The sequence below is a fragment of the Peromyscus maniculatus genome, chromosome 3 (genome assembly GCF_049852395.1).
Source record: "Peromyscus maniculatus bairdii isolate BWxNUB_F1_BW_parent chromosome 3, HU_Pman_BW_mat_3.1, whole genome shotgun sequence".
NCBI classification, from domain to species: Eukaryota; Metazoa; Chordata; class Mammalia; order Rodentia; family Cricetidae; genus Peromyscus; species Peromyscus maniculatus.
The window spans coordinates 130,920,821-131,064,999 of NC_134854.1; the positions used below are offsets into that span (position 1 = coordinate 130,920,821).

The window sequence follows — 144,179 nt, forward strand, 5'->3', positions numbered from 1 at the left end:
AATAAATGATGCAAGTTGTCAATGCATGAGTGATCAACTAATAGCTCTCCTAGTAATTGATTTATTTTTCTTCAATAAAGTTGCATAAACCAAAAAAAAAGAGAGAGATATCTCATACTGATAACTTAACAGCACACCTGAAAGCTCTAAAACAAAAAGAAGAAATCACATACCAAAGCAGTAGACAGCAAGAAATAATCAACTTAGTGCTGAAATTAATAAAATAGAAACAAAAACAAACAAATAAAAATACAAAGAGTCTTTGAAACAAAGAGTTGGTTCTCTGAGAAAATAAGATTGACAAACCCTTATCCAAATTAACTAAAAAACAGAGAAAGGGGATTCAAATTAACAAAATTAGAGATGAAAGGGAAGCATAACAACAGACACAGAGAAAATCCAGAGAATCATATACTTTAAAAACTTATATTCCACCAAATTGGAAAATCTAAAAGGAATAGATATTTTTTTGATAGATACTACTTATCAAAGTTAAATCAAGATCAGATAAGCAATTTAAAATGACCTACAACCCCTAGTGAAATAAAAGCAACCACTAAAAGTCTTCCAACCAAAAAAAGCCCAGGACTAGAGCACAGAATTCTCCCAGACTTTCAAAGAAGAGTTAATATTAATACTCCTCAAATTATTCCACAAAACAGAAACAGAAGGAACATTGCCCAATTTGTTTTTCAAGACCACAGTTATTCTGACACCCAAATCACATAAAGACCCAACAAAAAAGAGAATTAAAGACCAATTTTCCTTATAAACATAGATGCAAAAATCCTCAATAAAATATTCGCAAACTTGATAAACACAAAAAGAACACACACACACACACACACACACACACACACACACAAAAGAACACACCAAAAAGATCATCCACCATGATCAAGTAGGCTTCATCCCAGAGATGCAAGAATTGTTCAATATATGAAAATTGATAAATTTAATCCACCATATAATCAAATTGAAAGAGAAAAAACACATGATAATCTCATTAGATGCAGAAAAGGCCTTTGAAAAAATTCCAACACCCCTTCATGATAAAAGTCCTAGAGAGATTAGGGATATAAGGGACATGTCTCAACATAATAAAGGTAGTTTACAGTTGCTGTGGGATATCTTTCTTTATGCTGTGAATATGTGTTTCTCCCATTGGCTAGTAAATAAAGCTTTTATGGTCTATGGCAAGGCAGCTTAGAGCAGGCTGGAAGTGCAAGAAGAGATAAGGAGAAAAGAAAGGAGAGTAGGGAGAGATGCCTAGCCCAAGAAACAGCAGGATGCCAGCAGACCGGTAATGCCATGACCACGAGGCAAAACATAGATGAATAGAAATGTGTTAATTTAAGATGAAAAACTAGCTAGCAAGAAGCCTTCCATAGGCCATACAGCTTGTAAATAATATTAAGCCTCTGAATAATTATTTTATAAGCAGCTGCAGGACTGCAGGGCCAGGCAGGGCCAGGCAGGGCCAGGCGGGACCAGAGAAACTTACCATTACATACAGTAAGCTCATAGACAACATCAACTTAAAGGGAGAGAAACTCAAAACAATTCCACTAAAATCAGGAACAAGACAAGGTTGTCCACTCTCCATACCTATTCAATATAGTACTTGAAGTCTTAGCTAGAGTAATAAGATGGCTGAAAGAGATCAAGGGGATACAAGAAAGAAAAGGGAAGAGTCAAAGTGTCTTTGTTTGCAGATGATATTATAGTATACAGAAGAGACTAAAAATTCCACTGACAAACTCCTACAACTGATAAACGCTTTCAGCAAAGTAACTGGATTAAAAATAAACTCAGGAAAATCAGTAGCCTTCCTATACAAATAACATATACTGAGAAAGAACTCAGGGAAATAACATCTTTCACAATAGTCTCAAATAATATAAAATATCTTTGGCTAACTGTAACCAAGCTAGTGAAAGACTTGTGTGATAAAAACTTTAAGACACTGAAGAAAGAAAGTAAAGAAGTTATCAAAAGATGGAAAGATCTTTCAGGCTCAGGGATCAGTAGGAATATAGCAAAAAATGGTCATTCTGCCATGCAATCCATAGATTCAGTGAAATTCCCATGAAAATTCCAGCACAATTCTTTACAGATCTTGAAAGAACAATTTTGAGCTCATATGGAAACACACACACACACACACACACACACACACACACCAAAACAACAACAAAAACAGGATAGCGAAAACACTCCTGAACAATAAAAGGACTGCTGGAGATATCACCATCCCTGACTTCAAATTGTACTGTAAAGCTATAGGAATAAAAACAGTGTATTGGCAAACACAGACAAATGGATCAATGGAATTGAATTGAAGACCCAGTCATAAATCCACACAACTATGGACACCTGATTTTTGATAAAGAAGCCAGAGATGCACACTGGAAGAAAGAAAGCACCTTCAACAAATGGTTCTGGTCAAACTGGATGTTTGCATGTAGAAGAATGCAAATAGATGCATACTTATCACCTTGAATAAAACTCAAGTCCAAGTGGAACAGAGATCCCAGCATATAAACAGATACACTAACCTAATAGAAGGGAATGTGGGGAATAGTCTTGAACTCATTGGCACAGGAAAAGACTTTCTGAACAGAACACCATTAGAAATAGGCACTAAGATCAACAATTAATAAATGGGACCTCATGAAACTGAAAAACTTCTGTATGGCAAAGGACACCATCATTCCGACGCAGTGGCAGCCTACAGAATGGGAAAGGAATTTCACCAACTACACATCTGATAGAGGGCTAATATCCAAAATACATAAAGAACTCAAAACCTAGATATGAAAAAAACCAAACTATATATGAAAAAAACGGGGTTTGGATCTAAACAGAATTATTAATAGAGGACTCTCAAATAGCTGAGAAATTCTTAAAGAAGTGTTCAATATCTTTAGCTATCAGGGAAATGCAAATCAAAACTAGGTTGAGATTTCTTCTTACACTTGTAAGAATGGCTAAGATAAACAAAACAAATGACAGATAGCTCATGCTGGTGAAGTTACAAAGTAAGAGGAACACTCATACATTGCCGGTGGGAGTGCAAACTGGCACAGCCACTGTGGAAATCAGTGTGGTAGTTCTTCAGGAAGATGGGGCTGGATCTACCTTAAGGTCCAGCTATACCATTCCTAGGCATATACACAAAACTTCATCCTACCACAGAGACACTTGCTCAACCGGGTTCATTGCTTCTCTATTCATAGTAGCCAGAAGTTGGAAACAACCTAGATGTTCCTCAACAGAAGAATAGATAAAGAAAATGCGGTACATTTACGCAATGGAGTACTAGACATTAAAAAAAAAAGTGAAATCATGAAATTTGCAGGTAAATGGATGGAACTAAAAAAAGTCATCCTGAGTGAGGTACCCCAGACCCAGAAAGACAAATATAGAATGTGTCTTAGTTAGGGTGTCTATGCTGTGAAGAGACACCATGACCACAGCAACCCTTATAAAGAAAAAACATTTAATTGAGGTGGCTAACATTTTCAGAAGTTTAGTCCATTATCATCATGTGTGTGACACAGTGGCATGCAGGCAGACACGGTGCTGGAGAAGTAGCCAAGTGTCCTACATCTTGACTTGCAGTCAACAGGAAGTGGTCTGTCTCACTGGGCCTGGCTTGAGCCTATACGAGACTTCAAAGCCCACCTCCACAGTGACACACTTCCTCTAACAAAAACCATACCTCCCATTAGGTTGTTCTGTTCAACTTCTGTTGGGAACAATTTTTTTTCAAACCAACACATTATGTATTTGCTTATTTGTGGATATTAGCTGTAAAGTCAATGATAAACCATAATCTGTAGCACCACAGAGGTGGATCAAAGAAAATTTGGACCAGATGAGGAAAAAAAAGGGCAAAAAGTCAAACCAGCTACCTGGGATGGCCCTCAAGTCTTATACCAACCAAACAGGTCTGGAAAGTAGGAGGCTGCATCTCCACCCTTACAATTCAGCTCTTAAGATTTCAGGGCCAGTGGAAGGTTCTCAGAGTTTTAGGCTATGGATCAGTGGAGAATTCCTGGAATTCTAGGCCACTCTTTGCCAGAGGAAAGTTCTTGGAATCTTTGATCCAGTGACTCTCAATACAGTTGGTGCTCTGGTGAACTTCAGACCTAATTAGGGAGCTATAGTTAGGTCTAACAGATTACCATGTCCGGGCATTTTGCTATGTTACACGTGTGTTTTGGTCAATGCAGCATCACCTCCCGCCTAGAAGGTCAGACTATAAACGAGACAGTAAGTAGAGAGAAAAAGGGTGAAAACAGAGTAAAAAGAAAAGGCTGCCTGAGAGAAATGGATTGCCTTGCTAGGCCTAAGGACAGGGAGCAGATGAGAACCAGGAAGGTTCATTCATGAGCTTGTGCTGCTAGTGAGCTTGGCTTTCACATCCCGGGTTTTGGCAACATTATATTACATTATGTAAGGTAGCTGGAGAGAGACAGAGGTAGAAAGAGAGGTTTGGTCTGACTATAGGCGGGACCATATTTATTCACAGCAAGGGAACACTTCTGTCATCCCTGTGTGCAGATGGTCAAAATTTCTACAGAATATAGGATGTGGTCCCTTATAGGAGTGGAAGTGAATACCACACTGTAGTTCCTCCTTTCTGGAACTGCTTGACCTGGGAAGCCGCCAGGGAAGCTGGGAAATGTAGTCTTTCATCAGGAAACTATCAGTTTTGACCATATATATGTATATGCACATGCACATAGTGCCTGTGAATGCCAGAAGAGGGTGTCAGGTCACCTGGAACTAGAGTTATAGGCAGCTGTGAGCCACTATGTGTGTTCTGAGAACCCGAGTCCTCTGCAGGAACATTAAGCACTCTTAACCATTGGGCCATCTTTTTTAACAGCCTGGATAGATTGCTGGTTTGTTTGTTTTACAGTTATTTTATTATTTTATATGTTTGGGTGTCTTTCCTGAAGGTATGTCTATGCACTGAATACATTCTAGCCCCTGCTGGAACTAGAGTTACAGATGGCAGTGAGCTGCCACTTTAGAGGATTTGAACTCAGGACCTCTAGAAGTACAGCCTGTACTCTTAATCATGGAGCTATCATTCTAGGCCCTGGATGGTTTTTTATTTTTATTTTTATTTTATTTTATTTTACAATACCATTCAGTTCTACATATCAGCCACGGGTTCCCCTATTCTCCCCCCTCCCACCCCCTCCCCTTACCCCCAGCCTACCCCCCATTCCCACCTCCTTCAGGGCAAATCCTCCCCTGAGGACTGGATCAACCTGGTAGACTCAGTCCAGGCAGGTCCAGTCCCTTCCTCCCAGCCTGAGCCAAGTGTCCCTGCATAAGCCCCAGGTTTCAAACAGCCAACTCATGCAATGAGCACAGGACTTGGTCCCACTGCCTAGTTGCCTCCCAAACTGATCAAGCCAATCAACTGTCTCTCCTATTCAGAGGGCCTGATCCAGCTGGGGGGCCCCTCAGCCTTTGGTTCATAGTTCATGTGTTTCCATTCATTTGGCTATTTTTTTTTAATAATTGAGTAAAACCGAAATTTACTATAAGCCACAGTCGTCCTAGGGACCTCCATGCTATATATATAGCCTCTATGGTTCTATGGGTTGTGGTCTGATTGTTCTTTATTTTATATCTAGAATCCACTTATGAGTGAGTACATACCATGACTGTCTTTCTGGGTTTGGGTTATCTCACTCAGGATGATTTTTTTCTAGTTGGATGGGTTTTTTTTTTAATTAATTAATTTTTTAAAAAATGTCTTGCTCCGGATGGCCAGGGGTTAGAACATAGTCAGGGAGCAAGTGATCAGGTTCAAGGAGTCTACAATTTGCTTTTTTGTTTTGTTTTTTAAGCTATGTGACCGTAGAGATGTAGTAGAAGTAAGAGAGCCTGTTTTTTGGATTTCTTCCTTCTTAATCACTGGCGATATGAACGTGGATATCTCTGACCCACTGTCTCTTCCCTTGTGAGACTGTGTTCAGGATGAAATGAGATAATTGAGGTGAAGTGGCACCAATCCAGGTACATGTACCTGCTAAATGTGAATTAGTGATTAAAATTAAAATTTTTTACTTAAGGGCTTCTACATGAATGAGAGAATAAGGAGCATCGCAGCTCAAAGGACTTGAGAAGCTCATGGCTAGAGTATGTTTGGTTTTCATATTTCACAAAGCACAGTGGCATACAACTATTAAGAGTACTTGGATGCTCTTCCGTGGAACCTGAGCTCAGTTCCTAGCACCCACATCAGGCAGTGAACAACCTCCTGGAACTCTGGCCCCATGGGCTCCAGTGCCATCTTCTGGCCTTTGAGGGTACCCGAACCTGTGCACACACACGCATGTGTGCATGTGTGCATGTGTACACACACAGGCAGACACACAGATGGACAGACACACACACACACACACACACACAGAGAATTAAAAATAATCTTTTCTTTAAACAAGTTCTTGTTTCTTTATTGAGACAGGCTATCATGTAGTCCAGGTGGTTTCTAACTCATTATGTAGCTGAGGATGACCCTAATTTCTGATCTCTCTGCCTCCACCTCCTGAGTGTAGGGATTGCATCACCACACCTATTTTATATGGATGCTGGGCATCAAACCCAAGACCTCCATCATGTTAGGCAAGTACTCTACCAACTGGGCTGTACTCTAGCTCTCTCTTTTCTTTTCTTTTTTTGACATAAGGTCTCACTAGGTAGCCCAACCTGGCCTTGAACTTATGATCTTTTGCTTCAGCTTTCTGACTGCTGGGGTTACAGGCAGGTACCACATCTCACTGGTATGGGCGTGGTGGTGGTAGTTGTTGTTTGTGATAGGATCTTGTTATATTGTTACATTCTGTTGAGTCTGGGTTTTTATCTCAGTGGTTAGAACGCTTGCCTGGCTTATGTAAGGTTCAGGGGTAGCAATGGCTTCTCCAGTTCTTTTACTACTCCTGAGCACCCCAGTATCCCCCAGCTGTTGCCTTTATCCTGCTACATCTGTAAATAGTTACTCACTCAAATATCTTAAAAATCCAGCTGGTATTTCTAGTTATATGATATTCTAGAAGAGACAAAGTTTTGGATACCATATCAGGACAGGAATGGGAAGGGAGAAGAAGATAAGCCCAGTGGGTTTTTAGTACAGTGCGACTATTCTAGATAGTGTTACAATGGTGGACACATGACATCAAATAGTTGTCTAAATCTACAGTGATGTGTAACACTGATAACGACCCCTAATATGAACTAAGGCCTCTAGGTGGGACTGGTCTGTGCATGTTGGTTTATGGGTTTAAGAAAATGTAACTCTGAGGATGGCATTAGCAGTGAGAGAGGATGAGTTTGTGTCCAATTTAATTGAAAAAGATCCCAAACTAAAGTGTCTCAAAAAACAAGACAAAACAAATACCAAGAAACAAAACAAACAAGATACCAAATTCCTGTACCAGATGCTGTGAGCTTCAACTATAAAGTAGAGAGACTCCAAGCAATGTTCATAGGAGCAGGAATTACTTCACTCTCACATAAAATCTTCAGAGATCTCCCATATAAAATGCTTATTAGGGCCAGGGAGGTGGCTTAGCAGGTAAAGGCACTTGCTGCCAAACCTGACTCACACCTGAATTTGAACCTCAGGATCCACATGGTGGAAGGAGAGAATTGACTCTCTCAGGTTGTCCTCTGAACTGCACCTGTGTGCATGTGTGAGCCTCCAGATACACACACACACACACACACACACACACACACACACACACACACACGTAAACAAAAATGTAAAAAATGCATATTAAAGTATTGACTTTTGTCATTGGTTGTGGAAAGGATAAAACAATGAAATGTCCCTTCCTTCCTCCCTCCCTCCCTTCCTTCCTTCCTTCCTTCCTTCCTTCCTTCCTTCCTTCCTTCCTTCCTTCCTTCCTTCCCCTTAGGCTGTCTCAAACTCTCTTTGTTGCTGAGGATGGCCTTGATTTCCCAGTACTCCTATCTCCATCCTGAAATGCTAGGGTCAGAGGCACGTATCTCTACATCTGACAGGACAGCTCCTTAGTACAAGTGTCTGGATATAATAAGTCTGTAAGTACTATGATCTTCACCTCCTTCCTCTTTCCACATCCCCTACTCACTTTTCTTTTCCATTCTTCTCATTCTTCCTATGTAGAGAATTATGTCTTTAGTTGATAGGTAAACATAGCTTTTAAAAAGTGTTTTAAAAATTTTATTACATTTTTATTAATTGTGTGTGTGTCTGTGTGTGTGTGTGTCTCTCTGTGTGTGTGTGTGTGTGTGTGTGTGTGTGTGTGTGTGTGTGTGTGTGTGTGTACACATGTTACCATATGGGTGTGGACATCAGAGGATCATTAATAGGAGTTGGTCCTCTTTCCACCATATGGTTTCCCAAGCTCAAATCATCAGACTTGATGTCAGGCGTCTTTACCTGCTGAGCCATCTTGGCAACCTTTAAAAACATTTTTATTAGCATACATTGATTACACAGAATGGTTGGTTTCGTATTGCTGTTTTCATAAATATACGAAATGTATTTCAGTCCTATTCACTCCTGTGGTAGTTTGAATGTTATTGGCCCCCATAATCTCTTAGGGAGTGGCACTATTAGGAGGTGGGGCTTTGTTTGAGTGGGTACAGCCTTGTTGGAGGAAGTGTGTCACTGTGGGATAGGCTTTGGGGCTTCCTATGCTCAGGATACCACTGAGTCAGCTGACTTCCTATTGTCTGCAAGCCAAGATGAAGCCAGCACCACATCTGCCTGAAACCTGCTGTACTCCCTATCACGATGATAAGACTGAACCTCTGAAATTGTGAGCAAGCCATCCCAATGAAATGTTTTACTTTATAAGAGTGATGTAGTCGTGGGGTCTCTTCACTGCAATAAAAACCATAACTAAGACAGGAGTTGGTACCAGGAGTGGGGTATTGCTGTGATAGGCCAGATCATATGCTTGTTTGGAGGAATTTGGGCTTTGGTACTTTGGGTTATGAAAGCAGTAGAATGCTTTTAGCACTGATTAATGGGCTTGGAAGGCAGAGGTGGCAAGAGTTATTTGAACTGTTGGGGGCTAACTCAAAAGGTTTCAGAGGGGAAGAATTTAAGTATGTGGCCTAGAGACTTGTCTTGTGATATTTTGGTGAGGAAAGTGGCTTCCTTTTGCCCTTGTCCAAAGAGTCTACCTGAGGCTAAAGTGAAGAATTTTGGATTAATGTAGTTGGCTGAAGGTGGACCTTTCTGTTCTGCCAGCCTGCTCCCAAATAACCACACAGAGACTTAATATTAATTACAAATGCTCAGCCCATAGGTAGGCTTGTTTTTAGTTAGCTCTTATAACTTAAATCAACTCATTTCTATTATATATGTGCTGCCCCGAGGCTCATTTACCTCATGTACAAATTTCCCACCCTGCTTGCTCTGCGTCTCATGGCATATCCTCTGACTCCACCCTTCTTTTCCCCAGTGTTCTCTCTGTCCCCCAAATCCTGCCTAGCCATTTTATTTATCAGCTTTATTGAAAATGAGAGCAACACATTTTCACGGTGTACAGAAAGATTGTTCCACACCAGTTACAGGGGGAAATCTCAGAACAGCCTATTACAGACTCTGTCATGTGGTCTTTAGTGATAACTCTAATGAAGATTTATAATGAAAAGGAGTGATCTGAGCAGGGTAAATTACAAAATGGAAATTTTGAGGAGAAAAAGAGCCCCAGGGAAGGCAGAGGCTGGCAGATCTCTGAGTTTGAGGCCAACCTGGTCTACAGAACAAGTTTCAGGAGAGCCAAGCTTAGGCAGTGAAGGACAGAAAGCTGGTGAAGATGTAATTGAATGAGGGGACTGTGTTCCAACCCTAGCAAGCAGCAGAACTTGGCAGCTTCCACTACCTGATTCTGAGTTTAGAGTTAAGGAGAGAAGAAAGGAGTTATGAAATAAAGCTGCTGAGGCCAGATATGTGTCAGGGGTGTCCTTGAATGGAGGCCTAGTAAAGAGGCCATTGTGTGAAGTTGAAGCCTGGATTGCCTTGGAGAACCCAAGATGTTAGAGATGCCAGAGTCATGGGATACTTGCCCAGGAGAGCTGCTAACAGGGAGTGGAACCAGTCGAACAGAAAGAAATGTGTTTCAGTCAACAAAACTAAATGGAGTTAGAGCTATGGAGAGTGTTTTGACATGAGAAATGGAGATGCAGAGTTTGAAGTTTGCTCAGCTGTTTTTTTTTTTTTGGTCTTGCTTTGGTCCAGTATTTCCTTACTGTGCTCCTGTCCCTGTGTTTTGGAATGGTAATGTATATCCTGTGCCATTGTATGTTGGAAGTATGTGATCTGCTTTTCGATTTTCATTTTTACAAGAGATTACAGTTAAGACATTGCATGAATCTCAGAAGAGACTTTGCACTTTAAAAAGTTGTTGAAACTGTGATAGCCTATGGGGACTTTTGAAGTTGGACTAAACGCATTTTACATTATGATATTGTTACAAGCTTATGGGGACCAGGGAGTGGAATGTGGCAGTTTGAATGTAATTGATCCCATAATCTCATAGGGAGTGGCACTATTAGGAGGTGGGGCTTTGTTGAAGTGTGTATGGCCTTGTTGGAGGAAGTGTGTCACTGTGGGGATAGGCTTTGAGGCTTCCTATGCTCAGGATACCACTGAGTTAGTCGACTTCCTGTTGCCTGAATGCCAAGATGTAGCCAGCACCCCATCTGCCTGCATGCTTTCTGCCATGATGATAATGGACTGAACCTCTGAAACTGTAAGCGAGCCATTCCAATTAAACATTTTCCTTTATAAGAGTTGTCATGGTCATGGTGTCTCTTCACAGCAATAAAAAGCCTAAGACAACTCCCATTACCTGTTCTTGCCCCCTCCCACTCGAACTAATCCCCTTCATCTTCTCAACTAGTCCCACTTAACATGGCTTTTTTATTTAGAAATAATTTATTAATTTGTGTGTGTGTGTGTGTGTGTGTGTGTGTGTGTGTGTGTGTGTGATACTACGTGTGTGGAGGGCAGATAACAACTTATGGAAGTTGGTTCTCTCTTTCTACCATGTAGGTCCCAGAACTGAACTCATGCTGGGTGGCAGGTACTTCTACCTTCTGAGCCATCTTGCTGTCTCAAACAAAACAAAACAAAACAAAATTTATCTGTAAGTCTATTGCCCGCCAGTGTTGGGAGGTGTTATCTAGGTGGTAGGTGACCAAATTAGTGAGGGAAGACAGATAAGAGAGCAGACACTGGAGGCAGAGGCTCAGGGTTTGAAGAGTGTTTTACACGAGTGAGCACTTGCCTAGGCACTGTCTGGGGCCAGTGAGTCTAAGATTGTTTTTGCAGTGTTGGCTGTATTAGTTACTTGTCTGGTTGGTGTAGTAAGATACCTTAACAGTAACAACAAAAACAACAAACAACAAACTCAATGAAGGAATAGTTTACTTCCAGGGCACAGTCCATCATGGAGGAGGTCAGGGCAACAGGAGCTTGAGGAAGCTGGTGACATTGTATCTACAGTCAGGAGGCTGAGGCAGATGAACAGTGCTTGTTCCCACCCCTTCTCTCTCTCTCTCTCTCTCTCTCTCTCTCTCTCTCTCTCTCTCTCTCTCTCTCTCTCTCTCTCATATTGGTCAGACAGTTAGAGCAGGTCTTCCCTTTCAGTTAACCCACTCTAGATAATGCCCTAAAACTTGTCTTTTAGGTAATTTGAGATCCTGTCAAGTTGACAATCAATATCCAATATCACAAATATATATTGTCTGTTGGAAATGATGAGAGCATTTACTAGGCCAAATGCTAAGCAGGTCTTCATCTTTTAAAGAGCCAATAGTGGAATCCTGGGGGACTGATGTATCTCTCCTGGTAGCATCAGTGTGAAGGGGTGATGCTGCAGAGGTCTTTTTAGGATAGATTCCATGGAAGGCATTGGGCCACGCTGGATTATTAGCAGGACCTGCCATTTCCTTAGCGCTGCATAGCAACCACTGATCTGGGAAGCAAGGAAAAGACTGAGATTAAACCCAAATGCCTGAAAAAACAAAACCTAGAAGTATATGACATAGCAAATTAAGCAGTGGGAAAGATACAGGCTCAGCTGAGGCCTGAGGGCTTCTGTGACTGTAGGGGTTTGTCCTCACAGCAGCAGAGGTTTCAGGAATGGCTGTAAATTACAAGCTGAAACCTACTCCATTCTGCTGGTACCAGTAGCGGGCTGACTACTTTACCATGGGTCTCATCCTCACCACTACACTGTCAGGCATGTACCACAACTCACCTTTACAGCAGTGAAGGAGATGCTGAACGCTCATGTTCATGCATCTGGTAGCAAGGGAGGAGCTGGTGCTCCATGGTCCACCCTCCAACCCCCCACGCGCCTTTCTTTAATTTGTTTGTTTTAGTCATTGTCTGACTGTGTAACCTTTTAACCCGGTTACTATCAGACCAAGTTGGCCTTGAACCTAGAGGGGTCTTCCTACTTCCAGAGTGCTTGGGTTAAAGATGTGTGCTACTGTTATGCCCAGATCATGAGGACCCCCAAAAGACCACCACAGAGACTGAATCCAGCATGTAAAAGCAAAGAGCCTTCATTCTCTTCAAGCTCTGAGCTTGGTCTCTCTGTCTGTCCAATGCAGTGGTGAGAGCAGAGAGCCGTGAGCCCAGGCAGGGTAGGGTTTTTTATCATAGCAGAGGTTGGGGTGAGGGGATGTCCAGGGTTCAGGACCCTGATTGGCTGACAATTGTCTAGTTGTATCAGTAAAACAAAAATAGGTGTGTGTTAGACTCAAGGACATCTGGCTACCTTATCTAATGGTTGGAATGTTTGGGATGTTAGGTACTTCCTCATCCTTGGGTGGTATCAACTTAAGGCCTTTCCTGGATCTGGGTGTTGCCTGCCACTAAGCCTGTCACAGAAGCTGTATGTAGGCCCCTAAACCTGTCATGGCTGCTGTGTGGTCCAGCTATTTTGGGGCCCTCTACACTACCATGCCTAGTGTTTTTTTTTTTTTTTTTTAAGAGAAGGTCTCATGGAGCCCAGGCTGGCCTCAAAATCACAGTGTAGCCAAGACTAGCTTTGAACTCCTAATCCTCCTACCTTTGTCTCCTAAGTGCTGAGACTATAGGTATGAACAATGCTCAGTGAGGACTAGGTTTTAATCTAATAACTCCCTACCCATAATGGCTCTCTAGTCCACCAGTTTTAATATATTTTGCCTTCTACTGTAGTTAGTTTAGACATGTCTTACCTTTTCTGTGTTTTTAAGATCTTTAAAAAAATTTGTGTGTGTGTGTGTGTGTGTGTGTGTGTGTGTGTGTGTGTGTGTGTGTGTGTGTAGTTGCCTGGGAAGGCCAGAAGAGGATAGGATGTCAGATCTCCTGGAACTGGAGTTATAAGCAGTGAACTGCCCGGTGTGGGTGCTGAGAACCGAGCACAGGTCCTGATGGGCTGTCTCTTCAGCCCCATGTCTTACTTTTCCAATGAAATCAGAATATTTATGAACACAGTAACATGTCTAATTTGCCTTTTAAATGTTCTGAGTATTCTTCCCTTGGAGGCCTTCTCACTCGTGGATGTTCTTTCTTACTTTTCCTTAATAAATCTTCTCTCAAAAATAATATAAATGAACAGAGAGATAAATAGATAAATAAAGTGTTGTCCTGCCAAACATGATAGCATGGGCCTGTCATCCCAACTCTTTGGAAGGCTCAGGTAGAGGACCGCTGTCCTAGCCCTGCTTAGGCCCACTAACTCTGAGCTTTATCTCCGGGCCCTGTATCTTTTCTTGAAGAATCATTCCTTTTTATTGTGGCCTTCAGGTACTCAGATCCCAGTGGTGTATTTCTACTCATCAGCCTCTTCATTAGGTGCTCTTCTCACTTCTGTGACTGTGGGGGGCCCAAAATAGCTTGACCACACAGCTGCCATAACAGGCTTACTGACAGGTACTACCTGGTCTCCAGGAAAAGCCATAAACTGACCCCACCCAGGGAGGGCCAACATCTAAGGGAAAGTACCTGACATTCCAAATGTTCCAACCATTAGATGAGATTAGATAAGATCACCAGATGTCCCTTAGCCTAGCACACACCTATTTCTCTTTTACCAAGATACCCCTAGACAAATGTCAGCCAATCAGGGTCCTGAACCCTAGAAATCCTCTCACCCCAATGTCTGCTATGATAACAACCTTACTCTGCCAAGGCTTGGGGCTCTCTGCTTTCACTACTGAGTCAGACAGATGGAGAGTCCAAGCTGGAGTTTGAATAAAGGCTCTTTGCTTTTACATATGGGATTTGGTCTTTGTGGTGGTCTTTTGGGGGTCCCTGAAATCTGGGCATAACATGAGCAAATACCTGAAGAAATCTAAGGAGGGAAGGACTTATGCCAGATTCACACTGAGGAAACTGTGTGCCGTGGTGGGAAGGCTCCAGGAAGGGAGTAGCTTGCAGCTGCACCAGTGGTCGATTACTCAGGCCTGGTGGATCAGGAAACAGAAAGAGTGTGGAAAGCTGCCCTTCAGCCGACTTTAAGGGCAATATGAAGGCCTAGACTTGACTTTACAGACTCCATCTTAGGTAAGGGCTATCATTTTAGACCGTCTGCTGTACTCAGTTCTAGGAAGGACCTCAAGAACTTGCCATGACAGCTTGAACAGATACAGGGCAGTATGCTCCTGCAGACATTCTGTCTGAAGTTTATGGCCCTTGAAGATAATCCAGATAATCCTACTGAGCAGCCTAGATAATCCTGCTCAGCAAGCCATGGTTCCCCACCAAAAGTCCCACCCAATAGTTTCAAATGTAGTTTCACACCAAAAGTCTAGACCAATAGTTTCAGAAAATCACCTTGCTCCCTATCCCTTCTACCCAATCCCAAGATGCCAAAGCATGTAATTCCTGGTTTGCGGTTTTTCCCTGTAAAAACTCTCTACCCCTGGGCTCGCTGCCACTGCCGCATTTCCCTTCATCTGCCCTGCGGTGGCCCAGGTTCGAACCTGACAGTAAAAGGACCCTTACGTGCTTGCGTCGGAAACTGGCTCTTTGGTGGTCTCTGGGGGTTCTGCTAAATGGGCACAACACTGACTTCTGTTTTCCCCCTTTCTCTCAGTCCTGGCCCTCTGCCCACAGCATGGCGCCATACCTCCAAGGCAAGCCTTCTTCTTCAGCTAAGAGAAACACCCTCAAAGGTATGCTCAGGGACACATTGTGTCTCCAAATCCAATCGGATTGGTGAAGATCAGTCCTCAAGCCTGGTTTTTGGCTTGTTTGTAACAGCAGTGCACAGGATCAAACCTGAGGCTTCCTGCTTCACACTCTCTGCCAGGGAGCTATTTCTCCAGCTCTCCAACCCTCCAGAGATGATCCTGTTTCACACATACAGCCTTTTCCATTTCTGAAGTTTTAATTTCACGTTCCTCACCTCCCATCCCCTACCCTCCCACCCCTCACCCTGGCTTCCTCTTGAGAATATTTCCCCTCCTTGGTTGAGAGGGATATTGTTTTTCTCTCTTTATCCTCTCTCTGCTACCTGTCCAATTCATGCAGCTATTGGGAGCTTCTGGATTTACCTGCATGCCCTTAAATTTGTTAGAAAGAAATCTGGGAGGAAAAGGAGATCAAGAGAGCAAGGAGAGGAGGATTCTAGGGGCCATCCACCAACCAGCCACGGGGTAAGAGTCAAAGTAAGATATACAGAAGTAAGAAAAGGAAAAAGCCCAGAAGCAAAGGTAGATGGGATAATTTAAAGTTAAGAAAAGCTGTCAAGAAGCACAAGCCAAGCTAAGGCTGGTCCTTTATAATTAAGAATAAGCCTCCACGTGTGATTTATTTGGGAGCTGAGTAGCGGATCCCCAAGAGAGTAAAGAGCAAAAACAAACAAACAATAGGGAACTGTGAGCCTTTCTGTTCATGGACCTCCTTCCTGGATCATATGTTCCCATCAGGATTCAGGCCACGTCTTAGCAGAGAGAGCCTTAAGATAGATACCAGACTCCCTCCTAATCATGATATGTAGGGCTATGAGCCAGTTCTAATTTAGATTATGAAGATAAACCATCAGTCTGCTACAGACCCAGTGATCATGAGGCAATTCATACAAGTTAGAGAGACACAAGGAATGACTACTTTCATTAAAAAATTACTAAGTATGCCATAGAAAAGTGTTTTTGTTGCTGAAAACAGGTCATCTAGGTTTTCCTGGACCATTTTGTAGTTGAAAAATGCCAAATGCCTAGGATAGTCTCTGGCACATAGTAGGTGGTCAATGTTTGTTGAATGAAATCACAACTTCAAAAAAAAAAAATCTAAGTTTGTTGTTTCAGTATAGCCAAGAAGAAATTAGCAGAAGATAAAAAATATCTTTTTTACATGGAATTCCTGCCCCTGGCAATGCTGGGGAACTCAGTGAGAACTTAAAAATTATTGGCTTCAACTAGGCCTGGTAGTGCAGACCTGTAATCCTAGCCATGTAGGAAGCTGAAGCAGTAGGATTACAAGGTCAGGGTCCTCAAGGACTACAGAATTATTTCAAGGTTACATTCCATGAGCAGGTTCAGCAGGTAAAGGCACCTATGAACAAGCCTGATGACCGGAGATCAATCCCAACCCCCAAGGGTGGAAGGACAGAACTAACTCCTGAAACCTATGGCATCCATACCCACATACACACAACCACAATAAATGAACACTAAAGAGAATTAAAATAAAAAGTGAAAAGAAGACTGGGAGTGTGTCTAAGAGGGAGAGCCCTTGCCTAGCCATATGTGGAGGCCTAAGATGAATCCTCAGTAGCACAAAGAAAAATAATGGTTTCAACTTGTAATATTTGCCTTTGGAACTAAATGTAATCCACGGATTTGGTAAGCAGTAGTACCCAAAAGATGGAACCAAAAATTAGTATGTCCATATTCTCCCAGGTAGTTTAATGAGTACTGTTGGGGAATCTTCTCATTGCCTAGCACATGGGGAGCGCTGAGCTCACCTCTGATACAGTTCTGGATGGCAAGGGATCAGTGGATGAGACAAAGGCCTCATTGGCTTCCTATTGCCGGATTTAGTCTTGGAATTGTGCTGGTTTTGTATTTTCTAGTTCCTTTCCTGAGACTTGGAGAAATTTCCTTAAACATCCATTTCCAGCTGCCTGTGTCTTCTTTTCTCTTTGAAACTATAACAGACAAACTCTCAAAGCAGAACACCTGGGAGAGCTGGGAGATTCCAGTGCAAGTGTCCAGTTGCATTAGGAACTCATAAGAGAGCTGGGAGATTCCAGTGCAAGTGTCCAGTTTCATTAAATACTCATACTAAATTCAAAACAAACACCAACATCATCCCCTCTCACCCACACAGTACTGGGTGCTGAACCTCGAACCTGCTAGGCAAGTGCTTTACCACTGAGTTACATCACAGCCCTTTTAAAATTTCTTTTGAGTCAAGGTCCCGAGTGTTAGGGTCCTGGAGAAGTTCCACAAAAGACCACCATCCTCGTATGCAATCAGTAAGAGCATTTATTATCTTGAGAAACCTTCAGCATGCTGGGGCCTGCCATCCCACAAGGCAAGATGGCTAAGACCCGCTCCCCCTCCCAGAGGGAAGTGCGGGTTCCTTTTAAGTCTAACTAAGGAGAGTGTCCAAGGAAGTTAGTTCATCTTATATGATTGGCTTATGCAAATGACAATCATGTTAGTAACTTCTAATTGGCTAGGGTTAGTTGGAGTTTAGTCAGGGCTACAATTTCCATATTTGAGCAGGCCTGGACAAGTCCCAGACTTTGTCTTTATTTGGTTATTATCTTAAGCTGTTGATTATGGGGGCTGGCTCAGTGGCCCAGGCCTGTTACATCCTATCTCCCTTGTCCCTGTGTCAGAGACACCAGTGATTGATTGCCCTTTGTTCGTGGATCTTCTTTAGAAACTGCTTGTTTGGTTCCAAAAATCCTGGACCAAGTCTTTGTTCTTAATTGAGTGATTAGGACAGGCTGTCATGATATTTGCTTGGCCCTCTCACTGAGAAGTTGACCACACTATCTTTGACCTTGTTCTATAGTCTAGACAACCTTGAACTTTTCTTCCAGGCCTGCACTCAGTAGTAAGTCAATCCACAGACCTGTGCCAGCAGTCCTGACTGCTTTCAATGACTTGTTACCTGTACATTTACTGTAAGCACTATTATGTTTTTTAGAGACAAGATCTCAATATGAATCCCCAGCTGACCTGAAGCTCATATGTAGACAAGGCTGGCCTCAAAAGCACAGAGATTTGCCTGTCTCTGTCTCCCAAGTTCTGGGTTTAAAGATGTCTTCCACCATGCCCAGCTATTCATTATTTGCTGTTTGCTGGTTTTGCTTTGCTAGGATTCGAATTCAAGACTTGCATATGCGAGGCACCTGTTCATTCTCTAGTTACGGTTTTAATGGTTGCATCTCTTGAGGCTTAGAGACTCTTGTTTAGGGGAGTGAGGCAGAATCCTAAATCCTGATACAGTTACTTAACTATTTTCAGTGCAAAAAGGTGAGTTTGATGGCAGACATTTACCTCATTTTAGAAAAATTCAACACTCAGGATGCTAAAGTAGGAGGGGTGTGAGTTTGAGGCCAGTTAGGGATGGCTACGTAGTAACACATTAAGGCCAGTGTAGTGTGGAGGTATACACCTGTAATCCCAGCACTTGGGAGGCAGAGGCAGAAGGAATGTCGTAAGTTGAGGCCAGCCTTGCCTACATAGTGAGTTCCTGGCCAGCCTGGGCTACCCAGCAAGATCCCCATCTTAAACAATAACAGAAGTAAAATGAAGGCCTGTGGCACATACCTGTAATCTTAGCATTTGGGAGGTGGAGGCAGGAGGGTCAGGAGTTCAAGCTCATTCTCTGCTAGTTTGAGGCAAGCCTAGGCTTCATGAGACTCTGTCTGAAAAAAAAAAAAACAAAATAAATCAGTTAATTAAATGTGAATAAAACAGACACATGCAGCCATATACCTACTTATATGTGTATACTACAATGCATGTTTGAATGTATGGAAAAACTATACAGAAAACTGTGGGACCACAGGGAAGTTACCTGTCTTCTGAAGGGCTCCTGAGAAGCATGTGAAGGTGGCAGGGCATGGACTTAGCACCCACAAGGTCTCCAGCACCAAAAAGAAAAAAGAAAGAAAGGAAAAAGAAAGAAGTGATAGTTGTCAGAGCGACAACGAGTGTCCTGAGTCATACCTACAGCCCCAGAACTCCAACACTAAGGAGGCTGAGATAGGTGATTGCAAGTGTGGGGCCAGCCTGGGCTACCGAGATCCTGTCTCAATAAAACTCATACCCCCAAAAGCCCTCTCACTGAAGTCTGTTTCCCCCAAACTCCGTAACTTCTACAAGCAGCCATCAAAATCACAATGAATTCCTTTTCTAAAAGCTGAAAGGCCTGTCTCAAAGCTTGTGTTCCGTAACAAATTTTTGGCCTAGTGCAACTCGAAGACCTGAAGTTGTGAATAATTTCTTCTTTGGACTTTGTCTTTCCCTGGCACACACTTAAGGAACAGACCTCTTGCCGATGCCTTGTCAGCGCCAAGGGTATTTTGGACGGGCTTCTTTGCGCTGGAAGCTTCCAGCCAGGCTTTGAACTTCACTGGCAGCGTGTGAAAATCTCCCTGAGCAACCCAACGGACCTTGCAGTGCTTAGATGTGGTCCTTCCTGCTGCCTCTTGGCAGTCTGCGGAAGCCGCTGCAGTGGGCCATGTGGCCACCAGGTGGAGCTAAGCACAGCGGTGCAGGCTGGAGACTAGGAAGCCAGCTCTGGGTTACCATCGTCCTTAGAAAGAAAGCCCCGTTTGAAACTTGAACTAGGCAATCTGGGAACTCCTGGTGACATTTCTTCAGGAGCTGGGCCCAAGTACACACACAACTCACTTTTCTTGGCCCGTCTTCTCACTTGTCATACGTTGTTTTGCGTTGAATAAAATCAAACCGACGCAGGTGTGGGGGCGAACTTCTGTAACTGCAACACTAGGGAGGTGGAGGAGGAAGGATCAGATCATCCTCAGAGAAAGAGCTAGGTGAGTTTGCGGCCAGCCTGGGTTACATGGGATCCTGCCCTGTACACTAAAACAAACGGAACCCAAAATACAGCGAATCAGACTGAACCAGGTGGTGCACGCCTTTGATCGCACCCCTGGAGAGAGAGGAAGAATGATGGATCTTAAGTTCCTGGCGACCCTGGTTTAAACAATCAGTTCCGGGGTTACACAGCACTATCCTGTCACAGCAGAAAAAGAACAAATCAAAACAAAAGCCAGGGAGTTGCTCCACGGTCCACAGTACCCCATTATCACACAGGGCAGTGCCCCTAAGAGACAACTACAGAACTCTTTGTCCTTGGTGCTCATAGTGGGGAGGCTGAGGGAACTGAGGATTTCTCTTGCTGGGATGAAACACAATGACCAAAAGCAGCTTGGAGAGGAAAGGGTTTATTTAATTTACAGCACTGTAGTCCACCATCCAGAGAAGTCAAGGCAGGAAGTCAAGGCAGGGACATGGAGGCAGAGACTGATGGAGAGGCCACGGAGGAATGCTCCCCATGGCTTGCACAACCTGTTTTTAAACAGGACCATCTGCCAAGAGGTGGTATCACCCTCAGTGAGCTGGGGCCTCCTATATCCAGACACTACCCCACAGACTTGCCTACCGGCCCATCTGATGGAGGCATTTTCTCAATTAAGATTCCTCTTCCCAGATATTTCTAGTTTTGTGTCAAGTTGATTAAAAAAAAAAAAACAAAAAAACAGCAACAACAGAAAACATAAACTGTCACTGAGAATTGCCCAGGGTGGCTCCCCAGGGACTGTGAATGTAGGCTTCTTCTTAGAAGGAGGGGGTTACGCTGCTTGCTCATTTTCCTGCTAACAGGCTATTTAGGAGGACATGGAATAGGGAAGTGCCCCCTACTAAGCCCCGTAGCCTCTGTGAGAACAGTGCCATCCGTGAGCAGCACTCTTAGAGGTGGAGCACTGGACTGAGAGTCTGTTGGGCTGAGGCTGTTGCCCAGTGAAGGCACCTGCAGAGCATTCTAGAAGCTCTGGGTTTGATCTCCAGCTCTGAAATAAAAGAAACCCAAGAACACATTTGACTTAGCTGTCTGTCAGCCCTGAGGGTTTCTAGCTGCTATTGAGGCTGGGAGAGGTAAAGTGAGGTAAAGCATTTAGTAAAGATTGGGAGCAGTAGAACCAAGTTGCAAGCATGCCTGCATGATACTGGAGTACATGCTTTACCCACCAGACCATACCAGGGACCAGTACTCAGATCCACCGAGAAGTAGAATGGACAGGGATGAAGAGAAGACTGTGTCCGGTGCCTCTGTGGCACCGTTCCTTCTTTTCTTTGTGTGTGTGTGTGTGTGTGTGTGTGTGTGTGTGTGTGTGTGTGTGTGTGTGTGATGACTGAACCCAGGACGTTACAGATGTAGGCAAGCATTCTATTTTTGACCTGTACTCTTAGCTCTGTTTGGTTTTCTAGTGTATTTTGTTGTTGTGGAGCACAGTCCTCCTGCCTCAGTCACATCTATTTTAGTTATATCCTTATGAGAGCAGCTGGTAGAAATTCAGATCCAACAGGGAGTGGAGAGAGAGAGAGAGAGACAGAGAGAGACTTAGGGTTTCTATTGCTGTGAAGAGACACCATGACCGTGGCAACTCTTATAAAGGAAAACATTTAATTGGGGTTGGCTTACAGTTTGGAGGTTTAGTCCGTTATTGCCATGGAGGTAGCATGACCGCACGCAGGCAAGCATGGTGCTGGAGAAGGAGTTGAGAGTTTGACATCTTGATCCTAAGGCAGCAGGAGCAATTTGGGCCATAGTGGGCATAGCTTGAGCAAAGGAGACCTCAAAGCCCACCCCCACAGTGACACACTTCATCCAGCAAGGCCACATCCAACTCCAACAAAGCCAGATAGTGCCACTCTCTATGGGGGCTATTTTTTTTTTCAAACGACCACCAAGAAAGAAAGAGCGAAATTCAGAACAACTTCAGGTCTGGCTGTATCGAGGCACTGTAAAGACAACAGCTGCCGAAGCCGAAGCCCCCTGAACCCTCTTACCTTCGACAGGGTAATCTCTCAAGGGTTCTTAGTTATATGGATGACGCAATCCCAGCATTCAGTGCCATTAGCTGTTTCTTTACCCACATAAAGACTCAACATCATAGACTATCAATAGCTAAAGTGTAATCTTAAGAGCCAGAGGCCCTTGCTTGAGTGTCTACCTTGAGCTAGCATCTTTAGCTGGGGTGGCTGTCTAGTGACCGTCTTTGTCCCCACAGTCTTTAGGTTACAAGTACACCACTGTACCCAGCTTTAAGTTGGTGCCAGGAATCTGAACTCAGGTCCTTGTGGCTTGCAAAGCAAGCACTTGAGCCCTAAACCAGCTCCCTAGCCCTGAAATCATAAGATTTTAGAAATAAAAGATCCTTATTTAATCATCTACTTCCTAGTGAAGCCCAGAGACAATAATTCACCTAAGGTCACATGGCCACTGAGTCTTCAAATGCAAGCCAGGAACTTTGGTCTTTGTCTTACTGTTTGTAGACAGGCTCTCCCTATGCTCTGGCTGGTGTGGAACTCACTATGTAGACCAGGCTGACCTTAAACTTCTAGAGATCTTCTGCCTCTAGGGTTACAGGTGTGTGCCAACATGCACAGCCCAGGTTTAAAAACTTAAAAATTAAAAAAAAAAGTTTATTTATGTATTTGTGTGTGGGTAAGGAACATTGCTCTAGTGTGTATGTGGGGGTCAGAGGCAGCTCTTTGGGGAGTTGTTCTCTCCTTCTACAGTGTGGATCTCGGCTTGCATTACTGGGTAGCAAGTACCTTTACTTGCTGAGCCATGTCATTGGCCCAAGGTAAGAACTTTTAAATTCAAGGCAAGGCTTTTCTTCCCAAGCAGCAAGCCCCTTTGATGTTTTCCACACTCTGAACTACATAACTACATCGGGGATGTGTTTTCTACCTTTTCCATTCTCATAGGAGTCCTCCTTTCCCTTCTCTCCCCTCCCTCTCTTTATCTCCTTCTTGGGCTCCTCTTCCTTTTTTTTTTTTTTTTTTTTGTTTGTTTGTTTGTTTTTCGAGACAGGGTTTCTCTGTGTTGCTTTGCGCCTTTCCTGGATCTCGCTCTGTAGACCAGGCTGGCCTTGAACTCACAGAGATCAGCCTGGCTCTGCCTCCTGAGTGTTGGGATTAAAGGCGTGCACCACCACCGCCCGGCTCTCTTCCTCCTTCTTGAGACGGAGCATCTCTTCATAGCCCAGGCTGGCCTTGAACTTGTGGTGCTCATCCTGAATTCAGTCTCCTTAGTGCTGGGATGGATGGTTGCTACAGAATGATGAGGAACGTGTCTTCCGGGAGCAGTGTGCCCTCCCTGGTTCTTCCCCTTTTGCTGAGTGGGAGCTAATGATCTCCCTTACCGAGTCAGTGAGTCAGTCGAGATCTGCTGTCTAGGTCACTCTGTGGCGGAGTGACTAACTTGGTCTAGGGCAGAGGTGTCCTGAGTTTACATGGTGTCACTACAGAGGTCACTAGGCTGCTAATCACACCAACCAGAACCTACATAGTGTCTCTCACCCATTCTAGCACCTGGCCAGACGATGGATAATCCCTGAGAACAATGCAAAATGAATAAAACATAGGTTTGAGAAGTGAGATTTCAGGACCCCCACCTGACTGACTTATTCATTCAAAATGGCCTTTCTTACTTGTTTGCTTTCTAAATTGTGTGTGTGTGTGTGTGTGTGTGTGTGTGTGTGTGTGTGTTTGGGTGTATATACCAGTACTTTGTGCATGGTTGTGTGTCCACATGTGGGAATATGTGTAGAGGGCAGAGATTGACACTGATTATCATTCTCAACTGCTCATTACTCTCTCTCTCTCTCTCTCTCTCTCTCTCTCTCTCTCTCTCTCTGTGTGTGTGTGTGTGTGTGTGTGTGTGTGTGTGTGTGTGTATCTGTATCTGTGTATGTATGTGTGTCTATCTGTCTGTCTATCTATTTTGGTTTGTTGTTTTGAGACAGGGGCTTTCTATGTAGCCCTGTTCTGGAACTCGTTATGTAGACCAGGCTGGCTTTGAACTCACTTGCTGTGGGTGGCACCATCCCTGACAGGTGGGTCTGGGTTGTATAAGAAAGGTAGCTTGAAGGGACACCAGCCCATTGGAGCATGTGGCTCTGGCAGGCCTTGCCCTTCTCCCCCATTCCCTCTGCCCTTGCTGAAAACCCATTAGATTACATTCCTGAAGCTAGCCACCAAGCCTAGTCCCTTATTTGTCCACTTCCTCTTCCTGAGGCTGACCACCAAGTTCCGGCAATCAGAAACCCTCTTTGGTTCCCCTAACTAACATGTCCAGTTGAAATTAAACACCTCTTCCTAACACAGGGTTTCCCCCTTTACCTTTATAAACTGCCATTTGCCTGTGTGCCATGTCTGTCTCCCCTCTATCCAGAGGCAGTCGTTTTTCCCGCTGGGACAAAGACCCCTTTCCCCTTTCATTGTCCCCTCCCCCTTCTCTCTAGTCTCCTATCTCCTTTACCTCCGCATCCTAGCCCATTCTAACACAGACTTCCTATTTTTCTCCTCTTAAAAAATTACACCTGCAAGGTCATTTGCTGCTGTTTTCTGCCCGAGAAACTTTTTACTTTAACTTTTCTTCCCCACTTAATAAAGGATCTCTCCATGAAAACAGGTGTTTGGGTATGGTTTGTGCCTAGTGCGGTGTCCAGGAGGAAGCCCCCGCCTTTGGGGCGTCTCCTCACAGCCGAGCAAGCCAGTAGGTTTGCTGCTTCGGTTCCTGCCTCCAGATTCCTGCCCCGAGCTACCGCCTGGCCTGCTACATGAAGGAAGTTTTATCGAAGCGACAGATAAAATAAAACACAAACTCGGACAAGCAAGCACTCTAGCACCGAGCCACAAACCCAGCGGCCACTTTCTCCTAGGAACACTGGCTCCATCTTCGGGGATTTGTCTAGATCCAATGTCACAGAACTTCACTATTCTTACACAATGGCCATGTGGCCCTGTCCTTTGCCAGCCACAATCCTATGACCCTGGGAATTCCAGTCTCTGTCTCTAACCTGCCAGTCGGTCAAGGCTCTGAGCACATGACCCTGAATTCCCGTTCAGTCAGCAGCAATGGGGTATGGCTAGAGACACAGCTTCATACTGCTACCTGCAGCAGTCTGAGGAATTCATTTCTGAACCACTACTCAGGTGAAACCAGGATTTTTTTGCTGTAGAAACTTCAGCATGGGATAGAGATGAGATAGTTAGCATAAAGTTAAGCATGTGGGATAAGAGAAAGAGGTGCATAGGAAAAGTGTAAGGCACACCTACATGCCAGTGTGTAACAGGCCCCTAGACCTTAGCAGGACTGATGCCATGTTAGAGGCACCATTCTGACCTTAAACCCCAGCACGTAGGCCCCCAACACCTGTCAAAACAGGAATAAGGACCCAGTCCATCAAAGACCTAGTCCATAGTTCCAGGGAAGTCCCTGAATCTACTAACCTCGCTTTTAGGCTCCTGTAGTTCTGCTTTTTGCTAATTGATGTGTGACAATCAGGATGTGGGCTTTGTGCGTTAAAGACAAGGGGTTAAGGGCTCAGAGCTGCATGATTCGGGCAAGTTGCCTGTGGAGCCACTGGCCGCAATAAAGACTTTCTCTTCGATTTTCAGAGTGTCCATGTGATGGTCTGCTGCCCGACTATTGAACAGTCTTGAATGGAGGAGTGAGGACTAAGAAATAATAGGCATAAAAAAATAGAGACGTAGATGTAAACGAGAAATGGCAGAGACGGAGAATAGCATGGGGAGGGCTCTGAGTCAGTACCACAGCAGTCCTGAGTTTATTTCTCAGGACCTTTTTACACCCAAAGCAGGGGGGGGGGGAGCAAAAGACATCCCCCTCTCAATGACATCATGGTTCAAAGTACAAATAAGTGTAAACACCTCCTTAATTCTCAAGACATCCGGTAACCACACCTTTGGCAAAACATCCTGTTATTCACCCTTGAAGGGCAAAACAAGCCCAGACTCTCTGACCTTGAGTCAAGATGGAATAAGGCCACACTATGGAGCTTCTGGGGGCTCCCACTATGGTCTCTGCTGGGCTTACCTCAAAGCAGTGTGGGCTTTTCAAAGGAAACTTGAAGTTGGGTGTCTGTGGCCCATGCTTATAATCTCAGCACTTGAATCATCTTTGATTACTTACAATTTGACATCAGCCTGAGCTACATAAGATGCTGTCTCAAAACAAAACAACACAAAACAAAAACAAAACCTAAAAGTAATACGTTGATCACTTGAGAAAAGCAGTATTAAAATAGTTTAAATTATTTATTCATTTGTTTTTATGCAGCCCTGGCTGTTTCCCGGAACTTGCTGTAGATGAGATGACTTTGAATTTGCCTTAATCCCCATGTCTCTGCCTCCCCAGTGCCGAGAGAACAGCATAATGGCCTGTCCCATTTATTTTTTTTGTAGCTATCATTTTTATCATAAAGATAAAGAAGAATTTATGATATTTTTTTCTTGTAGCCTAGGCTGACTTCATAGTTCAATATGTAGCCAAGGATGGTCTTGAATTTCTAATCTTCCTGTCTCCACTTCAAAAGTGCTGATGTTGCAGGCATTTGCCACCGTGCAGTGGTTGGGAGCAGACCCAGAGCTTAGTGAATGCTGGTCTGATGAGCTACACTTCAGCTCAATGTATTCTCTGTGTGTATGTATGTGTGGTTACATGTTTGTGTGCGTGTGTGTGCAGAGGTTGATGGTGGGGTGTCTTCGTCCGTTTCTCTCCATCTTTATTTTGAGACATGGCTGCCACTGAACCTGAAGCTTGCTTATTTGGCTAGGCTAGCTGCCCAGGGACCCCTGTTCTCTACCTCCCCAGTCTGGGGTTACAGACATGTGCTGCAACACCTGGCTTTTATTCAGATGCCGGAACTGAACTCAGGTTCTCATACTTATCAACTAAGCCATCTCCCCAGACCTATGTTTTATACACACACACACACACACACACACACACACACACACACACACACACGATGCTAAATTCTCCAGTTGAGGAACATTTTTTCCATTGACTAACAATTATAGAAGTGGAAAGAATTACAGTAAATGTAGATGAAGTATGTTCCTCATTTTAAAATTAGCTTGGAGCCCAGTGTGGTACATGCCTGTAGGCCAAGCTTCGGGGAATGAAGGCCAGAGGATCAGAAGTTCAAGGTTGTTCTAGGCTACGGAGTAAGTTTTCAGGTACCTTGGGCTAGATTAGACCCTGTATTAAACGGCAATAACAGCAACAACAACAACAACAGCAGATTTTAGCTTGAGCTGGGGTGTAGTTATGAGGTAGAGCCCTTGTCTACAAGCATGAGGCCTTGGGCTTGATATCCAGCACCTCAATACAGATAAATAAGAATAAGAGTGGGTTCATATTCTACGTAGTTTCCTAGAATGGAGGATCCATGAAAGCCAACACACAAATGCTTACAAAGCTAGAGGCCAGGCTACCATTTCACCACTCCTTAAGCTAATGAAAGAGACTTCTGAGCCAGTGTGGCGGTTTGAAAGAAAATGGCCCCCAAGGGGAGTGGCACTATTAGGAAGTGTGGCCTTATTGGAGGAAGTGTGTCACTGTGGGGGTGTGCTGTGGAACAATCCCTTTCTGCTCTATGAATATGTATTACTCTCATTGGTTAATAAAAAGCTGACAGGCCAGTAGCTTGGCATGAAGTTAGGCGGGAAAGCCAAAACTGAGAATGATGGGAAGAAGGAGAGTGGAGTCAGGAGATGCCAGCCAGTTGCCAAGTAAGCATGACATATAGAAAATGAGGTAACAAGCCATGAGCCACATGGCAAAACATAAATAGAAATATGGATTAATTTAAATGTAAGTGTTAGCTAGTAACAAGCCTGAGCTATTGGTCAAGCATTTATAAATAATATTAAGTCTCTGTGTGGTCATTTGGAAGCAGCTACTGGGATGAGGAGCAGGCAGTCAGGATAGGAAAACTTCTGACTACAGGGGAGGACTTTGAGGTCTCTTTTGCTCAATCTCCTTCAGTGTGACTGTCAGTTGACTTCCTGTTGTCTGCAAGATGTAGGACTCTCAGCTATTCCTCCAGCACCACCTCTGCCTGCATGCTGCCATGCTCCCTGCCATGATGATAATGGACCGAACCTCTGAAACTATAAGTGAGCCCCCTCAATTAAATGTTTTCCTTGTAAGGGTTACTGTGGTCATGGTTATCTCTTCACAGCAATAAAATCCTAACTAAGACAAGCAGCTTCCAACACTGCTTCCATTCTGCCCTCTTGGGGTAGATTTTTAGAGCTGAAGTTCCAGTAGCTGGGTAGCTTAAAAATCACAGAAAGGCACCTCCTAACAGTTCTGGAGGTGAGAAGCCTCAACCAAAATGTTCCATCTTTTAGAGGATCGAGGAAGGACATAATTCAACCTATAATGTTCTCCTACAGATGGTTCTCATAGGTCTGCTCCAGTGAACTTTAAAGCAAACACATTCTTTTAGTATTTGTTGATTGATTTATGCACAGGAGCCATGGTGTGCATGTGGAGATCAGAGAACAATGTGTTGTAGTCATTTCTTTTCTTCCACAATGTGGGGTCCTGGGACAGAAGCTCAGACTGATGGTTTGGCAGAAATACCCCTTATCCACTCCCAGTAAACTTTTTTTTGTTTGTTTGTTTTGTTTTTCAAGACAGGGTTTCTCTGTGTAGCTTTGCGCCTTTTCCTGGAACTCACTTGGTAGCCCAGGCTGGCCTCGAACCCACAGAGATCCGCCTGGCTCTGCCTCCCGAGTGCTGGGATTAAAGGCGTGTGCCACCACCGCCCGGCTCCAGTAAACTTTTAAAAATATAAATTGAGCCCTGGCAAGATGATTCGGCTTGTAATGGGCACTGTAGATGGATTTTTCTTTGGGCTATCAGCTCACAAAAAATGACACAGAGACATTATTAATTATGAAAGTTTGTCCTATAGCTTAGGCTTGTCCCACTAGCTCTTAGAACTTAAATTTACCCATATTTGAAAATCTACACTCTTTCATGTGACTCAGTTACCTTTACTCTGAACTGTACTGCCCACCCTGCTTCTTCCTCATTTGGCTGGCAACTCTGCTTTTCTTTTTCCCAGAGCTCTCTCTGTCCAGAGGTCCCTGCTGTATCTCCTGCCTAGCTATTGGCCATTTATCTTTTTATTAAACCAATCACAGTGACACACAGTCTTCACACAGTGTAAAGGAATATTCCACAACAGGCCACTTACTGCCAAGCCTGATGACCTGGGTCTGGAATGGGGCCGGAGGACAATGCTTCCAGAGCCAGGTTCTCAGTGAGTTTAAGCAGCACATGATAACTCATCAATATAGTGTGGATTATAGCCTGCCATACTGTCTTTCAATGTCCAGACCACTTCACTATCCTTCCCCATTCAGAGTCTTTGTTCTTTTTCTTTTCCTGGAATGTGCTTCCACCAAAGGTCAGCCTGGTTCTCTTTCTCACTTCCCTCAAGCCGTTCTACTCAGGGTCACCTGACTTTAAAGACAAGTGAGTCGGCTCCAGTTTCTTCTCTGTTCCTCATCAGTTTTCTTTACAATGTGAAGCATCACATGGTATTTTCTCTTTTGTTAACTGTACATGTTCCCCCCACAGGACTGTAAGCCCCAGGAGGGCAGTGATTTTGCTGTTACTGTTGCTTTGTTGTATTAGAAATGAGTCCTATCTTTGTCTTGCATATGTTGGAAAAGAATTTTATCACTGATCTAGACTCACAGCTCAGGGACTCCCCCCACCCCAATTCATAATTCCTGCATTTTTCTTCTTCTTTTTCTTCTTCTACACACACACACACACACACACACACACACACACACACACACACACACACACACACACATTTTAGACTAGGTTTCATGTATCCTAGGCTGGCCTCAAACTCAATATGCAATCTAGGATAACCTTGTACTTCAGATCCCTTTGGCTTTACCTCTCAAGTTCTGGGATGATAGATGTGTGCCACTATACACACTTTATTCAGCCCAGGGAAGGGACCCTGTGTTTCATACATGCCAGGCAAGCACTCTACTACCAACTGGCCTACATCGCCAACCCAAATTCTGATTTTTTTTAAAGATTCTGTATTTAATTCCTCAGAATATTAACATTTTCCTTCAGAGTACATTGTCAATGAACAATTATAGAAAAATCCAATCAACAATCTAATGAGAACCAACTTTTTTTTTTTTTTTTTTTTTTTTTTTTTTTTTTTTTTTTTTAAGATTTATCATTAGGTGTCTCTGTGTTGTGTGTGTGCATGCAGGAGCCCATGAGGTCAGAAAGCCCTGGCTCAGGATCCCCTAAAGCTCAAGTGACAGGCTGTTGAGGGCGTCAGATGTGGGTGCTGGGTCCTGAACTCAGGTCCTCTGAAAGAGCAGCAGGCACTCTTACCCAGTAACCCCCTGTCACCCCTGTAACCCCCGCATTTTTTTTTGTTTGTTGAACTCCTGATCCTCCTGACGTCACCTCCCTAATACTGAAATTGACGGCATGCGTCTCGCTGAGGAGACCAATCAGGTGGGGGAGAGAGAGGAAAAAAAAAAGGTGAATGAATCCACAACGAAAGAGAAAAAGGCACACTACAAAATGAATCGACACCAAAGCGACTGAAGGCTGTGCCGCGGGGCCGCACCACCAGGGGGCGCTGTCGGCGGCGGGCGCTCGGGGTCCAGCGGGCCGCGCCGCTCTTGCCGTGCGCTTCCGAGGCCGCGCTGGGCCAGGCGTGGGGGGTGGGTAGGGCGAGTCATATGACCCGCTGGGCTTCCTGGCTCTGGCCGTCGCAGCCGCCCGCTTGTGTCTGCCCGAGTCGCGCCGGGGGGACCCGCCGAGGAGCCGTTGGCGGGTTCGGGGCCGAGAGCCGCTCGTGGGAAGCAGTGTCCGCCGTCGTCCGCACCCGTGCCCGCTCGCTGCCGGCCGCCGCCATGCTGGCGCTCATCTCCCGCCTGCTGGACTGGTTCCGCTCGCTCTTCTGGAAGGAGGAGATGGAACTGACGCTCGTGGGGCTGCAGTACTCGGGCAAGACCACCTTCGTCAATGTCATCGCGGTGAGCAGTCGTCTGCGGGCGTCCCGGCCGCCCTCCCGGGCTTGTCACTCCCCCGAGGCTTAGGCCGGGCCGGCCGGGGCCGGGCGGTGCGACCCTGCCCCTGTGGGTCTCGGAGGTCGTAGCTTGGCGGGTCAGCAGCCCGAGGGGCAATGCCACGCTGCGTTTTGGTGGGGGGCTGTGGCTTTAACGCGCGGCTTGGAGAGGGTTAACCCGAGCCTGTCACAGTTGAGGCCTTTGGGGCCGTGGAGGCTGAAGGGTTAACTCCAACCTGTCACTTGCTCACCCGGACAGGCTGGTCCGGCCTTCTCCATCCAGAACGTCTGCGAGGGGTGGGGGTGGGGGGGAGCTGCTCTGAAGTCTCCACTTGGGACGAAGGAGCCCCATTGTGAAAGCAGGCGACCCGTGTGGGCGCCCCTGTGGAATGCCAGGGGGAGCCTTGGCGCCTCCAGCCTTTTGTCACTTGTCCATGGAGAGTCGAAAAATCGAGCCGATGGCCCAGCTCACTGGTGGAAGCTGTTGGAGAGACTATTCAGTTCCTAGTATTTATTAAGGCAAGGGGGGTAAGGGCGAGGCGAGTTTCTGTTTTCCCAGAGCTGATGGTGTTAAGCGAGTTGATAGATGGAGCTGCACTCAACATAAAGTTAACTGTGCTGCAGGGTTTGCTCTTTAGAGAGATTTTTTTTTTTCCCTCCCTCCTCGACAAGGAATTGCTTTGGATTGGGGCTTCGGCAGACTCAGGGAAATTGCCTTGAGAACTTAAATATAATGCGGTGGTTAATTCAGGGGGAAGAGTGGTGGCTGAGTTTTCCTCTTTTGATTGGTTGGGAAGGGAATGGGCGTGAATGATTTCTTATTTGTATTTAGAGCCAAGGAGTCACTGCGCAGTCTTAGGGCCGTACTTACAGGGCTGAGCTTTACGATTGTTTTCAAGAGAAGTGTTCTCATGCCTTGGAGAGGATTGTTGCCGTCCTCTCATAGGAGACAGCTGAGCTGTCGGACTGGTTTGGCTACAGGAAATATTCACACATAGTGCCATGGGAGAAACTAGGCAACTTGTGACTCAGTTTGTGTAGCAATAGAGCAACAGGCATGAACAGGATCTGGAGAAAGAGAGAAGTAGAAACCCAAACTTCTTTTGAAAAAGGCTGAATATAAGTATAAATAAAGCTTGTCTGCTTCATGTTTGGCTCCTTCTTTATGTGTCTCCCCTCCACACACACACACCATAGGTAGGTGTCTAATACCAAGAGAATAAGGCAGAACAGACTCTAGGGCTGTTTTTCATATTAGAACTTCTCTATTGCCTTCAAGGTGATCATTTTCTGTTATTTGCCCGTGATAAGAATTGGAGTTTTGCCGGGCGGTGGTGGCACATGACTTTAATTCCAGCACTTGGGAGGCAGAGGCAGGCGGATCTCTGTGAGTTCGAGGCCAGCCTGGTCTCCAAAGCGAGTTCCAGGAAAGGTGCAAAGCTACACAGAGAAACCCTGTCTCAAAAACCAAAAAAAAAAAAAGAGTTTCCTTGGAAATCCTGTCTCTTAGACAAGACTGAGTTGGGTGCATGTGGGTGTGTCGGTATGGTCAGTTGTATTTGCTGTGGAGGAGTAGTTAAAGCAAGAACCTGCACCATTGAGTAGAAGTCAAGAGACATACTGCTTATATCATCACTAGACAGTGTAGCTTAATATAACCAGTCTGAACTTTAATGCCACCAAGCCCTTGGTTTGAAATCTGGTTCTGCCACTTAGCAGCCTTGGGTCCTCTTCAAGTTGACTGCAGTTATCTTATCTATTAAATGCAGATAGCAATATATTTCTTAACCTAACTGTTCTAAGGGCTAACTAGGAGGAGTAGGGAAATAGTGGCTTGTTAATATTTGCAGTGACTGTACTATCTCATGCAGACAGAAGGAAATACCTTGAGACAAGACTCAGCAAGACTCATTTCCTTTGATTCGCAGACCAGTGTGGTCTTCAGTTACAGATTTATGGCCTGTGGAATGAAGCACGTGATGCCAACCCTCCTTTTCCATTGGATTCTTTTAACAGTTGTCAAATGGCTGCTATTGAATTTAGTGACCTTCTGTTATTAATCAATATTAGAGTATTATTTTTGAATTATGGTATAGATAGCCTCTTAAAAAATTCCCACAAAAAAAAGAGGCTGTGTTTAACTTAATCATTCCAAATTCTCTCTCTATATTAAACATTGCATAATGTCTTACATTATGTGTGTGTGTGTATACAAATACGTATACAAATATAATTATGATCTGTCAATTAAAATGCTAATGTTCTAGATGATTATGATCATGGTGATGCTTGTAATTCCAGCACTTAAGAGGCTGAGGTAGGATGATTGCTACAACTTTGAGGGTCAGCTTGGTCTATGTCTACATAACAGGTAACCAGACCAGCCAGGGCTACACAGTAAGAACTCCACCTCCTGGCCCCCCTCCCAGAACAAAAATAATTTAGGAAAAGAAGAAAAAAATCTAGACTGTAAGTTGGTGATGGGATTTAAAATGCTGAGAAGGGAGGCAGACTCCTCAGACACTAGCCCAACTTGTGTTTCTCTTTCATCTGTTCTTGGTTCTTTTGAGGCAGGGTTGCACTTTGTGGCCTAGGCTATCCCTGAACTCATTCTTAAGTAGTCCAGGCTGGGCTTGAACACTTGATGGCCCTCCTGCTCAACTCTCCCAGGTGGTGGGATTGTAAACATCTAATTTAAATTTCAGTACATCTAAGAATTTGAGGACAATTTAATTGTCACCAAGTTTACAAAGATTGTGAAGCTGAGTTTCTTGCATGCAGGTCTTGGTCCAATCCCAAAAAGTTGGACTGTTCAAGAACAGAGATACTCAGTTTCTCTCCTGCTTTTAAATCTTATTAAGAGACATGAGATAAGGTACAGCATATTCTCATTTGTTTTAGATGTTATTGAAAGAAACAGCCCTAGACTTTAATTTTCTGGTATGTGTTAGAGATGAAATAATGTCCAATTACTGTGTTAATGGTGGTGCAGTTATTACATAATCAGTCATATGTCCTATATGTGTAATGTAAGGCATTGTTGAGTAATCATTTACTGGGACACTTAGATGGGTCATAGCATAGGTACTAAGAAATATGTAATTGAATTTGCCAAAATATTATAGGGTAGACTCTTGTAAGTATTATGTATTTTAAAAATGGGTAGTTTATTAAAAAAATTTGTTTATACTTCTGCAAATTATGATTAATTGAAAAAGTTAATCCATGGATAAATTTATTACTGCTGAGAATTAAGAAAAGACACTTGGCAAGATTAAGGAAGCCTAAATCTAGTTTTGAGATTTGAGTGTTTTGTTTTGAAATAGGCTTTGGTTGAGGCTCAGGCTGGCCTCAAACTGGAGATCCTTCTCCTTCAGCCTCTGGTGTACTAGTACTACAGGCCTGTAACACTATGTCTTCCTTAGTTGTCTGAGAGTTTGTAGAAACTTTAAGTTGTCTGATTTTACCCCTGTTTTTCCAGTGTGGCTAGGAAAGCCACATAGGTCAAGGGTCCCAATGAAAAAGCTGACAGGTAACTGACATAGAATCAGGGCTCAGGCCAATGTATTTTCTACTTTTCTCATCTCCTCTTTAAATCTGCCTTAGATTAGGACCACGGAGCCGGGCGGTGGTGGTGCACGCCTTTAATCCCAGCACTCGGGAGGCAGAGCCAGGTGGATCTCTGTGAGTTCGAGGCCAGCCTGGGCTACCAAGTGAGTTCCAGGAAAGGCGCAAAGCTACACAGAGAAACCCTGTCTCGAAAAATAAAAATAAAAATTAAAAAAAAAAAAAAGATTAGGACCACGGAGTGGAGAACTGGGAGATCTTGATCCTTTACCAATCTTTTCTAAGGGTGGTGGTGGGGCAGGCCGTTAATCCCAGCACTCAGGAGGCTGAGGCAGGTGGATCTCTGTGAGTTCAAGGCCAGCCTGGTCTGCAGAGTGAATTTCAGGGCAGCCAGGACTGTTACATAGAGAAACCCTGCCTCAAAACAAAACAAAACAAAACAAAACAAAAACAAACAAACAAAACAAAAAAACCCACAACTTTTTTTGGGGACTGGAAAGATGTCTAAGCCATTGCTGCTCTTCCAGAGGACTTGAATACAGACAGTCCCAGTGCCCATATCAGGGACTTCACAACTGCCTATAAATCCAGCTCCAGGGGACCCATTTCCCACTTCTGGCCTCTGAGAACACTGACTCACAAAACATGATATATTTTAAAAGTGGATAGTCTCATAAAAATTTGTGTATACTTTTGCAAATTGTGGTTAATTGAGTTATGTGTGACTGTGACATTGGCACACAGACATACACTTACACACATAATTAAAAAAATCTTTCCCTATATATAAAGTATAGGAATATTTTGATTGCCTGTGCTGATTTCATTTATTGTTTATGTGGTGTTACTAGGGATTGAACCCAGGGGTTTGTACAGTGCTAGATATACTCATCAATCAACTATATCCCTAACCCCCAATCTAGTCATCTTATAGTAACATAAATTAGGAGAAAATGTTTGTTTATGGAAGGTAGGGGCCGTGGAAAATCGTGGATATTTATACCTAGCTAGTTAATAATACACATTGCCATTGAGCTACCTTTAACATTTAAAAGCAGAAATAATTTCAAGTTTTTATTTATAGACAAGGTGACACTGTATCCATGCTGACCTTGACTCCCCTCATAGCCCAGGCTGACCTCAACCTTGTAATAACTCTTCTGCTTTCTGAGTCTTGGGGTACGAATATATATATTCATACTTGGTTTTAATCTTGAGTTTTGTAACATGGCTTATTTAATTAATTTGGGGTAATAATGATAAAACCAGTTAAAAAATGTGCTGTGGCTTAAGTTTAGATGTTTAACAGATCTAAAACTCCACTGTAAGTGGCTAGTCTTCTGTGAGTATGTCTTAGGTTCATAATTAAGGAGCCTGGGGCATGCTGCCATGGAGGCGCTCTTCAGGGTTCTTTACCCCTGTCCATTCTCTCATTATTGTTCTTTGTTATCTAAGAATCTTGAAAACCCCGTGTTCTCATTAAAAATACATTTTAGATGACTGTATTTAGAGACTGTTTCACCAGTTAATGAACTCCCCAAGTTTCTCACAGATTGTCACTGAACACAGAGGCAGAGTGAACTGTGCCTATATATTATATAAATTTTAGTTTTGGAAGTCCTAGAGAGCTTCCATGATTTTTTTTAAGGAAAATTTATTTATTGAAGTGTATGTCTCTGTGTTTGATTATATGCACATACGTGTTTGCTAGTGAGTTGGGCACTGGGCTTGTTACTGGGGTGCTAGGATCTGAACTCTGGTCCTCATGATTACATGCCAAATACTCTTAGCCATCTCTGCAGCCTTGTTTCTTGAGGTTAATATAGGCCACTTGGAATTTGAAGGGCAGTGTAGAGGTGATACAAAAGAAACCACTTGTATTTCCATTATCTGAGATAAACTCAAGGCAGTGTTTCAAAGCATTTCTGTCTTATATTTTTCAAATGTGTGTCCAAATCCCTTTTAAGAAATTTTGTAGTGGGTAGGCAAGATTGCTCAGCCATCAAACTTGAGTTCCATCCCTGGGACCCATATAGTAGAAGGAGAGACCCAGTCTTAAGTTTCCCTTTGAGTTCCACAAGGGACACTGGCACTTGCTCCCTCATCTCTCAGTAGACAAAGTTTTATTGTGATAACCTCTTAAAAACTGTACTGTTATTTTAATAATGATGCTGACATTTTTCTGTATCTAAACTTTTTTTTCAGTAGTAAAAATAAGTATGATATATAAAAATCAAGCTATAGGGAATGAAGAGATGACTCAAATGTTAAGCGAGTGTACTGCTCTTGCAGAAGACCCAAGTTCAATTCTCAGCATCAGGCAGTTCACAGCTGCTTGTAACTCTAGTTTAATCTGATGCCTCTTGCCTCCTGGGGCACGTTGACTCTCATGGTACATACCCCCACACAGGTGTATATACGGGAACAGAATTAGAATTAAAAGAATTTTTAAAGCAGGCTATAGGGCTTGAGATATGGTCCTTTCATTGACTGTTGCTGAAATGCTCCAGGGCTAGAGGGTCCATCACCAGCATTCACTAGAACCAGGCAAGAAAAGGCTAGTTTGTTACAGAATAATTTGACATTTTTAGCATGTAAAACCCACTTCTGCATTTGCTGCAGGAGGACAAGGAGTAGCCTCTCTCATATCCTGGAGGCCACTGCCTACCTCACCACCTCCAGTGACTGCCCACAAGTACCACTCATGGCCCTGTGTACCTGTAGATGCTTTCACAAACACCTGCACTGTTGATAAGATTGCGGTGGGCACACTTCAGGGCATGCAGGAGGCCCACCATCAGGGAAAGGCACAGCAGTGATAGGAAGTGATTCTCCTGTACAGGAGGAGTGTAGGGCCAGAATGTAGCAGAGTAGCCCACTGTAGCTAAACTTTTTAGGGCTTCACAGTTTCTATATTTGATCATCTCCTCATCACTGGACATGCATGGTTTCTAGGGTTTTGCTATTTTACCTTGATCTGACCTGCATTTCTAAAGGATGAGTTCCCTAGTTGGCACTGGATCAGAAGATTTGAACACACTTCCATCGTGTGGCCAAATTACATTCTAGAAAGTGTGTGCTAATGCTGAGCTCTTCTGAGTAGATGCACCTCTAGATAGAGATGGACATCAGCAGAGCACTGCCTCCTTTGCTGTGTTGTGTGTAAGGCAAACAGCTTTTGCGCTGGCAGCATTTAGAAACTGCTCTACCATTTCTTAGTGTTCTGTGCTGAGCACCTTTTAAGGAGTACCTTTTATGTGTCAGTAGCTGCCAGCACTGGGACTCTAGGCAGCTCTTTTCTTCATCTTTTATTTGAATCTTACAGGCAGTCTGTGTAAGTGCAGCCCCATACTCTTAGCTTTCTCATGGTTTGCTGTACAGTCCCTTGTGTATCACATGTTCCAGGTTTCTGGTGTTTTCATGCGTCCTTATTTAACTTTGTCCTGTTGTAGTAGTGGGATGCTGCATGCCTCTGCCTTCTTCCTTACAATCATTTTTTTTTTCCTGACTCAGAGTTCAAGGAAATCTTCTAGTTATATTGTCTTTTAACACTATAGCACATGATTTTATTTTTTAAGTTGTAACTTGGGGCTGTTGAGATGGCTCAGCAGGTCAAGGTGCTTGCTGCTAAGCTGAACCTACCTGCATTCAGTCTTCAGGACTCACATGGTGGAGAGAGAACAAACCTGCAAGGTGTCCTCTGACTTCCACAATGCTCTCAATGTGGTTAAGAAATTACTTGCACATCGTTTGTAATTGTAAGTTAATTTATATCCTTGAAGGTCACATTTAAGAAAAACTGGAGGAAAATATTAACCTATTTGCCTACGGTTCCAGATAAAAAAAATTGGAGGCATTTAATTTTTCTAAGAGGTGACAATTTAGTTAGTGGCTTCAGAGTCCAAACCACAAGCCTTATGTTCTGAGTGATATGTGTGTGTGTGTGTGTGTGTGTGTGTGTGTGTATGTATACATATATATGTATGTATATGTTACTCTGTTTTTTAAATTAGATACTGGCTCTTGTAGTTGGATCCATTTTCATAGTTATCTAGTTTTTTTTTTTTTTTTGGTTTTTCGAGACAGGGTTTCTCTGTGTAGCTTTGCGCCTTTCCTGGAACTCACTTGGTAGCCCAGGCTGGCCTTGAACTCACAGAGATCCACCTGGCTCTGCCTCCCGAGTGCTGGGATTAAAGGCGTGCGCCACCACCGCCCGGCCAATAGTTATCTAGTTTAATACACTAGTATGATTTTACTTTTTGTTATTATATTATTTCTTCTCTGTATATATTGTGTGCATGTGTGGAGGTCAAAGGACAGCCTGTGGGAGCTAGTGACCTTCTCCTTTGACCTTGTGCATCCTGGGGGTCAGACTGGTCTTTAGGTTTAGTGGCAAATACTTTTACCTGCTGAGCCATTTTGCAGCCCTTGAATGATATTCATATATCTGGAAAAAAACTTTAAGTCGTAAAAATTAATAGAGCTTGAGGGGTTACTTAGCAATCACCAAGGGACGTAGCTCATTGATAGAGCTTGACATGCTGGCTATACAGACTGGTTCAGTCCCCAGTACTGTAAAACAATGTGCCTATAAATATATTTCTAGAATAATACTGGCAAAATAATTGTGGGTTCCAGGTATCTAAGCAGTAACATTTTTGCTCAGAAATTGACTCTTCTAAACTGGGTTAGAAAGGAAATCACGTGTTTGCAGAATGATGCTAAAAATACTTTTGTACCAATTTACTTAGTAATAGTAATGTTAATTTAGCATGCACAAAAATAGTGTTACTATGAGAATATCTTTTGAGGCTAAATTTATTAGCATATGAGTTTGATGTGGTTGAGTTCATTTGAACTATGTTTAAGTGACTGTAGGCCTTTAGAAGGATAGAGGTTAAGAACTGAGAGCCAGCTACACTCCCTAGACGTCTTGATTTCTGCTGTGCTATTGTTTCCAAGCAGTTTGTCCTCTTGTCCTTGTTTGCTTTCTATTGCTGTGATAAACACCATGACCAAAAGCAACATGGGGGAAGGAAGGGTTTATTTACTCTTACACTTTGAGGTAACGGTTCGTCAGTCACTAAGGGAGTCAGGGCGGGAACTGAAGCAGAAGCTGTGGAAGAATGTGACTTACAGGTTGTTTCCCCTAGTTTACTCAGCTTGCTTTCTTATAGCCAGGAGCACCTGCCCAGGGGTGACATCACCCACAGTGAGTATACATGTAGGTACAGAATAACAGGAAGAAAAGCCAAGTATAAGGGGATGAGGAAGGAATGAATGAAACAATGGATACAAGTTAAAAAATACATATCTATATAGCTAATTATTTTCTAGTGTTAATTCTGTTGTGGATTTTTTTGGGGAGTTGCTGGTAGGTAAATGAAAAAATATTCTATACTGAAAGTGTAAAATTTAGTATAAAGCTTCATAGCTTCTGTTTTGAATGCCAATTCTAATTGTATATAAGTTTATTAGGTTGTATAGACTTGGGGTCTGGTTAATTTTGGTGTGTGATGCTTTTGTTTATTTGCAATTTTTTAAATAATAAAATTTATAAAAATAAGACAGTGCCTCAGTCATACCCACAGGCCATCCTGATGGGGATGATTCCTCAGCCGAGGTTCCCTGTTTGTGTTGAGTTGGCAAAAACTAACCAGCACACCCCTGAGTACCTGCTTCCTCCAGAGTGTCAGAGTTACTGTGTCTAAAACCCTTTGAGCAGTGGGCACGTGGGAAGAGTCTATTTTAGTTACTCCTGTGTCACTGTGGCTGCAATACCTCATCTTACAGGAATAGTTCTTTAATCTGGCTTATGACTTCAGGGCCTTCAGTCAGTGTTCACTCGTCCCATGCTCTTCGTCAGAACATCAAAGTGGCAAGACTATGTGGCTTAGCCTATTACTAACTTAAAAAATCACATTTGTTTATGTACATATTGTGTGTGTGAATGATGTTTGTGTTCTTCCACCAATATATTTTTTCATTTATCTACCACCGATTCCCCAAAAAATCCATAACAGAATTAACATTAGAAAAACAATATAAATATGTATATATATGTATATATATAGATATAAATCAAAACTGAACAGTAGTAAGGTTAGCTGACTTGTTTGTAATCTCACCTCTTGTATATATACACATACATACATGCATGCATACATACTTGGGTCCGTCAAACTCAACTTGTCAAGCTTGGTGGTAATGCTTTTTATCCACTAAGCCATCTCACCTGCCCTATTACTAACTTCTTGGCATTGGAAGCAAAAAGATGAAACAGAAGGGGGTCAGGGATACTATATATATATCCCTTGAGGACTTGCCTGTCATGACTTTCCTCCAACCAGGTGCTCCCTCCTACTTTTGACCTACTTTTCATAATACTGTCATACTATGAATTCATCCAGGGGAGTAGTCTCTCAGTGTGGTGGCTCATGCTTGAAGTCCAGCATTCAGGAGGCTGAGGAAGGAGTTACAGGCTGGCCTCAGCTACCTAGTTCTAGGTCAGTCTGGGTTATAGAATGAATCCCCTATCTTTAAAAACCTGAACTATGGCAGGGCAGGATGGAGCCAGGTAGGAAATTCAAGAAAGATAGAGAGATATAACACGAATCTAAAAAGTTCTTATTAATAAACAAACAAAAACCTGGAGCCAGATATTGGGGTGAAAGCTGAAAGATCAGAGAAACAGTACAAGCCAGCCACATTCTTACCTCTATGAAATCCTCAGCCTCAAGAGCGAGACCTCCTGTTTACTCAAGCCTTATATACCTTTCTGGATCTTACTTCCTAGTGCTGGGATTAAAGGCGTGTTTGCTTCCCAAATACTTGGTAGCAAAGGCGTGAGATCTCAAGTGTTGGGATTAAAGGTGTGTACCACCGCCTGGCTCTGTTCTCAGTGTGGCCTTGAACTCGCAGAGATCCAAATGGATCTCTGCCTCCCTAGTGCTAGGAATAAAAGTGTGTGCCACCACTGCCTGACTTCTATGTCTAATTTAGTAGCTGGCTCTGTCCTCTGATCATTTGGCAAGCTTTATTGGGTGCACAATATATCACCACAGAGAGAAGAAAGGTGGAGTCAAAGGAGATGCTCCGAGACGCTACCAGGAGAGAGAAGCAGGATGTGAGAGAACAGGTAATGGCACGAAGCCACGTGGCAATACAAACATTTGTAGGAATGGATTGAGTTAAGTTGTAAGAGCTAGGTAATAATGAGCCTAAGCCATAGACCAAACGGTTTGTAATAAAAAACAAAACAAAACAACAACAAAAACCTGAACTAAACAAAATGAACCTGAACATAGCCATCATAGCTGTGTGTATCCTAAGAGGTGTGCTTTACTGATCTTCTAGGTACTTCTCAGTCTAGTCAAGCTGACAAGATTAACCATACATTCTAACTACTACACTACTGTAATCTGCTCACCTCAAGAGCGAGGACTTTCTTTTACTGACACTACTCTAACTGCCCAGAACAGTGCTAATATGGTACATACTCGGTGCTAAGCCATGTTCCCCAGTAAACCAGTAGTATCCAAAATATAAAATTAAGCAAAAACTGTATTTATGAACTTATATTAGTATTCCAGTACTCAACGTATAAAATTGTTAAGAAGTAGGAGTTTTATTTATGTCTGGTATACTGCTTACACCTTTAATCCCAGTGCTCCTAGTCAGAGGTAGGCAGATTTCTGTGAGTTCTGGGTCTGTGTAGTGGGTTCTAGGCCAGCCAGGGCTACCAAATGAAACCATGTGTCTTAGGATTTCTATTGCTGTGAAGAGACACTGTGACCACAGTTACTCTTTTAAAGGAAAAACATTTAATTGGGGTGGCTTCTGTTTTCAGAGGTTCAGTCCATTATCATCATGGTGGGATATGGTGGCGTGGAGGCAGACATGGTGCTGGAGAAGTAACTGAGATTCCTACATCTTGCAGGCAATAGGAACTGGTCTGAGACACTGGACGGTATCTTGAGCATATATGAGGCCTCAAAGCCTGCCTCTACAGTGACACACTTCCTTCAACAAGGACAAATCTCCTACCATTTTCTTTTGAACCACCACACAGTGCCTTAGAAAACAAAAAGAATGGGGGAAAACATGAAAACGGGTCTGGAGCCAGTAGTTTGGGATCTGAATATTACTGTGGCCAGATCTCATCCGAGGAAGTATATCTCTTGACTTTTCTTTTCCTTCCTCTGTGAAGTGAGATGATCTTTAAGCTGTTTCACAGTCCTGAGGATTAAATGAGCAACTGCTTAGCACTATGCTTGTGCATATTCAATAAATGGTCACTTCTTAAGGATTGGTGGTTAGTGTTTAAGCTCAGTTCCTGTCCAAATTTCACTTGATTATATTTTAAGGATTGATAGCTTTTGTTTAGGAAGCCTCTTTTGCTTAGTTCTCGGGAAATTTTTGAGTGTGTTAGAATTTAATCACTGAGACAGACAGATGAAAAGATCTTTAGCCCTAGATTAACCAGTAATCTTCCACCTCCTTACAAACATGGAGAGCAAACTCAGGACCTTGTGTGTGCTAGGCAAGTACTCTTCCATTGAGCTAAATTCTCAGCCTCATTTTCGTTTTTAACTAGATTGAATATGAGTAGAGTGCATTTAAGCAGGCTTGGCAGTGCATGCTAATAAACAGCTCCACAAGAAGCTGAGGCAGTAGGGTTGCAAGTTTGAAAAATGACTGTGCATACAAATAGAAAGCAACATTATAGTCTTACTTGAAGATCCCATCTAGGTATACCCTGTCCAGAGCTCTTGCATTCTGGAGGGAGGGACCGTTGTGGGGCCAGGTCTTTCTTTCTATGGGCTTTGTCTCCTTTCCATCTGTGCAATAAAGCTGCAAACCTCAAAAGACACTGTTTCCTCAAAAGACACTGATGTTTCCTAGCCAGCATATAACAGTGGAACCCTTAGTAGTTTAATTTTTGTTCTGAGCCTATGAGTTCTAAGGTAACGATTCATATCATATCATTCTTGCGTCTCAGTAAACGTCAAAACTGAACAGTAGTAAGGTTAGTTGACTTTTTATAATCCCACCTCTTGTAAACAGTAGGGCAAGGGACAGGACACCTGTATTTCCAACCCCATGTTGAAAATTGTTGTTTCTACAACGAATACTGTAATGGTACAGTGACAAGAAATATGTGATGACCACCTTCACCATGTGAGAAGAGAACTGAGAGTAGCTTCATCAATGACTGCTCCCTAAACTGTCACATGTGTCTTCAGTGCCAGCAGCTGGGAAGCTAAGACAAGAGGATTGTGAGTTTGATGCCAGTCTGAAGCAGTTTTTTATTTGTTTGCTTTGTGAGACAAGGTCCTATCAAATTGCAGTGTTGTATGCTTACTTTAGTTTTCTTGTTACATACGAGGCCACTGCTATTGGCTCTTGACTATGTTAGCCTTCCTAGGAACACTTGCAGATTTGGATATTTCTTTTGGCAAGCTTTGGAAGAGGGTCTGAGATTTGCAGGTGAAAATTATCAAGATGTGTGTAGGGAGAAAGACAGTAGATCTTTGTAAGTGTGACTGTGGTCCTGACAGAACAAGACACCAACGTACTGAGCCAGTTTCTTTCCTGTTGGTTTGTTATTTATTTGTTTATTTTCTTGTTGTTTTTTTTTTTTTGGTTTTTCGAGACAGGGTTTCTCTGTGTAGCTTTGCGCCTTCTCTGGAACTCACTCTGTAGACCAGGCTGGCCTCGAATTCAGAGATTCACGTGCCTCTGCCTCCCAAGTGCTGGGATTAAAGGTGTGTGCCACCACTGCCTGGCTCTATTTGTTTATTTTCATTGTGTTTATTTACTTTATGTGTATGGGGCTTTGTGTGCATGTATGTCTGGGCACCATGTGCATACCTGGCATTCATGGAGGTCTGAAGAGGGCATTGAGTCACCTGGGACTGGAGTTATAGATGGTTGTGATCTCCCATGTGGATGCTAGGGATTAAGCCTAGGTCCTCTGGAGGAGCAGCTGGTATTCTTAATCACTGTGCCATCTCTCTAGTTCCTTAAGTTATTTTCTTTGCCTTCAGTACTTTGCTCTGTTTTTGCTGCTTTTCTCTTAGATAACATTGCTTACACACCCAGGTCCTAGATCTGTGAAGCCTTGCCTCAACTCTTCATATAGGCAAAGATAATTATGCCTTGCTTTGTTTTTATGTTACTTGTTCAAAATTGGAGTTATTTGTGGTAATTACCTGCACACCTGTCTCTGCTTGCACCTTATACTCTCTTGGTATGTATGCCCTTGAATATAACACTGGGCATGACTCTGTAGGTACATTGTAATTACTGACTTAATACAGTGAAGCAGTATAGGGTAATATGTAAATATTTATTTTTATTTTTGGGTACCCTTTTGAGGCAGGTTCTCACTATATAGCCCAAGCTAGCCTGGAACTTGTTATGTAGCTCTGGCAGGCCTCATTTGTCACAGCATTATGCTTTTGCTTCTGCCTCCCAAGAGCAAGGATTACATGATCTACCATGCCTGGCCCTAGTTTCTGATTCTTGTTAAGTTTTTTTTTTGTCATTGTCAGAGAGAAAAACTAAAGTATTGGTGAAATTATTAAGGCCACTCCACGTAGTTAAAAGGGAGGTTTATTTAGTGGCGTAACTTACAAATGAAGGGATAGGTAGGTCGCAGGTCGCAGGGTCTGGGAAAGACGTAGCACAGTCCATCGGTGTTTTCTGGAGAACTCTGCTCGGTCTACTTCCAGCATCCGGCTTCCAGGGTCCTGGAACCAAGAGAGGCGGTGCATCCGGATCTCGGGTCTTCAGGGTCCTCTCTTGGCCCCGCCTTGTAGGAGTGACAGTTACTGAAGCCTCAATGGGGATTGGAACTTCCAGATCAAAGCTGGAATGGCTACCCACTACACTAAAGTGATGTTCCTTTGCCATAACTCACTATATATGTGATAGGTCCTTCTGCTGAACAATTTGCTCATCTCTCTGGTTTGTTTTCTTGTTGACAAATTTGGTTATCATTACTAGCTCAGGCTTTGTAGATGAAGTTACAGTGGCTTTAAGTTGATGCTCTTTGTCAATGTTGAATGTAGAATGCTAGCAGCTTCATCCCCTTTACAACTTCTCAAATGGCTACCGAGTACACTTTGTTATTGTTCTGTAATAGTGTGTTTTAAATGTGCAATGGCCTCCTGGGCTCATGTATTTGAATACTTGGTCCCCAGCTGGTGGCACTGTGGGTCGAAGTTGTGAAACTTTTAGGAGATGGGGCCTCACTGGAGGAAGAGGATCACTGGTGGGGCAAGCCATTTCTGCTTCCTGATTTGTCCAGATGTGGGCAGACTTTGGCCCTTACAGTTGGCTTCTGCCACTATGCCAGCTGTCACCTACCTCCATCACCCTGTCTTCAAACCATGAGCCAATAAAACTGCTCATCTCTCCTAAGTTGCTTCTTGTCAGGCTTTTGTCATTTTGTCATGGTGATGGCCGTCACTACTCCAGTAAGCTAACACTGACATGACTCTTCTTTGCATGGGAACAAATAACCTTGAAGTGTTTAAGGCATTATACTTAAGTGTAGCATAACTTTAAGGTTTCTAAAATTGAGATTTGCACTTAATGATTGTATTTGTGACCTTGATATCAAATTTCCTTTTCTGTAAAATGAGGTCAATGAAATGAATGATATGCTGGCATTATCATTACTATTACTATTATTGAGGTTACTATTATTAACATGTGCTACTGGGGATTGAACTCAGGGCCTCATGCATACTAAGCAAGCATGCTACCCCTGAGCTGCATCCACAGCCCACCATCATTACTATTTTTATGAATAGTATCCATCAACAATAGGTATTTGGCTAATTATTATTATTATTATTATTATTATTATTATTATTATTATTTTTTGGTTTTTCGAGACAGGGTTTCTCTGCGTAGTTTTACGCCTTTCCTGGAGCTCACTTGGTAGCCCAGGCTGGCCTCGAACTCACAGCGATCCGCCTGGCTCTGCCTCCCGAGTGCTGGGATTAAAGGCGTGCGCCACCACCGCTCGGCTTATTTGGCTAATTATAATGATGCTCCCTCCCTCCCTCCCTCCCTCCCTCCCTCCCTCCCTCCCTCCCTCCCTTCCTTCTTTTCTTCCTTCCTTCCTTCTGCCTGCCCATCTGTCCGTCCGTCTGCCTGCCTGCCTACCTGCCTACCTGCCTACCTACCTACCTACCTACCTACCCCCCTACCTACCTATATATATTTTTGGATTTTTGAGGCAGGGATTCTCTGTGTAGCCCTGGCTGTCTTGGAACTCCCTCTGTAGACCAAGCTGGCCTTGAACTCACAGAGATCCATCTGTTTCTGCCTCCCAAGTGCTAGGACTAAAGGTGTGTGCCGCCACTGCCCAAGTATTTATTTTTTTGGAGACAAGATTTTATCCTGTAGCACAGGCTGGCCATAAACTGCTAATCTTCCTGGCTCCTCGTCCTGAGTGCTGAGACTGTAGGTGTGTGCCATCACACTTAGCTTGAACAATGATGCATTCTTGATAAAGAAATCATGTGTCCCTAAGAACTTTCTTGTTACTACAACATCTTCCCGAACTTCTGTTTCTTGCCACCCTATACTCTTGATGATAGTAAATGGGTTATAGACAGCTACTGAATAAATAATGATGCTAGTATCTAGAAAGCACTCCTCTTTGGAATCTGTGCCACATGCTATGACTCAGTATTTCATTTAAAAGCAGAGTTTCACTGTAAAACAATGCTGATTGGACTGGCAGCTAGTACTTACTGTTTCTTGAGGAACACCCAGAGATAGAGTGAAGAGGAGCTGTTGAAAGAGAACCTGTGTCATCTGTGGTGGTTTCTGTGCCCTTGAGAGAGAGAGAGAGAGAGAGAGAGAGAGAGAGAGAGAGAGAGAGACTGATTGTGAGTATGGAAATGTCCTACTGATATCTTAAACAAACATAGCTGTGGTGGTTTGAATAAGAGTACCCCCTATAGGCTCATCTATTTGAATGCTTAGTTCCAGTTGGTGGAACTATTTGGGAAGGATTTGGAGATGTAGTCTTATTGGAGGAGGTGTGTCACTGGAGATGGCTTTGAGGTTTCAAGAGCCCATGCCATTCCCAGTTAGCTCTCTCTCTGCCTTGAGCTTATGGATCAGAGTGATCAGATGTAAGCTCTGAGCTATGGCAACCTACCTGTAGCCATGCTCCTCACCGTGATGGTCATAGACTCACCCTGTAGCCATGAGTTCCAAATTAAATGCTTTCTTTTATAAGTTGCTTTAGGTTATGGTGTTTTGTCACAGCAATAGAAAAGTAATTAAGACAATAACTGAAAGGTTTGCATTGCAGTTTAAAGTACTTTTGGGGAATTAGAATGTGTTCAGTATTTTCAAAATAGTATCGTTAGTACTGGTGAGATAATTCAGCGGACAAACTTCCGAGTTTAATCCCACAACCAACGTACAGTGGAAGAGAACCCACTCCTCAAAGCTATCCTCTTACCTCCATTTGTGCACTGGGGCATGTATGTCCCCCCAATAATAATAATAAATTTAAAACCCTCAGTTTCACTAAATGATGCATGGTGGTGCACACCCATAATCCCAGTACCATGGAAGTTGAGCAGAAGAACCAGGAGTTCAAGGCCATTTTCAACTACATAGTTCAGTACCAGCCTAAACTACATGAAACCTGGTCTCAAAAAAACAGAAAGGAGAAAAAAAATAAATTGGCAGAGTTCAGCTTGCATTTCAAGGTAAAACATTTAACATCAAATTGGTCTCATCCTGTTTCCAGTGAAATAAACTCTGCTGCTTGAAATTGCGGCACCCATTAGTGGCTATTTAGGTCTGCAATTAAGGAAATGTGAGAAACATGGGGAAGTCACCCACAAACGGGTCTCCCAGGTTACTGTTAACCCATTGATTCCTACTGTACTTGGACATTTTACAGTTCAGGATGAGGGCTAAGATGGCTTCTGTATAGTAAAGTACTTTGCCACACAAGCCTGAGTTCAGATGTGAAGCATATGGAGAGATGGAGAGGAGGATCTCTGGAGCTTGCTGGGCTGCCAGCCAGTCAAGCCAGGTATCTAGCTCCAGTGAGAGACCCTGCCTCAAAAATAATAATAAGAAGAAGATGGAGAATGATTGAGGAAGACATCTAATGCCATCCACTGGCCTACAACTCTTAGGTTCCTTCTGTTTCTTAAGTGCTGGGATTATAGGCATTTATCACCATGGCTGACTGTCAAGCACCACGATCATGTGGACAGCTCTCTATTCTGTTCATATGCCATATTGCATTTTTATTTTTATTTCTGGTGCTAGGTATCAGATCCAGGGGCTTCTTGAGGTTAGGTAAGTCTGCCACAGAACCACATCTGCGGCCTACCGTTAGCACTTTGAGTAACAGTCCTTCTGGCCTCGCCTGTACCCCTTTGGTATTGGGTATTAAGTGCATGCTAAGAAGGCATTCTGTCTCTGGACTTCACCCCTGAGTGAACCTCTAAAGTATGACAAAAAAAAAATACACTAATCCTAATCTGGGATGGATTACTTCCCTTTTGCTGCCTTCAGGATTCTGTGTCCTTGTCTTTAGATGGTTTGATGGTATATATCTTTTTTTTTTTTTTTTTTTTTTTGGTTTTTCGAGACAGGGTTTCTCTGTGTAGCTTTGCGCCTTTCCTGGAGCTCACTTGGTAGGCCAGGCTGGCCTTGAACTCACAGAGATCCGCCTGCCTCTGCCTCCCGAGTGCTGGGATTAAAGGCGTGCGCCACCAACGCCCGGCGATGGTATATATCTTGGTGTAGGTTTCTTTGTGTTCATACTGCTTAGAGTTATCTAGAATTTCCATATTTGTGTTGGTCAGCTTGGTAGTGTGTCACACATCCATTGGATCTCATTCACTTTTTTGAACATTTTTTTTGAGGATATAATATTATTACATATATTTATAAGATAATTATAAAACATTCTCCCTTCCTCTTACTCTCTCCAAACCTTCCCATGTACCCCTTCTTGCTCTCTTTCAAATTCATGGCCTCTTTTGTCATTAATTGTTACATGCATAAATGTATATACATATATCTTCCTAAATATAGCCTGCTTAGTTTATATAATGTTACTTGTATATGTATTTTCAGAACTGACTATTTGGTATTGAATAACCAGTTGATGTGCTGTTCCTGGGGAAGACTATTTCTCCCACTCTTAGTTGCCTGTTGTTCTTTGTAGCTAAAGTTTTCCTGTGTCCTGTCCGGTCGGCAGCCACTCAGACTTAAGTAAACACACAAAGGCTTATATTAATTAAAGCTGCTTGGTCATTAGCTCAAGCCTACCACTGACTAGCTCTTACACTTAAACTCAGCCCATTTCTGTTAATCTATATGTTGCCACATTTTCTGTGGCTTTACTTGTGTGCCATTACATGCTGCTCCCTGGGATCTCCTGACTTAGCCTTCCTCTTCCCAGAATTCTTCTTGTCTGCTTATCCTGCCTATACTTCCTGCCTGGCTACTGGCCAGTCAGCTGTGTATCTATCAACCAACCAGAGCAACACACATTCACAGCATAAAGAATGTCATTCCACAGCAGTTCTTTGTATAGTGTTGAGGCCTTGTGAGCTTTCCCCATCCACTCTGGTATTTTGGCTGTTGTTCTTCAGCTCATGTTTAGGCAGTCATATTGGTGAGACTTTATGTATATAAATTATTATGAGACTCCAGATTTTGTTTAAACCTTGTGGAGAAAGCCAGGCATGGCCATATATTCTCATAATCCAGTATTCTAAAGGCTGAGTCAGGAGGGTCACCAGAAGTTTAAGGCCAGTACCAGGCTATCCATGACTACCATATACAGACCCTGTCTCAAAAGACAAAACAAAATCTTAGGAAGAAGAGTGGTTTGTTGTTTGACTTTGCTTTAAAAGGGACTTGTCTGAGAATTCAGGCCAAGAAGATGTGCCTTCTGTGATTTGTCTTGATAATGTTAGTTCAGATTTCAAAGATTGCATTGTGCTGGTTGGATCATTTTCGTCCTTACTCCACTCTGGGAGTCACGTGGGAACCCAAGTGCTGCTTTGCTGGATGGACACTTCACTTCTTAGAGCCATGTTTAGGGTAGCATCTGTGTGTCACTGCTTGGGGAAGAACTCTGGAGGTCTGGGGTCTGCCCCACCCCACCCTGTCCCTGTTTCCAGATCATTGGGTTGTAGTTTTAGCTTTAGTCTCTACTTTACTGTATTTTCCCTCAACTCAGTCTGTTCTAGAGGCCAGATGATGAGAGAAGAGAGGGAAACTCAACATGGGTGTCCTCCCATGGAAGTCCTCTCACACTGGGGAATTTTCCTCCCTTCTCTTAGTAAGTTTAAGTTTGGTGTGAGGGGGAAATGTCAGCAGTATTTTGTGCAGCCCCTAAGCATTTGTTGGACTGTGGTTTCTGTTCTGTTAGGATTTCCTCCTCTGTGGCTGTCAGGGCATCTATGTACAGCTTCCAGTCCTGGTTTTGTCTGGGCCACTCTCAGGACTGAGGGCAAACGTATTCTGGGGCATTACCTCACTTGTGTGCTATACCCCTGCACCATGGACCCCGTCCTCACACCAGGCATGACTTTTTAAGGAGCCCTTTTCTGCTTAGACCTGCTGCTGTCAGTGTCTGGCACCTGGGCTGCCTGAGTCCACCCTGGACTGGCCAGAAACAAGTAGCACAGCTGGGGAGCAGTGCCAGAGGGCTTGTGCTTTGAGGTCTGGTTTCCTTGTCTAGGCTGCCAACTGGGACTCACTTTTGAGAGACCTCAGAAGCTCCTGTGCACACAGTCTAGGGCAGTGGTTCTCAGCATTTGGGTCGCAACGCCTTCACAGGGGCCGCCTAAGACCATCGGAACACACAGATACTTACATTAAGATTTGTACTTTTTTTTTTTTTTTTAAAGATTTATTTATTTATTATGTATACAGAAGAGGGCGCCAGATCTCATTACAGATGGTTGTGAGCCACCATGTGGTTGCTGGGAATTGAACTCAGGACCTTTGGAAGAGCAGTCGGTGCTCTTAACCTCTGAGCCATCTCTCCAGCCCCCCTTTTTTTTTTTTTTTTTTTTAAAGACAGGGTTTCTCTGTGTAGTTTTGGTAGCTGTCCTGGATGTCACTCTGTAGACCAGGCTGGCCTTGAACTCACAGAGTGCTGGGATTAAAGGTGTGCGCCACCACTGCCCGGCTTACATTAAGATTTATAACAGTAGCAAAGTTAGTTATGAAGTAGCAATAAAAATAACTTTATGGTCTGGGGTCACTACAACAAGAGGAATTGTATTACAGGGGCACAGCATTAGGAAGGTTGAGAACCACTGCTCTATGGTTTTAGGTCCAATGGAAGGAATAGGCAACACTACTCATACATAGACCCTGTGTGACATGTGTGGTAGCAAATACGGATGCTTACGCTGTACCAGCTTTTATTAAAAATTCTGTGTGTGCTTTGATCCATTTCATTTTTAAGCAACCCCTGGGATAGAGACTGTTTTTGATTAAAGGAAAATAAGGCTTTATAAAATTAAGGGACATATGAGGAGTCATAGCTAGGCTAATGGTAAGGTCCGGTATAATCTTGTCAACAATGACTATGAAATTCATTTTAATGTTTAGTAAGGTTAAAATTTTGCAGTGTAGGGGCTTAAGAGATGGCTCAGTGGTTGGGAGTGCAAGCTGTTCTTGCAGGGACCTGAGTTTGATTTCTAGCACCCTCATTGGGTATCTCACAGCTGCCTGTGACTCTAGCTCCTGGGGATCAGACACCTCTGTCCTCAAAGGACATTGATGGTTACATGCATGCACCCCTACACAGACACATAACTAAAAAGAAAGTCTTAAGAGAAAAGAGTTGCAGTGTATTCTGAAGCCTTTCTTTTCATAAAGCTTTTGTTGTGTATTTTAGACTAAAAGACTTGTGTTACAAACATAGTCTGTTGATCTCTATCACTGGGATACCTCTGATGACTACCCTGTAAAGCTCTAGTAGATACTTAGAAGATGACTTGGAATTTTGACAGTATTTTTTTCTTTTCATAATAATACCTTGTTTTTTTTTGGGGGGGGGGGTTTCGAGACAGGGTTTCTCTATGTAGCTTTGCGCCTTTCCTGGAACTCACTTGGTAGTCCAGGCTGGCCTTGAACTCACAGAGATCCGCCTGCCTCTGCCTCCCAAGTGCTGGGATTAAAGGTGTGCACCACCACCGCCCCGGCTGGAAGACATTTGTGTGCTAGTGTCTGTCTTGGCTAGGGTTTCTATTACTGTGAAAAGACACCATGACCACGGCAACTCTTATAAGGAAAACATTTAATTGTGGTGGCTCCCTTACAGTTTCAGAGGTTCAGTCCATTTTCATCATGGCGGGGAGCATGGCAGTATGCAGCCAGATGTGGTGCTGGCTACATCTTCACTTGCAGGCAACAAGAAGTTGACTAAGACACTGGGCGATATCCTGAGCATAGGACACCTCAAAATCCGACCCCACAGGGGCACACTTCTAACAAGGCCGTACCCACTCCAACAAAGCCATACCTCCTAATAGTGCCACTCCCTATGAAATTATGGGGGCCAATTACATTCAAACTACCACAATGTCCTTTGGAATAGTGAAGGAAATTTGAATCTGATTTGTAGTCATTTATCTATTTCTGAAGTAACTTATGTTTGAGTGTAAACATAGAGTTTGCTCTGCTCTTTATAGGCAAAAGGTGTTGTGGCAAAGCTATACCTTTTGTGTTCTAAATCTAGATGCAGTTAATAGAAGACATTGTAAGGTGCTGGGAATTGAACCCAGGTCATTTGTAAGAGCAGCAAGTACTTTATAAACTGATGAGCCATCTCTCTAGCATCCCCTTCCCCATTAAAAAATCTTAAAAATTTTTGTACAAGCATGGATGTTTTGCCTGAGTGTGTGTCTGTGTAGTACTTGCATGCACTGTCCACAGAGACCTGGAGAGGGTGTTGGATTCTCTGGAACTGGAGTTAAAGATGGTTGTGAGCTGCCATGTGGTGATGGAAACTGAAACCTGGGTCCTCTGCAAGAGCAACAAGTGCTCTTTAACCATTGAGCTATCAATCCAGCCCCTTCTGTAATTTTATTTTGTTTGTTTATGTGTATGGGTATTCTTCCTGCGTGTATATCTGCTCACCATGTGTGTGCCTGGAGTCCAGAAAAGGTGTCAGATTTCCTGGAACTGGAGTTACAATGGTTATGAGCTGACAGATAGGTGCTGGGGAGATCCTCTGGAAGAGCAGCCAGTGCTCTTTACTGCTGAGCCATCTCTCCAGCCCTATTTATTTATTTTTGGTGCCATTGGGAATTGAATTCAAGCCATACTGCTGTACCAGGAGCTGTTTGATCCTATCAGATCAATCTCTCAGAGTGCTGGCATCTTAGCTATGTGTTACCATTCACAGGTAGGGTATTCTTCCCTTTCTTTCCCTTCCTCTTCTCCCCCTTTGCCATACTTGAATGGCCTATACCTAACCCCCTCAGTGAGATTTGTTGTTGTGTTGGGAAGTCCCTTAACATGAGAACATCGACTCATAGTCCATAGATTGTGTGTGAGAAGTTAGCCAAGTGTATGTTTGTTGAGAAAGCTTTCTGTGCTGCCTGCCTGCTGACCACCATCATGGGTGGACTGCCTGAGTACCTTGTTCAAGGTGATCGTGTGCTAGTTGTCATTTTCATGATTGACATATCCTACTTAGTTCATCTGGCCTGTGTCAGGATCTCTCCCTTTTCAAGGCTGTTACTCTGTTGTAAGTGTGTACATTTTGTTTGCTCATTTCCTCATGCACTTGTAGGTCTGTCTACCTCTCTTGGTATTTTAAGTGCTGCTGCTGTGATCATGAGTCTACAAAATCTCTTAGACTCCTTGCTTTTTTTTAGTTCCTTTGGGTTTGTATCCAGAAGCATAGTTGCTGGGTCGTATGGAGTATTAATCCACTTTTAGTGACAATATTAAAAGATCTGGGGTTTCAGGAGATTGGTTGTCCTGCAGCTGAAGAAAGCCCAGTGACAGGAGGAGAAAATGCTTTCTTAGTAAAATACCAGTATGCTGGAAGATGGGAGGTTAACGCCTGTCACTGTCTTCACTGCTGCCACCCAAACCAGGTTTCTAAAGCATCTCGTGTGAGTATGTTACTTCAGGCTCAGGTGACCACCAGGGCAGTTCGTTCATCTCCATCCATGTTTAGTTCTGGAACATGGGTTGTGAGTTCTTAGCTCAGTCCAGAGCATCAGAACATCCTGTGCTTGTGAATTGAAGAAAACATGATTATTCAGAGGTTTGTGTGAGGGCTGTGCATCTGGTTTCTGTCCCTGCTGGTTTCTGCTTTGTATTGACAGTTGCCTCCTATTTGTGACTGGGTGTGTGGCCAGGGAGTGAGTGGCTGGTACATGGGTCACTGCTTTCTGTTTTCTGACTTTCTTGCCAGGGACCAAACCTAGTCCTTTACAAAACTGGGCGAATGCTCTTTACTAAGTGGTATCTTCAGTGCTAGGTCCTTTTCACGTTGTTAACAATTTACTGGTCAATTTACATACCATAAAGTTCATCAATTTTAGATGTACAAGTCAGTGATTTCAACAAATTGTCTGAGTTGCACAGCTGTGGCATCCATATCTCTCTAACATTTTCTTCCCTCAGTAAGATCTCGTATGTCCACTTTATTCCTAGTCCCTGTTTCAGATAACCAGTAGTCTACTTTCTTTCCCCTTTCTGGATGTTTTGTAAAGATGAAACCATAATATATATGGTCTTTTGTGTTTGGCTTTGGTTTTCTTTTCAGAAAGGATTTCACTGTGTAGCCCAGGTAGTCTTAGACTCATGATCTTCCTGCCTGAGTTACCTGAGTCCTGGGATGACAGGCCTCTTGCACCATCAGTACACTTCAAGTTACAGTTAGTCATTCAGAGAGGAAGAAGGAAACTGGGAGAAAACAGTATACCCCTAAATTGAAAAAAAACAAGGGGGGGAGGTTAGAAAAGGAAAAATGAGCCCCCTTTCCAGCCACCTTTAATTCAGGCTATAGCTTTAGCTTTATAGAGAAAAGATGACAGTTTAACCCAGAGCTTTCAGATGTTCACAGGCATATACCTACTTTAGCTTGGCTCTGGGAAGAACCTCCTGGCAGCTGGCATCACAGTGGGATGAGCATTTTTAAGAGGAAATGATCACACTGCAAGGCAGGAAACCAGAAAGGACTCAGGGTCAGGCTTCAGCACTTGTAGTGCTGCTCTCTCAGCTCTGGCATGTGAGTGACCACTGTCTTCTCCCAGGCTCTATCCCGATGACCAGCACACCCTCTAGACCCCACATTGTAAGGGACCCACTGTGGCCACAGTGGGACCAAACTTGCAGCGGAATCATGGCAGCAAGTTAAGGCGTGTCCAGGTGTAGCATGTGGGAGTGCTATTGTTCCTTTTGAGGATCCCCACCGTTTCTCATGGCAGCCGTGTAACATGGTCTTCTACCCATCGCGCACAGCAAAGGTTTCGGTATCTTTACATCCTTGTCAATACTCTTCTTTTCTGAGACAGGATCTCCCTGTGTAACTCAGACTGTGGACTTGCACTTTTGATCCTCCTGTCTCAGCTTTCTGGGATTACAGGTTTATACCATCAAGCCTAGTAACATTTATTTTCTGAATTTTTTTTTGTTTGTTTTTTGTTTTTTTGAGACAGGGTTTCTCTGTGTAGCTTTTGGTGCCTGTCCTGGATCTTGCTCTGTAGACCAGGCTGGCCTAGAACTCAAAGAGATCTGCCTGCCTCTGCCTCCCGAGTGCTGGGATTAAAGGCGTGCACCACCACTGCCCAGCTTTATTTTTTGAATTTTAAATTTTTTATCTTCTTAGTAGCTGTCTTAGTGTGTGTGTGATAGTACCTCTGTGATATGGATTTGCATTTCCCTAATGAATAGTGATGTGAAACATGTTTTTGTGCTTCTGTGTATGTGGCATGTCACGGCTATGCCATTTTGATAGCACTAGGTTTTGTTGCCCTTCTTGAGATAAGGGATCATTATGTAGCTCTGGCTACTAACTGTAGACGAGGCTAGCCTTGAACTCAAAGATCCATATGCCTCTGCCTCTCAAGTGCTGGGATTAAAGGTTTATGCCATGGCTCAGCTAGCACTCGATTTTTTTTTTTTTAATGTATATCTCATGTGGGCTGGATGTAGTGTTTCATGACTGTAATTCCAGCTTTTGGAATGGTAGAGACAGGAGTATTGGCATAAGTTCAGCCTGGGCTACTTGGTAAGACTGTTTCAAGCAAACAGTTATCTTGTATGCAAGTTCTGAGAATAATTTTAATTATAATTGAAAATAGTGACTTCAGTTACTGTTAATATTTTCCTAACTGGATCAACCAAAACACTACTGAATAGGAAAAGAAAATACTTGCCTGTGTTTAGCATAGGAAATTAATTTGTAAAAATGAAGTTTTGTCCCCATCAAAATACCAACACAATTCTTCACAGACCTGGAAAGAATAATACTCAACTTCATATGGAAAAACAAAAAACCCAGGATAGCCAAAAGAATCCTGTACAATAAAACAATCTCTGGAGGCATCACAATCCCTGACTTCAAGCTCTACTATAGAGCTACAGTAATAAAAACAGCTTGGTATTGGCATAAAAACCGACATGTGGACAAATGGAATCGAATTGAAGACCCTGACATTAACCCACACACCTATGAACATATAATTTTTGACAAAGAAGCCAAAAGTATACAATGGAAAAAAGAAAGCATCTTCAACAAATGGTGCTGGCATAACTGGATATCAACGTGTAGAAGGCTGCAAATAGATCCATATCTGTCACCGTGCACAAAACTTAAGTCCAAGTGGATCAAAGACCTCAACATAAATCCAGCTACTCTAAACCTGCTAGAAGAGAAAGTAGGAAGTAGTCTTGAACACATTGGCATAGGAGATCACTTCCTAAATATAACACCAGGAGCACAGACACTGAGACAAACAATCAGTGGGACCTCTTGAAACTGAGAAGCTTTTGTAGAGCAAAGGATATGGTCAACAAGGCAAAGCGACAGCCTACAGAATGGGAAAAGATCTTCACCAACCCCACATGTGACAGAGGACTGATATCCAGAATATATAAGGAACTCAAGAAATCAGACATCAAAACGACCAACAGTCCAATTGAGAAATGGGCTTTAGAACTAAACAGAGAATTCTCAACAGAGGAAACTCAAATGGCTGAAAGACATTTAAGGAATTGCTCAACATCCCTAATCATCAGGGAAATGCAAATCAAAACAACTCTGAGATACCACCTGACGCCTGTCAGAATGGCTAAGATCAAAAACACTGAAGACACTTTATGCTGGAGAGGATGTGGAACTAGGGGAACTCTCCACTGCTGGTGGGAATGCAAGCTTGTACAACCACTTTGGAAATCAATATGGCGCTTTCTTAGAAAATTGGGAATCAATCTCCTCCAAGATCCAGCTATACCACTCCTGGGCATATACCCAAGAAATGCTCAATCATACCACAAGAGCACTTGCTCAGCTATGTTCATATCAGCATTGTTTGTAATAGCCAAAACCTGGAAACCACCTAGATGCCCTTCAACTGAAGAATGGATAAATAAATTGTGGCACATATACACAATGGAATACTACTCAGCAGAGAAAAACAATGACATCATGAGGTTTGCAGGCAAATGGATAGATCTAGAAAAAATCATCCTGAGTGAGGTAACCCAGACTCAGAAAGACAAATATGGTATGTACTCACTCATAGGAAGATGCTAGATGTGGAACAAGGATGACTGGACTGCTACTCACATCACATCACTAGTGAGGCTACCTGGAAAACGGGACCCCAAGAAAGACACGGAGAAATGGATGAGATCTACATGAACAGCCTGGATATGAGTGGGACCAGTGAAGGGCCACGGTCGAGGGAAAGAGAGTGGGAGATCCTAGCTGGATCAAGAAAAGAGAGGGAGAACAAGGAATAGGAGACCATGGTAAATGAAGACCACATGAGAAGGGGAGGAAGCAGAGAGCTAGGGAGGCCCACGGAGATCCACAAAGATACCCCCGCAAAAGACTACTGGCAATGGTCGAGAGACGGCCGGGACTGACCTACTCTGGTGATGGGATGGCCAAACACCCTGATAGTTGTGCCATAAACCCCATCCAAGGACTGAGGAATCTGGATGCAGACATCCAAGGCTGGGCCCCTGGTGGAGCGCTGGGAGTCTAATTAGTGAAAAAGAGGAGGGTTTATATGAGCGAGGATTGTTGAAGCCAAGGTTGGATAAAGCACAGGGACAAATAATCAAATGAATGGAAGCACATGAACTATGAACCAAAGGCTGAGGGGCCCCCAGCTGGGTCAGGCCCTCTGAATGGGTGAGACAGTCATTTGGCTTGATCTGTTTGGGAGGCAGCTGGGCGGTGGTGCCGGGTCCTAGGCTCGTTGCATGAGTTGGCTGTTTGAATCCTGGGACTTATGCAGGGACGCTTGGCTCGGTCTGGGAGGTGGGGACTGGACCTGCCTGAACTGAGTCTATCAGGTCGATCCCGGTCCTCGGGGGAGACCTTGATCTGGAGGAGGTGGGAATGGGGGGTAGGCTGGGGGGAGGGGGAGGGGGGCGGGAGAGCATGGGAATCTGTGGCTATTATGTGGAACTGAATGGTGTTGTAAAATAAAAAATAAATAAATAAATAAATAAATAAATAAATAAATAAATAAATAAATTTAAAAAAAAATGAAGTTTTGTGTGCTGAGACTTAAAACTACAGAATGCATGTGTGGGTAACATAAGGTCACAGTATACAATTAGCCAGTGTTAGGCCTTGGGAGAAAATAAGAATCTTATTTGTTTGGTCTTTTGGAAATAGTCCTGTTTGTTTAACTAGCACATTGTTGACCTCAGAAGTCAGTCAGTTCAACTGAGAAATGCTGATAGTTGGTAAAGTGTCTAGAATATAAACTTAGTATTAACTATGGTTCAGTAGGATGTATTTCACAATAGCATCAGCGGATGTGGTGTGAAATGTGAGACTCTTGAATAATGTGACACTGTACTGAAAGCTGGTGAAGATTCAAATAATTGAGTGGATAAATCAGGTGCCTCTGTGGAGTGACTTGATAGCCAGTAATACTGAATGTTGTTGACAAAGGGTAGCTATAATTCTGGCTGATGTGTTAGCGAAGTTATTAATTTCTAAGTTTTATTTGGAATGTGGGAGATAAATCAAGACAATTTGAAAGCATTCTAAATTCTTGATCTTTGATACATTGTAATATTTAGTATAACACAAACCTATTGTTTATTCAAAAATACATAGAGTAATGGGAAACATTGAGGACCCGGCTGTATAGTTTTCTGTGTATGGTATTTAGCATGTCATTTCTAATTGGGAAGGGTGGATTTAAGAGCAGTGTGATACAATGGTTATTGGTTGTTCAGTTGGAAATAGAAACTTTCTAAAAGTACATAATCAAATTGCAAAAAGAGGAACATTATTTTAAGTGTTACATTTATTTATGTGTTTAGTGTTCGCATGCCTGTGGCATGTGTGTTCAGATAACTTGCAGAAGTCAGCTCTTTCCCCACCATTTGGGCCCAGTGACTGAACTCAGTCACCAAACTTGGTGGTTAGCACCTTGTACCCACTGAGACATTTTGCTGGCTCTGGATGATCATTGTGAATATAAAATATTACTAAAATACTATCATAAAACATCTAATTTTAGTCTTAACATAGCCACTAAAGTTAAAAGCTAAAAAGAGAACCAAGTTGATTCATAAAATAAAGTTTTATATTACAGTATATTTTATAAACCTTATTAGAAACAAATTCAAACTGCTTATCAGTAGTTTTCTTCCTCAGAACTATTTGGGGTGTTGTTTCAGAATTAAATTTTAACATTTGTTGCCAAAGAAATTTAACCACTGAAGTTAAAACTGCTTTACTTTAGAATTCTCAGTTCTTTGTGAAAATATGTGTAAAAGTGAGAAATTTAAAATTTTCATATGTTATATAAAAAGTTTTCCTCTGCATTTTTAAAGATTTATTTTTATGTAAAAAATTCAGTGTGGGTATTTTGCCCGTATGTATATAAGTATGTTTGTCTACCATGTGCATGTAGTGCTCACATAGTCCAAAAGAGAAAGTCAGAAACCCTGGAACTGGAGTTATAGATGGTTGTGAGCTGCCATGTAGGTTCTCAGTATCAAACCTTGGTTCTCTGGAAGAGCAGCTAGTGCTCTTAACTGCTGAGCTATTTCTCCAGCTCCCCACTCCCACTTTTTATTTGGAGAAAGGGGTTTACTACCTGTCTGGCCTAGAACTCACTATGTAGACCAGGCTGACCTTGAACTCACAGAGATCCACCTTCCTCTGCCTCCCAAGTGATGGGATTAAAGGTGTGCATTACTATGCCTGGCAAAAGATCTGTTTTTAAACTTAGGAAAATCTGTAAGAAATACCAGTACATATCCAGAATGTTCTTTTTTGTTTGTTTGTTTGAGCCCAGGTCAGTTGATTGATTTGTATGAGCCTTTCTGTGGTGTTCTTGACCCCTCTGACTCCCACACTCCTTTGTCCTCTTCCTCCACAGGATTCCCCAACTCCACCTAATGTTTGGCTGTGAGTCTCTGCTTATATGTTACAGTTGTGTAGCTTGGTCCTCTTGGGGGACTCTAACTTCGGGAGCAAGGGCTGTCTCCCGACTCTATTACTGGCTTTTGGGACCCTTGCCTTGCCCAGCCTTACTGCAACTTGATAGGCCATGTTTTATTGATACACATAGGAGACTTGCCCTTTACTGGATGGAGATGGAAGAGGAGGGGATTGGGATGGGTGAGGGGAGGCTGTGGCCGGGATGTAAAATAAATAGATTAATAATAATAATAATAATAATAATAATAATAATAATAATAAAAGAAAAGTAGGTACAAATGCAAGGTTGATACTAGAAGCATATGATGTTATGGCTCTTTATTATTGATTAACCTAACTTGAAATGTTTTATTTTGTTTAGTCAGGTCAATTCAGTGAAGATATGATACCCACGGTGGGCTTCAACATGAGGAAAGTAACTAAAGGTAACGTCACAATAAAGGTACGTTGGCTTCTATGCATGTGTGTGTTTATGTATTCATGCATGTATGTGTTTATGTATGTATGCATGCATATATGTATGTATTGCCCTGTCCCTCCCTTTATACTTGATTTAAATTGTAATAGAAGAATTTTTTGTTCCTTGGATTTTACCTGCTGTTTATAATTCCCAAGTAATGGTTGGATATTGGTGAAATTATTAAGGCCACTCCACGTAGTTAAAAGGGAGGTTTATTTAGGGGCGTAACTTACAAATGAAGGGATAGGTAGGTTGCAGGTTCTGGGAAAGACGCAGTGCAGTCCGGCGGTGTTCTCTGGAGAACTCTGTTCGGTCTACTTCCAGCGTCCAAGGTCCAGGAAACAAGAGCATCGGTGCATCCGGATCTCAGGTCTTCAAGGTCCTCTCTCGGCCCCCGCTTTGTAGGCGTGACAGTTACCGAAGCCTCAGTGGGGGTTGGAACTTCCAGATCAAGGTTGGAATGGCTACCCACTACAGTTGGATTGTTCGAAAAGACTGCAAATCAGTTATTTATGTTTTATGATGATAGGTTAAAGTGTTTAAGAGTTGAATGTAGTTAAGTGTCCATAAAAGTCAACTTACCATATGGGTTAGTAGAAGTAACATTTGATAGCTTAAGAATTCCAAAATATAAGCCGGGCGGTGGTGGCGCACGCCTTTAATCCCAGCACTCGGGAGGCAGAGGCAGGCGGATCTCTGTGAGTTCGAGGCCAGCCTGGTCTACCAAGTGAGTTCCAGGAAAGGCGCAAAGCTACACAAAGAAACCCTGTCTCGAAAAACCAAAAAAAAAAAAAAAAAAAAAGAATTCCAAAATATAACAGTTTGAGCAGTGTTGTATATTGAAAGGTGGAAATTACTTCCAATAATGTCATCCTAGTATATTTATGGTAGCAAATATCATAATCCAGTTTTTTTCTTTTCTTCATTTTTAAGCCTAAACTTGAAACTAAAATAGGAAAAGTGTAACTCATTTTTAGCATAATTTCTTTTTAGTTCCTGGACTATAGGAATGTTAGGGGATTTAATCTTTTCTTGTCACTCTGGTTTTCCTTCTGTAATTCCTGCAAGTTTAGACCTCCAGCCTGAACCATGTGAACATTTTACCCAGTTCTTGTTGACAGATCTGCTTGTTAAGTTCTTTTTTCGCCTTTTCTGATGACACTCATCATTTTGCTGCCTCTCTCTGTGTGTGTGTGTGTGTGTGTGTGTGTGTGTGTGTGTGTGTGTGTGTGTGTCTATGCATTTTTACCAGTGTCAGTGCTTCAGTTGGAAACTACTTTAAAGAAGCCCACAACTGAGGAGTTGTATGTGGCCATATGCAGTACAGTGCTTATAGAGCAGGTAAAACAGTGAGATTATTATGGAGAACTCCAAGGGAAGGAATGCTGATTCTATTATTTACAGAATAATTTAAAAAGATACACTTAAAGTTTAGGAGATCCTGAGCTATTGCATGTTTTTGTAGATGTTAAAGTTGTTATTATCTTAAAGTTGCATATAACCATGATTAGAAATGTATTGGGTAATAGTTATTATCATGTTGCCAAATTTAACCAAGTCATTGCTCAAGCAGAATTTTAGATCTATCATTCACATATTTAGAGTTGAGAAGGGGCCCCAAGATTTCTCAGATTGAATTTGGATTCGAGGTTTTAGGAGTACTCTGGTTCTGTAACATTTGACCTGTCTTTCTGACTTCTCCACTTCTGGTAGTACCTTCATTAGTACTTGAAATGTCCTTATTAAGAATTGCCTTGTTTTGATTCAAGATCTGGGACATAGGAGGACAACCCCGGTTCCGGAGCATGTGGGAGCGGTATTGCAGAGGAGTCAATGCTATTGTGTAAGTTGGTGGTGAGATTTTTTTTTTTCTTTTGGTCTATTAGATTAGTCTTGAAAGAAAAAAAAAATTGCTTTTTAATCCTTCCAAAGGTAGACTTAATAATTATCTCAGACAGTAATTGTCTTTCTTAGCTAATATCTCAGTATTAACATGGGATTTTTTAAAATCATAGAATAAGAGATTTATTGATTTATTTATTCAGCTGAGTGCTGTTCAGTATGTTTTCCAAAGTATAACATGTATTAATTAGTCTCTGAATAATGTAGTTAAAAGTATTCATGCTGAATGTAAGACTTAATTTCTTTTGATTAGCACTTTTAGTATTGTAAATATTAAGAAAATTTAAAGTCTATAATCCTAGTTCATTGAGAGTCATAGAGATGGCATGTTGAGATCGCTTTGTTTTTTAAGTTACATGATAGATGCTGCAGATCGTGAAAAAATAGAAGCCTCTCGAAATGAACTCCATAATCTTCTAGATAAACCACAGTTACAAGGAATTCCAGTAAGTTTGGAGAATCTGATATTTTATATTTGCAATTATATATTTAACATTGAACTAATCTTGGTATTCCTAGAGATTGATTTTAGGATTTCCAATACCCCACAAGTACAGAGATCTGAAGATTCTCAAGATTTTTTTCTTTCTTTTTTTTTTTTTTTTTTTTTGAGATTAAGCTTTTTGATGTAGCCTGGGATGGCCTGGAACTTGTGGTCCTGTTGCCTCAGCCTCCCAAGTGTTGGGATAATGAGTCTGCCACCATACCTGGCTTCTCAGGTCCTTTGTGGAAATGGCGTACGTAGTATTTGCATGCAAACTACACAATTCTTCCATGTAGTTTGAATATTTAGATTACTAATAGTATTGAATACAGCAGAAGCGCTGTGTAATAGTTGTTGACTATACTGTTTAGAGAATGATGGCAAAGGGAATCTACATTTTCAGTGATGTTACATCACCCCCCCTCCCCATATTTTTGCTTACTTTTTTTTTTTTTTTTTTTGAGATAGATTACACACTATAGGCCAGGCTAGCCTGCATCTTAGTACATAGATAGCCCATGCTGGCCTCAAACTGGACATCCTTCCACCTCAGTTCCCGAGCACTAGAATTTAAGTTCTGTCTCCTGCCTGGCTTCCCATGTGCTTTTAATGTGCAGTTGGTTTGACATGGGCGTGGAGCCTGTGGATCTAGAGGGTGTTAATTATATTTGAAATTTACTATGTCTTCTTTTTTAAGGGTTAAGAGTACTTTGAGCTGGGCGGTGGTGGCACAGGCCTTTAATCCCAGCACTCGGGAGGCAGAGGCAGGTGAATCTCTGTGAGTTTGAGGCTATCCTGGGCTCCAGAGTGAATTCCAGGAAAGCTACACAGAGAAACCCTGTCTCGAAGGGGGGGAAAAAAAAGAGTACTTTGGCTTCAACATTGTGAAATTGAGAAATTGAACTTATCTTCCTGACCTTTCTCTACTACTTGTGGTATTTCCTCATTGAATGAATTAGTTGAAATACTTTTGTTAAGAATTGTTTGACTCATCTAGCTGTGGTTACTTATGCCTATAATCCCATGCTTGGGAGCCTGAGGTAGGAGGATTGCTGAGAGTTCCAGGCCAGCCTGGAAAAATCCTGTGTTGATTTAAAGATCTGGTGTGTGGGAGAATAGTCCCAGTTCTTAAAAACTGGAATCACCTTTGCCCAGTGTCTGCTGGAACCTGGATACCGTATTGTCTATAGATGCCTTAACTAGATAGTCACCAAACTATGTAGAGAGAGCAGTGCTCTGTTCTGGGGATGGAATGATGGGCAGAAGTTGCTAGAAACACTGCATGCTGGGGGAAAGATACATTTGGGAAAACAAACAAACAAACATTTAACAGTACAGCTCTGGTGATCAGTGTCAAGACAGGTGCAGAAGTCCTTAAGAATTGCAAAGATTGCTGGGCAGTGGTGGCGCGCGCCTTTAATCCCAGCACTTGGGAGGCAGAAGCAGGCGGATCTCTGTGAGTTCGAGGCCAGCCTGGTCTACAAAGTGAGTTCCAGGACAGCCAGTACTGTTATACAGAGAAACTGTATCTCACCCCCCCCCCCAAAAAAAAAAAAAAAGATTTGTGTAGTTCAAGGTGAAGGAAGAAAGTTCTCTGAGCCAGTGAAGTATGACTGGAGATCTGAAGAATGTGGGAATGTGAAGGAGGTGATGGTTGGTAGGGAAGAGTTCCAGGCCCTTTGGTGGTAGGAAGCAGTGTCCAGAACACAGAGCCTTGGGAATGGCTGGGTTGAGTGACATGCTGAGCTGTAGCTGGGACATTAGAGGCCACATTTACAAGATTGTATGGATAGTCTTTGATATGTTTTAAGTAAGTGCCCTGTCTGTCACAGCTTCTTTTGATTCTTTTTTCTTTATTTCTTTTTTTTTTTGCTATGTTTTTGTCAGTTCTTTTGAAAATTTCAGTGTGTGTGTGTGTGTGTGTGTGTGTGTGTGTGTGTGTGTGTGTGTGTCTTTTTAGAAAAGACCTCACTGTGTATATAACCAGGCTGGCCTCTCAGTGAGTGATCTGTCTGCCTCTGCCTCCATAGTGCTGTAATTAAAGGCATGAGCTACCATACCTGGTCCTCATACAATGTGGTGGTGTTTTTTTTTTTTTTTTTTTTTTTGTTGTTGTTGTTGTTTTTCTCTTTTGCTCTTCTGCTCTTTTGGAGGCCCACCACCCAGCTCCCAAATAAATACATGGGGTCTTGTTCTTTCTTATGAATGCCCAGACTTAGCTTGGCTTGTTTCTAGCCAACTTTTCTTAACTTAAATTATCCCATCTAACTTTTACCTCTGGGCTTTTATCTTTATCTGTTTCTGTAAACCTTTCTTTTTATGGCTTGCTGTGTAGCTGGATGGCCGACCCCTGATGTCCTCCTCTCCTTTTCTTGTTCATCGATCTCTTCTCCCCATATTTCTCCTCCTATTTATTCTATCTGCCAGTCCTGCCTAGCCTTCCATTCAGCTTTCTTAGACCAGTCAGGTGTTTTAGACAGGCAAAGTAACACAGCTTCACAGAGTTAAACAAATGCAACATAAAAGAATGCAACACGTCTTTTCAGCATTAAACTAATGTTCCACAATATAAACATATGTAACACATCTTCAAATAATATTCCAGAACAACAATGTATTTTGTTTGTATTCCCATCCACTCCTCCCCAGTCCATCCTTACCCAACTTGTGTCCCTTTAAAAATGATTTTTTATGATCAACTGAGTTCGGTTTATGCTGCTGTATTCTCATGGATGTGGGACCATTGGAGTGTGGTCAATTTACCAGGGGCCACACCTTTAAAGAGAGCTGACTCTCCCTCCTCCAGAAGCCATTAGCTGTACTAGCTCCTTAAAACCTGGGGGGGGGGGAAGGGGGATCAGTTATCTCCATATTTGCATTTAATTGGCACAGATAAACCCTTAGCTCTGAAGTTTTTTTGTTTTTTGTTTTTAATAGTTCTGGCTATCCTGGAACTAAATATGTAGACAAGACTAGCCTCAAACTCACAGAGACACACCTCCCTCACCCTCACCTGCAACTGTGAAGATATTTACATTTTGGTTATGGCTTTCTAGGTAATTTCAGAATGTACATCATAGCCTTAGAATTATTTATGTAGTGCTGGAGATTAAGCATTGGACATGCATGTGTGTCATGACTTGTGTTTGGAGGTCAGAGGATTCCATAACTACCACGTGGGTCCTAGGGTCGAACTCAAGTCATCAGGCTTTCTGCACTGAGCCATCTCTCAGCTTCTAGAGTATCTAGGCTGCTTTTATGGTAGGAGTTATGCAATACCAGGATAAATTCATAAATGAGATTGGCTACCAGTCACTCAAATCTGTTTTTATTTGTATTTCTCAAGTGTGCTTCACAGTTAAGGTGTATGTTAACATGAAAGTCTTTTGGAAATCTTTAGATACTACAATATGCTTCTGTGATCTTTTTGTACATAAGATTTACCTATAATATCTTTTCTTTTTAAAGGTACTAGTACTTGGAAACAAGAGAGATCTTCCAAATGCCTTGGATGAGAAACAGCTAATTGAAAAAATGTAGGTCCTAAGAAGAGTAATGTTGAGAAGCCTGTTGGTAAATTATAGTTTGTCCTCCGTTTTGTAAGCATAATTACATTATTCAGTAATGATCATACCCTGTTCTTAGATAGATAACCAGGGCCAACCAGAGAAGTAAATCTCTGAAATTTTGTTAGTGGGAAAATACTCTTTTTCATAGTAATAAAAATAAGTGAAACTGAGTAAAGAGTGGTAAGTATGACAGCTGCCATCATTTTTTTTTAACCAATTCTTTTCCTTATAGGAACCTGTCTGCTATTCAGGATAGAGAGATTTGCTGCTATTCAATTTCTTGCAAAGAAAAGGACAATATAGGTAAGAAATGGCTGCTGATTTTGGAAGAAATGAGTATTATGGGGAAGGACTCCATGTTTTTTCCTGTGCTGTAGTGAGTGGGGACTTTGTTAGGTGTTTTTTGTTTGTTTGTTTTTCCCTAATGTACTTCATATTTTTAACTGAGGGATTGTTACCTTAGGAGACATGTGGCAATATATTGAGACATTTTCTTTTGGTTCTCATAACTGGAAGAGGGTAGAGACACAGATGTTTCTAAACATCTTTCAGTCCCTCTAGCAAGAATTAGCACAGAATGTTAGTAGAAGCAGGCAGAGCTGCTCTTCACTGTAGTTTTTAGGATGTTGTGCTGTCTTTAAACCTATTACTTCTTTAAATATTCTTTTATGTTTTCTAAGTTAGAAATGGGAAACTTTGGGAGGAAAAATAATCTTTTATTACTGTCAAGAACTAGCCAGATAATTTTCTAAAGGAACAACAACAAAAAGGTCAGCTGGTCATGGTGGTGGAAACCTATTGCCCTGGCTTTTTGGAAGCTGAGGCAGGAGGATTGCTGTGAGTTTGAGGTTTGCCTGGGCTACATGGTGAATGCTAGGGCAGCTCTGACTTGGTAGCAGGACCCTGTCTCAAAAAGAGGGGTGGGGATGGGGAGATGAGGAAGTCAGTCTTGGGTTCATTTATTCAAAGCTACAAGGGGTTCAGCAGTGGTGGTGAGAATTGACTAGTGTTTGAGGCTGCGCATGGCTCACTAGGGTGCACTAATAGTTTGTAATTCAGTGCTCCATGTGCAGTTTACCGAGGCTAAGGAAACCACTACCCTTCCTTTAGATTCAACTGAGCATTAATGAGTTAATGAACTGCTTCAAAAAGTATTTGAGTGCACATGGTTTCCTGTGTTTTACTGTTCTGTTCATGTGGCAGGGCAAGTGTCTTAATCTGAGGAAGGTGTCCTGGAACCACACGAGGAGAGTGTTTATTCCTGTGACTCCTTCTGTATTTTTGTCTAGTCTTGAGGACTCACTTGTCTTGGGGATTTTAGCTTCTGTCTAATGACTGGAGGAAAGAAAGGTTTTTTCTTTTTAAGTTTCTTAAATATGAAAATGCTGTCATTTTACTTTAGGCTTACTTTCCCCCTCTGATTTCACACTAGTGTAATAAAAGATGTAGAAGACTTGCTTCAGCAGTTATTAAGTCATTGTTTTCCCAACTGTGAATAGTCACTTTTGCTCAGCTCCTGGCCCTAGTGTGTACTTGATATGTGTGGTCTACAATTTCTCTAATGTGTTTTAGTTGGGAAATTGGAAGACTGAATTTACAGTTAACTTTCAAGCTTGGAGGATAGAGTGTTACATGTAGTGGATTCTCACATAGCTTGCAGGTAGTTAGTACATTTTAAAGAACTCAGGACAGTAATTCAGTGCTCTGACTTAGCTGCCTTCTCAGTCTGTGGACTTTTCCTGGCTCTCCTCAGCTGCTGGAGCTTTGACTGTATGTTGATTCCTTGTTAGTTGCTTCTCCTCTTCAGATCTTTAGAATAAAATGTCTGATGTCAGATCCTCTACATGTGAGTCACTTGGAAAGCAGACCAGTTGTGTCTGGGCATGGTGGCACATGTCTTCATTACTGGTGCTTAGGAGGCAGAGGCAGGCAGGTCTCTGAATTGGAGGCTAGCCAGTCCTGCCAATTGTGCCTCTTGCTAGCTTCTCTGTATCCTGTGTTTGGATGCTCCAGGTTTTCATCCCTTCCTCTCCAGTGACCTCAGTCAGTCTGCATACTGCAGCCTCCAAGTTGTTCTCTTGTACTTGCTGACTTGCTAAAGTAAGTTACTATAGCTTCCCTAGTTCAGATTCTCCAGTAAGTTCCTGGTAACTGGAGAAGAAAGTTCTTACGTGTTAGCACCACTTTATTTATTGATACAACTCAGATACTTGTGCTCCCTAGGAGACATTGTTTTAAAATAATTTTTAGAGCAAAAGAAGTGGGTTTCATTATGACAATGGCATGCATGAAAGTCATACTTTGTTCACATTCCTTCCTCTCTTTTGTCCCTCCCTATTCCTGCTGGGCTCACCCTTCCCCAGGGAGTTCCCCTACCTCTGCTTTTATGGTTTGCATGCGTGCGTGTGTGCGTGCATACGTGTGCATGTGACGTGCAGATGCTGTAATTTTGTTCTTTATGTCTGAATAAAATCCCTAGAGACATTTTGGTTCTCATAGTAGGGCTGGCACAGAATTAGTTGTTAAGGCCATGGGTGTCATAAACCTTTCTGTGAGGCACAGGAAAGGTTCACCTCATGAAGTGAGAATTATTCAGCTCAAGGATAACAAGGACAAGGTTATAAAGCTGTGGTCTAGGGTTCACAGTGAGTGACAACCCCATTTTTCTTGTGCCTTAGCCACATCTTAGCAGCCCCCCATGTTCTGCAGTGGGATATGCCTTCTGAGACTCTTTGCTTTTGTGGTTTCTTGTTTGCCAGTCTCTGTGTACCATCAAAGCCCAAATGTTAGTTAATTTTATTTTTATTATTATAGTTACACATTTCTTGAGGTCAGAGAGTCCTTTCATGTCTTTGCCTTCCTGGCAGTTTGTGTTTAGCTCCTGATCTGACAGGCAGTAAGTATAAGGTACCAAGTTCATGTTCAGGATCTGGTAGTTGCTCACATTGCCCTCTTGAAGCTCTGGTGATGGAGTTCAAATGAGGAAGAGACCTAGCACCTTGAACATTTTAAGTATTGTCTGTGTGTTTAGTTTTGTAATGCTGATTTCTTAACTCTCACTTTCCCTGCCTTTAGATATCACACTTCAGTGGCTTATTCAACACTCAAAATCCCGAAGAAGCTGAGACATCCTCTGACGTCTTCCAGTCCTTCTTGGCTATAATCCTACAACTACTGTCCGTTCCTCTGAAGTACTTCCCAGAACATGGTCCTTCCTAAACCCAAGAAATTGCCTTTCTCAGAGTTTATTTCTCATGTGCACTGCTGAAGACGTATATTCTTATCCTTCATAACAAATCAGCTGGAGTTGTCATGATAAAGTCAGCACACACTAAAAGGCTTCACACACTTGTCTAGTGTGTAGAGGCATCTTTCCTTTTTCTTTTTTAAAAAACACCTACATTTTTGACCATCTTAAATTAAGAAAATTGCATATTACCATTCTGGTCTTTCTGGGCCAGACTTTTGTATTGGTTTTCAGTAAATGTCTACCTATTTCATTAGAGTCCAGTAGCTTATACTGGTACTGACTTGATGCAGCATGGAATTCCTAGTGCCACACACAGTATTTAGAAAACCTTCAAGCCTGACTCATGTGGGATATGAACATATAATGTTTATCCCATCGCACACATGCATGTGAAATGTAGACTTACACCGTAGGAATAATTGGTCTGCCAAGAGTTAGCAGAGGCACCAGGTCAGCGCGGTGGGTTCCTTACACTGGAGACTTCTACCTGGTAAATTTTAAACATTCTGCTTTCGGAGTGTCCTTTGTCACCAGATAGCATTTGGGGAGATGGGAAGAGTTACAGCATGCTCTTTTGTATCTGTCCAGATCATTAGTTTTCTTCCCCCTTTTAACACACTTTTTTAAAGGGATGGGAATTGAAGATTTTTTCAAAAGCTTTCATGAATTTAAGAGCATTCCAGCTAGTGTAATAAAACCCGTTAAGAGTGTCTGACTTTGTGTGAACACACGTCTGTTCTTTGTCTCCAGTCACCCACTCTGTGCTGCCGCATGACATCCTTAACTCCTGACTTTTTATATCAGTCATGAAGTTGACTTTCAGCACAAAGGTACTTAGAAACAAATCTTAGTTTTTCTTACCAATGTAAGGTTTGGCACTCTTTTCACTGGTGCCACTAGACTTCTTGATTGTGACAACTCTAGACCTGCCTGCTTAATCTAATCATGCGCAACGTCTACAGGTTGTTTAATGATCGGCCGCGCAGAGGACTGAGGAACCAATGCTCTTTATTGTTTGCTTCTATGATACAGAGCTGTAAAAAACTCACAGTGAACATATTTTGTAGCTTAGTGACCTCCACCTACATAAAGGGACATATTAATACTGGTTCACTGGTAAATTGTTACTCATGCCGATGTAATGATAAACCCTGTGGTTACACCTGCTTATGTGTTGCCTCACACTATGTGTGATTTGTCTCTTCTGTTAAGCAGCACTTAAGTCGACAGTACATATTCAGATGTGTTGAGTGTAGTCAACAGTAAGTTCTTTTAATGAATACCATTTTAAGTTATAGACTGCCACGGCCTTAAAATATTCTTCTGTACAAATAACTGCACTGTGTTGCACAGACACTACTTGTTTTCTCCATTCACATTTTCAGTGAGTAGAATCTGGCTTTAAAGTTCTCTTTTTATTCATGAAGCATGTTGCACTCTTCACAGAGGATGGGATGGGTGGTTTGAATGAAGGGATATTTAAACTTGCTCATGTAGCCCAACACGAGTAGTGGTTACTGTGAACCATTTCAAAGAATGTGGCGACTTGCTTGTGCCTAAGAGGAGGGATTGGAACCAGAATGTGTAACTAAGCGGGGACTGCATAGGTTTTTGTTAATTGACCTATAGCTAAACTTTAATGTGTTTGTGTGTCTTTTCATTGCTTTCCAGCATTTCAGGACATCTAAAAGCTACTACCAACATTTTCCTGTGCATAACCTCTGCATGTGAAAACCTAACAGTTATTGAACTTTGTAAATACGTAAATTTTTTTATTTAGGTGTGGATGCATTTTTCGTCTGTTTACTTCTCAGCTTTATTCAATAAACTTGCATTTTGAGGGTTGCATTGACAGTTTTACCTTAAAATGTGCATCCTGATGAAAGGTGCAGATCTTTGGAATGGAGTGGAAAGATAATTACTTGAAAAGGGCTCCACAGACCATGTGCTGGAAAGAAGTTGTCATCTCAGCTGTCAAGGGTTGGGCCAGTGGGATGAACTGGGAATAAACTTTTACAGTATCTACGCAATTGGTACTGTGGTTCCCTCCTTTCTCTCTTGCTGGGAAAGGATTCTATTACTAGTAAACTGTAGTGGCACTTGGTGGGTGGGCACTGAGGATTGAGCCTCACCAGTGCTAGGCAGGCGCTCTGATGCCACCGAGCCAATTCCCTCTCTCCTCTACCCCTAGAGATCGAGGACTTTTAGGTGTTAGGGGCTAGTAAAGAATTTTATTACCCAGTTTATTTAAAAATTTACACTACCAGGAATTGAATGTAGGCTCTTGCATGTTATAGGAAAGCCCTCCACCGCTGAGCTACATCCCAGCTTTTTTTTTTTTTTTTTTTTTAAATCCAAGCCCTAATTAAGAAACTGAAATCCTAAGACCTGTCTACTTCTGAATGCAAATATTTCTCAGACATGCTGGGATGGTTTAATGGGTGAAGCACTTGCCTCCTAAACTGAAGATGGGATCCCTAGCAGTAGATGTTTGGCTTGTGCGGTAGCCTACCTGTAATCCCAGGACTGGAGAGGAGGGGTGCATCAATGTGTCCCGCTAGACTAGCTGAGTCAGTGAGGTCTGGGTCTGTCTGGGAGACTCTGCCTCACTAAGGTAGGAAATGCTTGAGGAGGATACCCGACATAAACCTCTGGGCTCCCCAGTGTACACACTTCCACACTCCTGCACATGAGAATATACATACACAGTCATGCAAGCCAGAAATAAAAATGTTGATTTTTCAGCAGAGCCCCGCTTTTAGAGTAAGGTGTTTGGTCCATGTTGCTAACACGTTACCATCTGAACTGTAATATATATATTTTATGAGAGCCATTGTATAAATGGCTTTAGTAAGTTAGGCTGTCTCTCTGCAGTCTGTCATTCTGTATTACTCACTGGGTGTGTGATTTGACATTTCTATCACAAGAGTTTACTATTTTGTGAAACTGGTAGAAGCAAGGAATGTGGGTCTGGATGGGGCTGGGGAAGACGGAATTCAAAGTACACATTTAGCTTAGTTCCAAAATTGAGAGCTTATTACCTTAAAGTGTTTTTTGTTTGTTTTGAGACAGGTTTGCTTTGTAGCCCAGGCTGGACTCAAACTCATGATCCTCCTTCTTCACCTCTTGAGTGCTGGAATGATGGGTATGTGGCTAAAATAACAGACTTCTAAAATTAATGTTTTTGACTATGATATGTAAATTGGGTGTTTTGAACCATGGGTACTTTAGTGTACTTTATTTTTTACTGAGAAAGTGATTTCCTTTTGCATCTACAGTTGAATCAGGTTGATTTGGTAATTACAGCCTCTCAGAAACCCTGGAGGGAGGAAGCTGAAATGAGGTATGGAAGGTACCAATCTGTAACACCTTGTTACAGGCCAAGTGCTTTACTCTGAAAATGTGCTACTGTGGGGAAAACATCATGTTTGTTGTTTAAAATTTTTACATTTTATCGAAAACTGAATATCCTTCCTCCAACGGTGCACACTTGAGTCAGGAGACTTGGGAAGAAAAATGGTCATGCAAATAGTAGTAGCCTTATAGACTTCCTCTAAGTTTGCTGTTCTACAAGTTGGCAGCCCACACAGCAGGTGTTTCCTGTTGGTAAATACCCTCCACAGATTTCTTTTTAAAACTGAGCTATTAATAAAAGTGGTGTCCTTGTCATTCATGCTTCCTGGGTGTTCTTAGGGAAACAAGTCACTGACATTCTAGATAGAATGCAATATCAGAAGTCATCCATTACACCATTTCATTAACAAGGTCTCCCTTGCAGGATAATTCCATTTTAAAATAGAATTACCACACTTAGGTGTAATGTAGATTTCCCAGCAGGAATCAGGAAGGAAGAAAGATACCCCAGCCTCATTTTGCTGGGTCTTACAGGTCATGTGTTGGGAAAAGGAAGGGATGTGGGGAAGAGGTATCAGTTTAACAGGTTAATGGAGCCTGATGATGAAAAGAATGTCAGGTTGGCAACTTTGGAGAATGCCTTTTTTTTTTTTTTTTTTTTGTCGTCATTAATTGGTGGTATCCTTGATGAGCTCCTGAAGTCCTGGCTTTCCAGTCTAGCTAATGAGGATTGTAACCCAGCTTCTTACATTGATTCTGGCAGATTAGAGATTTGAATAGTAGCTAGAGCAGACACACAATGCCCACTTGCCTAGTGACTGTTAGTGTTTTATGCGCCATCTACTTGAAAATATAGAAATGTTTACTTCCCCCTCCCCACTCTGTTTTAATATAGTGAAGTGCTAGTCATCACAGTTTACAGAATGATGCACAACTTAGATTTGAAGCAAGTGCTGTTAAAACATACAGGCTTATGTTTGGAAAGGCATTTATAGTTGCAGGTGTTTTTACTCTGTATCCATCGAGGAAACACGTATGCCTACTAAGAATTTTGGACTAAGCTGTTTAGAACTAACATATAATACTTCATAGCTGTTGTAGGCTCAGCATGAGTTTATTTCAGCTTTTCAGAAACCTGGAACACTTAGAAAATACTTCCTTTCAAACTAAGGGAGGGGGAGGGAGCCAAGCAGACCTCTGCCTTTGCTTCTGACATGAGACAGAGAATGCCAGTCGTTATTATATATCCCTCCCCTTCTTTTGTGGTCTGCCCTCAGTTGTTACACAATATGCCCCACACAATGGGTTATTTTGTTTCTGTGTTTTGTAACTTCATTTCTATCCTCATTCTGCAAGGAGAAATTCAAATTGCTTTTGTCTGTCATACCATTTGCCACAGTTCAAAAAAAGACTGAACATTAAGGTGATTTCTCTTTGTGGCAGTATAAGTAATAAAAAGAGCTGGTGGTGTGGTACACAAATAATGTCAGTTCTTCATGGGGAGGTGCCACATTTGGGATAGCAGTGAAAGCTGGCTGAGAGAAAGGAAGTTCACTACCTTTGTTTATTTTGGGGACAGTGGACTCACTACCCTACTCTGGGTAGTCTTAGTCCTTTGCCTTAGCATCCTGAGTAGGACGTTAGGCATGTGTTGCTGTGCCTGATTATCCCCCCCCCATCCCCATTACATATTTTTTAACAAGTTAACTTTTTTTTTTTTTTTTTTTTTTTTTTTTTTTTTGAGACATGGTCTCAACTATGTAGCCCTGACTTCCTGATTAAAAGATCAGCCTGCTTGGAACTCACAGGAATCTGCCTGCCTCTTAACTCCCAAGTGCTGGGATTAAAGGTGTGAGCCTCCACAGCTGGCTGAATAAGTTAACTTTTAATAGGTAAAATCACTTGTTTCCACAAGACATTCTCTTGGTCCTACCCACATAAAGGAGACCTCTGCGTGATAACTACCAGTTTCTTATTTATTTTCTTTATGCAAAATAACAATCTCATTAATTAATTGTTTCATGTGAGTGTGTGAGAGTTTGGGGTAAGTACTGTTCTGTTTAAAATGGGGGATTTTTTTGCAGCTGAGGAAGCAGGTGCAGAAACTAACTTAGCAAGGTTACTGAGCCAGGGTTCTGACTGGATTCTCAGCTGTCTCTCCTTGGGAGCTCTACAGTAAAGCTGGTCTTAAAATGAAAGTGACTTTTTCATACCAGTCATGTGAGGCTCTTGTGAGAATGCATTTGAAAAAAACCTATCACAAACTTTTTCCTAAATAATTATTAGCTAGGTATGGTGGTTCAAACCTACAATCTCAGCATTCAGAAGCTGAGGCAGGAGGATCATAAATTGGAGGCAAACTGGGGTTACAGAGTCAGATCCTGTCTCAGAATTGTTTTTAAGGATGGATTTTCTGATTAGATACAAATGTCTCAGTTTCATCAGCTACATTCAATCTGAGAAGCCCTAGTCTACAGGGCCAGTCACAGTTCTTCCACTTCCAGGGCTTTCTACGAAGCTGAAAGTGGGAATACATGATAGTGTCCCAAAAACCTGTTCTCCTGGCACTTGTTGTCAATTGTGCCATAAAAACCATTTTTCATAAATTGGCTGTTTTTTCTCTAGTTTTTAGATTTTTTAAAATTAGGGCTGTCATCAGTGTGACTGACAGCTGACTAGAGTGCAAGATAAAGCTAAAATTTGCACAAAAGTAGCTTAAGGAAACAAAGTATATCTTAATGTTCACATTGTGTCGGCTCCGGGGAGGCTGAATCCATAGTTCAGGGTTGAGAGCTGGAATTGGACTTCTGGAAGTTTCCCCAAGTATTCCCCCCCACCCCCGCCTCTTTTTCTTTTCTGTTTTTTTTTTGGGGGGGGGGGGCGGGGAATATACTGCTTGGGCCTTTGTCTCTCCCAAAATAAACTTTTATTATTTTTTCTTGGTTTTTCGAGACAGGGTTTCTCTGTGTAGCTTTGCGCCTTTCCTGGAACTTGGCAGCCGAGACTGGCCTCGAACTCACAGAGATCCGCCTGGCTCTGCCTCCCGAGTGCTGGGATTAAAGGCGTGTGCCACCACTGCCTGACTACCAAAATAAACTTTTTTTTTTAGCTCTTAACAACCCAAAGAACTTAACTTTTCGCTGGCTGCTCTGTTGTACCCTATCGTTTCAGGAATTCCTTTGACCCTAAACGTGGAATGAGCATAAGTCCTCCCCATCATTGCCTTGATGATTGGTGACATGAACCACTCTGACTTGGTTGCTTCTCCTACCTACTTTTGAAGTTTGATAGACATACGGTGTACACTTAGGGAAGGCAAAACTGATAGGCTCTCCAAGTCGAATCCTTACACGAAAGCCACAGCCCTTAAGAAATGAAATCCGTAACCTTAATTATAGGAATTAGGACTTACAGGGATTATACCCTAAATCTGCCCTACATTTCTGAGGTCGCCCGCCGCCTTGCACTGTAGAGATGATGGATCAGGAAAATGTTTAAATAGTTCTGATGAAAATTAGAACCATTTAGTCCCACCTCCCGCCCTGTTGGGATACGATGGGATCTCGGAGTATTTTAGAAGTATCAAGAACAATTGTTCGAGTTAAGGCGGTCAAAAAAAAAAAAAAATCCGATGGGATATTGCACAGCCTGAACCAGACATAGGGGGTCCTATTCCCACTCAAGTTAAAACCCTTTCCTGGATATACCTCCTTTGCCTAAGGGCCCAGGCCCTTAACTACCCTAGACCTGGAGGGGCTTTCTGCCATCCAACCTCAGACCAATAAACATTCCGCCCAGGGGCATCATTTACCGGAGCAAGGGCGGGTCAGGGGCCTCATCTGTGACCTCGCGGGGTGCTCCCGTGCTGCGCTCTTATTGGTTGGAAGTTCTCTCCCTAAAGCTAGAGCGACCTAGGCTCGCCACGCCAGCCCGACCTGACTCGGATCCGCCCAGGGGGCGTGGTCCTGCGGTGGGGCGGAGCCTTGTTGTCCCTGCGGCCTATAGAGCGGGAGGGAGTCCCCGGCCGCGCCCCTCGAGGCCGGGCCGCGCCAGGCCAATCCTGGGCGGCCGGCGGGCGAACGTGGGGCCTGGCGGGCCGGGCCGGGCCGCAGGGCGGGGGACAATGGGCCAGTTCCTGGTGCGTCACGAGGGAGTTCCTTAAAGGGGAAGTGAGCAGGCTCCCGGGCGGACGCGCGGGGCGGCGGTCGGCTGGGGACGCGCCCGGAGCTTCAAAATAATGCCCGCGGCGGCCGCGCGACCATGCAATGGCGAGCGCTCGTCCTGGGGCTGGTGCTGCTGCGCCTCGGCCTCCACGCGGTGCTCTGGCTGGTCTTCGGGCTGGGGCCCAGCATGGGCTTCTACCAGCGCTTTCCGCTCAGCTTCGGCTTCCAGCGCTTGAGGGGCCCCGACGGCTCGGGGCCGGTGGGTCCTCCCGAAGGCCCGGCCTGGCTGCATCGGCCAAGGCACGGGACGGAGGGGCGGCTCGAGACCCCGAGGGGGCCGGGGCCGGGCGTGTGTGGCCCGGCGCACTGGGGCTACGCTCTGGGCGGCCGTGGCTGCGGCCCGGACGAGTACGAGCGGCGCTACAGCGGCGCCTTCCCGCCGCAACTGCGTGCCCAGATGCGCGACCTGGCGCGGGGCATGTTCGTCTTCGGCTACGACAACTACATGGCGCACGCCTTTCCGCAGGACGAGCTCAACCCCATCTACTGCCGTGGCCGGGGGCCCGACCGCGGGGACCCGTGAGTAGCCCTCCGGACGCCCCGCGCGCCGCCTTCCGCCCCTTCGGGTCCCCGAGGGGACACCAGGGTCTTTAGAGTCCTCCAAAGTCCAAAGTTCCCCTTCCCCTCTGCCCTGTGGACTGACATTCTCTTTGATTCTCCTGGACCCTCCAAACTTCAGGACAGCTGTCCCTGTCATTCTCTGTTACAGATGGGGAAACTGAGGGCCAGAGACCGGAAGGGACAGTCACAGTGGCAAGACACGCCGCTGCTCCAGATGGACATATTATCTAAGTGCTAGCTATAGGCTTCCTTTGGAAAACGCAGCTTTAGAACGAACCCTCTCCACTCCTGATCAGAACGCCACACCCAATCTTTAATATAAAGATTAAGGGTTCCGAGAAAGGGGCCATCCCGTGAATTGGACGCAGGGGATGGCGTGAGGGGTTAGCGTTTCCTCTTTCACAGGGGCCGTTGCCTAGGCTGAGGAGAGCTAGTTGGGAGGGATGGCCGTTGCCTGGCCCAGATTTGCGATCTGGATCCTCGAAGGATGATTTCTTAGGCGCTGAATTGACTGACACTGTCATTGCTTGGTGCCATCGTAAACACTGATGGGGTGATGGTGCTGTCAGAAGGTCAGGCAGTCCTCCCAGCCTACTAGCCACGTATGGGAAGGTGGCGTTCCAGGGTTACTCTAGTCAACTTCAAAGTCCAAGAGAACAGAACACCCAGCCAAGGTCCTCCTCTTGAAAGGTGTGCGCTGCCACCGACCCAGTTAGGCCGGTTGGTGACTGGTGTTTTCCTCCCCTTAGATGGGAGTAGAGTTGGGTTGTTAATTGTCTTGGCACATGGGGCACCCTTGGACACCTGGCGTGTGTATTTTCCTTGTCTTGGTGGGAAGCAGTGGAGGATTCTTCGGTTCTAAAAGAAAAGCTAAGGGCTGGTGAGATGGCTCAGCCAGTCAAGGCGCTTGGCACTATGCTCAGGACTTGAGTTTGATCCTCCATGACCCACATGGAGGATGGAGAAAGAGCAAGCACACTGAGGAGACTCCTCTGACCTCTACACACCTCTGTGACACCCATGCACACCCGCCCCCAATACATTAACAATTTTAAAGGAAAGCTAATACTCTTAGAGCGCATAAAGAGCTATATAAGTGGGTTGGTTAAGTGTAAATTTGTGTCTTAATTTGCAGGGCGATGAGCATTAATAGCAAGGGAGCATCCCACACAGAGGCACTGGGCCTTGAATAGTTCTTGGACTCATGAACTATTTGTCTTGCTTAGCCATATCAGCTTTTGTACCTATAACCACCCCCCACCCCCCCACCCCCGTCTTTCCTGCTTTCTTTCAGGAGTGCAGGGAATTGAACACACAGCTCTATACAGCTCTTTACAGCTGAGCTACATTTCAGCTCTTCTTTCTTTCTGCTTTTTCTCTGTTTCTTTGGGGGGAAAACTATAAAATTACCTGAAGTAACACTTCCTCTTTAGATTATAGGGAGTGAATGAGTTGTCTCACTCAAAAGAGACATAGAGGAGAGACTGTATCCATGGTTATGTTTTCTTCAATTCCATCACCCTTGCCCTCCCCTCCCCTTTATCGTGTGAGAACAGATTTCTTTAAATCTGGGAGGGGAAGCAGAAAAATCCCACTAGTTACTTTCAGTAGCTTGTTTCTGGCAGTCTGTGTCCATATGGCAACACATTCTATTTATTGATTTATTTTTACACAGTTGCAACTTGTATGTACCTTTTTGAATTTTTTTTTTTAATTTTACAAAGATAGTATTTTTATTTGTGTACCAATAAGGTTTACAGTTGACAATCAGACACAAAAAAGGTTTGAAAGGCTATAGATGACGACTGTTGGTTCAACCTCCCTAGAAAATTTTATAGAACATTTCTGATACACTCCCATCTGAATCTTAAGTATGACATGTGTCCAGGTGACAGAATGATGGTTCCCTTCCGTTAGCCTCATTGCCTCCTTGTCTTTCTTCTTTTTTTTTTTCTGGACTAGGCACTGCTGTGCTGATGACGTGGCACTTCCTCAGAAAGTGGCTCTTCCTTAATGCGCTTCTTTTTATCCTTCCTTTGTTCCTCTTTCTTCTGTCAGTCTGTCTGTCTGTCTTTTTCCGTGCTGAAGATGGTTCCTAGCATAACCAGAATATTACAGGAAAAGCTCTGGCTCCAGCTGTCCTGCTAAGCTAGGCTTGGTCACTCATCCCAAGGTGCCAATTAAAGAGAAAACGGCTGGCACAAAGCAGAGAAGAGAATTGACGTCCTGGGAAAAGAACAAATAAAGGGGTCCATCTGTCCCTGAGTTGGGCTTCAGGATCCTGCCATGAGCCTTAGGTTCAAGTAGAGGAAGGGTTGGGGCAGAGGGTGCGAGATAGCTAACTAAGTAGTCCCGGTCAAGCTGTGGTTTTGGCCATTACAGTCTCAGCTCAGGTCCTGCAAGATGGGCCCGCACAGTGATAATCCATTCCGAGTTGTCTTCACCGAAATCCAGTTCTTGTAAGGTGATCTGCTTAGAGGACAGCCTCCCCATCATAGATAATTGTTCTCATCATGTGGAATCTAAGGTAAGTCCAGGTTTAAGACAATGCCTTCAGTCTCACAGGAATGAGAGAGGGTGTGAATCACTGGATCTACACAGGCACTCCTGGAATGATTCACATGGCCATGGGTAGAGAAAAGCAGGAGGACCCAAAGGCAAGGAGACAGACGCAGAAGGAAGATGGAAATGGCAGGCTTCTATCCTGTGTTAGTTACTCTGTGGGCTCGAGTGAGAGCTGAGCTTTTCAGCAGAAGCAGCTAAGTGCCTGTTAGGCTAGGGCCTTGTGCATGCTAGGCAAGTAGTCCACCATCGAGCTAACCGCCCAGCTCCTTTTTCACTTTCTATTTTGAGACAGTCTTTTTAAGTTGAACAGGCTGGCTTTCATCTTGTCCTGCAGCTCAGCAGGCCTTGAATTTGTCATCTTAATTCACACCCCTGAGTAGCTGGAGCTATAGGCTCTGCGTTACCGAGCAATGCTTTTTTTTTTTTTTTTTTTTTGTAATGAACCATAAGTACTTCATGAAGCATTTGGGGGTGGGGTGGGGACCCTTCAGCAAAGTGAGGTGATGGTGGTTGGTTGAAATTGTTGGTCCAAGTGGCATCTTGGGGTGCATAGGCCATTTTAGAGGCCTGCGGAGGTGTTGTGGTTTGCTTTGGTTATGCAGTGGCAGTTCCTATAAGTTGAAGTCAAGTCTCTGACCAGGATGACAGCATTAGTAATAGTGAGGAATGGTATCATTGGACTTTCGGGTGGCGCGCCTTTGTGTTTCTGACGTGGTGAAAGACCATCGGGATTGTGTGGCCTTGAGCAGACCCTCACCCTGGCCAACTCCAGAAACAGGAAGCTTAGTTTGGGCTTGTTTTGTTTTGACCCACCTTCTGTAGTACAGTTCCTCTTGTGCTCTGATATTTTTAAGAGTTTCGGGTCTGTGCTTTGTTATTCTGGTTCTGAACAAGTAGGAAGGAAGTGTTTACATTTCCCAAATAAAGTATAATAAGAAGACTTAATTTTCCCCCCTAATACTGAGAATTGAACCCAGGGCCCACACATTCCAGATAAGTGATCTGCTACTAAACTACATCCCTGGCCCTTTAAAAATTAGACTTTGAGGGGCTGGAGACGTGGCTCAGTAGTGAAAAGTGCTCGCTACTCAAAGCTACCTGTAACTCGAGCTCCAGTTACAGGTGTTCTGGTCTCCATATGCATGTACATGCACATACACACATATGAAATGCACTTTTATTTTGAGGCCTGGGGATATATTTCAATGGTAGAGCATTGCCTAGCATGTAGGAGGCCCTTAATTCAAGGTTAGTGCTGCAAAAAACAAAGTAACAAAAAATTGCTTTAAGGCAGTCTACCACTGTCCTCAAACTTAAGATTCTCCTGCCTTGGCCTGGAATTATACAAGGTGTGCCTTTACCATGCCCAGAAAATATTTCAGTTTCAAAATTCAAATACGTTCATTGCCATTATCTAATATTATTTTAAAAAAGAATGAACTTGCCATTGAATAGTACCTAAAACATCACAAAAACAAAATGTAGGTTCTCTCTCTCTCTCTCTCTCTCTCTCTCTCTCTCTCTCTCTCTCTCTCTCTCTCTCTCTCTCTCTCTCTCTCTTTTTGAGACAGAGTCACATGTAGCACAGGCTGGCCCTTAACTGAATAGGTGGCTGAGGATGGCCTAGGCTCCTGATCAGTCTGATCCACCTTCTCCAGTGCTATGATTACCTGGCTGTGTCATTTCTCATTAGTCCCAGCCTCCCGATGCTTATCTTGAGAGCCGCGGGGCCTGTGTTATCATGAAGTAAACAAATCTCCAACCCTAGGAAAACAGCCAGCCTCTCTCCTGCCTGCTGTTGGGTTGTGGAATCCAAGTTCAAACCTTTGAGTAAATTTAGATATTTCTGTAATCCAAAAAAGGCAACTATACATTTGGGGTTTGGGCCCGTGACTATGCGTGGTTCCACCCCCTCCCCCAAACCACATTTTTAAAACAGAAGGAAAATCCCAACGAACAGATCAAATATTGGTTCCTCGCCTAGTTTGTTCCTAGGCAATCTAGCTTAAGATGGCCACCTCCTGGGCCGAGAAGATGGCTCAGTGGTAAGAGTGTTTGCTGTGTGAGTATGAAGACTTGAGTCTGAGTCCCTAACAAGCCTGTAAAAAGCTGGGCGTGGTCACTACTGTGTCTGTAACCCAACCCCATGGGGTGGAGACAAGAGGATTGCTGGGACCTGCTGACTGCCCCGTGAGCTCCAAGTTCAGTGAGAGACTCTCTGTCAAGGCAGTAAGATGGAGAGAGACTGCAGGATACTTGAAATCCTACTCAGGCCTCTTACCATGCATGGAGTGCCTGTGCCTTCACACACATGCAAATGTACACACACACACACACACATACACACACACACACACGGCCTCTTTCAGAATTCCTTTTTTAAAAAAATCTTTCAGAGTCCGGCACAGGTCTTCCTTGAGCTATGGAAGGTGATTCTCTTTGGTTTGCTCATTTCGGGTTTGATTCCTGTTCTTTGAGCCGCCATTCCAGACTTTGACTGAAAACTGAGTCCTGTCCCCTTTGCTTCTCTTGGATTACTAACTAAGTCCTTGAGTGCTCAGGGACTGCTTGTTGCGTTATCTCTCTGCCTACACAGAAGATAAGATTTCCAAACAGCTGTTGCAGGTTGAGTATGCGCAGCTTGGTTTCTTGTGTTTTCCAACATGCTGTGTGATTTTATTAGCTACGGAATTAGAGATTTTCTAGCAGAGGCTTTGGTCTTCGTCTTTGTTGTCTCCCTCCTCCTCCTCTTCCCCTTCTTCCTCCTCCCCCTTGGCTTTTGTTTGTTTGTTTAGAGGTAGTAAGAACTTCAGAGTGGCACAGTGGAATGATCGCCATGAAGGAGGTGGTGCGCACGCCTTTAATCCCAGCACTCAGGAGGCAGAGGCAGGTGGATCTCTGTGAGTTTGAGGCCAGCCTGGGCTACAGAGCAAAATCCAGGACAGGCTCCAAAGCTACACAGAGAAAGCCTGTCTGGAAAAACTTAAAAAAAAGAAACGAAAAGAAAGTTCATGCACAAGTGACGAATTAGGAGGGAGTTGAGTTGTGATTGGACCAGCTGCTTACATGGGACTACTTGTACTCTTGATTTTTGCCTTGCACTGAAAGATTGACTTCCCTAAGAGCTACTAGGTGAGACAGGACTACAACAAGCATGTCTGAAGAGCAGAGCTGTGTTGCTATCTGCATGATGGGCTGACAAATGGAAGTGAGAAAATGTCTTGTTGTTGGGCTAGGACTGTTTGTTTTATGGAATCTGATTTTTTCTTTATTCTCTACCCTCTTCTCCATACTTGGATAATTTATATTATTAATTGTAGCTGAAGTTATTCTGTGTCTACCCAGCTCCCGCCTCCTCGCATTTCCGAAGCTGCTCACACCCAAATAAACACACACAGGCTAATATTATTTAAAACTGGCCATTAGCTCAGGCCTACCACTGACTAGATCTTACACTTAAACTCAGCCCATTTTTGTTAATCTAGATGTTGCCACTCTGAGACTTGATCTTGCTGTGTAAGCAAGGAACTCTCCTCCTGCCCCAGTCTCTTAAGTGTTGGGATAATTTGGTAGAAAAGAATTCAAAACGTTCTGGTGAACATTCTAGATCTTTAAGTGGATTTTTCTGACTAGAGTGGAACCATCACAGTTACTGCAAATACATTAAAAACGTCCACTCTGGCAACAGTTACCAGTTGTTGCTGACTCTTTGGCCCCTGTTACTGAGGATTTATTGTTGCTTTGGGCCGGTCCATGCTGAGGGTCAGATCCAGCATCTCAACCTGCAAGGCAAGCATTCTGCTGGTTGCTGTGCCCCCAGCTCTTAACGAGTCGAACACTGGGTCCCTTTTGTGTGTGGACTAAGAGAAAAGGCACAGTAGACATGGAAAGGCGCTGGGGGCAGCTAGGGAGGAGGCGCTGGCCACAGATTAGGATGCCAGGTGATACGGAGTTCTCGTTAACTTCTTTCAGGTGGGATGCTAAATGATATGGCAACCACTTTCTGGTGACGTGGGTGTTTGGAACTCATTCTGTTTCTGAGCAGCGTAGCCCTGGAGTTAAATATTTGAACCCAGCCAAGTGTTCTTGAGGACACACTTGAACGTGAGGATGTCTGCTTTGACCCTCCTCCAACCCTTGGCAACTCCTGTGTGCTTGGCCTTTGGGAGACCTGTGTGAATCTATAGCTCTCACCCTGAGGGACCCTTTCCATCGTGTGAGTTTCTTTAAGAGAAATCAAATAGAGGGCACAAATGCAGCTTTCCAGTGATGCTGTTGGTGGCTTTGGTTCCTAGTAACCCCCTCTGGGAACCTGTCTTTTGCTGTAGGTTCTTTGTCCTATGTTAAGTGCTCAACACACACACACAATAGAGCCATTGGAAGATTCAGCTAAGGTCAGATGTGGAAGCTGTTTATTCCTGCTTCTTCATGTAATTCTTATTTCACTCTGAATGAAGCCCAAAAGGTATTTTTTTTTTTCATTTTTCTTTATTAGGAAATTTTCTACTCGCTCTACACACTATCCACAGATTCCCCCCTCCTCCTACCCCCAGCCCTCTTTCCCAAGCCACCCCGCATTCCCACATCCCTCAAATCGAGGTGTCCCATGGGGAGTCAACAGAGCCCAGCACACTGAGCCTAGGCAGGTCTAAGCCCCTTCCCACTGCACCAAGGCTGTGCAAGGTGTCACACCACAGGCACCAGATTCCAGAAGCCTGCCCATAGACCAGGGATAGATCCCGATCCCCCTGCCTGAGTGCTCCCAAACAGTTTGAGCCAAACAACCATCTTCCGTATCCAGAGGAAGGCATTTTATTTTATTTTTATACTGTGTGTGTGTGTGTGTGTGTGTGTGTGTGTGTGTGTGTGTGTGTATGCAGGCATGCACAGGCGAAGGATAACTTGTGAGAGTTAGTGTTCTTCTTCTACCATGTGAGTCCTGGAGATGAACTCAGGTTCTGAGGATTAGCATCGAGCACCTTTTCCTACTGAGTCATCTTAGCAACCCCCTTAGGCCTTTGAGAGAGGTACAGCAGACCAAGCCATCCAGGACCGTGGGATACTGCCCTCAAAACTTCTTTCATAGGAAGGAAGTGGTACAGGGAGCCTTTGGGATGATGTAAGGGCAGGTGGCATGCAGAGAAGATGGAGGATGCTAGATGTGGCTGGAAATGAAAGTAGCGCTTTCTTACTTTGGTCTCTAGTAAATGAGATCTTTAAGCCGTTGTCTTATTTCTTCTTTTACTATCGGTTTCTTTTCCTTTCCAGCCTCTGGAATTATTTTCTGGCTTTGTGGTTATGGGACAAGGGAGTGAGTGGAGTCTGTGACCTGAATTTCTTCAGCTCTGCCAGGTCATTTTCACTGTTGTCTAGCCTTCCCGGATGTATTAGTTTCCATTGTGTGTCATAGTTTGAGCAGTGAAGAAATATCAGGTCACATGACAGGATCCCTCCTTCAGTTCCTAATGATTGTGAAATTAAGAGTTTTGAAGTCTGACAGTATTAAAGCTACTTGATGGTGAGAGTGTGTCTCAGAGGGTGAGTGATTTGCCCATCTCTGGACATCCCCTTGAGCTTTTCTCACTACCACCCTATACCCATGTCTCTGCTGTCCTAGACTTCCTCATCCTGTGAACACATAGATACTGCTGCCTCGAGACACAAGGCCTGCACCCTACTGCTACCCACAGTCCATTTCTGGATCATGAACATTGCCAGCAGTCTTATTTCTGACGGGTGTTTAGTTTTGTGGTCTCCACCCCCCCCTTCCGTGGGTGTCCCGTCCTCCCCCCTTCTTTCACTTTAAATGTAAAGTACCGTTGTTTAATTTTCATTCTTTCTTTTCCAGTTCAAATCTGAACATCAATGATGTCCTAGGGAATTACTCCCTGACTCTTGTTGATGCCTTGGATACACTTGCAGTAAGTACTCAGCCTTTTCTTCTTTAATTAAGATAATTAAGATAAAGTGTTTGGGGGTTTATTGTATTTCTTCATTTCCCCCAGGAATGGGAATTCTAGGAAATGCTGTACTCAGAAGGCTTTGTTGAGTGTTATTTATTTTAATGATCTTCATGGGAAGACAAGAAAAGCATTGAAGGTTAACTGAGGGGAAATATGGCTCTCCTTAAAGGGAGAGAAGAAGTACATGGCTAGTTTTTAGAGGACCTACTTTTTTCTTTGTCATCCTATCCTAACAGAGCCTGGAGACTTTTGTTACTACTTAGTTACTGTAGTCTGTTAGATCACAGACTCTATTCGTTACTCAGTTACTGTAGTTGGTTAGATCATGGACTGTATTGGTTACTTAGTTACTGTAGTTGGTTAGATCACGGACTGTATTGGTTCCTTAGTTACTGTAGTCTGTTAGATCACAGGCTGTATTGGTTCCTCAGTTACTGTAGTCTGTTAGGTCACAGGCTGTATTGGTTACTGAGTTACTGTAGTCTGTTAGATCACAGGCTGTATTGGTTCCTCAGTTACTATAGTCTGTTAGATCACAGGCTGTATTGTTTCCTTAGTTACTGTAGTCTGTTAGATCACAGGCTGTATTGGTTCCTCAGTTACTGTAGTCTGTTAGGTCACAGGCTGTATTGGTTCCTCAGTTACTGTAGTCTGTTAGATCACAGGCTGTATTGGTTCCTCAGTTACTGTAGTCTGTTAGGTCACAGGCTGTATTGTTTCCTTAGTTACTGTAGTCTGTTAGATCACAGGCTGTATTGGTTCCTCAGTTACTGTAGTCTGTTGGATCACAGGCTGTATTGGTTCCTCAGTTACTATAGTCTGTTAGATCACAGGCTGTATTGGTTACTTTTCTGTTGCTGTAATAAAACACCAGGGCCAAATGCAAGGTAAGGGAAAGAGAGTTTATTTTGGTTTAATGGTTCCCACCAAGGTGGGAAAGGCATGGCATGGCAACAGGGTCAGGAAGCTGGATGTTCACATTTTCATCCACTTACAGTGAGACTCCTATAGATTCCATAAGGTCCCCAAACAGCACCACCAACTGGGGACCAAGTATTCCAGAACATGAGCCTATGGGGGATACTTCTCATTCAGACCACAGGGACCTTCCAGCCTCTATGTCTCTCTCCCAGAAAGCCGCCTATTGAGTGCCTGTCTCTGCTCCTTTGATACATAGACCAGACTAAACTAAATTGTGAGGCATGAAACTTGCCTATAGCCCTGAAAACCTGTGAGTCAGAACCTCTGTTTGTTCTCTGGAACCAAGTGGGCTGTCTCTCCTTTTAGGATCCCCATCCTACCACACACACCTACCTCTCCTAATTACTCTCTGACTTTAGCATCATGACCGTGGCTGTGAGGCTCTCTTCCCTGAAGCGTTTGTTGTGAAGGGTAATTTTGTGTGAGCTCCCTATTACAAATCCACCATTCTTCTTTTTAGCTGATAACACTACAATACTTGAGGAGTAAAAACCAGAAGATCCCAGGGTCAGAAGGTACCCCCAATGCTTCTGGCTACTGGCTTCCGAGGAGTGTCTGTGCCCAGTGCCTGCTCGTGCATGAGGCCCTCTCTGTGAACACCCCTGTTATTTACTGCTTCTTGGTTTTGGCTCCTGTTCACTCCAGATGTGGCTTGCCAACTTGCATACTGCCTTTACCCTCTCACATCTTGGCATCCTCAGTGACCCCGGGGAGCTGGAGGCCTTTCAGCATAAACAGGAAAATCCTCCTGAAGGCGATAAGCCACGCTGGACATGCGTCAGGCTGTGTCTGTGTGCTTCTTGGCCTAGCACCGTAGGGTCTGGTTTCCAAGGAACGTTTCCAGTGTTTTACAGTCTCCTTAGGAAAAGTAATTTTACAGACTTCCCTGTTTTCCTTGTCCAAGACAGTCTTTACTATTGGATCCTATGTCAAGTACTCTGTTTAACAATTTATTTGGCTCCTTTAAACGTTCCTAAGCAATGTTTAAAGCTGTCAGTTAGGAGTTGGAGTAGGGTGAGGTAGGTAACTTTACCCCGTGATTGTCTCGTGGTTTGCTTGTACCAAAGTTGCAGGATTTGGGAAGAGCTGGAGGTGTGTTCTGCATCTTCACTGTGTAGATTGCAGAAACAGGCCTGGGCCCCGGTTCTAATCGGGCTGCTGGGCTCCCTTCTCGGCTGTAGTTGCAGAGCACGCTCAGTCTCCCAGTACTTCCTTCTGAAGTGATTGCTGCTCCATTAAGTCAGCCGCCATCACTTGTCAGAATGTGCCCAGACAAGTAAGAGCAGTGTAATTAGTGCTAATGCTCCAAAGCTACTGACTCAGCCTCTCTCTACACCCCCACCCCCGTTGTGGAAGAGGGTTAGAAGGTGTGTGTACAGCTTAAGAAAGCACACTCTCTCAGTCTACTCTGTCCTCCACACTTGACAGTAAGTAGTATATAGTAGGACTGCAGATGGTTGTTTAAGTAAACGTTTACTAATCCAATTTTGTCCAACATGTATTCTAACAGTATGCCCCTTAACATAGTATTGTTCTCAAGCTGGAGAAATTCTGATTATTGGAGATCCACTCACACAATAGCATTTTGTTTATTTAATTTTTAAAAATTTTATGTTGAGGTTTAAAAATTATTTAATTAAAAATATTTAGTGTGTGTGTGTGTGTGTGTGTGTGTCGCACATGTCACTGCATGTGGGTGGAGGTCATAAGACAACTTGCAGGAGTCTCTTCTCTCCTATTATTTGGGTTCTGGGGATTAAACTCAAGTGGTCAAACTTTGTAGCAAGTATTCTTATATACTAAGCTACCTTAGTGGCCCTATTTATTTAATTTTTGAGACAGGGTCTCAAAAATAAGGTATAGGCTGGCCTTAAACTTGCAGCGATCTTCTTGCCTCAGCAAATGATGTGATTACAGGCATGTATGTGTGTATGTGTGTATGTATTTATGTATGTATTTATTTGGTGGACTTGGAGATTGACCCCAGGACTTTGCACACATGAGGTGAGTGCTCTTCCACTGAGCTACATCCCTCATCATTTGTTTTGTTTTGGTTGTTACGTCAGAGGCTCCAACTGGTGACCTTCATGCCTCAGTCTGCAGAGTGCTGGAATTATAGGTGTGAGCTGCATATCAGTGTTTTCAAGATTCTGCGAAGCCTTTCCTCTGTCCAGTCAGCCTTTCTCAGGCCTGGGTGAATTGTACCCTGGTTACTTTGTACTCACTGGCTGTCTAATGTGACAACTTACAGGGTGTAACTGCCTGGGTTTCATCACCTTCCCCAGCTTGATCTGAGATCCTATCAACCTTGCAGCTGCACTAGATACTGTTCTTGGTGAACATCTGTGAGGAAACAGACCCATTTCTGTGGTTTTTCATTGTAGAATATCTGGTCTTGAATGGGTTAGTGTGTTGGCTCATTTCTCAGGTATTCTTAAGTTGTGGCTTTTGTTTTGTTAGCATTTTCAGCAGATGTTTGCAGATACGCTGCAGGAACCCGTGGGAAAACAGTCCCCTGACCATTGCGTACAACCTGAGCAAGGTTGCATGTTCTTTTAAAAAGGAAGAACTGTAAACAGAAAGCCTGTTTCTGCTCTGTACCCAAGCAAACAATATGACTTGAGAAACACATAGCAGCCCGGTACAGTAAGAAATAAGGCACACCCCAGAGAACGAGTGTCTGAAGAGTCATTTGTTCTTGATTTATTTATTTATCAAGTTATTGATGTATGTGTTTGTGTCCTTATGAAAAATGGTTATAAAATTTGGGTGAAATCAAATCATTTCCATATAGGTTAACCTACATCATTTCATGACAGTTTTGCCCTTTTTGAAGGAAATAGCATGCTATGGCATTGTCTATGTACCTCACATAGGAACCTTAGTTGTTAAATTGGACAGAGCTAATAATTTGTATGTTTTGTTTTTACTCTTTAAGCATTTATTTATTTTTCTGTACGAGTGTGTACATGTTTGTGTGTGAGGGCAAGCATGTGCTGCCACGTTTGTGTGGAAGTCAAAGGACAAACTGTGCCTGGCTTTTTACAGGGGTTCAGGCAATCTGAACTCAGGCCATCAATCAGGCTTGCATGGCAAGTGCCTTGACCCACTGAACCATTTTCCAAGACTCCAGTTTGTCTTAAATGTTACTTGTTTCATGCTATGTTGTTAGTACTAGTTCTCAACATCTTTCCACATCTGGATGGCAAGCAAGGTCAACTAGTTTTCCAGATGTCTTGGGTTTATTTGAGAACAGAGATAGAATCGTATTTTTGTTACTTAATTTTCTGACTTATTTTCTCCCGCTCCACAACTTTTTAGAAACTGTTCTGCCTTGCAAGTAAAAGTCAGCTCAGAGCTTGCGGGAGAAGGGAGTGGAAAGATGAGGCGACAGCGATTCTGGGAGTGTTCATTCACACAGTTGTGCCACTTGGAGATGGGATCCTTCAGTGAGTGGTGGGAGGCAGGCTCGCCGTTTGTCCTGGAGTGTGATGTGAGCAGTGACTGCCTTCTACGTTTTGAGTGTCCTTCTTCACTGGGACAGAGCTACAGGCAGTGCAGACTCACAGAGACAGCGGCTGATCACCGCTAGACTGTCACTTCAGGCTGCTGTAACGGTTTGTGTTCCTCTGTTTAAAGATAATGGGAAATTCATCCGAGTTCCAGAAAGCAGTCAAGTTAGTGATCAACACTGTTTCGTTTGACAAGGATTCCACCGTCCAAGTCTTTGAAGCTACGATAAGGTAAAGTGGCATATGAAATGAACTGAAGGCTGCTTTTGTGGGGGGTGGGGTAAGGGACTTAATTACCCTGAGGGTTTTTCAGCCCGAGTCCTTATGGACAGTATGGACTCCGTGTGTATTATTCATGTTCGTTTTAGTTTAGTATTTATGAAAACTTGTACTTTCGATGCTTGAACATCGTCACATTTTGGACTGCACAGAAACACATGTTTTAGTGAGTATGGAAGAGAGATGTCCCTCAAATGCAATTTTAGTGATTCCACTCATATCTTTTCTTGTTTCCTTGTTCACTGCCTTAGAAATCCTCTTCATGTTTTTAAATGGAGCTTTTCATCTCTCCGCCCACAAAAAAAAAAAAAAAACCACTGCTTGCTCTTTTGATGTCTTTTCTTCTCATGGTTCTCACTTATCACCCACTCTTTGCTAAGGAATGGTGGAATCATGGCCTATACCCAGTTTTGTGCCTGGATTTCTTTAGTGTGAAATGTTGGCTCTTTTCCTGTTTAAATATTTTGAAAAATGTATTGCTATACAACAGTCCAGCTCTAAATCTGAACCTTGAAATTGAAGTTATGAAATTGTTTATTCTAAAACAAGAAAAAAATAAATGACTTGTTTGAAAAATGTTGCAGTCCTTTTTAGATAGTTGAGATGGGACATTTACGTATCTCCAAGGACATAAGTCTAAGAGGGTAGCCTTCGATTTTTTTCAGTATCTCTCATTTTATCATTTCCTTTTCCGTGTTGTCTACTAGGCACTGGGACAATTCATCAATCACCAGGCAGTCAGATCTGTAGAAGTTACCTAGCTCTGCTGTATCTTATTCTGTTTTTCATATGGCTAATGTTTCTTTACCAAGTGAGATGAATCAATAGGAATTTACTGATGCTAATAAGAAATATGTCCTTTGAGAATAACCAGTGGGTGCTTTCCTGGTTAGCATAGTTCCTTTTCTTGATGTCCTAAGATTAAGATGACCAAATTCATTAATGCTTTAGGTGGCATCTTCGGTTGTCTCAAATGGATAATTCCCTATCTTCCTGTTAGCAACGCAGTGAACTGAGAATCAGTCACTTAGCGCCACAGGGGACTGTCAGAAGCTACTGAATCAGGTTCTTCTCCAGGCAGCTTGGAGCCTGAGAAGAAGTAAAGACATCTTTTGTCTTTGTAAATTGGATTCTGTGCACTTGTAGCAATGTGTTTTTATTATTATTTTTTTCTTCCTGTGTCAGGGTTCTGGGAAGCCTCCTTTCTGCTCACAGAATAATAACTGACTCCAGACAGCCCTTTGGTGACATGACAATTGAGGATTATGATAATGAATTGTTGTACATGGCCCATGACCTGGCCGTGCGGCTCCTGCCAGCTTTTGAAAACACCAAGACAGGGATCCCCTATCCTCGGGTAAGTGACTGCTTTGTTCCATTGTTTTGCTGTTCTTGAGAAATAATCTTGTGCCATGTACCTCCGGCTGGCCTTGAACTTGTGATTTTCTTGCATCAACTTTCCAGATGTTAGCATTGCAGGTGTGAGTTACCATACCTGGCTGGTTTGTTCTTTTGTGTTCACTCTTCACAATTTTCCTGAATTAAAACTTATAAAAGGGATGAGGCCTGGCTATAAGAAGAGAGTGATGTCCTTCGAGAGGATTTGGTCCTAAACATAATGTCAGTTTTTAAAACTTTTCAGCATTTACTGAGTACTTTCTGTGTTCTAGACATACAGTAATATAGCAGTTAGCCTTTCAAGGTGAAGAACTGTGTTCACTGTGCGTGTGTGGTTTGCATTTTCTGTTACTAGCTAGTGTGGAGAATGTTTCTTCATTTCTGACTTGGATATGTTTCCCAAAGATCCTTACATGTGTGCGGGAGCTCCATGAATATTCATTTGAATACTTTACATGCCTGCAAGTGAAGCCTGCAGGACCAGACAATTAGATGCTGATTTAGATACAAGATCTGAGTGAGATTGTGTATTTGGCATCTGACTTAGCAAGCCAAATAACTCTTCTGGGAATTGTGTCAGCATTTGCAGTAATCGTGAGAAATGCCAGACCACAAAAACTCCATGATGAAATTGGCTGTCATACTGTGGCTGAACCTCTGCCTCTCTCCCAGTCTGCCGGTTGTTTGTGTTTGCTGAGCAGGAGTGAGTCTTTAGAAACTAGCCGAGAATCCATTACAGCTTGTATTTGTCTCTAACCCTGTATTAGTTACTTTTCTGTTGCTGTGATGAAATACCAAAACCAAAAGTAATTTAATAGAAGAATTTGTTTTAGCTTATGATTCTAAAGGGAGAGTCCAAAATGTCAGGGAAGCAGGAAGCCGACTGATCACCATTCACAGAGGAAGCAGAGAAAGTGAACAGGAAGTAGGATGAGGCTATAAACCCTCAAGGCCCACCCCTCGTGATGTACTTCCTCTAGCAAGGCATAAAGGTTCTTAAAGATTCCATAGCCTCAGCAAACAGCCCCACTGCCTGGGCACCCAGTGTCAGACACATGAGCCTGTGTGGGACACCACACACCCAGAGCCTGATGCTTCTATAGTCTGCAAGGATGCTTGGCAGAAAGAGATGGTTTAATGAATAATGGTAAGATTCTATGTTCTTAGTGTGTGCTCATGTCTCTCATCTTGTGTATAACATGACAACTGGTGAGCCGAGTCGCAGTGAGTGTGGTTCGTTAGCTGAGTGTCATATCTATGATGTGACTTTTCAGCACTGTGGTTTCTTAAGTTTTGCTACAATTTTTTTTTTTTTTTTTTTGGAAGTGAGATCTTGCTATGAGCTGGGGCTGGCCTTGAACTTGCTCTGTAGCCAGGCTGGCCTCCAACTTATAACCCTTCTGCCTTGGCCTCCTGAGTGCTGGGGTGCAATTGCTCAGCATCATGTGGCTTTCCAGACAACTGTGAGTCTTCCCATCGCAGGTGAATCTGAAGACGGGTGTTCCTCCTGACAGCAATAATGAGACCTGCACAGCGGGCGCCGGTTCTCTCCTGGTGGAATTTGGTATTCTGAGCCGGCTGCTGGGGGATTCCACTTTTGAGTGGGTGGCCAGACGAGCTGTGAAAGCCCTCTGGAACCTTCGGAGCAACAATACAGGATTGCTAGGTGAGGCTCACCTTGTGCCATCCGTGGGTCTGTGTAGCCTTTGGTCCCCTTTCCTTCTTGCTCTGGACTCCGCACTTCACGGCAGCAGCCATTGGCGCTTCGTGGGTCCAGTTTCTTCCCATGACCTTTTACTTGGTGTGAAGTTCTAGGGTCCGATGGAAGATAATGTTCAGCTGTTACAGCCCCCTCGGTTTGGATCCCTTGGTATATTTATTTCATCAGAAACTATGGCTAATAGAAATGCCATCAAAAGAACTGTCTCAGAGGCAAACTTATTGCTTCAATATAAGGTTCTAAAAATACAGGAATTTAGCATTTCCAGTAGAGAGGCTTTCTTCTTTAAAGAAAGGGAAAAGAAATCTAGGTGAAAGCCTAGTTGAAACATTAGATTTTCCCACCCTTGAGAGTATTTAGTCAAAATATTTAAGAATTATTATGGAAATGTTTAAGCTTTGGTAGTAGACATAATAACGAATAATATCCTTTATGTATTCATCATGACATTTGTCTTTAGTAACTACCCATATTTGCTAACTCACAATGTTTTAAAATGGGTTTTTAACATCATAAAATTGTCTTATGGGGACTTATTTTCTTTTTGACATCTGGAAATCACTTGGTTGTTTTGGAACCATATTGGATAATTTATAAAAAAAAAAAAATTAAGTAAATTTTGCCTCCTGAGGTTTATGTACAAACTTTATACATTGAATAGCAACAGTAGAAATAAAGTCACTCAGGCTGACTATGGTGACACACACCTGTAAATATAGCACTCTGGAGGCTGAAGCAGGAGTTAAGGTGAGTTTGAGGCCAGCCTGGGCTGCACAGTGAGACCTTGTCTCAACACCGTTGGCCACTTAACTTTCTGTAGGCCCTGTTAGTCTTCCATGTGTAACTTTTGGGACTCTCCAGTTATAACACAGTACTAAGAGAAACGAAGTTTTCATGCTGTATGCATTTGGCAGATCATTCCGATGTTTCCAAATTCTTGCCTTACTTTCATAGTTACCAGTTTTAAAAGCTATACATTGTTTTTCCTTTTTTGATAAAATTTTTGCTGTGTAGCATCTGCTGGCTTCCACTTCTGTGCAGCCCATGATGACGTCCAACTCCTCATCCTTTACACCTGTGCACTACCATACCTGGCTATTTTTTGTGGTGTTAGAACTCAGGTCCTTATATGTATTAGGCAGATACTCCACCACTGATCTATATCCCCAGCTCTGTTTGTTTTTATAGTGCTTATAAAAACAAGGAATGAGAATATGGGGTAAAAGGCTGTGAATACTCCTTTGGGTATTGAAATGCATTACCATTCTGCGAAAGCAAAATATCAAGCCTATTTTTTTCCATTAAATGTTTATTCCCATTTTTCATATGTGATTGACTATTACATGCATGCACATATGCACACACACCTGAGTGCTATAGAATGATCTCTCTGCTTCCCAAGTTACTGATAGGACTAATCAAAAAATGGAAACGCACCTGTCCATTCCTCATACCTGCCAGGGATAAGGATGCTGAGAAGCAGTGGGACAGAAGTAGGAAGACCTTACCCCCCACCCCCACCCACCATGTTTGAGACCTGAAGTACCTTGTTTGTTTCCACAGGCAATGTTGTGAACATCCAGACAGGCCACTGGGTTGGAAAGCAGAGTGGCTTGGGTGCTGGGCTGGATTCCTTCTATGAATACCTCTTGAAATCTTACATTCTTTTTGGAGAAAAAGAAGACCTAGAGATGTTTAATGCCGCATATCAGAGTATCCAGAGCTACCTGCGGAGAGGGTGTGTGTCTCTGATGTCATTTCTACTGCCATACAGTGTGTTCAGTTCCTGCCCAGCTCTGCTTTCATTTTTATTTATTATTACTGTGTATTTATTGTTTTTGGAGAGCAGTGTGTGTGCCATGGCACACATGTGGAGGTCAGAGGGACAATTTACAGGAATTGGTTCTTTACCATGTCAGCCCAGGGATGGAATCTGGGTTTTCAGGCTTGATGGCAAGCATCTTCATCCCTCAAACCTTCTTACTGTCTTCTTTCTTTCAATTTAAAGACTTTGGGGGTGGAGTGTCTCTGGATAGCCCTGTCTGGCCAGGTACTCATGTGGACTTGAATTTACAGCACTCCTCTGCTTCTGCTTCCCAAGTGTTCCACCACACGGCAAGGGTCCTATTCTTACTCTAACTGCCATGGCCTTCAGGTGATTCACATCACTTCTTGCAATAGCCTCTTGTGTGCTGGGATTACAGTTGTGAGCTATCCTGCCGGCTCCATTTTTCTTAATATAAACTTCCAGGGTCTGTCTGTGTTTTTATCTACCATCTCTCTTAATTGATTGTTAGTCATTTGGGAGTTGGTCCTTGTGTAGCATAGTATCTCCAAACCTGGTAGCTTAAAATATCTCACAGTTCCTAAGGGCCAGAGATCTGGGAACTGGTGAGTCACTGATTTTGGTCCAGGATCTCATATGAAGTACTCTTAACCCCTCAACCATTTCTCCAGCCCCAGAATTATCCTAAGTATGAAATAATGGATAGTTACCCTGACCCCTACCCCTGCTCAAAGTCTGTTTAGAATACTGTTTGCTATTTTTTTTCAGTTCATTCCGAATGTCCATAGAGACTGTGGCTATGGAAAAGCTGCAAAGCTGCAGTCTTCTGCCTCAGCCCCCAGCTCCCCCTTCCCCTGGCATTTCTCTGTACATGTGTGTAGTAAACGACTAATGCAAGTAATAGCTACTGAGCTTCTGGTTTCACGAGCTTTTGACTTTATTTCTGTAACAGCCGTTGTAGGGACCATTGTTGTGAGAGCTTTGGGGGCTGGAGAGATGGCTCAGAGACTAAGAAAACTCTCGCTTTCGCAGAGGACCTAAGTTTGGTTCCCAAAGCCCATATGTGGTGGCTCACAGCCCCTAACTCCAGCTCCAGGGTATTTGATACCTTCTTCTGAGTTCTTTGGGCACCCACACGCACAGGATTGAACATACATGCAGACGCTCACAAATGCACAAACAAAAAATTTAAAGTCTTGCAATAATAATAATAACAATTTCTGCAGCTGTCATTTTTGCTTTTCTTTGTTTTCTTTTCCTGGGTGTGGGTGCTCAGTGTAGCTGTTGCTACAGCTCTTTTGGTTGTTTTGCCAGACAACCTTTATAAACCGCAAATGTGGATTGCTGCATGATTTGAATGCCATTGTTCTGGAGAGATTATACTAATTTTCTTTGTATTGCAGTTTTGCTATTTTTTGCTGAAGTGTGCTCCTCTTTGCTTTTCAAGACTTGCTATCCTCCTGCCTCAGCTTCTGTGTGTGATTATAGTCATTCACTACTATGCTCGGTTCATTTTAGCTTTACAAAATACTGAACTAAATTGAGGAGAAAGCTCTCAGGGTCCTGCCTTGATGGATCCTCTCAGGCCTTTTTTTTAATAGGACCGTGTTCTTTCTGTACCAGAGAAGAGACTCTGAAGAGAATAAAATATGCTTCCCCGTCAAAGTGCTTTCAATTTTGTTATTTTGTCTTTTTTTTTTTTTTTTTTTTTTTTCAGAGCTGAGGACCGAACCTAGGGCCTTGTGCTTGCTAGGCAAGCGCTCTACCACTGAGCTAAATCCCTAACCCCCAAAGGCTTGATATTTAGAACTACATTTAGAACTAGGTTTGTGTGTAGGCACGTACAGGCAGTCTTACTGCCAAAGGTTTAAGGAAGGAGTTAAGAAAAAGTGAACGTTGATTTTGCGTCAGTGAAACACCGGGAAGTAAACTGCCAGAGGACTAGAGCTGGAGCTCTGTCTGCAAGCTTCCTTTTCACCTTGGCTTGTGCTCTTTGGATCCACAGCCGGGAAGCCTGCAATGAAGGAGAGGGTGACCCACCACTCTATGTCAATGTGAACATGTTCAGTGGGCAGCTCATGAACACCTGGATTGACTCTCTGCAGGCTTTCTTCCCTGGACTGCAGGTATGATGCACTCACTTGTTGAGGAGGCCTGGGAAGGGAGCTCAGTGGGTAAGAGCGCTTGCTGGATGAGCCTGCCGACCTGAGTTTGAATCTTTAGCACTCACCTAAAAAGCCAGTGGTACAGCATGCACCTAATAATCCCAGTGCTGGGGGTTGGAGTGGGCAGCACACAGAGATGGGAGGTTCACTGCAGGGGCTTGCTGCTTGTTAGCCTAGCTCCAGGGAATAAGGTCAACAGTGACAAAGCAGATGTTCTACTTTGGCCTCTAAGTGTATAACATGAGCAAATATACATGTGTACACACTATAGTGCGCGCGCACACACACACACACACACACACACACACACACACACACACGCACACGCACACACACACGCACACACACACACACACACACACACACGCACACACATACACACTGATTTATTAAGAATAAGCCTTTATTGGGAAATCCCCCTCTCCCTTTTTATCCTGAGCATTCTCTGACTCCTTTGGATTTGGGGGCTTAATAGCGCATCTTGATGCCCCTGTGAATCAGTCCCTAGACTTGCAGATCTGCCTGTGGTTTAGAGAATTTGTCTGGGCTGTCTCCGTAGGTTCTGATAGGGGATGTGGAAGACGCCATCTGCCTCCACGCCTTCTACTATGCCATATGGAAGCGGTACGGGGCCCTCCCTGAGCGCTATAACTGGCAGCTCCAGGCCCCTGACGTTCTCTTCTACCCGCTGAGACCAGAGTTGGTGGAGTCCACGTATCTCCTCTACCAGGTGATGGGCTTACTGAACGGTGATGTGATAGACTTGCTGCCTCTTTCTGTCCTGCTAGAGGTCACTTCTCTTGAGTCTGTAGGGTGGAGAAAGTGTCTGCAACCAAATATGCTTTTAGCCTCATGTTTTATAAAGATTCCTGGCTTTACTGTGGGCTTATTTTTCTTTTAATATTCAAGGAAAGATTTTATCTTTCAGTTTTTCCAGATTTGTTTGGCCAAAGAACCCTTGGGGGGGGGAATCTAATATATTTTTTTTCCCAGTTCTCTGGTTTATATAAAAGTATTGACAGAAAAAGATTTTTTTTTTGTGTGTGTATATATTTTAAAAGGAGGATTCCTTTTTGTCCAATTACTATAGCAACAGGAAATGTTACTATCAAATGTCTCCTTGATACCTGAAGCCTGGTACACAAACTTTTTCACATGCTTTGTGTACATACACTTCCCAGGAAGCTGGCTCTGATGAGCTTAGTAGGTATGAGACAGGAAACTCCAGTGTGCAAGGACCCCCATTCTTAGAGATTCTGATAGTAGGATTCATTCTGTGCTTCAGAGTTATTTAAAGAAATTTATACTGAACTAGAAGTCACTGCTTCTAGTTTGAAAAAATAGTATGTGTGGCGGCGGGGGGGCGGGGGGGGGGGGGGGGGGGGCTCAGTAAAACTGGTGTTAGCCCTCGTATCTCAAGAGACCTCACAAGGTTTCAAGACTCTTTATCTCAGACGTGGTTTCTCTGAGCTGAGCTTCGCGTAAAGTGAAGCCCCACATGCTCTGAGGACATAGCTCTCCCTCCTCCACTGCTGAAGGGCTCATCGGCAGCTTAGTCCTATTGCCTGTAGCCTTAACGCCTCTGTCTTATTGCCAACTCATCCTTGTCCACCATGGACATAGAATCCAGAGGAATCTTCCACTTACAGGTTTCTCCTCTAAGGCTATCCCAGGCTCTTAACCTAGAGGCAGCCAACGCGCTGCTCTTTCCTCTTGTTGCTGTGTAGGTTGGCAGTAGGCATGAATTAGAAGTTCTGGGGTAAAAGTCTCATCTTCCCAGAGAATCTTCTCCCATAATCAGAGAGCATGTGATGGAGGAGTAAGGACCTGAACTCTGATTTCCTGGATGATTGCAGGAAAGCTGAAAGAGAAATCCAGGTCTCGTTAGAGTCTAGAGGACTGCATCCCCTTGACTGGCCTCATGGTGCAGTAATTGGAATGACACAAAGTCCTCTTACCTTGTCTTTGCATCTTAAGTTTCTAGGGAGTTCTGAGGCAAGATGGAAGGATTTGTTCTCTGATAAGTACCTGGAGGGTGGGCATTATTTCTTTTCTGACCATGGTAGGTATCAATAGAGCCCATGTAGTGCTCTGCCCGTGTGCAGATTTCCTGACCCTGAGTCCAGTTAAACCCATCACAGGTATTTGCAGACCGAATGCCTTAGTCAGATGAGGTGAGTCTGGCCCTGTTCCCTCCTTTACCTGGGGACCTGACTCCTCAGGGAACCCTTGTAGTCATTATGATGTGTGTTGATGGAGTATCTTCCAAGCCCTTCCTGTATCACATTCTCATGTCTTCTGTCTAGGCAACCAAGAATCCCTTCTACCTCCATGTAGGAATGGACATTCTGCAGAGTCTGGAAAAATACACAAAAGTCAAGTCAGTTTTCTAAACTCCTTTTTATTGTTTGAATGCTTATGATTGACTGAGAGTTGTTCTGGAGAAATGCTATTTAAAAAAAATTAAATTTAGTTATGTATATTATATTTACATTTTTTATTTATATATTTTATGTGTATGAATGTTTTATCTGCTTATATGTCTGTACCATGTGTGTCCTTGGAGGCCAGAGAGGGCATCGGATCCCCTGTGACTGGGTTACCGATGCTTGTGGGTTTCCATGTGAGTGCTGGGAATTAAACGTGGGCCCTCTGGAAGAGCAGTTAGTACTCTTAACCCCTAAGGCATTTCTTTACCCCCTCCCAAGTTTTTTATTTTTTGTTTGTTTGTTTTTTAATATTTTAATTATGTCTGTGAGTGTGTGTCTATGTAGAGAGTTGAAGTTGGTTGTGAGCTGTATGTTGTGGCCACTGGGGTCCTCAGCAAGGGTACGGCATGCTCTTAACTGTTGAGCCGTCTCTAGTCCCTTCATTATTTTTTTTAAATTATGTTTATTTAGTGCGATCGTGCGTGAGTGCGTGCGTGCGTGTGTAGGGTTGCCACATGCCTGCCCCAGTGCAGGAGTGGAGGTCAGAGGACAACCTGCAGGACTCTTTCCTCTCTTTACACTGGGTGGGTCCTGGGAACTGAACTCAGGGTATCAGGTTTGATGGCCAGGGAGTCTTCTCTCCAGTCAGGAAATGTTACTTGCGTTTTAAATGTGTAGTACAGATTATTAATGTTAGTTTAATAGAGAAATGGTTTACCTTTTGCTCCTGTAGAATGTCTCCATTATAGTGGAAATTACAGTTTTATGCCACCTCCCACTTTCGTGTAAGATTTCAGCAACTTGTGTTCTTTTTGAGAAGTTTATTTTTATGGCAGTAATTCATTAAAGCACTTAATTAGTACAGAAGATAGTAAGAGTGGAAGATTCTTGTGATTTATACCTATAGGTCACCATGGTAAACACTGAAGTACCCAAGCTTAGTATCTTTTCAGTTTGTTATATTTATGCATATGTTGTATGTATATATGCATACACATAAAAACATACTTATATTTTTTAGCCTGCTTTTTTTGTATATTACCGAGAAGTATATAATAGAAAAAATACTGTTTTAGGATATGCCAATAATGATTCATTTCTACAAATATTGGAATGAACAATTTAAATCAGTCCTTCTAAATTTATTCTTAGTTATTCTCATGGTGCCATGTTTGGCTTTTGGTAAACACCCTCCACTGTCCTCCATCCCCAGTTTGGAGCTAACCTGATAAGAAGCAATCCAACATGCTTTAAAGTAAATTTGCAAACATTTCATGCTAAAAATGAAAAAAGAAAAGGAAGAGCCCCTCAATCTAGCATAGTTATTTTTTACGTTGTATTGGAGAAGTAGCTTGATTCTCTTGATAATAGGATATTCTGGCAGGTAATGAGCACAAGGGAAAGATCCTGAAGCAGGGCTAACTGAACTTTTTTTTGTAGGTGTGGGTATGCCACTCTGCATCACGTCATAGACAAGTCTAAAGAGGACCGGATGGAGAGCTTCTTTCTCAGTGAGACCTGTAAATACTTGTATCTGGTACGTGTGTTGCAAGATTAACCAGAGGTCTTTAGTGCTGCAGAGAGCAAACATTTATGCAGTCTTCTGTCAGATAAATATTTACTAGTCACTCCTCTGTGCTGGGGAATGTACATTCTCAGAGTTACAAGCCTGGTCAAGAAGAAAGAATGGTGCTGTCTTCCTCCCTGGTCGTCAGCCTCCTGGAGACAGAAATGAGGTCATGGTTAGGGACTGTGGGAAGTGCAGGTAAGGACTGGGAGAAAATCAGCTTGATGGTGGTGTCTGGAGGCTTCTGTGAAGAAGAAAGCAGTGTTTTTCTTCCCTTTTATTTCCCCTGGGGTATTGGACATTGAACTCAGAGCCTTGTGCAAGCCAGCCAGGTATTTTACCACAGAGCTACACTCCCAGTCTGGGAGTAGTGTTCACTGCTCTTGACATGTGGTGTTGGCTCAGACCTACAGCAGAGCTGCTTCCTGGTCCCCATGCCCATCTTCAGGCATGCCTTTGTTTATGTGGGGAGGGGAGAATTTCTGGACCTGAGAGAGACCTTGGGATTATATAGTTACTCTTCATTCTGCTCTTTTGGGAACTACAGCTTACACTGAGAGGCCAGCCAACTTGGCTGAGGTCCTGGGGTGACCACATAGCTGAATGAGCCGTGTCCAGTGCTCTTTCAGCTTCTGTATTCCATCACAGACATGTGTAGTGCCTGTATACATGTGTGTATAGCCTCTCTTCTGTCAAGACTACATACAAACAACACTTGAAAGGCACAGAGTGTTTGGAGGTGGAGGCAGCAACAGTAATAATAGTTGTGTCCCATAATTCACTGGTCCTGAGACCTAGCTAGGTAGAAATAAATGATGCTGGGGCCCTTGTGAAGACTTCTTTTACATTGAGAAGAATGAGTTTGAGAATTTATTATTGACAAAAGCTTGCACTGATAATGTGCAAAGCCAAGTTTTGGATAAGGTGATGGGTGAAGTCTATGTTCTTCCCTCCAGCATCTCCACTTATGGTCTGAGGTATATGAGGCAGAGGGTAGTTAGTTCTAGGATTCAGGTGTGAAGACTCCAGGGAGAGGTGTGAAAATTATCTGGGGAGCCCTTATAGACTGCCTGTGCTTGGGTTCTGGCCCTGGGGTTTCTGATAATCAGTTTTTCCACAGGGAGTGAGGACTGGGGCACATCCAGGCATCCAAGTTTAAACAAAATAAACACTTCACTGCAGCCCTGAGCTGGGAATCCTAGCTGTTAGCCAATGCCTCTTAATCCTGTTCTGTTCCCCAGAAGCTCAGAACCCTTTGCTATGAGTTAGTTCAAAAGTTCTCCAGTTACCAGGTGTAGGTTTGTTCTTAAAGGTGGTGCTGGGGATTGACCCCAGGGGCTGGGTGTGCTTTGAAAGAACTAGAGCCATATTCTAGCTCTATTTCTCTCCTCTCCTCTCCCTCCCCTGCCTTTTCTACCCACCCCACCCCCTTCTTTCTGTCATGGCTGTCCTGGAACTCACTATGTAGACCAGGCTTGCCTCAGACTCATAGAAATCTACTTGCCTCTTCCTCCCTAGAGCGCAGATTAAACCTATGTGCCATCATGCCTGGCCAGTCCCAGTTTTCTTATTGCTTCTTTTTCTCTGTGTCTAGCTGTTTGACGAAGAGAATCCAGTACACAAATCTGGAACCAGATACATGTTTACAACAGAGGGCCACATCATATCTGTGGACAAACGCCTTCGGGAATTGCCTTGGAAGGAGTTCTTCTCAGAAGATGGGGAGCGGGACCAAGAGGAAAAGTTTGTGCACAGGTCTAAGTCTCAGGAACTCAAAATCATCAACTCCAGTTCTAATGTGAGTTGCTTTTTCCACTGCATGTACAAAAAGAAAATTAACTCCTTTGGCATTCAGAATTCTTACACGAGATAGATGACACACTCAGATTGTGTAATTTGACAAGAATCCATAAAGGGACCATTTACATAGGTGGTACTAGGATGTAGAGAAACTGGGACCAGCACTGCGGGTATCAGTCCTGGCCTCAGGGGCAGGTGGAGAGCGATCCCTCCCCCATCTCTTCATCTGATGTCTGTGGAGTGGGCTATTGTGATTGTATTTTGATGCAAGGTCTCAGTTACTGCTGTAGCACAATCTAGCTTTGGACTGTGCGGTGGAGGCTGGCCTTGAACCTCTGGTTCTCCTCCTAATTCCCAGTGCTAGAATTACAGATGTGTGTCACTGTGCCTGACTCTTCCTGATCTCTTCCTAGTGTGCCTCCTTGGCTGCTTCCATCAGAAGCCAGAGGGCAAGGAATAGTGTTGCTGTAGTCCATTAGAGCACACTCCTTTGGGCCAGACCAGGGGCAGAGGGTAAGGAGAGGGTCCGCAGGGAAGACTACCTACCACCCACCAGTAGGACAGGGAAAATAGTCACTCTTTTTTTTTTTTTTGTTTGTTTGTTTGTTTTTTGAGATAGGGTTTCTCTGTGTAGCTTTGGAGCCTGTCCTGGAACTCACTATGTAGCCCAGGCTGGCCTCAAACTCACAGATCTGCCTGCCTCTGCCTCCTGAGTGCTGGGATTAAAGTCATGAGCCACCATTGCCTGGCTTGCAGTCACTCTTTTTTAAATCATCTTTTTGTTATTGTTTTGTGTTTTGAGACAGGATCTCATGTAGCCTTGACTGGCTTCAAACTTGCTGCATAGTTGAGTTGGGTCATTTGTTCAGGGACATTGGCAGTGTCTGGAGTTATTTTTTTTGGTACAAATGGAGGCTGGATGTTGTTGCTGGTGCCTTAGGTGGGAAAGGCCAGGGATGCTGTTCAGTTCACTCCCCTCTAATGCACAGACTGCCTCTGTTTCAGCATGTCACTCCGTGGATTCAAGTTTCCTGGGTTTCTAGCTCAAATCTCATATGTCCCTTATTTTTGTCTTTCCAGTGTAATCGTGTTCCTGACGAGAGGAGATACTCCCTGCCCTTAAAGAGCATCTACATGCGCCAGATTGACCAGATGGTTGGCTTGATTTGACCTGCTTGCCTCAGTGTGGCCAGACCTTAAACCAAACCCAAGCATACCAAAATCCCCTCTGAGATGGAAGGGTGGAGTCTGTGCGTCTGTGACGCTGTAGAAGTTGCTGTCCAATTCTTACCTCTGGGTGATTCTTGCACTTAGTGTTTCCCTTCTCTTTAATAAAATACCCTATTTTTCTGAAGGATATAATTAGAAATGGGAAGCTATGTGGGAGCTTCTTGTGATTGCTGATGTTCTTAAGCACAATGGATTCGGCCTCTTTGGATTGTTCTTCCCAACTCCATACACAGATTGCCAGTCTCCTCGCTTTGCCTCCACTTGCTGTGCTGAAGTATTGCTACCTCTTTGCTAGAGGATCAGGAATGCAATTCCTGTGCAAAGGTCCTGAGGTTTACTCGGCATCACTACTTACTGCAGTGAAAGTATCATCCTTTCTCTCTTCTGGGGTCATCGTGCTGTCCCCAGGATAGCCAGCCGTGATTTTGGATCACATGGGGAAATTCACCTGGTTTCTTTATATCCTAAAGTAATTTAGTGTTACTTGTTTTAGTGTCATGGTCTCGCCAGAAATCTGACAGACAGCCTCTAAAGTTAGGTTGGAATCTATGAGATTAACTAACAGATCTTTTGAGCTGTAATTTGCATTTATTCTCAACATCAACTTACCTGAAGAACTCCTATGGTTCCAGAACCAGGTGCCTTCTAGGGAGAGCAAAACCTTAGGATTGTGTGAGCTTCCATCTCTCGTGTGTCATAACCAAGGATGCTCAGTGCTGACCATCTTTGGGTTAGACTTCTGTTCTTGTTGGCTTATGTGTAGTGCCAATTAGCTAATCAGGGACAAAGAAATGATCAGATGACTTTCTGACATCCTTGAGCCATTTCTCTGTGATACAGGCTTTAGATTAGTGCCTTAGGGGTTTTGTTTGAGCCATTGGCTGTCACAGCCACTGGTGGCTCTAGACAGCTTGTTTTGTATTGCCATATGATGGGACCAATAAAGAGCAGGGTGGGTATGAGGAAGATTTTGGAAATCAGTTTGCCAACCTTTGCCTTTTGAACCTGTGATTTCAGCCAGGCATAAAGGAGGAAATTATGAGAAGATGCTCTTTGTTGTTTCTTTAGCTGAAATAGAAAGCTTGCTGAATTTACACAGACTGTTCTTAAACAGCAGAGCTGGGCCTGATCCCCGCCTGGCTTCCTTGCATTGTGACATGTCGAAAGGCATCCTGGGCAAAGGGTAGGAAATCTATGAGAAAGCTGGTCCAGCCTCATGTATCTTTGTCTTCCCTGTATACTGTTTATACACTTAAAATTAGTTCATTCCAGTCTCCTATAGGCAGGAAAAAAGCCTCTGAACCATTTGGTTTTAGTCAAAAGGGAGAAATTATAGTCTTTCTTCAAAATATGTTACTGTTTTGAAAATAGATATGCCATTCAGTTCCTTGGCATTTTTAGAGTGGGGGTTTCAGTAGTGAATGTGTCACCTTTTAAACACTCACTATGCAATTGGTTTTATTTATTTGTTAAGAATAGTAAATGCTTCTGTTTTCTTTTGATTTCACAAGCATTGTTCTGTGTATCAACAGTGTCTCTTCTACTGTATAGAAAGCTTTCTTTGAGAAAATGATCTATTTTACATGTGTTTGTTAATTTAGTAAAAGTGTTAAACATGCATGCACAGGCGTGTGTGTGTGTGTGTGTGTGTGTGTGTGTCTGTGTCTGTGTGTGTGTGTGTGTGTGTGTGTGTGTGTGTACCCTTTTTACCTTTGCTCCTTTTACCTTCGCAAATTCACGTGTGACTGTGAATGACCCACTAGGGACAATGAAGACCTATGGGGAGGAAGTGTGTTCTTCATGCTTCTCTCCTTTACCGTCTTCCCCATGTCTCTGTCTGGTTCTGTGACAACAGTAGTGTAGTGTATGTCAACACCCAACAGTCCTCTCTCACCTGGGCTCCTCACCTATCCCTCTTGAGCTGGCTTGGGTTATTTCTTCTCCCTGTGCTCTTGGAATAGTGACCTGTGTCTGGAAGTAAGTACCATGGTGCCTTGAGTGCTATCAGTGCGTCTCAGGGGTACAGGCAGACATGCAATGTAGTTTATTGAGTCTCAAACCCTCTTGACTTTTGGGTACTGGACTTTTCACCTGTTGAAAAGGCTGGGGGTAAGATAATACCTATAAATCCTAGTTATTGAACTTCTAGACTGCTCAGGCCGAAGTCAGTGATTTGTGGGGCCAGATGAAGAACACTGTCTGGTGCCAGTCATATAAAGAACATTATTTGAGTCAAATTTGAAGCTGACTTGCTTGCTTTCTGAGAAATCAGAATGTCAGCAACTGCAGTGTATATCTTGCAGTGTGTTTGGTGTTCCTTCTAGTCTGTGTGCTGACATAGGGGTAGAAATTCTCTAATTCACTGCTTTGTTCCAGAAATAACCAGAATGTGAACAGATAGCTTCACAGATGTTTGCAGCATCTGTAGAGCTGGACCATGCTTGTGTTCCCAGGAGTAGCCAATGGCTCGTGTCCAGTTTGGCAAGCATGTTTGAAGTGTAGCAATCTACCTTATTGTTAGATGTGATGGAGCCCAGTTCTCCTACAACCAACAGGCTTGCCTTAGCTGCTCCACATATCTTGACAGAATCACTCCATCCTCTTGGAAGAGGGGGTGACAAAGGAATGCTTGGTGGCTCTGATTGCTTTGGCCGTTGTGAGAAATAGGTTTGTTTTCCAAAGCCTCCCTTCAGTTTCTTCCTGATCTGCCAGAGCTTACTTTCTGTAACTGAATTTCTAGTTCTGATGATGTCTGGACTTTTCTTGTCTTGGATTGCAACCTCTGCACATGATGTCCAAATAGTTTTCTGTGTTAGAGGGAAAACACATGAGGATAGTACCTGCCCAGGTGAGTGGCCATATTTTACTGGTCTGATTAAATGCAGTTGTCTCCATCCCATCTTCCCTTTCCTCTCACCCCTGTGGAAGAAAAACATCCCTCTTCTCACTTAGCTCAGTGGATGAGTGCCTGCTGTAGTTCTTCACTTTGGACCTTGTAGACTCTCCATCAGACATCCCTTTCCTTCAGGGCTCTGAGGTCTTGTTCTCTTGACATGTACACATTTAGTGCTGGTCAGAGGCTAGGCCTGAGTGATCACCTCAGTCACAGAGTGGCTGAGCAAGGACTTGAGAAGGAGGTGCTGGTCTTTGCTTTTCCGTTCCAGCTGTCCAGCACCTCCTCTAGTGCCTCTTCCCTGCGGGGCAGGGACTCCTTGTGAATTGCAGAAGGTGATGTGTGTGGGCCATGTGGCCCCGGTTCAGCAGGGCTCAGGGTTATGGTCCCTCTTGAATTTGGATGTGAATCTCCTAAAGACGTCAAGTACCTGTGAAACCCTGCTCCACTACTTTCCTCTCTCTGAGAGGCACACAAATAATATTTTTAAGGTATTTTGTTTTAGTGTTAAATAGCAAACCACAAGCTGCATTTTTATTTATTACATACACAAAAAGTAAATTTGTTTTTACAAAACAAAAAAAATCTAGAGTTGGAAACTCTGGGATAACTTACTGAGATGCACAAACGCTTCTCTGTCTCTGTGATGTGCAATATGCTTGGCGACCATAGATGATATTTCATGTTTAATCTGTAAATAAGAAATGTATTTAAATTAAATGGGAGATTTTTGTAAAAGGACCAAATGTTCTTTTATAAATGTACTAAGGAATATCTTGCTCTTTGAAATTTATTAGGATTTTTATGAATAATTTTTATTAAAAGATTCTTTTTTTGAGTTGTCACTGTGTTTCTCCTTTGAATATTTGAATATATTTTATGCAGGAAGTGGGAGGGGTGTGGGACTCATTTAGAGAAATCATAAGTTTTGATGCCTAAATGCTTTAGTTTTTGTTTTGTTTTCCTTAAGAGCGTAGCTTCTTTGTGAGATTTCTCTCCAGTCGTCTGTCACAGCTTTATCTTTGCAGAATGTCCTTCACTTGTGGATAAGACCCTTTCACGGGTCCCATTGCTACCCTCTTACTGTGTTCTCCAGTGGTTCCTTCCCAATCTTCTTGCTAGTTACCTGTGATCTGGAACTGGTTCTCTGTTGTCCTAAGCAAGGCACCCCATATCCTCCTCAGTGGTTAAGATGGGGTAGTGGTGCTGAGCAGTGACGGTGCAACCTTGTAATCCTCACTCTCCAGAGGCTTGAGGCTAGCCTGGGCTACCTGTCTTTAAAAACAAAACAGGGTCACCTTGCTGGTGATAGAGGGAACAGGGGGAACACTGTTTTCAGGAAACTGGAAGAGGTGATCGAGGTCCGCCCTCCCTCCCTGCACTGCTTTCTCAGGTTCCTGCTGGTAAAGTTAGTGGAGCCTTTTGTGGCATTTCAGTGTTCCATCTTTGGGCCCCAGGCAATTCCGAAAAAACTGAGGCCTGAGCAGTACCATCAGGGTCAGGACAGAGCCCTAAGATGGGAAGCATTTGCTTGTATGAAAGAGCTCTAACTTAACCAGAGAGGTGGCGCAGCGATTAAGAGCACTTTGGCTTCTAAGGGACTGGGGTTCGGTTCACAGTACCTACATCAGGTGCCTCAAAACCTCCTGTATCTTCAGTTCTAGGGGATGAGACACCCTATTCTGACCTCTTAGGGTACTCACACAAATGTGCACATGAACACTTGCATGCACACACTCACTCATATACATACAAAATCTTTTTTTTTTTTTTAAGTGCTATACCGTTGTAAGGTGTTCTGGCTGTGTTTATGAAGTGCCATGGATTTGTAACTGTCCTCATAAAACCACACTGCTCCAAGTTCATCGAGACAACAAATGAAAAGACATGGATACTGGCTCTGGTGTCATCCAATTTTTTCCAAGATTCCTTGACTCCGTTGTGAGCATACATCCTTGGCCAGCCAGTACTGAGTGGTACAGTACTGAGTGGTATGGAGCAATTGTTTGTGAAGACAGAACATCAGGGTTGAGAGCCAGGGACTGTGGGTCCTAGCTTGGCACTGTCACTAGCCAGGCAGGATTATTTTTATTATTTTTAATTATGGATACACGTGTGGATCTGTGCATGAGAGTGCAGGTACCTGTGGAGGCCGGAGACTGCCGATTCTCCCTGAAGCTGGAGTCCATGCAGTTGTGAGCAGCCCAGTGTGGGTGTTCCGTCATGTTGCTCAGACTGGTCTTGAACTTGATCAGATCAATTGATCCTACCTCCCCTTTGCTAGGATTAAAGAAAGCCATGCACCACCATGCCTGGTTGTGACATACTCTTTTTTTTTTTTTTTATTCACTACAGTTTCACACACAGTTCTTTGACCAATCATCCCCCTATCTCCTTTACCTTCCCTTCATCACCTTAACCCCTTTACCTTCCCATTAAACCCTTCTTCCCAAGCCCCGCTCCTACTTTGGGTTGTGTGTGTGTCACTGAATGTACTTAGGGTTGCTTTCATGAGCATGGGTGAGGAATTACATACTGGTTTAGGAGTGGCTACATCACTGAGAAATATGGCTTCCTTCCCCCAGCACCATTAACTGCCTGTAGCTCCTTGGGGAGGGGTGTGTTGATGGCCAGCCTTGTACGGGTCTTCACTGCTGCTGTGGGTTCATGTCATATCCCTCCCACCCCTCTCGGCCACTGTTCCCCAAGCCTTTCTCTGGAGGGAGGGTATAGGAGTATCGATGCCCCACTTCGGGCTGAGCAGTCTGAATGGCTTCAGTTTTCCTGTCATGTTCTTCCACTGTGTGGGTCCTAGGGGTTGAGCTCAGGCTTACGTCAGGCTTGGAGGCAAGTGCCTTCGCCCACTGAGCCAGCTTATAGGACCTCTAGTGTGTATTTAAAAGTGTCTGTGTGGCCCTGGGTGAAGCCCAGGGCTTTAAATAGGTATTCTGTCACTGATTTATTTTAAGTTTCTTTTTATATTTTTATTTTTGAGATCCTCCTGCCTCAGTCTCCCAAGTACTTGAGACTGCAGATATGCACCATCATACCCAACTTAAACAGGCCCTGTGGGAGAGGTATGGGCTGGCCTCGGAGAGGCCTGGTTGGAAATTCTGTCTTGTCTCTTCCGAGTGTGTGACTTGGTTTCAGTTCTTACCTTCGTGTAATTTCTTGTGGATAACACCTTACTCCTGGGGTCTCAGGAGGGCAGAGTGTACTACAGCTCCATTTTGTCAGGATGTGCTCATGGTAGCATCTAAAATCTCTACCTGTGTTGCTTCTACCATGTAGCCAGGGAAGTACATTGTTCTGTCTTAGAACATGAGGCCCGAGTGGTGACGGATGATAACTGTGCCCTCATGCCACTAGTCTTTGTGGGACCCACCTGTCGTGTGTAGCTTGCACATTAGGTTAGCAGCCTTACCACACACACCTCAGCGACGGAGGTAAGTTCTATTTTTCGGTGTCTGCCCCTGAATGCACTGGGAAAATAATCTTCCCTGTAGTCAACATTTGGACCAGTTTGGACCATTGACCTCAAGTTCTTTTGGGAACCATTGTTAATTGTCTCCACAGTCTCAGAGAACACAGCACATCATGTCTCATCCCAGGGATACCTTCCCAGAGGGTCAGGAGGAGGAGGTTGGGTTGGGCTGACAGATCTGCTTTTGGCTTCAGGAATATAAGTACGGGGTGTCAGGGCACTAGATGCGTCAGGAAATAAAGGCCTTTCACCTTCACTTGGAGTGTTCTGTGTGATTTTGTGGGCATGGGAAGAGTATTTTGGGGAGTCTGTACTGGCACAGCACACAGAAGAACCCACTTTGAAGGGATCCTCAAACACCACCTTTGCACGTTTGACTTGGGGATATTTTGAAGCTCAGCCCTGAGGGAACTGGTCTGGCTATAGTGAGCAATCAGGTTCGTGTAGAACATGGCCTGACAACTTGAAAGCCTGCTTATGAAAGGCTTTTGTGTCTTTTTGTTTTTGTTTTAAGGATCACCTTCTGTTGTTCAAAAACTTATCTGGACAATACTAATTTTTTTTTTTTTAATGAATGTTGACTTTAAATTTCTTTAAGATTAAAATTGTGTTTATTGGCTTGAAGTTGTTTGCATACAACATATTTTGATCACATCCCCTCTTCACCTCCTCCTAGATTCCCCCCACCTACCCAACTTCATGATTTATGTTTAATTATCTGTACATGTCTCTTTGTGTAGGGTGTATATACCTGTGGGTGCCAGATGCCTGCAGAAAGAGGAAGAGGTGTTGGTCTAAATTTCACAGCATGCTGTGGAGCCTCCACAGCACTGGACTAGGACCTCTGCATAAGCGACACAGTTGTGTAGCTTGATCTGCTTAAGGGGCCCCTGGCAGTGGGATCAGGATCCATCCCTGGAGCATGAGCTGGCTTTTTGGAGCCCAGTGCCTATGGTGGGACACCTCGCATTGAGGCAGTGGGAGGGGCTTGGATCTGCTTCCACTGACTATACCAGGCTGTGCTGACTCCCCATGGGAGGCCTTACCTTCTTGTAGGAGGGAATAATGGGAGGTGGATTGGAGGGTAAGGCTGGAGGGGCGGGAGGAGGGAAGAGTGGGGATCTGTGATTGGTATGTAAAATGAATAAAAAATTTCTTAAAAAAAAAAAAAGAAGAGGGTGTCAGATCCACTGGAGGTGGAGTTAGAGGTTGTTGTGAGCCACCTGATGTGAATGCTAGGCTCTGAACCCTCTGTAAGAGCAGTATGTGCTCAACCACTGAGCCATCTCCCCAGCCCTCAGTGGTATTGAAAGTTACAACCGTGGAGGGGTTTTGTTTTGTTTAGTTTTTGGTTCGAGGAGTAGAAGCCCATGGCTGTGTGTGTGGTCAGCATGTACTCTACCACTGAGCTGCACTGCCAGCCCTTAATTTACTCATTCAAATGTATCTATTGAAATCTTAAAACCATTACAACTTATTAAGTACCCTCAATTATTATTATTATTTTTTTTTTTTTTGGTTTTTCGAGACAGGGTTTCTCTGTATAGCTTTGCGCCTTTCCTGGAACTCACTTGGTAGCCCAGGCTGGCCTCGAACTCACAGAGATCCGCCTGCCTCTGCCTCCCGAGTGCTGGGATTAAAGGCGTGCGCCACCACCGCCCGGCAAGTACCCTCAATTATTAAAGCCTGTATTTCCACGAATTATTGGGAATTTTTAGGTAGCTTTTTTTTTTTTTTTCTCCGTTTGCATTGAGTATTGCCATTCATTCCTCTCTCACAACAGGATTTCACAGGGTCTTGATTTAGAATAATCCTTTGAGGTCGTACTACGAGTGTTGCAAATATGTGCAGTTTGACAAACACTCTAAGTCGTGTGTATTGACTTTCCCAAAATTGAAAGCTCTCTATATTAAAAACATCTTCAGGATTGAGCTAGCATTGCAATGAATATAAAACATGTATATGTAATTATGTAACTTTTTAAAAATTAAGCCAGGCGGTGGTAGCACACACGACTTTAATCCCAGCACTCAGGAGGCAGAGGCAGATGGATCTCCAAGTTTGAGGCCAGCCTAGTCTACAGCAGGGGTTCTCACCCTTCCTAATGCTGTGATACTTTAACACAGTTCCTCATGTTGTGGGGACTGCCAACCATAAAATTTTTGTTGCTACTTCACAACTGTAATTTTGCCAATGTTAAGAATTGTAAATATTGGGCTGGAGGGATAGCTCAGCCGTTAAAGGATAGGCTCACAACCAAAAATATAAGAATTGTAAATATTTTTGGAGCTAGAGGCCAAGACCCACAGGTTGAGAACTGCTGATCTACAGAGTGAGTTCCAGGACAGCCAAGGTTATACACAGGGAAACCCTGTGTCCAAAAAACAAAACAAAAAACCAAAAACACCTAAAAATGAAAAATGCTGCAGTATTTTTTTTATGCATATGTGTGTTTTGCCTGAATGCATGTCTGTGCTATACATATACATGGCAGTGCCCGTGGAAGCCAGAAAAGGGCATAGGATCTCTGGGAACTGGAGTTACAGACAGTTGTAAGCTGTTATGTAGGTACTTGGGATTAAATCCAGGTTCTCTGCAAGGGCGGCCAGTGCTCTTAACTGCTGAGTCATGTATTTTGGCCCTGTGTGATTAAAATGTAAGAATACTGGAAAAATCTCTGTTTATTAGAAGACCAGCCCCTCCAAGTGAATCCTATATCTGTATATAAATGCTTATACGTTGCCAGTGGGAAGTTAGACTCATTTTGGAGGGACAATTGGCATTATGCAAAGTTGAATGTCCATGTGCCCTCTGACCCAGCAGCTAGGTTGTTCCAGCTACCAAGAGGGTCACTGGCAGTTCCATGCTTAAACAAGCCGTGCTCAGCAGGGGCAGTGCATAGGACTATGGTTTGTTTTTTGTGGGTTTTTGTTGTTGTTGTTGTTGCTGTTGTTAAGATTTAATTTTTTTGTTAGATTTTATTTTATGTGCATAGATATTTTGTTTGCATGTATGTATGTGTACCACATGCATTCCTGGTGCCTTTGGAGGTCAGAAGAGGGTGGATCCTCTAACTGTTATAGATGGTTGTGAGTGGCCATGTAGGTGCTGGAAATCAAACCTGGGTCTTCTATGAGAGTAGCCAGTGCTTTAACTACATCTCTCCAGACCCAATGTTTTTGTTAAGGTTTTATTGGAGCACAATCTTGCTGTTTGGCTCATAAATAGCCAATGGCTGTTTTTGTGGTACAAAGACTTTGTGGATTGCAAGGGTTCAAATATGCACTACTGCTCTATACAGAAAACACTATTCATTTTCTGTCCTTTCGATGTAAGAAATTGGGTGATAACAAGGCTATTCATAGTACCATTGTTTGTCAAAGTAAAAAACAAAAACAGCCCAAACCAAAACAACAAAACCAGCACACACACACACACACACACACACACACACACACACACACAAAGGGGGAAAATTACCCCACTGCACATTAAAAGTCAACAACTAGTCTACATTGGAATGTTACAGAATAAAGAGCAAGTAATAATCCATTTATCCATCATTCACAACCCACCCGAACTAAATCTATTGCTTAGAGATACAAACAGATGTGGAAAATTATATGTGACATAATTTTCCTAAAAATCGGCATAAAATGTTGTAAATTCCAATAATTCTATATTGCTCTGACTTTTTTTTTTATAAAAATGGTTTGGTTAATCATTTCATTTCATTAATTAAATTGTGAATCTTCAGGGATCTCAGAAAAGGGGATAAACAAACTGAAGTCTGGTCTGACCAACCAGCGTGATGTTTTTGATGGTGGGCAGCAGAAAACAGCTGAGAGGTGAGCACATTGGTGAGATAACGCTGGGTAAAGAAAAGCGAAGCAGGCTACAGTGCCAGCACACAGGAGGGGGCAAAGTTCGAGGTCAGCCTCAGCTGTAGAGCCAGCGTCAGTGGATGTCTGCCCTGCAACAGTTGTTACTGGGCACAACAGGGCTGCTGAACCTATGAACTCAGAGCAGCTGTGACTACATGTGCAAGGCCCTGGCAGGGTCAGATCAGCGCAAACCCAGCATGGATGTGGGTTCATCAATTAGCTGGAGTTGAGCTCTTGGTGGCTACTGTCAGATGGAGAAAGTCTTTGGGGATGTGTTCCCAGGGAGGCTCCTCATGCTCCAGGAGGTGGTCCGGCTCCCTGTGCCCATGCTGGTAGCACTAAGTGCTGTTAAAAACCAAGGACCTGAAGTTGAGAGGAGAAAATGGTAAAGGGATAGGGGAGGAACCGAAGGTGGATTTGATCAAAACACATTCTATGCATGTATGAAATTCTCAAACAATTAAAAAAAAAACTGAAGGAAAAAAATAAAGCATGAGAGACAGGTGATGAATACTTTGCCTAGGGTTGGCAGCTCTGAGGAGGTTGTAGTTGTGCAGAAGTCTGACCGAAGTGGGCATGTAAATGTCTGGGGTAACAGTTGTCTAGGATGAGTGGGTGAGCAGTGAAGGGGCCCTAAGCCTGCAGAAGGTCCTTCCAGGCTCACTAAGATGGAAGTGTTACGTTCTTTGTGGGGGTATGATTGCAGGCCCCTTTTGCCTTCTGACTCTGTGGTCAGAGATCACGCTCAGGTTTACCGTGTGACCCACTTCATTTCAACGCCAGCCCCTGGTGCCCAGTCCTCAGACTCCGAACTAACTTCTTGATTTCCATTTGGAACACATGAGAACAGGCAGCTGTTGGTTACTCTTTGTTACAAAGCAATAGCCTGAACCTGAGTTACTTGGAGTGTAAGTGCCAATAAAGACTATCTCTTCATCATATTTACACAAGTAAGCAACCACCAGCTGCCAGCACACCAGGAGGCACATGCTGATAATTTATTTGTGGCAATAAATAATGACAACTGAAAATAAATCATATCAGAAACACCAACTACAATGAGCTTATCAGTCTCACCAGAGGACCCGTAAAAGTCCCCTCATCTGGGACTATAAAAGAATTACCCCAAGACTGAACGTGGCAGGCCTGATAACTAGTCTCTCAGTCACTTGTCATGAGTCTCATCCAGGAAAATTGTCCTGCCTCTGTCCCTGGGCTCCAGTTAGAGCCCAATTTTCCTGACAGGGACTCTCAGTCCACTTCAAACCGACCTTAATGCCCGGCCACGGAGACTTGCATCCGGCATCTCTGCCCAAACAGTTCTGCACCTGCAGTTTAGAAGATGTCTCGTCTGGTCCCCTACAGACCTCTCTTTGTCTCTGTGCCACCTTTCTGCTTCTGACTTCAGGATAGCCTCTCTGAACTTTACATCTTTTTTTTTTTTTTAGCTGAGGATTGAACCCAGGGCCTTGAGCTTACCAGGCAAGCACTCTACCACTGAGCTAACCCTTCCTTAGCCATTCTGCAACATATTTCTCCTATATATTACCATGGCAAGTGGATGTGTGATCTGAGGGTTCATGCTAGTAATTCACGTTGGAATGAAAGAACCTGCATATGCTAATGACCAACCTCAAGTGAAATCAGGACTTTTTTTTTTGACAAATTGTAAAATTAGATGAAACTGATGTAGATTGTGAATTTATTGCTATCCAATAAATTGACATGATAGAAGGATATGAAAATATCTGGATATTTCTGTCATAATATACTCATAACATATCTTCCCCACAAGCAGGGCTCCATCACTCTGGTCCACTTCCAGTTCTGTCTGATAGCTACAGGTCCCATGCTGGTGGTGGCTGCCTGCAAAAGATCAACATTCCAACATGGAACGGGGAGGGGCTCCTGAGTCCCCATCCCTGAAGGGGGCTATTGACAGTTCATGACTTCTGGAGGAGAGAGAGTCAGTTTTCTCTAAGAATGTGTCTCCTGATAGGTTGATTGAGCTCTAGTGGTTGGTCCCACATTATATGGGCAGCCCACATTGAACTTTGTTTTTTGGAACAAACAACAAGGACATAAAGTTGGGAGAGTGTAGCAGGGTGGGTGTGAACCTGGGAGGAATTAGGAGGAGGGATGGGAGGTTAATATAGCCAAAATGCATTGTATGCAAATATGAAATTCTCAAAAATGAATGAAAATATTGTATTTTTATTCCTTGAGAATTTCATTCAGCATATATTTGTCAGATTCTTTCCCATCAACTCCTCCTTACCCACTCAACTTTGTTCTTTCTCTCAAAAAAAAAAAAAAAAAAAAAAAAGGGAAAAAGCCACTAAAAAAAAACACTGAGTCTGATTTGTGTTGGCTAACTACTCCTAAGTATGGGGCCTGGCCTGGAGTATGGTTGATATACCCAGGGTCCCTCCTTCGAAGAAAATGGATTTTCCTTTTCCTAGAAAATAGCTTAATGGCTCGGGGTGGGACTTTGTGCGCACTTCCCCTCCTTCATTTTGAGATTTGGTCTGGCTTGAGTTTGGGCAGGCCTTGTGCCTGCGGTCACAGTCTCTGTGAGTTCATATGAGCATCTGCCCTGTTGTGTCCGAAAAATAGTTTGCTTCAAATGGTCCACCACTTCTGCCTCTTAGTGTTCTATTGCTGGGAAGAGACGCCATGACCCAGAAAGCATTCAGTGGGGGTTGCTTACAGTTCCAGAAGCTATTATAATCTATTATAATCATGGCAGAGGGCATGGTGGCATGTAGGCAGTCATGGTGCTGGAAAAGTAGCTGAGAGCTTTATACCCTGACACTCTAGCAGCAGGCAGAGAGGGAGAGGGAAAGGGAGAGCCTGAGCCTGAACCTGAGCCTGAGCCTGAGCCTGAGCCTGAGCCTGAGCCTGAGCCTGTATAGGGTTTTGAAACCTCAAAACCCACCCCCAGTGACACCCTTTTCCAATAAAGCCACACATACCCCAACAAGGCCACACCTCCTAATCCTTCCAAGCAGTTTGTATTGGCTAATTTTATGTCAACTTGTCAGAAGTCGTCAGAGAAGAGAGAGCCTCAATTGAGAAAATGGCTCCATAATATTGACCTGTAGGCAAGCCTGTAGGGCTTTTGCTTAATTAGTGACTGATGGGGAGAGGGCCCAGTCCATTGTAGGTTGTATCATCCCTGGGCAGGTGGTCCTGACTTCTATAAGAAAGCCGGCTAAGCAAGCCATGGGGAGCAAGCCAGTAAGTAGCACCCCTCTATGGCCTCTGCATCAGCTCCGGCCTCCAGCTTCTTGCCCTCACTGCTTCTGATGACGAACTGTTATATGGAACTGTGAATGAAATAAACTCTCTTGTTTATTTTCAAGTTGCTTTTGGTCATTTTGTCACAGCTATGGTAACCCTAAACTAAGGCACAGTTCATCAACTGGGGACTATGCAAATATATATATAAAACCTATGAGGGGCGGGCAATCTCATCCAAACCACCGTAGACTCTTAAATTTTTTCTGCCTCATACCAGAGCCTTGGGTTACGATAAAGGCATCTCATTTAGGGCTGGGCACTCCAAAGTCTCTCACTCTTTGCATGTTGTTCAGTTAGTTGTGTTAATTACCATTTGCAAGAAGAAGCTTCTGCTGAGGTTTGAGTGGTGCACCGATCTTGGTGATAACAATATGTAATTGGGAGTCGTTTTATTGCTATGTTCATTTAGCAGAATGATAGTATTAGATTTTTCCCTTGGGTCCATCATTCTAGGTCATTAGCCAAAGGGTCCCAACAGAGCCCCCCAAACACTGCAAGCTGTTGCCAGTACTATTGGTTATTCCTCACAATTTCACAGTAAGGCCCTGTTGCTGAAGAAACCACATATGTATGGCATAGAACATGGAAAGATCCAGCCGGTACTCAACTGGAAGCTCCATCCCTACTGGCTAGCATTTACAGTGCTAGAAGGAGCTATTCATGCTACAGGAGGAGAAAAGTAATCATCATTCTCACCCAGTTATAAACCCTGAGAGCTATAGTAATGACCTGCCCTCAAAAGATACACCCACTCTTGCAATAGTGGTTCAAATATTAGGGGAGTAGCTGTCCTAGTCGGGGTTTCTATTGCTGTGATAAAACATCATGACCAAAGAACCCGGGGAGGAGAGGGTTTATTTCAGCTTACATCTCTCAGGTCACATTCCATCACCGACAGAAGTCACCGCAGGAACCTGGAGACAGGAACTGAAGAAGAGGCCATGGAAGAGTGTTTCTGGTTGGATTGCTTTTCATGGCTTACTCAACCTACTTTCTTATACTACCCAGGACCACCTGCTCAGGGGTGGCATCCCCCACAGTGGTCTGACCTCTCACCCCCATCAACCACTAAACAAGAAAATGCCCTACAGGTAAATGTTATATGGAGGCATTTTCTCAGTTGAGAGTCTCTTTCCAATGGCTTTAGCTCCTGTCATGTTGACTTAAAAATACACTACACAGTAACCAGCCACTTTTATATTGGATCAAGGGCCTACTTCATGAAACAGAACCTATACCTTATACTATTAATAATGCCAAGAATCTAAAATACTGTATTTCAGTGATAATAGTAAAAAGAATGTAGAAGCAGCTCTAAGCCTTGCACTTAGGCGCTCCCACTTCCCCTTCGTGAGTGCTTCCCCTGAACTGACTTTGCTACACAAGTGAGGAGCCCTGATCCTTGTCAGCTGTCCTGGAGAAGGGCTGCTTGCTGTGTACCCACACCCGCCACTTCCTCTCCATCAGCCCAGCTTCCTTAATTCCTCACCTCACAACTTAGAGAGTTCCAAGACAGCCAGGACTACACAGAGAAAACCTGTCTGGAGAACTGAATACGTATGAAGCCCTCCTTGCCCAGAACCTGTAAGTAAAACTTACATGAGCATGTTCTGAGTGGTGGTATAGTAGATTGTACTTATCATCCGAAGAACCAGACGATGATGTGGACTAGCATCTCCCTCAGAGTCTAGCAGCTCCAGAGTGATGCTTTGGACTCAGACCATTGGCCGGTGCTGGGGGAAGCAACAGCCCCTGTGAGGGTCACTGGTGATAGGCACCTAGAAGTCAACCAGTCAGAAAGTTCATTTTGTGAGACCTCTATCCAGCTCCCATTCATTCAGCTTCCAACTGATGACTATCAGCTTACCCCAGTTTGTCTAGAGATTCTCAAAACAAGGGATCTTTTTTTGAGCAGATGTGATCATGGAGTAACACATGGGGGCCTTCTAAGGCAAGTACTAGGGACATTTTTGCATAGCATGAGTAGCGGTTATGTGAGAGGTCATCGTTTTTCTTTACAACATGAACACATCTCTCAGTGTGTGCTATGGACTGAAGGCTGTGCCCCTTCCTTCCCATTCACAGGCTGAAATCCAGCCCTCGGGATGGAATTAGGACGTGGGCCTTTGGGAGTTGATTAAATTAATGAAGGTGAGCGCTCATGATGGGGTTAGTCTCTTTTATAAGGAAGAGGCACCTACAGCTGCTGATTGAGAGTTAAAAATGGGAAGTGGTCAAACTGCAAAGGAGAAAACACTGTCCCTAGAACTGGACAGTGCTGGCACGCTAGTCTCAGACTTGCAGCCTCCAGAACCGTGTGAAACTGAAGTTTATTGCGTAAGCCAAGCAGCCTGACAATCTGTGAGAGCAACTTGACTAAGACGGTGTGGATGGTCAATTTTGTAAGTGAACTTTAACATTGTAATGATATCAGCTTCTCAAGTTGTGAAATATAAGCCGTAGGTTTAGTTAGTTCTGGTCCAGTGTAAACAATGGCAAAAACATCCATCAGGAAATGGGGTGGGCTAGGAAGCAAGGCACAACATCCCCTGGAGAAATCCACAGTATTTCGTGTCCCCTCTAAGCCTGTTAGTTCTATTGTGCCCTTATTCTTTGCCTTCCAGGGACACAAACAAATAAGAACAGTTGTCAATAGGTTGCTGGTGCACTTCTGAGTGGGTCTCTGGGTAGAGAGGGTTTAATTATTGTAGCTCCCTTATGACAGCAGCTTTTAATGAAAATGTAGCGATGTGCCTGTACAGTGCTATTGGGACCTGCTGGACCATGAAATCTCAGAGTCCCCGGAACATTTGCCTCAGGCTTACCTGGGTGATTTGAGGAGTGCAGCGCAGGAGGGCTGGCGGGGGAAATGAGAAAACAATAACAACCAAGTTTTCATGGCCCGGAGGAAAGGCTCCTAAATATAGCCTGAGGTTCTTTGGCCTTAACTTTGAAGTGCTATCCACTGTGAAAAAGGGCCATTTTCCACCACGGGCCTTAAAAACATCCCGTGTTCAGTGTTAGGTTATAAATACAGTTGCAAATACTGTTCATTTCCACAAGAGACCACTATTGCTTTGCTTTTTCTAGTGAGGCCCTTTAAAAAAAAATAGAGTTAGAACAGATAGTAGGGGGGAAATAACCAAAAAAAATCCCCTCAAAACAAACAAAAAACCCCCAACAACAACAAAAACCAACCAACCAAAACTCTATCTCAAAGAACCCCGCCCCCCCCCCCCCGAAAACCACCACCACCACCACCAAAAAAAACCCCAACAACAACAACAAAACTACAATGCAAAAATGTAATTTCGTGGTCCTTTGGAATCCTGTAAGGAACTCATGGTGTGTGTTGCTGACAGAAATGAGGGACAGTGACCAAAGTGAGAAAACAACCATGTCTGTCTGGGGTCTTAGTCCCCAAGTCTTAGGTCTTGTGATCCAGTTGCTACAATGTCCCAGTGCTCAGCACTTTCATTTTCCAGAGAGTAATCCTGAGTGGTAGAGAAGGGCCACGTGCTGTTTAGTTAGGTGGCGATATTTCAGCGCCAGCTGTAAGAAAGAGAAATGGGGAAATGGAGGCGTGTTCTTTGGAAAGCACACTAGGATTCTCTATGTCTAGGTGGGTGGTTTCCTTTTCATTTGGGAAGTTGTTTTCAGCTTGATGAGGATCTGAGATACATAGTTCTAGATAAAGCTTGGAAGGCAGCCACTGTCTCAGCACTTAGAGACCATGTCTGATTGGGAGTTCCCCAAGAGGACAGCGTTGCTAGTCTGTTGCCTTTCACCAGAGAAGCTTCTTGTACCTCCTGGGACCTCCTACTGCTTCCTGCCTGTCTTCAGTTTCCATGATCTAATTTAGCAGATGGAAGACAAGATTCGGCATCAATAATTGTGGGATTTGTCTGGACTCTTTCCCAGATCAGTAATCCTCGCTAGGTCTCCAGTCTGTACCTGAACATGGGGCTGATTGTACCTGTCCCATGGTGGTTCTGTTAGTGATGTTCAGGATCCTGGACCACAGCAGATAGATGTGCTTAGTAAATCCACCTCCTCCTCCATCACCCTTCCATCTGCTCTCTCTATAGCTACAGCTCCTGGGTCTGAGGCTACTTCACAGAATTCACATTTGTGAGCTCTTTATGGCTTCGGGATTGGGCAGTGGTCCTCAGACTTTAATCTGAATCCCTGGGTGTTGCTGTGAAAACGTTCCTGATGGCCGGGAATCAGACTCTGCCTTTCGGGGAACTGGTGGAGGTGGTCAGAGATTTCTTTGTGGATGCCAGCATTGGGAGTTTGCTAGGGGACTGCCACCATATCCTAGCACTCAACGCTTACCTCCAGGGACTGATGTAACAAGGTTTACAAATGTGGCTGCCTGCTGTAGCGTCCTCTGGACTCTGCTGTTCAGTCGCTGCTGTATCAGCTTTGAAATAACTGTAGGAAGATGCGGTCTCCCCAGGAGAGTTTGGCTCTTACAATATGGCTTCTGATACAGCAGCCACACCACTTGGGGACTGGTTGGAGGTGCACATTCAAGGGCCACACTCAAGACTTAATGCATGTGAAACTCCGGAGATGAGACCCAGGCCCTGTGCAGTAAAGCTGATAAGCTGAGTCCAAATAGAGAGGCAGCTCCCCCAACATGAGGGTCAGGGTCCCTTCTACACCAGGTGCCATGTACCTTGGCATCTATTTATTATGTCCCCCTTGTCTGCAGTTTCCGTATCCCAGTTTTCCATTACCTAGGGTCAATTGAAATCCAAAAACTACTAAATGGAAAACTCCAGAGATAAGCAGTTAATAAGTTTTATGTTTACTATAGAATATTGTTGTGATTGTCATGTTTTACTATGATTGTCAACTTCTTTTCCTAATTTGGAAGTTAAGCTGTCATAGACATGAATAGGAAGAGGAGAGTACATATGAGGATCACTAGTACTGTCCACAGTTTAAGGCATCTGCTGGGGGTCTCCTACTCTTCTGAGTGCATGGACAGTGAGCATTTATTAAGCACATACTAGGTATACTGATAAGTGGTCATTTATTTTTCCTCTCTAACCTTATCTTGTTGCCTAGACTATGTACTATTAATATAAAGGTAGGTTGGTACTTCTGACTCCTTTATTCAACTGATACCAAATACTATTTTGTGCCAGGTACTCTTAAGAGTAGTGGGAACATGGTGATATGATTATGCCTTTGCATAAAAAATAAACAAACTGAACTTACCTTCCCCTATAATCAGATTAGTGCCATCATAGAACCTACCTACATCCAGTAACTGATGGAAGCAGAGGCAGTGGTCCACAACCAAGCACTGGGCTGAGCTCCTAGACTTCAGTTGAAGAGAGGGAGGAGGGATCACAGGAGCAAGTGAGGTCAAGATTATGATGAGGAAAACCACAGAGACAGCTGATCCAAGCTGGGAGCTCATGGACTCTGGCCTGTCAGCTGGGGAACATGCATGAGACTGAACTAGGCCCTCTGAATGTGGGTGACAGTTATGTGGCTAGATCTATTTGTGGAGCCCCTGGCAGTGGGACCAGGACTTATTCTGGGTGCATGAAATGACTTTTTGGAACACACTCCCTAGGGTGGGACACCTTGCTCAGCCTTGACACACGGGGGAGGGGCTTGGTTTTGCCTCAATTTAGTATGCCAGACTTGTTGACTCCCCAAGGGAGGCCTTGCTCTCTGAGGAGTGGATGGTGGAGTGGGATGGGGGGAGATGGGGAGGCAGAAGAAGGGGAGGGAGGGGGAACCGGGATTGGTATGTAAAATGAAAACACTTAAAAAATATAAATAAAAATAAACAAGCACAATGTCTTAGTTACTTTTCTATTGCTGTGAAAAAAACACCATGGCCAAGGCGACTTAGAAAAGAAAGCTTTTAATTTGGAAGCTCATGTTTTCAGGGGGTCAGAGTTCATGACCATCATGGTGGGGAGCATGGCAGCAGGCAGGCAGACAGGCATGGTGCTGAAGCAGTGACTGAGAGCTCCCATGTTGACACAACAACATGAGGTGGGGTGAGGGGGTCGTGAGGGGGTCGGGGAGAGTGCTAACTGGTAATGGCATGCGCTTTTGAAACCTCAGAATCCACCATTAGTGACACACTTTCTCCAGCTAGGAACAACCTCCTAATTTTCCCCAACCAGTCCTATTAACTTAGGACCCAATATTCAAATACTTGAGCCTATAGGGCCATTCTCATTCAAACCACCACACGCTATAGTAACAAATAACGGCCAGAGTCTGGGGCATAAGCAGGGGCTGAGGATAGAGAGTTGGGCGAGGGAGACAATGGGAAGAGGCAACTATTTGTGTTTTCTTAAGGAAACTAATGCCTGTTTCTGTATTTGTTTTAATCCTTGCACCTCGAAGAGCACTTTGATTTTCACCCCGTGTCTTTCAGTCCCAAAGGCTCCATCTTGCTTACCTACTGTGTTGAGAGCAGGCACAGGACCAAGATCTGTCAAACCCACATCTCTCTGTCTCTGTCTCTGTCTCTCTGAGACGGTTTTGAGACAGGGTTTCTCTGTATAACACTGGCTGATCTGGAACTCACAGATCCACCTGCCTCTGCCTCTCTAGTGCTAGGATTAAAGGCCTATGGTACCAGGGCCCCTTATCTTCAGCAACAAATGCTTCAGGGGAGGGCATGAGGTACCTGAGGGAAATTCAGCCAATAACTTTTCTGACATGATATTGGAAAGAGAAAAACAAAACTCTGACTAATTGGTGGAGTTATCCAGATGTGAGGATTCAGCCTTGAGGTTCCCAGGGACCACTGTGAGGAACTGGATTTCCCAAGGAGCGAAACCCACCCAAGGATGTGCAGGGGAGAGGAGAGAACCCTGACCGCGTCACTTGGACTGCAAGCACCTGAAGCCATTACTGCTGGATGTTTTAGTTTGGTGAATCTCTAGATTGCATTTTCGTTGGTCCCTATTTTCATTCCTTAAAACACAGTGCATATGATGTTCCATCCAGGAAACACATATCCATTACCCATCTCTGCCACCTTTGGGCTGAGCCAGCAAGAGTCTCTGTGAAAAAGGCAGGTTGAGGGGTTCATGCAGCAAGAGGAGAGAGAGTCTGCAAGGCATGTCCAGTAGCCCTTGACCTAATGCAAGTGTTCAAGAAGAGGTGAGTGGATCCTAGAGAACAATAATAACAATAAACAACAATAGTAATCCTAAGTTTCTCTTACTGTAGCCTAATGGTGTTTATGATTTGTGTTTAAGAAATATGTGACTAAATTCCCAATGGTGAACAAGAGGCTGCTTTGTTCTTTATGCTTTTTCTCTGTTTATGAGAACAGATGGTTGAGGAGAGACATTTCCCCCCTTTCCTCAATGAAATACAAATACACTGCATTCATGGAGTTGATGGTATTCATTATGTTAAATTCCTGTTTCCTGGCACTGGCTAAGGACATATATCATACAATACTGATAAGGATTTTCTTTCTGACTCAGATTGTATGCAAATAGATGACACTTTCCTTGGGCAACCCTTTCGCTTTTCTCAAAATGGGGGAGGAATCAGTCATTTTGAGGCTAATTTACATTACACTTAAAAAAAAAAATCCCACACCCATCATTTTGAAAACCGATTTCAACAAGAAAGAAGTAAAATTTTCTCAGCCCAGACACTCACAAGGTTTGGTTTTAATAATACACAAAACAGGAATGGGGGAGGAAGCAAGTTCGTGGACAAATGAGTTTCTGGCTGGAGGAGGTGGGGCAGGAAGTGCTTTCTCCAGGCAAGAACAGTCTCTACCACATCACTGCAACCCTGACAACCCTGAAGGACACAAGGATCCAGGGGTGCTCATCCCCAGCACCACTTCAAACAAACAAACAAACAAAAAACAAACAAACAAATTTACAAGTATTCTGATAAGTTTATTTCTAGAACAAAACTTATTAATGAGTGAATACTGGTGTAGATCAAAGTTCATATGTAAATCTAAGTAGCATTATTCATCACAGGAAATAAAAAATGCAGCCAGAAATTGCTGATCACAGAGGAACTAGGTTAAGAGATTATGACTCATTCATGAAAAATCATGTTCACAGCTAGTTTGTAATGACCCAGGTAAATGATTCTGCCTCCCCTTCCAACCTCTACAACAGTCTGTGTTAGTGATCTATTGCTGCCTGACAAATGACCACCCCCATAAACTCAGCAGTCTGGAATACCACCACTGTTGCTAAGCATGCAGCTGGATCTCCCTGCACCTGCCTCCCTGAGAGCTACCGTCCCCTTAAAGTTCAACTAGTAAAACATCTGCTTCCACATTTATTGCTGACAGCTACGGCTCCTTGTGGGTGACAGGTCACAATCCTACTTCTCCTGATTAACACATGGACCTTTGCACGAGGCAGGTCACAGTCCAGCAAACAGCTTACATCATCAGATCAAGCTACTTACATTTATACTAACTAAGATTCAAGTGAAAAGTTTTATTTCCTCTGTGGCATGGCCACATTATGAGTTTCCAGGAGACATGTGGCTACTGTCCTGGACTGTTCAGTTATTTTTCCAAAGCTAGGCTATAACTCAGGGCCTTGTACTTGCTAGGCAAGCTGAGCTATGCCACCTTAACTCTGATAGGTAAGTTTATTGGATATTTTTATTGTTACAGAAAGGGCACTTGGATGCTGGTCTAGCAACCAGGCCTCTTGAAATGCTTTGTCTGTGTACGGCTGCATTGCCTGGGCAAATCACGCCCCTGGAAGGCTCTGACTGTGTGGGGAGAGAAGTCAGTGTTGGACCTAGGGCTGCTTCTTAGTGTCTTGAACAAACAAGGTCCACAGCTGCCTCCTTACCCAGCCTTCTTCAATGTAAAGGAGTGACTGAGCGTTTGGAAACAGCTGTCACTAACTTGCTCATGTTAATTTGGTCATGGGGACTGAGATGTATTTCCACCCACAGAGGTGGATGCTGGCACTCAGGGATTTTTTTTTTCCCCAATTCCTGAAGGTACAGGGCATGCAGTACACACATTTCACAGATGGAATCGTCCGATTCTGAGTTAGAGAAAAGATGTCTGAAGAATAATAAAGTTACTTTTGGTGAGTACATATTATCTGTAACGAAATAAAATGGGGATTGCAGCAAATACAACTCAATCTTCCATCTCAGAGGTTTATTAACTCTAATCCCACTGGAATCAGCTGTAGGACCTGGCAATGTAATAAAGCAGACTCATTTTTCACACTTTTTTTCCTCAAGGGTTGATGGTACACAAAAAAACAATATCACAAAAAAAAGAATCTGTTTAAATTTCCCCTGCTAATTTATGACTGACTTTCATGCCTTTTAAAAATGGTCTTATTGTTTCTAGACACTAGTAGCTTCCGCCATACCTTCGTTCAGAGCCAGGATGGCAAATCTGTGGCACTTGGCTTTGCTTCCTGATCTCTTGCAAGACATCCTTAACAAATCATTGAAGTCTTTGCTGGTGACTCTTGGTGTGGCTTCGAACTCCCCCCCCCCCCCCCCCCCCCCCCCCCCGCCAGCAGTCCAAGAAGAGAGAATAGATCCGAAATATAATTGCTGTGTTTGGAAGGAAGAGAATATTCTTGTTTTGAGCATGATTGAGGAGGCAAGGTTTATCCAGGGGTCTAACCATGCAGTGGTTAAAAGATGACAGTGGCATGGTGCAGAGTAACAGAAATCAACAGTACGAAGATCAAGATATTTCTCAGCACTTCAGAAGGCTCCCCAGTGGCTTATATTTACACAACCCGAGTCCTCGGGCCGCCTCTCAGCCCGATGCTGCAGAAAGAGCACCGGGTCTCAGTTCTGGTTCCACCTCCATCGGCTTCCTGACAGCTCTGTGGCAGATGTCCTAGTGAAGCAAGCAAACAGAGGTAGGATGAAAGAATTCCGGAAGCAGGGAGACTCAGGGAACAAGTGTTAGTGGAGTAGTTGCTGATTAAATGAACATAGTACAGCACTCCCCCAAACATGGTTTTAGAGGTCTTCCATGACTGGGAAGAAAGGTCATGCTTAGGTCAGTGGAGAGTTGGCATACCATGGTGGGAGCATGTAGCAGAACTGCTCACCTCAAGGCCAGCAAGTGAAGAGCGAGAGGAAAGGGCTGGGATCCTACAGTTTTATCAGAACCATCCCGCCCCCCCATGCCCTGATCTAAATTATCTTGTTCTACTCCACCTCTTAAAGTCTAAAGAACTTAACAGTGTCACTCTAAGCTTGTAAGCATGGGCCTTTTGAGAACATTTAAGATCCAAACAGTTGAATGTATATCACGATTAAAAACTAAGTGCTATTGATTTTGTTTCTAAATAGTAGTGTACAATTGCTCCAATTGGTTCAGGTATTTTTCATGGGGGTAATGAATGTTACAAATTGTGAGACTCATGAAGGATGAAGGTATACAGATGACCTTATTAAACTCTATCAAGTGCTTATTTAAATATATGCAAACATTCCTCCCCACCCCTTGCCTAGGTTTTGACCATTGACAATAGTATGCCATGCCTTTTCATTACCTGGGCAATAGATAAAACTAATGGATTTGGGGCATTTCCTAATGATCTTTGCAAGACGGCCCCATAGATCCTGTTTCCCTTCTTAGAGATGGGCTGCATATTTGTCGGCTTCAAAGAGTGTGTTTAACATGTGTAAGCCTCTGATGAACACTCCATCATTTAGAAATCATACCTGTATGTGTAGTGTGGTCCTGTTTTTACTTTTTAAAAACTTTGTCTATACATAGAACTGATTTGTAAGAAAGAAAAAACTATACTTACTTGCTATGAATGTTCTTCTGCATGTTATACGGACATGCAAGGAAATTCTCTGCCATCCAAGTAAGGCCCAAGAGACTTGTGATTGGCTAACACCATGGCATCATAATGTCTACCTAGGAAAAAGCTCAGGAAGGCATCAGACTGCTCTCCATGGAAGACAGTAGCCCAATTTTACGTGCAGGTTTTTCTGTCTAGTCTATTTTGCTGAGTGGGCTATGCAAGCCACAAGGTTCAGAAATGTTCATAGCATAGCAGAGTCTCATATTTCCAAGAGGGTTGCGGTAGAGTAGGAAAAATGAGTTCGTACTAATTGCCTTTTGTTGTTGTTTTGGTTGCATAAGTTATGTATTGGTATTGTTTAATCTTAAAGTACTGTTTAAGCCAGAGATGGAGATTCCCTCAGTATGGTAGATTTCAGGATGATAGTCAACCTGTTTGCCACTTAGTTCTCCCGGCTTTGATAGACTTTGTTAGGCCTTAGCATGTTCATGTGACATTCTGTCTTGTTCTGGACGCAATGATTGTATAAGAAGTTACTTCAGTACCTAGTGACTTGTGCTCTTGGGCCTTCTGTGTCTCGGGCAAGGAAACTGGGCATGTCTGTCTGACGATGGCTTGTTTTTGCTGTAGAACGTCAAGAGTTTTCAGTTAAGAAGCCGTAACAGTTGATAGCCATGCAATTTCAGAGGGCTGAAGTCCACGTGTAGGTTCATCCCTGCACGTTTCTAGTGTCGGGTTGAAGGTAGTTCTGCGTCTACCCCTGGCCTCTCAATGCAGCTTGGTTTCCTCACCATGTGGTGGTTTCATGATAGCCAGACTCTGTAAGTCCTGGCTGAGTACTGCAAGCGGTCCAGGAAACAGAGCAGAAACTGCCTCGTCTCTCTTGACCCAGGTTCCCATGCCATGTCCACCACCCCTGCTCAACCCTGTTGCTTTTATTTACCACCATGGGGCCTCGTCTTGACCTACTGATGGGGGAGATACACTGTAGAAGACCAACGTGAAGCCATGTTTAGAAAACAGAATCCTCCATCTGCCTCATGAATGTGGTGTGAGAATATCTAGGCCGAATGAAGAGTGACAGCTTGTAATGTGTGAATTAGAGTACACCCCAGGTGACCTGCTGTTGGCCAAATTTCCTTGAGTACTGTTATGTCTCTAATAGGGAGCTCCCCACAGGGAGTTGGTAATCTTGAGTCTATCAGCACACTAGCCAGCGTGTAACAATTAATCTTAAGTACTAACTGAGGCAATTGTTCGCTCCTGTGAAACCTTTAGCTCCTGTGAAATCTTTAGAGAAATTAGGGAAAGATACCCTCTGAATCTGGGGGAGGGCATCCCTTCCCACCATGAGACTCTTTTGCAGCACACACACGTGACATCAAAATATCATCCCGGTAGCTATTATTGTAATTAATTTCCTCATAAAAACATCAAAGCCCTTAGCACGGCACGGCCCATGTTTCCCTGATTGCTTTCCTCAGCATCCGTTCACAGCTGCCCTTTCTTTTGTGCCTCTGTTCTTGCCCCTCCTCTTTTTCTCCCGTGATCTCCTGCACTTACTCAGACCCCTGATGCTCTATGGGTCAGCTCATAAATTGGTTTTGGAGGGAGCACGTTCCCAGGAATGCTGGTGGCTTAACACTACTAAATACACATCCGAAACATTTCTGAACATTTAAATATCCAATTACAGATGCAGTACACATATATTATACACACTTACAGAAATGATACAGAAAGGAAAAAAAAATGTAGTGACTCAGAACTCTCCTCGCTTGTAGGGCTTCCAGCAATGCAGTATGCAGGCCACTATGAAGGTCAAGTAGAGAGAGAGGTGGAAGTCGTCAAATAGAGTATAGGATTCTTATTTCAATTAGAATTTCAGGTATAGGATCCTCATTTAAATTAGAATTTCAGGTATAGGATCTTCATTTAAATTAGAATTTCAGGTAAAGTGTTTATTTTTAGGGTCGTGGTTTAGTTAGGGTTACCACTGCTGTGATGAAACACCATGACCAAAGGAGCTTGGGGAGGAGAGGGTTTATTGGGCTTACACTTCCACATCACTGTTCATTACTAAAGGAAGTCAGGACAGGAACTCAAACAGAGCAGGAACCTGGAGGAGGGAGCTGATGCAGAGGCTGTGGAGGGGTGCTGCTTACTGGCTTACTTATCCTGTTTTTTTATAGAACCTGGGACCACCAGCCCAGGGATGGTACCACCCACCATGGGCTCAGCCTTCCCCATAAATTACTAATTAAGAAAATGTCTTACAGGCTTTGCTATAGCCAAATCCTATGGAGGCATTTTCTCTATTGAGGTTCCATCCCTTCTTTCAGATGACTATAACTTATGTCAAATTGATGTTAAACTATTTAGCACTGATGTGTGTCTGAAATATGTTTTCCTGAAACTCTTTTAGTTGGGTGTCCTGTGTTTAGCATTTTCTAAATTTGGCAATTTCTCTCTGTGTGATGTGTCTGTAGGAAGAATATGGTGTATGTATAGGCTGGGAGCTTCTGTGTATGTGCATACATATATGTATGTGGTACGTGGTATGTACTTGTGTGAAGTATGGGTTTAGGCAGGAGGATGAGGTCACTTAGAAGAAGGAAAGAGGACATTTAGCGATGGTGTGTCCCCCAATTTGACTAAGTTCACCCATATTTTTTATTATATTCTGATAGTAGCTTGTTGCGAGTTACTGGTTTTGTAGTCCCATCTCTCTCCAGACAGGGAGTCAGGAGCTGAGCCTCATCTATGCTGTAGCCCTCTACAGGCCGTTTGGTAAACATTCAGTTTACATACAGAGTTGGAAGCTCTCACGTTTCTGACAGGGACAGGATGTGCTCCAGTGCCTCTGTCTCCTTGACAGCGATGATGATGTCATCTACAGCTTTACTGAATGCTCTGTCTCCAGCATTGGATAGTGTTGCCTTGTTTCACCAATGTTAGAGCTTTGGAGCCACCTGGTGAGTTTGCTTAAAATACAAGTCCCCCGATTGCTACTACCTCCTAAAGTAGGGGCCAAATCCATGCCCACTTTACCTCTCCATGCTAGGGCTTTTTTTTTTCTGGTTTAATTTTGTTTGAGTTTTGTACATACCATCACAAATGTTATAACAATAAACATGAAAACTAGAATCCTCAAGAATGCAGGTTCTGTGGTGCTACTCCTTCCAGAAGGTCAAGGAACCTGGAGTGAGAAGGAATGAAATATAGGTTGAAAGTTAAACATAATCATTTTTCAATTTTTTTGTTGTTGCTGTTTTGAGACAGGGTTTCTCTGTGTACCTTTGGAGCCTGTCCTGGAACTCACTTTGTATACCAGGCTGGCTTCGAACTCATAGAGATCTACCTGCCCCTGCCTCCCGAGTACTGGGATGAAAGGCGTGGGCCACCATTATTTTTCAGTTTTGAGACACTGTATATTCTTGGCTGGCCCGTAACCGATATATTGACCAGGATGGCCTTGAACTTGTGAATGTCCTCCTGCCTCTGCCCCTCAAGTGCTAGGATTTCAGGTATAGGTCACCAAGCTTGGCTCACAATCTCTTTTCTTTTTAATTGATTTTTTAAATTGTTTATTTGTTTATTGTAGAAGTCAGAGGGCAACTTTTGAGAGTCAGTTCTCTCCTTCCACCATATGGGGTTCAGAGATCAAGTTCAGGGTGTCAGTCTTGGCTGCAAGCACTTTTATCTGCTGAGTCATCTTGCTAGCCCTGACCTGTAAACCATGCTATACACAAGTAAATGTGTGTGTGTGTATGTACACAGTGTTCATGTGCATGCACATACACATTCATACGCACAACCCAGAGGCAGTATGAGGTGTTTAGAGGGAGCTGTAGTTCACTAATATTTTATATTTTTCCTCTATAAATTTATGTAGATGCTGCTTCTGAAAAATCACTTTCCTTGAGCAAATTTGGAGTCATAAAGATCAGCCGTGCCCAACAAGGTCTGTCAGGGAACATGGGGGGAGGGGAGGGAGGGAGCAAAGCTTTGATGAGCCGAGGTTCATCTTTGCTTCCCTCCCTAAGGGACCTAATGAAACTACTGCTATGCTGACATTAGGCAGAGAGAGTTTCAACTGTGGGAATGAACTGTTCCAAAAGCAAAAGTGAAAATTTACAAAGGCTTGGGGTGGAAGAAAAGCAGCCGTAGATGCTCTGAGTTATAGGTTCTTCTGGTTTCTCTAAAAGGCTTTCAAAAGTCTAAAAACTCCAAATTGAAACAACAGAATTGTGGTTCTATTTGAAAACGATCGTGAGCATTGTTCTTCTCTATCTACATTTTATTTCTTCTTTGCTGCCCATTTGGACTTGGGGTAAGCCAGGGAGATGGTTGGCTAGGAATGAGAAATAACGGCAAGTTGGCTGCTGTTAATTTTTTGTATGTCTCATTTACTGAAATCTATAATTTGAAAATAGTTCTTTGAAACGCTCCTGTCTGTTTGAGTTTCAATCAATTTCTTAATCATATAAAAACAGCAGGAGCCACTGAAAAACAGACACAACTTCAGAAACTACACGTTTCCTTTTACAGGACACAAAGTAAGAAATTCAATGCATCCCTCACAGCATCCTACCTAATAGCAGGGCACCTCTGAGTGGCTTGGGGCAGGGAAAGAAAATGTGTTTTTAAATGAGAAAAATATAATCAGAAATGATCATTGTTCGGTTTATAACAGCAATGACAAAAATCAAGCTTCTAGCAGCCCCTGACGAAAGGCAAATTATGCTATTCACATTGATCGCTTTTCCTCCCCCTTTCCCAGCTGATTTATTAGCCTATGATATTACAATCATTCAGCAAACGGGCTGCAGCATAAATATTTGATCTGGGGGTAATGTTTTGTTCACATCTCCATTTTGCCATGGCCTTCCATTCTTCCTGCTTCCGACTTTCCTTGAGTCAAAGGGAAGGAGGCAAATAGGAATACAAAGTGGGTAGAGAGAACCGACCTGCAAGTTATCCAAGCGAGGGAAAGCCTCAGGGAATAAAGAAAGCAGCAGACAGAAACTCAAAGTTCTTCCCTGGCCGTGATGTCGGATGCATCTTTTTCTGCCTGACTGGGGACAATCAGGGTCCCCTAGGGTTCTGTTTGTCTGCTGACAACATTCTTTGCTCATTAGTGGTTAAGTCTACCTGTGTGAGCAGATCAGCTGGTATACCAGTCACAATATATCTAAAAGTATAGACCTGATAAAAAGGGACAGAGGGAAAACTCTTGGCAGCATCCATCCCCAGTGGGAATCACACAGGCTCATGTTGACAACCAGCCCTTAGAACAACTTGGGGTTAAGACACATCTGGGAAACTGTGGGGCACCCACTGCCTCTACTTTGCTCCCTCGCTTCAGTTCTGTTTTCTCATATTACACAGAATACACCTAGTCCAGATTTCCTAGGACGTTGCATGAATTCTAAATGGTCTTATAATAAAAAATACCCTAAGCCAGATATCAGGGTAAAAGCTGAAAGATCAGAGAAGCAGAGCAAGCCATAGCCACCACCTCTTACCTCACCAACTCCTCAGCCTGAAAGAGCCAGTTCCTGTCTCCTCCCTCCTTATATTCCTTTCTTTTCTTATTATTATTCTCCCAGCCATATCTCTTCCTGTCCCAATCCTCCTAGTGCTGGGATTAAAGGTGTGTGACTCCCCAGTGCTGGAGTTAAAAGTGTGTACCACCAAATGCCTGGCTCTGTTTCTCTTTTAGACTAGATTAATCTCATATAGCCCAATGGGGCCTTGAACTCACAGGAATCCAGATGAGTTTCTGCCTCTGCCTCCTGAGTCCTAGGATTAAAGGTGTGTGCCACCACTGCCTGACCTCTATGCTAACTCTGTGGCTGGCTCTGTCCTCTGATCTTCAGGCAAGCTTTATTTCTTAGATTACAAATATGTCACCACACTAGGACACTCACATCTGGATTCCTGAAGACATGGCTTTATCTCCACTGCCGGCTGCTGTTTTCTTTAGGTTTAATTCACTTTGACTGGTGCCCACACACCACAGGTTCAAGGCTTGTAATCACACTTGCCACTCCCTCTTGGAGTCAGGAGTCAAGATAGAAAAAATGGGAGTTTCCTTGAGTGCTTGACATGGCAGAGGAAAGAGAAGGTCATGAGTAAGAAGAGGAAGGCAGAGACTATAGTGTTGGTCTGTGGCACACCATGAGAATTATGCATGTGAAGGGCTGGGCACTGTGCCTGGTGTAAGGCAATCCTAGAGCATATTGTAGCTACTGTGAGTCTCCTTGGAAAGAGACTCACTGAGAATTATCATAGTGGCTGCTGGCCTTTTCTCTGGGCTGGAAGCCTTACTCCCCACCTCCGCTTTCTGGTCTGGTCTATTTCCTGGTTTGGATGTTGAGTTATTTTGATGAACAAATCTAGGTGCTATCATGACTCCAGCATTAAGCAGTGTTGGTCCTGACTAATTTGCTCCAACTCTCTGAGCCTCTGCTATCTCCTAGCAAGACTGCACCTTCTTTGGGAAATTGTGGGATGAATGGAAACAAGCGGTGAAACAGCTGGCCGAGAGTGAGCGACCCAGTGCAAGTGGAGATTGATCCCATTTCCCTACAGCAGGCCCTTGTCCTGCCTCATGTCCATTCTCTGCTCTGTTTAGTCTGTTCTCCGATCTCAGCTTGAATGGCAGCTTCCTAAGGAGGACTTCTTGGATCACCTCATGTGGGAAAAGGCGCCTTCCCGTTACTCCTTAGACCGTTCTGCTCTGATCTTACATGGGTGCTATGCACATGTTTGTCATCTGTCTTTCCATGTTACACCCGTAATTGTACAATGCTAGGGCCCTTCTCTGGCTTTCTGTGTTACACCTAGGGCCAAGCACATCATACACACGCAGGGCACATTTATAGAACGAATCGTAATTTTAACGAGTGTGACAGAAGGCTAAAGCAGTATTAAGGTGGGTTTTTCATCACTAGAACTTTCAAGTAGAGCATCCTTAATTGGGAATAACTTTAAGCAAACTCTCAAGTACCAGATTCTACATTTTTGTAATTACAGGCCTGAACTGATGCTCAGGAAATGGGGGGGGGGTTGTATCCTATGTCTAGATGTTTTTGCATTCTAATTCTATTCCCCTACTCAAGTCTCCTCTCTCACCTGAATACCGTCCTCAAGATTTAGGATTTTTCTTTTGCCACCCATGTACCATCTTTCCTATTAAAAATGACTGATACTTGTCCAGCATGTACTATGTGTCCAGCACCCTGCCCAGGCCTTCACATGTGATTTATTGCAGTCACACTTTGAGTTCAAGTCATGATTTCTGTTTTCAGATAATAGCATTGGGCTTTGACTGTGGTTCTTGGGGAGAGAGATAGGAAGGGAGGAAGAGAGAGAAAGAAGAGAGAGAAGGAGAGAGAGGGGAGAGAGAGGGAGAGAGAGAGAGAGAGAGAGAGAGAGAGAGAGAGAGAGAGAGAGAGAGAGAGAGAGAGAGAAGTACCCCAAATCTTGACAAGAATGGAAATGGAAGAAACAAGGATTGGACCTGGGTATTAGAACAGAGGGGGCAAACAAGCACAAAAGACAAATTCCAAGTCTAAGAAGTTCAGTCAAGAGCCCTGACATCCAGGGATAAGAAGCAGATGTGCCAAGGGCTCTTTTCCCCAAGCGCCACTGACATGCAGATCCTGGTTGCGTTCTGCTGGGGTTAGCATGGCGGGGTCCCACTCAAGGTTTGCCTGTGGGAAGGAGGTTAGCCTCACAGAGTGGGAGGACTCAGTAGTAAAGGCATCAGCAGAATCAGATGAATCACCTCGAGGCATCTTCATCGGGGCTGTTGTTTGAAAATGGGACATAAACCTCGGAAATGTCAAGAGATAGGGTTTTTGCCAAGGCAACAGAATGCTAGGGACTGCAAGCAAAGATTCTTATTACAAAAAGGTGCTAAATTCTGGAATCGGGTTTAATTATACCTGAGGTATTTCTGACTCGGTGTGTGGGTGGAGGCTCTGCCTCTCTTTCTATTGCTGTTATTATCACATGGGTGTACAGCTTAATTTTTCCCACCGTGGGGCTCCTGAGTCAACTTCGCAGTCTCTCGTAGCCAACTACCCCGGGGGGGGGGGGGCAGTTTCTGACAAAGCACTCAACTGCCCAGTCTCTATAGCAGTCAAATTATCAGCCTTGAGCAGTCATCAGGTTTAATCGTTCGTGAATCAATCGCCAGGATAGCGTGGGGCCAGCATCCCATACTCCAGAGGCCAAATCTGTAGAGCGTGGATTCGCGTGTCAGAGCGACATATTGGCTGAAAGTCCTTTTTGTGTTGGCTGTGGGAGTGGAGAGAGGTGGGAAATGTGAATTGCATCTCACCTTGTCTAAGGGGACCCCTCTTGATGGATTTGCTTTTCTTTCAAAGATGCTAGCTGTTTTTTTTTTTTTTTTTTTTTTTTTTGTTTTTTTTTTTTTTTTTAATGCTGTGTATGTTATGCTCCATCTCTCATCTTCAGCTGGCCTCCATTTGTTTTTGCAGGCCGCCTCTGAATAATTTACAATCGAGCATTTCTCAGTGCTTCTGGAGGTCATCGGGTGCTCCACTGATGGAGCTGTTTTGTTTATCAGCACATCCAGCAGTGCTCAGCTCTGGTGTGTGTGTGTGTGTGTGTGTGTGTGTGTGTGTGTGTGTGTGTGTGTGTGTGTGTGTGTGTGTGTGTCACAGCAAATAAAGGCCATGCTTTATTGTTGTTCAAACCTTGAACCTCATTCAGTGGAAAATCCAAGGGCCATCGTGTGAAAGCAAGGCTGTGGTCTGGTCTCAGGTGGTCTTTGCTATCTGTCATCTCAGCAGCCTCTCTTGCTGACCCTCCTCCTGCTGTATTGACCTTCACGTTATTTCTCTCTTTTTTTTTTTTTTTTTGATGCTGTTTAATAAATGACGACAAACACAGTGCTTCCCAGCAGCACCCATGTGTTAGTACCTTACTCTTTTGCAGGTTGGAAGCACGGGCAGATGAGCTGTGTGCTCTGGTTAGAGAGTCTGCCAAGGCTGAAATTCAAGTGTCGTCTGAGCTGCGTGTTGAATCTGGATGTTCTGGGGGAAAACGGCGGTCTTGAGTTTATTCAGGTCATTGTCAGAATTCAGTTCCCTTCAGTTGGAGGAACTGGTTTCAGTGCAGGCTGTCTCCCAGCTTCTAGCGACCTCCCAGACTCCTTAGCACATGGTCTTCTCCATCTTTAAGTTAACAAGGGTGCATTATATCCTCCTCTGACTTCTGTTTACAGGGTCCACATCGTTAGGTTAGGCCCATCTTGGTACTCTTATTAAGGCCCATCTTTTTTTTTTTTTTAAAGGTAGAATCTTGCAGTGTGGTGCAGGCTAGCCTCAAACCCTAGATCCCTAGTGCTGGGATTGCCATTTGTTCTGCCATGTTGTTTGTTTAGTAGTCTTGACTTGAAATAGATTTCTGTGGTCTAGGTACCCATGGAATTAAGAATCAGGACATGGAGATTAGCGACCACTCTTAGAATCCTACCTCCTGTACTGTTCTTCCAGCATGCTTCTACCGGCCCAGCCCTCATACTCTGCAGGTGCTCTCCACTCTGGAGCCCTCCCCAGGGTCACACGGTTTGCTCTCTGACTTTCTTCATGTCTCTGCCTGAAGGTCGCCTCAGTTTAGAGGTCGGCAAGGTGATTATTTCTAAAAGGAAGTCCTCATTCTGCCTTTTCCTTCACAATGTCCAGGAGGGATTTCAAGTTATTTAGGTGGGTCCTGAGGATTGAACCTGGGGCCATGTGTATGTCAGGCAAGCATTTTTATTACTGAGCCTTGTCTCTGGGCCTCTTTTGCTTGTTTATTTTGAGATAAGACCTCATTAAGTTATCTAGGCTTGGCCTCTCACTCTGTATTGCAGCCAAGTTTGGCTTTGAGCTCCCTCTATTCCAGGTTGGCCTTGACTTTGTGAGTCACCTGCCTCAGCCTCCTGCCAAAGCTCAGATTATAGACACTATATAGGTGCATTTATATGCGTCATCAGTCTTGGCTTGTGTACTTTTGTTTATTATTTCTCTTTCTTCACTGGAATTGAGGTATCCTGAGGATGGAGTCTTGCCCACTGTGTTCACAGCTGCATCCTCAGCATCTGAGATAACTCATACCACATCTCAGGATGTGAACCACATCTACAAATAAGTGAATGCATAAACAAATCTTGTTTTCTTCCTTTTCTTTTCTACTAAGATGCTCCTGAATTTTAGCATTCTTATAAAGCCATTGCTGTTTTTCCATTTCTAACTGTACATCTTATGAGTTTTCTTCTTTTTAATTTTTTTTTTGTTTTTTTTTTTAGAGACAGGGTTTCTCTGTATAATTTTGGTGCCTGTCCTGGATCTCTCGATGTAGACCAGGCTGGCCTTAAACTCACAGAAAGCTGCTTGGCTTTGCCTCCTGAGTGCTGGGATTAAAGGCGTGGACCACCGCCACCTGACTCTTTTTAATTTTTTTTTTTGTACATTTGTAACTAAAATTGATTTAAATCACTTACCCCTGTCCCTTTCCTCCTTCCAGCCCCTCCCAGGCCTCCTCCCTCTAACTGCTCTCATGCCCCTCCACTCTCAAATTGATAGTCTCTCTTTCTTTGATCACTATTGTTGCATATATATCTATTCGTATGTATGCACAGATACATAAATACAATCTGCTGAGTCTGTTTCGTTGTTTGTACATATACGGCTTTAGGCATGACCACTTTGTATTGGATAGCCAATCAGGAGGCTCATCCCTGAGAGAGGCTAATTCTCCCTCTCTCAGGAGTCATTAGTTGACTTTATTTCTTCATTTATGAGTGGCATCTTGTGAAATGTTCCCCCACGTTATCATGTCTATTGATGTTGCCATTGTTCTGGTAGCCATTTACAGGGTAGATGGTTTCATAGCAGACATCCTGGTATTTTATCTCTTACAACCTTTCCATCCTCTCTTCTGGGATGTTCTCTGAGCCACTAATTCAAGAGCTGTGATGTAGATGTATCCATTGGTGTTGGGCTCCCCATGATCCATTGATTTCTGCATTGTGTCCAGCTGTGGTTTTCTATGATGGTCTCTGTTTGCTATAAGGAGCAGCTTGTTTGATGAGAGGTGGTAGCTACACTTATCTGTGATATAGAGATAAGATTTAGAATGCAGTAAGGAATTATGCCAGTCCAGCAAAGTAGCTGTAGTAGATTTTTTTTCCCCTCGGGACCATGACTTCACCAGCCCTGGGAAGTTGGCTGGGATTCTAGTACCAGACATGGTTTCCCTCCTGTTGAGTGAGCCTTAAGTCCAATTAGACAGCCGTTAGCAGCAACATATGAATGTCACTTATGGCACCTTTAAGGATATTTTGCTATGCTGATCATTGTTATGGTTCATAGTTACTGCAGCTGGGTAGGACTATTAATTGCTTCTCTTCCTAGGCAGCTTGCCAGTATTTTCTTGTACCATGGAAGCTAGACCACAGGAAGGAGGCTTTCAGAATAGGTCCAGTTTGACTAATCAGAGTCCTGAGCCCTAAGTGCATAGTGTCTTGGGCAATAGAGGCTTACCTTCAACCTCTGAGAGGCAGTCAAGGGCAACATCAATTGGGATTCACTTGGACTTCTCTGACCCATCATTTGAAAGGAGGTTTCTTGTGCCTGGTACTGGAGTTTTTTGGTCATCTATGGTTCTTGTGGTGAGCATTGTCAGCCCAAGAGGGACACACACACACACACACACACACACACACACACACACACACACGTATGTGAACATATATGTAGACATAAATATCACACATATATGTATATAATATATCTCACGGACATGTATATTATATGTATGTGTATTTCATATAATTTTAGGTGAATATTGAGGCTTTATAAAACAACCTGGTTTGTTATTTGTTCCTCATTCCTCCTCCTTCTGTAGCATCTTACGAATTTGCTTCTTCTTCACCTTGTGATTACACGAAGCTCCATTGTAGGGTGGAAATATCTTCAAGATGGTTGCTTGTAGCTTCCTGTGAAATGACTGACCCTTGGGAACTAGGACATCTTCCTCCTTGTATGGTAGAACACATTCCTCTGGGCAAAGAACTTCCATCTTCGTGAAAGCTGAGCCTCCTTTTGAGAGTCTGTAGAGACAGAGTCTGTTGACTGTTCACATTCCACCATAGATGGAAGGGTTGAGGACATTCCTTAGCCAATCATCTGAGTTGCCAGCCATTCCTCCTAGTCATGTGTTTGCAATCACACCCAAATTGCACGAGGCCATTGGAGTCTTGAGAGGGGCTAGCGTATATAGGCTATGCAGCCAGGGGGAGCTGCCTCCCTGCAGATCGTCCAGTTTTCCTGCTTTAGGGTCACTCATCCACCTGCCAGCTCCCCTCACTCATGCTCTGTAAGTCAGCCTAATAAACTCATTGGTGCCTAAGGGTGAACTTTGGTGGAATGGTGCTTTGGTTTATGCTAGGACTTTATGAGGAGGGGGTAGATGCTTATGTATTCTCAGAACCCCTTCTTTTCCAATAGCTTCTGCAGAGTTCTTAATTAGCAACATTCTTAGGAGGATTGCTGTGGTCTCTTGAATTTATGTATTGAACCCTGTAGCAGGAATCTTAAAGGTTCTTATTAATAAAATCAAACCCGAGGCGAGTTATTGGGGTCCATGCTGGTAGATCAGAGAGACAGAACAAGCCACAGCTATCTCACCTTGCCGGATCCTCAGCTGGTCTTGTCTCCTCAGACTGGAGGCCTCTGAGTCCTCATCCAGAATGGGTCTCAGCTGAATTACTGCTCAAAAGCCTGAATGCTTAACCAGCCAAAATCTTAACCAGCCAAAATGCTTCTAGTTTCTGGTCCTCATGCCTTATATATCTTTCTGTTTTCTACCACCACTCCCTGGGATTAAAGGCTGGCTTTCTGGGATTAAAGGTGTGTGTCACCATGCTTGGCTATTTCCAATGTGGCCTTGAACTCACAGAGATCCAGAGGGATTTCTGTCTCTGGAAAGCTAGGATTAAAGGTGTGAGTGCCACCATTTTCTAGCCTTTGTATTTAGTGGCTGTCTGTTCTCTGACCCCAGATAAATTTATTAGAGTACACAATATTTTGGGGAACACAATACCACCACAGAACCCAACCTTCACTATTGTTATTCTAAAGAAGGAT

The 144,179-nt window shown here is 43.5% G+C and overlaps 2 protein-coding genes across 2 annotated transcripts; both read left to right on the forward strand.

The window, feature by feature from the left end:
• The first annotated feature begins 30,644 nt into the window (after positions 1 to 30,644).
• Arl8b (ARF like GTPase 8B) lies at positions 30,645 to 73,153 on the forward strand. Its single transcript, XM_006985033.4, has 7 exons — positions 30,645 to 31,164; positions 61,820 to 61,900; positions 63,688 to 63,761; positions 64,173 to 64,266; positions 67,773 to 67,840; positions 68,106 to 68,176; positions 70,949 to 73,153. The coding sequence occupies exons 1-7, from the start codon at positions 30,868 to 30,870 to the stop codon at positions 70,996 to 70,998; spliced, it is 735 nt and encodes a 244-aa protein (XP_006985095.1). The 5' UTR covers positions 30,645 to 30,867; the 3' UTR covers positions 70,999 to 73,153.
• A 5,480-nt stretch (positions 73,154 to 78,633) lies between these two features.
• On the forward strand, positions 78,634 to 110,394 carry Edem1 (ER degradation enhancing alpha-mannosidase like protein 1). The gene is made up of 12 exons (XM_006985032.4): positions 78,634 to 79,219; positions 87,675 to 87,747; positions 92,410 to 92,513; positions 93,747 to 93,918; positions 95,442 to 95,625; positions 97,243 to 97,417; positions 99,471 to 99,591; positions 100,190 to 100,360; positions 101,937 to 102,010; positions 103,500 to 103,596; positions 105,221 to 105,424; positions 106,507 to 110,394. Exons 1-12 carry the CDS (start codon positions 78,738 to 78,740, stop codon positions 106,594 to 106,596), a joined length of 1,947 nt encoding a protein of 648 aa, XP_006985094.1. The 5' UTR covers positions 78,634 to 78,737; the 3' UTR covers positions 106,597 to 110,394.
• The last annotated feature ends 33,785 nt before the right edge of the window (positions 110,395 to 144,179 follow it).

Coding starts and splice junctions, on each gene's coding strand:
- Edem1 (XM_006985032.4), top strand. CDS start 78,738: ATGCAATGGCGAGCGCTCGTCCTGGGGCTGGTGCTGCTGCGCCTCGGC. Junction 79,220..87,674: donor GGGCCCGACCGCGGGGACCC/GTGAGTAGCCCT, acceptor TTTCTTTTCCAG/TTCAAATCTGAACATCAATG. Junction 93,919..95,441: donor CAGGGATCCCCTATCCTCGG/GTAAGTGACTGC, acceptor TTCCCATCGCAG/GTGAATCTGAAGACGGGTGT.
- Arl8b (XM_006985033.4), top strand. CDS start 30,868: ATGACCCGCTGGGCTTCCTGGCTCTGGCCGTCGCAGCCGCCCGCTTGT. Junction 67,841..68,105: donor AAACAGCTAATTGAAAAAAT/GTAGGTCCTAAG, acceptor TTTTCCTTATAG/GAACCTGTCTGCTATTCAGG. Junction 68,177..70,948: donor CAAAGAAAAGGACAATATAG/GTAAGAAATGGC, acceptor CCCTGCCTTTAG/ATATCACACTTCAGTGGCTT.